The sequence below is a fragment of the Amphiprion ocellaris genome, chromosome 18 (assembly GCF_022539595.1).
Source record: "Amphiprion ocellaris isolate individual 3 ecotype Okinawa chromosome 18, ASM2253959v1, whole genome shotgun sequence".
Lineage (NCBI taxonomy): Eukaryota > Metazoa > Chordata > Actinopteri > Pomacentridae > Amphiprion > Amphiprion ocellaris.
In genome coordinates, this window is record NC_072783.1 from 18,139,367 (window position 1) to 18,283,545 (window position 144,179).

The 144,179-nt window shown below is 38.2% G+C and overlaps 2 protein-coding genes across 2 annotated transcripts; both read left to right on the top strand.

The window, feature by feature from the left end:
• The first annotated feature begins 8,213 nt into the window (after positions 1–8,213).
• pemt (phosphatidylethanolamine N-methyltransferase) lies at positions 8,214–104,439 on the top strand. Its single transcript, XM_023274868.3, has 7 exons — positions 8,214–8,451; positions 13,467–13,574; positions 44,070–44,185; positions 62,856–63,001; positions 74,396–74,507; positions 93,461–93,535; positions 101,590–104,439. The coding sequence occupies exons 1-7, from the start codon at positions 8,356–8,358 to the stop codon at positions 101,642–101,644; spliced, it is 708 nt and encodes a 235-aa protein (XP_023130636.2). The 5' UTR covers positions 8,214–8,355; the 3' UTR covers positions 101,645–104,439.
• A 25,303-nt stretch (positions 104,440–129,742) lies between these two features.
• Positions 129,743–131,478, top strand: LOC111571621 (dexamethasone-induced Ras-related protein 1-like). The gene is made up of 2 exons (XM_023274878.3): positions 129,743–130,142; positions 130,386–131,478. The coding sequence occupies exons 1-2, from the start codon at positions 129,872–129,874 to the stop codon at positions 130,913–130,915; spliced, it is 801 nt and encodes a 266-aa protein (XP_023130646.1). The 5' UTR covers positions 129,743–129,871; the 3' UTR covers positions 130,916–131,478.
• The last annotated feature ends 12,701 nt before the right edge of the window (positions 131,479–144,179 follow it).

Genomic DNA, 144,179 nt, shown 5'->3' on the forward strand with positions numbered 1-144,179 from the left:
TTATGACAAGTTGTCCAGGTTCTGTGGAAGCAAAGCAGCCTCCTACCATCACACTACCACCACGTTTCACTATTGGTATGATGTTCTTCATGTGGAACGCCGTATCAGCTTTACACCAGATCTAACGCACCCAAAAAATTCCATGTTTGACTCATCACTCCACAGGATGTTATCCCAAAAGTCTTGGAGCTCATTTGGATTTTTTTAATTTTATTTTTTGCAAATGCCAGATGAACCTTTATGTTCTTTTTGGTCAGTAGTGGTTTGCTCCTTGCAACTCCCCCATAGATGTCATTTTCGCCAAGTGTCTTCCTTATTGTGGAATCATGAAAATGGACCTTAACTGAGGCCAATGAGGTCTGCAGATCTTTTGATATTCTTCTGAATGGGATGTCTCTCTTGAAGAAATGTTGGTAGGCTGGCCACTCCTAGAGTGGTTCACCACTGTTCCATGGTTTCTCTGTTTGTAGATAATAACTTTCACTGTGGTTCTCTGGAGTCCCAGAGCCTTAGCAGTGGCTTTGTAACCTCCAGACTGATAAATGTCAATGACTGTTTCACATCTATTCTTGAATGTCTTTAGAACGTGGCACCATGTGCTGCTTTTTGAGACCCTTTAGCTACTTCACAATGCCAGACAGGTTCTACTTAGTGATGTTTAGAATCAACAAGCCTGGCAGGAATCATATGTGGGTGTGGCTGGTGAAGTTGAACCCAACTGCCAAATGAATTTGGTGACATGGCAGATTGGTAGCTATACACAGGGGTCTTTCGCATAGGGAAAAGTGGAGCTGGACAGCATTTTTCCTTCAATGAATGAAATCATGTTTTAAAAACCGTATTTTGCTTTTTGTTGGGTTGTCTGTCTTTAATTTAAATTTTAATTAAATTAGTTTGATGATGAAAAACAGCATCTGAAACATTTAAGTGGGACAAATGTGCAAAAATAGGAGACATCAGGAATGGGGTAAATATTTTTTCACAGCACTGTATGTCCTTACACTGATCTTTCTTTCAGCCAATGTTCCCTGTAATTTTTCATGAGTCTGAGCAAACACACAAACTCCCTGAGCGTCCCTTGGACCACTGTGAGCAACATCAGACATGTGCACTGTGGTCACACCAGCATCACATCCATTCAAGTTACATGGTTCATTAAAAGAATCAAATTACAGCATTTACATTTCTGTTAAAACACTTTGTCAACAGGAGCCAGTTGAAGGCTGCAGTGATTTTAGTGACACTACAATGTATAAGAGTGAAGTTATTGAATATTTGTCTCTCTTTACTGTTGCAGCGGTTTTGCAAATTGCAGACGGACCCTGTTCACTCCATAGACACCAATGTTATTCCTGTAGCTTGAAAGACAGCTACTTTTGATAAAACTGGGCTTGTAGCACATTGTCTGCCTTGCAACAATGGGAAAGAGGCACCGTTTATGTTTTGACAACCTATATCTAATGAGTTATTGATGCTGGAAGTTCGAATCTGTGAATATCTTTCCAACTTTACTGAACTTGGGGCCACTACCACCTAAGGAGTGATATATTTAATTCTGAAAGAAGCATTTAGCCATACTTAAAGCTTTAAGTGCTTCATTAACATGGAACTAAAAATTTTGTATTGTTTTATTATCACAGGTTCTGTCTGAAAAGAGGTGGCATCATTTTAAACAGTGAAATCAAACTAACAAAATGTAATGACCAACCAGTGAGTAATACTGGATTCTGCAAAAACATAAACTACTTTTTTAAAAATCTAAATCTTATCTTAACACAGTTGATGTATTAACTTATTTTTGTGTGTATGCATGTATTTATTGATTTATTTAGTAGTGTTAACATATCAGAGTTCTGAGTGAGTTTTTCTTAAGATAGGCAAAGGCCATTTATTGATCACATATAGGCTCTTAAATGTTTATTAAAAACTAAAAAGCATTTAAAAAAACAATTCAATTCAATTCAATTTTATTTATATAGCGCCAATTACAGTCAAATTGTCTCGAGACGCTTTACAGAACCCATATGCCTGACCCCCAGAGCAAGCCAAAAGGCGACAGTGGCAAGGAAAACACCCTTTTAACAGGGAAAAAAACCTTGAGCAGAACCCAGCTCTAATGTGGGGGGACCCATCTTCCTGCTGGCCGGGCGGGTTGACTTAGACATTTATTGAGTCACTAAAATAGTGTAGAGTAAAGACCACATCGGCATGATTATAAGCATCCTCTGGTAAATGAACAACCAGATACTGATGTCTCTCACCATATGGACTTCAGGAGATGACTGGGGGATGATAAACTGTGACCTACTGGTTGGGTTCTCTCTGTTCTCATGTTTCTTACATGTTTGTCCCTGACAGCCGGGTCCTAATGTTTTTTGAGCAACACACCATACTATGACGTTTTTACAATGATGGTTCTACTATGGAACCAGTTTGACATGTTCAGGTGTTCTTTGTGTGAAAACTCAGAGATTTCAGGAATCAGAAGGTGGTTTTCAACTTTCTTTGTTAACTTTCTGCTTCAACTTTAAACTAAATTTCCTTCACTAAGCCAGCCCTCTGGACTTCCAGTAAGCTGTGTTCCTATTGGCTGTCCAGGTGGCTGCTTGGTGTTATTAGGAACACCTGAGCAGCTCAGTGTCTTCCTGCTTTATGTGGCTGCAGACAAACATTTCCTCTGTTTCTCTTCACCACTGAACTGGGTTTGGCTCCATTGCTTTAGGTTGTTCTTTAGGCGTTGGCTTGCAGCTTCCAGCAGTAAAATCGTCTTTAATGTGTTTCTTGGTGTGTTTTAGGGCTTTGTACTGGATAGTTGTCTTGGTAAATGTGGTTCTTTAGCCACAGTTAGCACATGGTGCTAATGTGTGCAGTGATTAGTGGATTTGGTGCAGCTGAGTTGTGTCTTTATCTTGGCTGTAGTGAGTCTTTAGAGGTTTTTGGTCAGACACATTCTGTATTCTTGTTTGTGAACCAGCGTTGGTTGTCCAGAAGGTAAGAGTTCCTGTCCTGATTCTCTGTTCTCAGAGGTTCTCTGGTAGGCTGCAGGAGACTTTAGCGTTTGGGTTGTGCTAGTTTGGTTTTTGTACAGTTTCATTTGTACAACTATCTTGAGGCCCCTCCATGTGGTTTAGTGAGGTTTTCTGGAACAGTTCTACAAAGCAACCTGCAGCAGAAGAGACGTTGAGAGTTTTTAGGAAGTTCTGGAGACCAGACTTTAGAGCAGCAGAAACATTTGTCAGCAGTTTAAGCAGGAGAAGGTGAGCTTCAGAGTAGAAATAAGACAGAAACCTTCTTGACCCGTGTGGTGAGGTCCTGTACCAAGAGTTTGAGCAGGTTGTGAAGAGTCTGTAGTTCTTTGGTCTGAAAGCACAAGAAGAGTCGACTCATTAAAGGAGAAAACAGGAGATATTGTTGGTTCTTCTGTCGCTCTGCAGTTTCCTTAGACTGAATATCAAGTTTATATTTTAAATGATTTCCCATGTGAGCCCAAGAAGACTTCAATAAACTCCCTCCATCCCCTGGACACAACACATTTTATTACCATGTTAAATGTTTTTTTTTTTTTTTTTTTAAAAATATGTGACTGAGTTTTAATCATAGTTTTAGCATAGTTTTTTCTCTTTGCTTGTTTAGTTTTGTCATCTGTGTAAAAGGTGCTGAACAAATAAAGTTGAATTGATAAACTGATTAATTGACTAACTCATGATTGTGACAACAGAAGTATTTTTATTGTGATTTAAGGGTTTATTTCATTTTTAAGGTTGGGGTTAAAATCTTGAAAGAAAAAGAAGATTAAAGAAATAAACTACATAACAAAAAGCAATTAAATCAAAGGAAAAAATGTAATGCAATAAAACTTTTAAAAAGTTTTATTAAAAAGATTTAAGAAATTTAAGATGTAATTTCTAATTAAACATTTAATTTTTTAATTAAATGTTTTGTCTTTTTAAAGGTTATACATATATACATATACCACCTTTTAATGTTTAGTTTTCTTTTTAAATGCTTCATTGTATTTTCTGTTTAATTCCTATTTGAAGTTTTATTGTCTCTAAGATGTAATTTTCTAATTAAGCATTTAATTTTGTAATTAAATGATTTGTCTTCTTAAAGGTTTAATGATCCAATTAAATGTTTTGCATTTTTTAAAATGTTTAACATTCTTCTTGTTGAATTGTATTTTTTAAATGTTTAATTCTGGAAAATATTTTATCTGTAATTTTGAATATTTGTATTTTAAAAATTTTGTTTAATTTCATAACGACATGTATTGTATATTGCTGAATGATCTCATTCAATATTTTTGTCTGTTTAATAGAGTTAAACATTAAATTACATTAAATTATATTAAACAGACAAAATATTGAATGAGATCATTCAGCAATATACAATACATGTCGTTATGAAATTAAACAAAATTTTTAAAATACAAATATTCAAAATTACAGATAAAATATTTTCCAGAATTAAACATTTAAAAAATACAATTCAACAAGAAGAATGTTAAACATTTTAAAAAATGCAAAACATTTAATTGGATCATTAAACCTTTAAGAAGATAAAGCATAGGTGCCCGTGTAGCTCAACGGGTTAAGTGGGTGACCCATGTACAGAAGCTGGTCCCCGACACAGCGGCCCGGGTTCGATTCCCGCTCGTGACTCTTTGCTGCATGTTTTTCCCCTGTTTCCTGTTTGTCTCTCACTACGCCTATCCAATAAAAAGCTGAAAAAGGCAAAAAAAAAAAAAAAGACAAAACATTTAATTAAAAAATTAAATGTTTAATTAGAAAATTACATCTTAAAGACAATAATACTTCAAATAGGAATTACACAGAAAATACAATGAAGCATTTAAAAAGAAAATTAAACATTAAAAGGTGGTAAAACATTTAAAAAGAAAAACCTTAAAGATTTAATCAAAACATTAAATATTGGGAAAGAAAAAGAAACTCAAACAAGCCGATAAAACATTTGAAAAAAACAATTAAACATTAAAAAGACAAAACATTTGGAAATCAAATCAGACATTAGAAAAGAATAAAAGGTGATAAAAGAGCAAAACTAAACGTTTAAGAAGAATCAAACTAAAGACAAAACATTTGAAAAGACACCAGTTAGACTTTAGAAGATCAAATTAAACAGAAGAGACAATAAAACGATCAAAAAGAGCAAAAACAGATAAAGGTCTTCAAGTGTTTTCTAGTCTGAAACGAAAACATCAAGTTGTTTCTTCAAACATTTCCTCTTTCTATGTTCTTGGTTTGATTGTGGACAGATTTACTAAGAACTCATTTCAGAAAACTGCTTTCCAGATAAAGTCTACTAGTAGTTGAAGGCATTTATAAAACTAATGTTACCTTCTGATCTCCACAAACTTTACTGTTCAGTGAAGAGAATCAAAGTTTGTTGAGGATTTCTAAAAAACCCGCAGGTGAAGGTCTGAGAAGAACTCAGATGGATGGTCTAAATGTGAAATCAAGACTCATGGTCACAAGTTTTAAGGCTTCTGTTAACCAGAAAGTTCAAACTAACAGAGAAGTACTGAGAAACTTTTAAAATTTCAGTCCTCAGACTGTCTGAAGGTTCAAACTAACAGAGAACTACTGAAGAACTTTTAGGTTTTCAGTCCTCAGACTGTCTGAAGGTTCAAACTAACAGAGAACTACTGTGGAACTTAGAAGATTTCAGTCCTCAGACTGTCTGTCTCAATCGTACGACGTAGTGTGTAATTGTATGCAGCACAGTGAGCCGGCATACTTGTTGTTTCCGTTTTCACACCGTCTACATCAACGGAATGCACTGAAACTTTTCCCCCACTAGCTTAGCCTCGCTGTAGCCGCAGCTCAAAGGGGCGTGTCCTATCTACTCATTCATATCTATGAGAACAACAGTGGCTACACATAAGGACGCCTGACGTTGATTAGCTGCGTAAATACCATTATATACAGTCTATGGTAAATACGTATGTGAATCGCATCATTGGCTGCAGCAGCCAGTCACCGGTCACTCACTGACTCACACTGAAAAATAGCACAGAATAAATTGTTACGTGTTTATTTTATTTACAATTTAGGTTGGATTTTTTTCTTTTTGTGCGCAGCGCAGATTTTCTGTGCGCGGAGACCGTGTCAGCAGTGTACAATTGCGCACGCGTGCAGCTTAGAGGGAACAGTGCTTTCAGCTTTGTAGTTTATGTACCATCGCTTTCCCCATATATTCTATTTATTCCATCTGCACACAAAACATCATTGTTTTGGTCTAACAGAGACAAAATGATTGAGGGGAGACATGGTATTACTAATCTCAGACAGTGAATAACATTCATACAGATACACTTTGAATGCAGTTTTGTTCCCATGCTCCCTCGTTTGACTCTGTTTTATGTAACCATTACTTCCTATTTTTACCCCAATTATTATGTAATCTTCATGTCTGGTCCTTTTGTAATCGTATATACTAATGTTCTGTCAGGAAAAACACTGTATGTATGAGACGTCCTTCGAGAGCAACAAAGGTCAATGTAAAGAGCTTGAACACAATAATGGCTGAAAATCGGATGGCTCAACTGCTCTGTCTGCAGCATAAAAAATACCTTAAATGCAACTTTTTTGTTGTTCTGTATTAAATGGTTTTGCCAGACTGGATGTATGTCTTCATGCAGCCTGCATATCAGGGTAAAGTAAGGCGGAAGAAAAAGAAGAGCTGAAGGTGGAAGAAGGTGGACAGCATCTCAATTAGAGGAATAATCTTCACTTCCTGGCTGCATGTCATGGTCCTTTTATCTTACATGATACAGCCCTGATCAACGGACTGTATGCTCGGTCAGGGAGCTGCAAGGCTTTTACTCGCTCCTGCTATTTCTGCCTCCACATGTGGTGTTGTCTACCTAACTGACCGACTCCAAACAAACGGCGGGGGGTGGAGGAGGACAGGAAGAGAGGAGTAAAAGGAAAGAATGGAAGGAGAGGAGGGAAAGAATATACAGGAGACACAGAAGTAAAGAAAAGAGGATGTAGGAGATAATACATGAATAATAAAGGACACTAAAATGTATATGGAAGGAATATAGCAATATTAGAAGAGAAAGATATCAATAGGACAATAGAGTTGAAAATGAAGATATGATATAGAGATGAAGTAAACAAGAGAACAAGGAAACAAGGAATGAGGAGAAGAAAATGTGAGACAATAAATAGGTTATTAGATTAAAGGAAATGAAGTGAAAACAGACAAAAAATATAAATAGAACAAGACAACATAATGAGAAAACAAAAAAGGGGATCGAAAAGAGGTGAAGGAAATCAAAGACAGGATGATCGAAGAAGACATAAAAGACAAGGTGAAAATAAGGGTAAATAAGCTGAGAGAAAAAAGAAGGAAAGAAGAAAAAATGAGTTGGTGATGAAGTAGCGGAAGAAGAGACAAGACAGAAAGAAAAGGAGGACAAACAGGAGAAGAGAAAACAGGAAAAGGATGGCAGATGAAGAGAATTAAAAAAGGGGAGGAAAGAGATGGAGGAAAAGAAGAGAAAAGGGGGAAGGAAAAGAGGATAAAGAACAGAGGAGATTAGAAAAGAAGAGGAAGACAAAGACAAGAGAGGAAGAAAAGCTATGAAGGTAAAAGAGAAGATATAAAAACAAAAGGAAGAGGAAAAAACTAGGATAAAGAAGGAAAGGCAAACAGGAGACAAAGACAGAAAGAGGGAAAAGAGCAAAGGAAAGAAGAAAAGACGAGTTTATTCAGTTAATACATTAAATTTTTGTATTTTTTCTCTTGGAGTAATTTCTATTTTGGCTTAATATTCATCTTTAATTTGCACCTTTTTACTTTACATGATAGTTTGAGGATTTAATTTCGAGCGTATGCTTACAAATGTTATGACTGAAAAGCTGCATCTCATAAATATAAAAGGTTAATTAAGAGGTATGTCCTCCACACACATCAGCTATGAATATATCCAGCCAGCAGATGTCACTGTGGAGCAGAAGACGTGTGTTTACTGCAAAGGAGAAAACTACAGGAAGAAATAAATCCCAGAGGTCATCGTGTGAAGCAGCAGTTCCAAAAAACTAAAAATATTTTTATTTTTAGTATATGAGCACAATAATTACCCTACTTGTATACATTAATAAGAATTCTATTAATACAATGTGTATTTTTTTATTTATAGTTTTAATTTTGAACCGCATTTCCCAGCATGCACTGAGCGGAGGTTAGAGGTTATCTGTACATGTGTAGTTATCCACAACAACCGCAGCCTCCTTTAAGAGTAAACCAGAACCTTGCACTCTATCCCGTGTAACCTCTGTTATCTTCCCTTCACTGATATCTGCTGGTCTGAGCGGTCACCCGTGAATGAGCGGCTCTGAGCGGAACCATAATCCTGCTGGAAACAACCGCCCGGAAACGCTGGACTGCTGCGGAGGACTTAACAACGTCGACTACTCCAAGGTAAAAACCAAAAAACAGCGTCCTACAAAGTCGTTCTGTGTCTGTGGTGTTCGTAAAACCCGCTTCAGCTGCTCTAGTCCCGGTTTAACCGACTGAACTTCTCTGCTGAGCCCCGACCACCGGTAAGCATACGATACCGCTGGTTTTTCAAAATAAAAGCAGGATTTTCTTCTAATTGAAAGCGCATGTTTTAAATAAAGCAAACAGATGCTCTACTAATGCATAGTTTCCTACTGATGAATCCAATGGATGTTTTATTGATTAATTCATGAAGGTAAATGGATCTTTTTCTCTCCAAATGACGTAATTGACCATTTAATTTACGTGCATTTTATTTTGGCAAACTGTATGCCACAAAACAAAATGTAAAATGTACAAACAAAGGTTTACTTATTAAAGCAAAACCATATCTATCTATCTGTCTATCTATCTATCTATCTATCTATGAGTGTGTATGTGTGTGTGTGTGTGTAAACAGGACCTTTGTCAGGGGACACCCTGGAGAGGTCACCAGTCTTTCACAGGACTACATATAGTGAAAAACAAGCACACTCCCATTCATACCTACGGGCAATTTAGAGTTGCCAATTAACCTCAGCATGTTTTTGGACGGTGGGAGGAAGCCAGAGTACACAGAGAAAACCTGTGCATGCACAGGAAAACATGCAGACTCCATGCCAAAAGACCCAGGGCCCAGACTGGGACATGAACTGTGGATCTTCGAGAGAAATTCCAGTTACTGTTAAACAATTTAACATAGTAAATTAGTAAGCTCTGTTTATTTAACAAACATGTTTAGAACGTAAGAGACAGTGATGTCCACCTCTAAGGCACACTCATTTACTGGAATCAAATGTGTCAAGTGTAGTCATTACACTTAATGACTGAATGAATGAATGTTTTTATTTCGCACGTGAGAAAAAATGCCACAAAAACAAATATTCAAAACAACAACAAAACAAACAAACATAACAAAAAAAGCAAAAAAATATTAACCCCAACATATCCGAAAATGAGTAGGGCAAAGCATAAGCTTATTTACTCCTACCCCGTCTCCATCTCAACCATCAGTCACTCAGTACACCACTCCTGTAGTTATTTATGTACATATTTACTTACAGTTATGACAGAATGAAATTAATTTCTAGATTAGGAACAGTGTATGTCCCAACAGCTACAAGGAGACAAGATATTCAATAGCTGTCCCATCTAATACACTGAAAACACTTCTAGAGGAGCACCTGTGTGTTTCTTCCTCAGGTCTTTTTCTTTTGTGATATGCAGCTGCAGTTTTCCATTGATGCTCTGCAAAGTGTAGAATCCACCTCTTTATTCTGTAATAATGTGATGTACTCCCAGACTTTCGAGACCTTGGGTCTTTGAAAACTTTTTTCCGTAAAATGAATCAGACGCTGCTGCTTCCATTTTCTTGTACCGTAGCCCTGACTGCATGTGAACAATACTGAAGGCACAAACATGTGATGACATTATGTAATAATTATATTGTGATAAAGAAGCAAAGTATTTGATAAATTTGAAGAATTTAAGAAAAATACTTAAAAGATTAGCTGATTATTTCAAATGGGTGCAGCAGCCCTACACAACAGCAATAACATTTTGTATTTTAAGCAAGGCAAGGCAAGACATTTTGATTTGTATAGTGCATTTCATACACAGGAGTAACTCAGTGTGCTTTACATAAAAAACAAAGAAAAAAAATCCCAAGAATTAAAAATACAATTTTAAATAAAATATAACATGATTATGAATACAATAAAAACAAAAAAACTAGAAAATATGAATGCAGCAAAAAGAATAATTTGCATTCAAATTATTAACAGAACACACAGTGCAGATAAAAGATTAAAATGTCAGTGATTTAAAAGAACTCACCCATGAGCACATTACAATTTTTCTCAGTCGCTTTGTTACATTTCTCAGATCGGAACTGAAATTCTCAAAACTACTTGTTCAATCTTAACATCATTGTCTCACTTGTGCACATCAAAAAAGCAGTTTCTCATTTCTTTGAACAAGTTGCAAATGCTTTGGTACATCTATGCAAATGATTTTGTACAATTCTGTGCAGTTTCCTACATTATCAATTGCTTACGTCATGTTGATCAAAATGTATTATAATGGGTCTCTGTTGAATAGTCTCACCCTCCACAACATTTAGGCATTAGTTCATCGCATAAGTCTTTACATGCAAAATGGTTGAACAAGTTGTCATAATATGTCGAGGATATTTCTATACATTTCCATCAGACTTATTTTCTAAATCTATCCTGAATTGGTAAATTGCTCCCAGGTGAATCTTGACTTTGTCTAACGATGGAAATGTATGAAGGGATTAGGGTTTTCTGAAATCGCTCAAAGATGCAAGAAAAGATATTCATGATATGGATGAGAATTTGTGGTCCAGCAGACAGGAACATCAGGAGGTATAGGAAGACTGCACTGGAATTCCTACAGCACTGCATGTACAGTTTTCCTTAAGGAGATTGTCCTATGTTCACATCTTTATTTTTGTTTTTTGTTTTTTTTCTTTGTACTATGCAGCGCTGTTTTCCTTTCTGTATCACAATGACGTGGTCTGTCAATAAATTACAATACAAACAGTAAGAGCGTAAATGTGGATCTTGTCCAGCCTCTTGCAATCAACCTCCCACATACACTAAGGTGTAACTTACAATTTACAATAATTGTCATCAAAACTTTAGACATAGTTTACATCAGAACATCCCTCCAGAATACGCTGTTATAATAACAACATGACTAAGCAGTTTGACTCTTATCCACACACAATGACACAAGGACTTGTCATTCTGATGCCACTGACATGTTCATTGACACTGATATTTACTTTTGAGAGATGAACTAAGGATTTTGAGCAAGAGACTGGCTTTAGCAGGAAATCTATTGTGTTTTGCTATTTGTACAAATTGTTTTGAGAAATGCATTTACTGTTTTTCAAATGTCAAGGATGATTCAAGAAATGTACCAAAGCAACTGAAAAAACTGTAAAATAGAAGTACCGTAGTTAAAATAGAAGCGTCATGGCAAATTTAAAATACCCTCATAATTTACTGATTATTGGTCCGGGTCCGTATAGGATGAACTCTGGGTCCGGACTTGGACTGTGGTCCATCAGTTAGTGACCTGGGGTCTAGTTTGCAGTCGATTAAATTTAGACTTAGACTTGCTTTATTTATCCCCAGAGGGAAATTCTGTAAATGAAGCCTCGATTCAGAGAATTTGGCCTCGAGAAATTTTTGTAATTGAATCACTCAAATAACTCGAGGAATCATTTCAGCCTTAATGACGTGCAGTGGTTTCGGCTGTACTGGCCTTTTGGCCTCAACACTGTGAGATATGACAAATAAAACACCCCAAACAAGCTGTGTTTTGTCCTTAAAAGGGATACTGTGTTCTTCCTCATCTCTGTCGTCAGTCAGTATAAAGTGGAAAACCTCACAGAGAACTCTCATGTGTGACATCAAAGAAAACCTATCCTTGTTACTCTTCTCCATTTCGGTCATTAGAATTGATTCTTATGCCTTGTGTCATGCTTCACTTTTGAAAAAGACCCGTGTTATCTGCCATTTTTAAAGCAAATGTTATGTAAGATAAACACTAACAGACAGCAATATGAGTCTTTAAAAGCTGAAAAATACTAATTATTATGCACTGAAAAAGCCTTGTAAGATTTGAAAGTAGGACAGGTTAATCTGTAATTCATTTGACTAATCCTATAGACAACAAAGCTAGCCCATGAGAAATGCATCTCAAAGTGTTCATTAAAAAGCCTATCCACTGCTGGAACAAAAGCCTCTCTGAGTCATTCAGTAGAACACAAAACCATCGCCGGTCATTCACTAAGTGAGCTTCAAAGTCCATTAAAAACACAGTGTAATGGATGGCCTTTAAATTATAAAACCTTTATTTATTTATTTGTTTTCAGCACTAGTTCTCTTTTCCACACTGACCTCAAGTGAGTCTGAGGTAAGGCCACTCGCCGAGCCAACCTGCTGAATCAGAGAGCTGCATAGAAGTGGGCACTTTCTAAGAGTCTCTGATAAATAACACAAAGAAGCTTTTTAAGAGTATCAAAGAATCTAAGTCGGATTGAGCCCTCTGGAATGAAAACACACTGTTCTTATTCCAGTGTAATTTCCTGCCCAGATGTACACTCATACGTTTGTAAGACTGGACAATATCTATTTGCTGCCCCCTAAAGCTGGGGTAAGCAGGATTTGTTTGGCCTTATTGGGCAAAAATTCCATTCTAACCTTCAGCATATTGCAATTCAAGTGGTTCGAGAGAAAATTAGACTTCTGCGTCTCCTTCTGACTCTCGACAAATGAAGCCCATGTTGGAAGATTTCAGCCGTTCATGGTCTTTTCACTAATCACATGAGATAATATTATCAATGACAAAGTGAGAATGGGATACGGTGGTGCAATGCATTAGGCAGAGGATGTTTACTCTAGAAGGTGGGGTTTAAATCTTGGTTGCAGTCACAAAGGAATGTTGACTTAGCTTGACTAGCTTTGCACGTTTAAGCATGTGTTGCAGGCATCACAGGAATAATAGGTCAAACATGGCTTCAGATGAAAATTTGTTGGTACCTACTCGTCTTAATGCACTATGTAAGTAAATGTGCAAAATAAAAAAAATAAAAAAACTCACATTAATGAAAGTGTGATGCAACAAGAGCAGTGGAGACCGACTCAGCAGACTAATCTGGCAGATGAAAGCATCTATAGTCAATAACTGGCATTTCTTCTACCAATTTAAAATTAGTTCTAAATTTGGTCTAAATTCAAGATAATGTTTCCATTCATATACAGACCTTTGAGGACAGTAACACCTCCCTATAACTAGCTCTGGATGATTGTATTGAAGGCTGCACTTTTATTACCATCTCTCTTCTGATGAAATTCTGATTTGTGTGTGTGTGTGTGTGTGTGTGTCCCCTCCACACATATTTATCTCATGGTTATTTCTTTCAGATGGATGTGACGCTGATGGAAGAACTCCTAAAACACATTAACTTTCATGACTCCAGCTTTTGTGTCGCTGTGATTGCCATCATTTTCAACCCTTTCTTCTGGAATGTGGTAAGAACTTTGTGAAGATCATATTGTGATGACTGAATAAGATTGTATAACCTCTTGCACACTTGTCCACGTGTAGCCACAAACTAACTCAAGGTGAAAATCAAGGGAAACTGAGTCGTGAAAATCTGACACAGAAAGTTGTGACCAGAAGTTCAAATTTTCCCCCAAAAAACACATGTGATTGAATTTTCTTTGGGTAATAACATTTGCTTTGTTGGATTGACGTGTAAGGCCAGCTTGTTGATAGAATACTCACACTTTCAGTTTTTATCCAATTTAAATTAAATTTAAATTTTGTGGAAGCAATAGAAAAACTCCAGCTATTGTTCGTGACTGCGAATAAGCTGGCACTAATCATGACAAACTGAAGAGTGAATCATAGTGTTTTTTAACAGTGATTTTTATAATCCCTGACAGTTGTCATTTTATCTTAGCAAACTTAACTGGTGGGAAGCCAGTGAGGGATTCTGTCTTTTTTTTGCTGGTTTGGGGTACCTACTGGATAGAGGAGGTTCAAGATATATTTCCATCCCCGTCCTTGAGTTCTACTTTGGTGGGTGCATAGAGCACATTAGTCCTGTCACTATATCGAATATTCAGCATGAATATCGCGGTCAACAGAATTAACGCGATATCTCAAAAATCCACAAAAAATGCAAAGAGTCAAATGTGTTCCTTAACTCTGCTTATTCTGTGTTTTGTCTCTTTTCTTCTGAGTTACCCTCATAATACAAGTGTACCTTCTGTTGTTTATATGTCGGAATGTTGTTGGCACTGTATTATGTACAATATTATCATGCGTATTATTTAGATGATACCAGGTTTTTTTCCATGGTTATCGTCAATACTTGTACATCGCAGTACCCCTTGGGCACTTCTTTAAAAAAATCTGTATATTTTATACCTCCAAACAATACACAGGGACAGAAAGCCAATTGGAAACTGGAGTGTTCCCAGCTGAAAATTGTGTGTCTGTTCATAGATGAGCTGACAAGGCTTTGTGAAATCAAGGCAAACTCTCTGGACAGTGTCCCTGAGCCTGACAAAGCTGCCACAGATATTGGGCAGCACAGACGAGAAGAATGCATGCAGATCTGAATTGGATCTCAGATATGCTGCCATCAGTGCTTCCCATTGTCAGGGACTCAAGACTGATTACACATATATATGTACATATATTACATAACATGATTGCAGTGCACCGTAGGAGCCGCGTCTCATTTGTGCTTTTCACATATTCACAGGAGAGAATGCTCTCCTTCTTTTTCAGTCAGAGAATACCAAATACATGCATAATGTCTATGCAGACTTTAGCTGAGTCTCATCTTCCCCACCAATGGTGCATAAGTGAGTGAACTATGCCAGCATTTAATTATGCCAGCAGGCTTACATAATTACAATTAAAGTAGGCGTTGAAGTGAAAAAAGCCACTTTATCTTTATTTTTTTATCCTTGTTTGCTCTGTCGTTTAAATATCAAGTGGAATAATAAATAATTCAAAGCTCACAGGAGGTTCAACAGCATTACTCTTATGTGTGTATATATATATATATATATATATATATATATATATATATATATATATATATATATATATATATATATATATATATATATATATATATATGTGCATGTGCGTATATGTGTGCATGTGTACAAAATTATTAGACCACCCTTGTTTTCTTCAATTTCTTGTTCATTTAAATGCTTGGTATGAATAAAGGTACTTTTGTTTGGACAAATATAATGATAACAAAAATAGATCATAAGAGCTTAATTTAAGAGCTGATATCTTGCCGTTTACCATGGTATTCTTGATAATAACCAAAATGTATATGTATATATATATATATATATATGTATATATATATATATATATATATATATATATATATATATATATATATATATATGTATATGTATATATATATATGTGTGTGTGTGTGTGTGTGTGTGTGTGTGTGTCTATGTATGTGTATATGTGTATATATATGTTCCATTAGGCTTTTATAATGATCTCTTCTTTGATAAAATTTCTTGGTTACGGGATCATTTGATAAAAATGCTAATTTTGAAACCAGTTCCACCATCTCAACAGGTGCATGTATTTCCAGATGGTCATTTAATTAACCTTTTAACGATGATTCATTCGACCGTTGACTCGGCTCAGCGTCTCACATGCTCATCACCTGTGGGAGAAGAAGGCAAGTCAATTATTTGCATTAAAGTAAATGTCACTGAGGTGCTCTTGGCCCTGCACATGGTCACGTCTTTTCGATCATTGTGCTGGAAGATGAGCTGTAAGTGGCTGTAATGGTGGTTATTCAGGAAAACAGCATTAGGACTGATGAAACTTATATACAAAGATAATAAAAAGAACTCTGTGGTCTAGTGTTCGCTGTATTTATCGAAATTCTAAGTATTGGGAACAGTGTTTTTTATTTGATTACACTGAACTCCCATCTCCTAAATGGTGAAGAAAGACGTACACACACGTGAAGAGTGCCTTTATAACAGCTTTTTATCCCCCATTCTATTTCTGATAACGTATCTGTCACATGTGGAGCCGAGGTTGATTTTGAAAAGAATCTGGATTGTTAAGGTGCAAATTTGTTCCCTTTGTCCTATACGTGTGGTCGAAGGAACAAGCTCGTGTATGCTTGATGAAAGTTAGTGGTAAAATACATATCACGCTGTTATGTGCTGGACGGACTGTGCTGGTGCCCTGCATCTGATTGTGCTGAAGGCCTCGGAGGTTAGTGCTGTGGCTTGAGGTCAAAAAGTCTAGAATATTTCAATTTGAATCAAAGGATTCCCTTGCATTGGACTTGTTTTGTCTGGCTACTTGGTGAATAGAAGTCCAATATTCACTGTCGTTTAGTTCTATTCCCATCATGAATTAAAAAAACAACTTTTTTCACTGCTTAACTGCTAAGTCTTGCAATATTTTCACCAGCTAGCTGCTAATCTTGTTTATTGGAGCTCTATACTAAATGACACAAGGAATGACACTAATGTGAGTGGTAAAACTGAGCCAAAATGTTAAAGTTGCGCACCATAAAACCGAAACAATGGACTACAATAGCCAAAAATTGGTCATTCTCCATAAATTTGTCACCATAAGCAAGCCTCTTTAAATTACACTTAAAAACAACAACAAAAACAAAACAAAAAAAAAAAAAAACATTTTTTAAATACTAATATGAACAAGTTCAGCTTTGAATGTGCATTAATTTATGTTTTGGTCATTTGGCGACATTAGAAAGAAGCTGTGAACACAACAGTGTGAAATTGCTCTTAAATTTTGCATGAGAACAGTTGTCTTATCTCACTTTTCATGTACTCCTTGCTCTTTATCCAAATGGTAACCAAAAAAAGTGGCTACTTGCTAAATGAAAGCATTAAAGTTGCAAGCTACAAAAACCACAACAATGAGCTAAAAGAAGCCAATTCTCCTTTAACTTCATTTTTTTCCCACTATAAACCATGTCTTTCATATTATAGACACTAATCTGATCCATTCTGCATATCAGAAAATAAGATGGTGCACCTTTAAAGCTGCACTTGGGGAAGTGTGAGGGCCATGTGCATTGATAGGCCCAACTATGAATCTGTCAGTCTGAAAAATATTTATCAGATCAACCTTTCATTAAAATACACGTTGATTGCAGCCATAGTGTGTACATTTACAAATGAATCAAGATACCAATAAGCAGTGTAGTTTCGTGGAATGGCCGTGTGCCACTGAAATGATATGGATGTGAAGTGTATCTTATTAGAAGAGAGATTTATGTAATTTGAAACCTTTTGTCCACACACATTCAAACTTCTTCCAGGCAGCCTTTGTTAAAACTGGTGGTGACTGCCGCTCTTTTGAGGAGCACTGATGTTTAGTCATGGTAGCATTTTATTGCCTTGTGGATACTTCTAGTACACTTATCAGAAAATCACACATTTGCCAGTGCACATCCACATAAAGCTCAGAGGTGAGATAAGACTGAGATGGAGGGGATTCAGCAATATATCTAGTAGACGGTCAGTGACTATCAGGAATTCTTGAAATTATTTTTTTCTCTGCAAGAGACTGAAGGAATATGCTAATGTGCAATTGAACTCAGCTTGTCTGATGAGATCCTTGTGTGTAGATCATTTTATCTGTCAAGTCTTGTGTGGACATGGACCTTTACAGAAGTTAGTACTTGCTTTCAAAAGGAACTATCAGTTTTAAGGTCACCTAGACTGTAAAAAAAAAAAGACAAAAAAAGCTTTAACAACTTACTGTCATTTTACAGATTTTTAGTTAAATTACAGATAATAAATAGTTAAATCACAGAAGAAAAATCTTATTTTACATATTAAATGTTTAAAAAAAAAAAAAACAAGAAAACAAAGAGGCCAAACCTGTATAATAATGTCCATAACAAAAATCTGTATTTTTTTGTTAAAAAAAAAAAAAAAAAAAAGGAATAATAATTTCTTACTGTATTTAAATAAAAAAAGACATTTTTCACATATTTGCAGATATTTCAAAAACAATGTTTAAAAAGATTTAAAAATAGTGAATAATGTTTTAGCCATTATTGTACAGATTTTTCCTCATTTGTTAAAGTACAGTGAATATCTAGTTAGTACTGAAAAAATACATTAATTTAAATGTCGACTTTATAAAAAACAAACAAACAAAAAAGAAAAACAGGTTAGAACTTTAAATAATGTATCCATGAAAAGTCTGCATTTTTACCATCAGTAATATTTTACACAGTTTTTGCGTGTTACAATATTCCATCGTTTATTAACATATTTTTCAGGTACCTTTGCTACTGAATTTCACATTTCCTTTCCTTCATAATGCTATGTATTTTTTCTTGCAATCTTATTTGCAGAATTGGAAGTGGATGACCTTTCTATACATACGAACATGTGTAGAATAAATTTGAGGTCAGGAAGTGAGACGTAGTTCTGTAGGGACAGAACTTTTTTATTTTTTCCTGGTGAGATTTTTAATACAAAACTCCAGCTACCTATTACAAATCTGAGTGTGGGGTGTCTGGTTGTAGCTGTATCTTAATTTACCTTCAAAAAGACTGACCTTAAATTAAATTCATGCAATCAGCTAATCATGTGGAAGCAGTGTCATGCATAAAAACATTCAGATACAAGTCAGGAGCTTCACCTTAATATTCATGTCAAGAAGCAGAATGGGGAAAAAAAATGGGACCTCAGTGACTCGGACCAGACGACCAGCTCTTTATGTTGATGTTGATGATTGATGTAGATGAGCAGAAGGTCACTTCAGGTTCCACTGCCAAGAACAGAAGTCTGAGGCTTCACTTGGCACAGTCTCAACAAAATGGGATGACTGGAAAAACCTACACTGATCTGGTGAATCTTGATTTAAGGCTGCAGGTAGAAGGTCAGAATTTGGTGTCAACAACATGAAACTGTGAACCAGACCTGCCTTGTCTCAACAGTCCAGGCTGTTGCTGGTACTGTAACAGTGTAGGGGATGTTTACTTGGCACAGTTTGAGTCCCTTAATACAAATTATCCCTCTGAAATCCAAGCAGTTTTTGGGCTTTTTTTTTTTTTGCTTCCATCTCATTTTTCCTCATTATGAGTACATCAGTACTATTAATATAGGAGATTGCGCCTGACTGATCTAAGAATTAAAGAAGTTAAGACCCTACAAAATTATACACTGAAGAACCAATGTGTCTAAAGATTCCTCATGAATCACTACATATCTCCGAACGTGACTTGTGAGGTATGTGACACATGGACCTTATTATGGAACAGGGACAATTCTTTTTTTTTTTTCACAAGTTGCAGCAAACTTGTTTCTCCAACTGCACTTGTTAACATCACTCTGTTGAAATCTCAGTCTCCAGTAAGTGACATCTGCGTACTTTGGGTACCTTCTGTACCACAGAAAATAAAAACTGTCATGCTTTCAGAACTATCAAAGAATAGGTTCTCGTGACAATCCTCTTCAACACCACGTGAGCTGACAAACAGCAGAGGGAGAAACCTGCTCTGTAGTAATGGAGTGTTTAACTCTGCATTTGCTTTGAACACAATGTTCTTACTAGAACAATGACATATCCAGGCTTGTGCCTTCAGTGTGTAGTGGGTATGTCTATGTGTAAGGGCATGGATCAGGATGTGCCAACCTCCAGCTGCCATCTGTTCACATTGGCACGAGTGGCATTCATGAAGGAAAAACCCATCACACTCAGACAGAAACATGAAGTGTGTTAAAGCTGTGCAGCCGGAAAACAGGTTCAAAAGACACACTGACATAAAACCCTCTTCATTTGCGTGGAGGAGGTAGATCAGTCCGGTGATGCTTCTTGGTTAAAACTGCATCCTTTATTGGGGTCAGGAGGTCAGTGTGCCACGTAGCTCACACTGAGCTATGTGGCACATTGACCTCATTATGGACCCAGGCTAGTTCGGCAGTCTGCCATCTTACGGTTGCACCAATTCTGCACTCAGTACGCTCACTTTGTTCGAAATGTCTCTGCTGGGCTTAGCTGACCTGATCAACAGCTGCACTGTGTGGGCTACATCTTTGTGTGTGTGTGTGTAGGTGGTCTGCATGGTGATTCATGTGCAGACCACGCTATGTCTCTGAAAACCTTTGAGAAGCTCAGATCAGAGCAGTTCACATGTTCATCCTGTCCGTCATCCTGGACAACACTCAGATCCAGCCAATAGACTACTGATGATAATTACAACTGTGAACTGATAGCAGGGGGTCATCAGGTTCTGTTGCTGTTACCCTGTCTACTGTGTGTGTGTGTCCAGCCATATTTGTTTTTATTCATAGTAAATTAACCAGTCAGTAATTTCATATGTCATGCACACTGTAAAAAAAAAAAAAAAAGCACAAAAACAAACATAAAAAAAAATCCTGTGGAAAACAGTGAAAATCTGCAGGCAAAGGTGTTAGAAAAAAAAACATAATAAATGGTGAACTATGGCAAACATTTAACAAATGCAATGAAAATGCCTGCAAATATTTGGAAAAATGTATATATTTTTAACTTCTTGTACTGTCCTTGCTATATGTGCTGAAGATAACTTGACAGTCAGATAAACACTTTCCAAACATCAAGACTGTGAAGACATTCGACTCCTTATCCACAGGCTTACTGACATTAAAAGAAGGGTGAAACTGGAACAGACAAAAGGCATGAATGGCATGTTATCTTTACAAAAAAATGCTAAAATGACACAGTTTTTCAGAGAATCAGTGGATTTTCTACTTTCCAATGTTTCTTGAAATACTCATTTGTGAGGGAGGAATGGGGCTGTTTTTGCTGTTTGAGGTCTTTCTTCCTTTCATTCCTAATGCTCTGTCTCTCACTTTGCTTACTGGTGTTTGGATGCCTTTAATTTGTCTCCGATTATCTAAATCAAATGCAGACTAGTTCCATGTCTTCTGACCAACAGGTCTTGGTGAACATCTGGGAAGTTGCACCAGTAAATTGGGCAAAAATCATTATTCCTGTGCAGAAAACCTCTTAGATTTGAACTGAGGTCAGTGACATGTTACACAATGTGCTCTGTAAAAAGTACAGTGCCGTGAAAAAGTATTTGCCTCCTTCTCGAATATTTCCCCCACTTACATGTTTAAGACCATCGAACAATTTAAATATTAGACAAAGATAACCAATGTAAACACAAAATGCAGTTTTTAAATGATGATTTAATGTTTTAAGGGAAAAAAGTTATCCAAACCTACCTGGCCGTATGTGAAAAAGTAATTGCCCCCTTTGTTTAATCATAAATTTAAGAAGGGGGATTTAACACTTGCTTTTCATTTTTTGGAAAGCAAATTCAATTTCACTGACCACACCTACTACCTCCAGACCTGTTCAATCAACAAATCACTTAAATAGAACCTGTCTGACAAAATGAAGTCGACCAAAAGATCTCAAAAAGCTGCAACAAAATGCTGCGATGCAAAGAAATTCAAGAACAGATGAGAAGTAAAGTAACTGACATATTTCAGTCTGGAAAGGGATACAAAGCCATTTCTAAAGCTTTAAGACTTCAGCGAACCACAGTGAGAGACATTATCCACAAATGGAGAAAACATGGAACAGTGGTGAACTTTCCCAGGACTGACCAAAAAGAATACAAAGGCTTGTCTTTCTTCTGCAAACAAACATCTGAATGATCCCCAAGTCTTTTGGGAGAATATTCTATGGACTGACAAGATGAAAGTTTAACTTTATGGATGGTGTGTGTCTCATTACATTTGTTTGATGGTCTTAAACATAATACTTTTGTAATACTTTATAAATACTTTTTCACAGCACTGTATTTATTTTTTATTTTTAGCATTTTAGATTTCTATGTTTCTATGAGAGCTTTATTTTATTAGAGCCTATTGTGACGCTGGAGATGATCTCCTTGTTTTTATAATATTTTATGACAATAAAGAACCTTTAAACCCTTTGAACCTATTAACAGCACTTCACCTGAGTCATCTTTTCCTCCTCTTCTATGACTCCTCATTTCCTTTATTTTTCTCTCTCCACTTTTGCCCCATTTTCCTGTCTGTGCTCAGTGCTGTTTTCTCCTACAGTCTGTCCTTCAGCTCAAACTATCAGTAATTTTGTCACAGGGTTAGACAGTGAATCACATAGCAGTGACTTTCTCTTTTTCCTGTATGACCAGTTCCTCAGCTTTCATCTTACCACGGATCTCCACGTCCTTTGTTTGCAACGTATCCATCACCCTTTAGCATCTTCACCTTTCAATGTCCATGTAATGTTCTTCTGTTCTTTTAACCCTCCTGCTAGGTTTGTTTCTCAGGAATAGGAATAATATTCCTGAGCCAGTTTAATTATCCAAAAATGTCAGAAACCAACATATCCTAATACACATTGTTTACATTGCATTAATAACTCTGTTACTAAACATTTCAATCAATATTGAGACCGGTGGTGTTCTTTACCTCTCATACCTGTTTTCCACCAAGAAGAACCAGGTGCTAGTTTGGTGCTGGTGCTAGTGCTGGTGGTTAGTTGGTTCAAATCTCGCACCTCCTCAGAACCTGTTTGCTTTTCCATTGGCAAGGAACCAAGCTAGAGCCACGTCATTGCTTCACCATAAAATGTCAGTATGTCACTACATGTGTAGCCGTTCAACAACGTTTGCACATTGTAACCATGCAAGTGCTTTTCCTGACTTTGCCAGCCTACATTGCTTACCAGCGACTAACTGACTAGCAAACAATGGTCAAGGCTAATCTCTGATCACTGATCTTGTGTCTAGACCATGTTAACTAGCATAACGTTCATGATATTGATGTGGGACTATTGTAGCTAGCATATTCATAGTAGGCTAAAAGCAGGGTGTTTGACAAAAACAAACTTAACTGTGTTTCCGCCATTGATCATTGTCACCCTAACCCCGCTTCCAGCCCCTGACGTATTCGGTTCTTAGTTCTGGCCCAGCAAAGATGTGGTGCTGGCTAAGCACCAGTTTTGGAGCCTGGAGCAGGTGCTTAGGGGGTGGAAACACAAAGAGCTGGTGCTAAGTCAGGCTATGGCTCCGAATTAGCACTGAACCCAGCTTGGTGGAAAAGTGATGGGGGGAGGAAAAAAAAAGTGATGGGGATAATTCACTTGTTTTTCATAAAGAAATGCATGTTAAAACTTTTTTTTAACGGATATTGGAAAGACCTACATATACAATTCAGTAGTTTTACATGAGTATTAACATGAGACACCTCTTCTGTTCAGAGTTGGTTTGCCAATATGTGAAATGTACCATTTTCATTTTATATGTTGTTTGCACTTTAAACCAAGCAGAAGTTTCACACCAAAAATATACTTTTAACTTTTTTTTTTTTGTGTGGATGCGTTCACTTTAAAATGGGTCAGTTTGACCCACAACATAACAGGATGGTTAAATTAATGCAGCATTTTAAAGATGACAAAATTTCTCCAAGGTTACAAATGAAAGCGAAACTCATGTTATTACTTTGCTATACAGGTGTTTATGGTGTTTTATAGGTGCAGATTTAAATATAGATTTTTTTTTATTGCTAACTTGTTTTTGCTGCAAGCAAACTAATGGTTATTAAATTTAAAGACATGCAAGTTTCATTCTGTGATATGATGCTTAAATGATTTAAAAAATAAATAGTTAAAGAAAACCTAGAACTGTCTGCAGTATGTTTTTATCTTTTGTTTCAGAGGCTATAGCACATTATTTTCACTCTTGTTCTCAACCACTCTTTGCTTTAAATAATTATATTCCAAATTAACCACTGTATAAATGACGGCTGTAAACCAAAGTCAAACTTGAAACGGTGTTCTGTTTCTGTGCAATTAAATTTTTTCTTCAGATGTTTGCCAATTCCCTGCACATGACTAATTTTCTTGGCTTTTTTTTTCTTTTTCAGTTTTTGTGGTTTAATCAGTACTTTGAAGTTTTTATGTTTTTATGAGTGAGTTGTTAATACTAACATGTCGATGCTCAGATATATAAAAGATGCGATATATTATCATAATATCATAATAACGCAGACATGGAAAATAACAGAATTCGACAGGAATTTCATTTCCACTTGCAGACTTACTTTGAGTGCTGCTCTCTGCTTCCATCCTCTACTTCTGCTTGAGAGTAAACTAAAAGCACTCAGCCAGAGAGGCAGGCTCAGAGCCACAGATATTTTTAAAGATTTATTTTTGCCATTTTCCTGTGCATCTTTCATCATTTAGACCCCCGTGAATCAGTTGCCAGGGCAACAGGCATGTACAGCACTCGCGTGTTCAGTGGTAACAGAGCTCGTGTCCATCTTGCACGTTTTCTAAGATGACATGTCTGTTGCATTGAAGATGTGAGGATGATGGCTTATTTAGATTTGAATTTGTCTTTCTATTTTTTTGTGGATAGCAATCAACTGGCCCAGCCCACGTAACTATTTCAAAGTCAAATGTGGCCTGAAAATGAGATTAGATCGAGTTTGGGGCTGCATGAGATGTGTGTCATGCTGACATGTATCCGATGCACTTGGAGAAAAGTGGTCAGCCTGTTCCTTCTTGTTTTATCTCTCCACCTTGGGCTGACATCTCAGCTGGAATCACGTGGACAGCACGCCCAGCATCAGACAACAGGATGTACGAACTAACTGTAAATACAGAGAGAAGACTGCTTTGCAAGACTTATTCTGCTGACAGAATATTGCTCCAGTCCAGCAGTAAGGTGTTGAGTAAACTGTTTGTGTAGTAGGTCGAGAAATCTAGTTTGAAGCTGGTTTTGAGCACTAAAGTGGAGACACGATAACACACACGTGGACAAAATAGTTGGTACCCCGCGGTTAATGAAAGAAAAACCCACAATGGTCAGAAATAATTTGAATCTGACAAAAGTAATAATAAATAAAAATTCTATGAAAATTATCCAATGAAAATCGGACATTGCTTTTGAACCATGGTTCAACAGAATTATTTTAAAAAATAAACTCATGAAATAGGCCTGGACAAAAATGATGGTACCCCTAGAAAAGACTGAAAATAATGTGACCATAGGGACATGTTCAATCAAGGTGCGTCCTCTAATTAGCATCACAGGTGTCTACAAACTTGTAATCAGTCAGTCGGCCTATTTATAGGGTTACAGTAGTCACTGTGCTGTTTGGTGACATGGTGTGTATCACACTAAACATGGACCAGAGGAAGCCAAGGAGAGAGTTGTCTCAGGAGATTAGAAAGAAAATTATAGACAAGCATGTTAAAGGTAAAGGCTATAAGACCATCTCCAGGCAGCTTGATGTTCCTGTGACTACAGTTGCACATATTATTCAGAAATTTAAGATCCATTGGACTGCAGCCAACCTCCCTGGATGTGGCCTGCAGGAGGAAAATTGATGACAAATGGAAGAGACGGATAATATGAATGGTAACAAAAGAGCCCAGAACATCCGCTAAAGACATTAAAGGTGAACTCCAAGGTCAAGGTACATCAGTGTCAGATCGCACCATCTGTCGTTGTTTGAGTCAAAGTGGACTTCATGGGAGACGACCAAGGAGGACACCATTCTTGAAAACAAATCATAAAAAAGCCAGACTGAAATTCACCAAACTGCATGTTGACAAGCCACAAAGCTTCTGGGAGAATGTCCTATGGACAGATTTGGACAAAACTGGAACTTTTTGGCAAGGCACATCAGCTCTATGTTCACAGACGTAAAAATGAAGTATATCATTCCAAGGAAATAAGTTCTGTGGACAGATTAAACAAAAATTTACCTATTTGGCCACAATGACTGGAAATATGTTTGGAGTCGTGAAGGTGAGGCCTTTAACTCCAAGAATACCAAGCCTACTGTTAAGCATGGTGGTGGTAGCATAATGAAGAAAAAGAATTACCTCCACATTCTGCAGGAAAACCTAAAATAATCAGCCAGAAGGTTTGGACGCAGTTAGGTATTTCAACAAGATAATGACCACAAACACATTACAGTTTTTCTCAGTCGCTTTGGTACATTTCTCAGATCAGAACTGAAATTCTCAAAACTACTTGTTCAATCTTCACATCATTGTGTCACTTGTGCACATCAAAAAAGCAGTTTCTCATTTCTTTGAACAAGTTGCAAATGCTATGGTACATCCATGCAAATGATTCTGTACAATTCTCTGCTGTTTCCTACATTATCAATTGCTTATGTCATGTTGATCAAAATGTATTATAATGGGTCTCTGTTGAATAGTCTCACCCTCCACAACATTTAGGCATTAGTTCATCGCATAAGTCTTTACATGCAAAATGGTTGAACAAGTTGTCATAACATGTCATGGATATTTCTATACATTTCCATTAGACTTTTTTTCTAAATCTGTCCTAATTTGGTAAATTGCTCCCAGGTGAATCTTGACTTTCTCTACGAAGGGAAATGTGTGAAGGGATTAGGGTTTTCTGAAATCACTCAAAGACGCAAGAGAAGATATTCATGATGTTGATGAGAATTTGTGGCTCAACAGACAGGAACATCAGGAGGTGTAGGAAGACTGCACTGTAATTCCTACAGCACCAGTCTAGTCTCTTGCAATCAATCTTCCACATACACTAAGGTGTAACTTACAATTTACAATAGCTGTCATCAAAACTTTAGACATAGTTTACGTCAGAACATCCCTCCAGAGAACACTGTTATAATGACAACATGACCAAGCAATTTGACTGTCTTATCCACACACAATGACACAAGGCCTTGTCATTCTGATGGCACTGACATGTTCATTGACACAGATGTTTACTTTTGAGAGATGAACTGAGAATTTTGGGCAAGAGACTGGCTTTTGCAGGAAATCTATGGTGTTTTGCTATTTGTACGAGTTGTTTTGAGAAATGCACTTACTGTTTTGCAAATGTCAAGGATGATTCAAGAAATGTACCAAAGCAACTGAAAAAAACAGTGAAAGTGGTAAAAAAAAAAAAAAAAAAAAAAAACCTTAAACCCCATCAAGAACCTGTGAACTATTCTGAAGAAACAAGTCTGTTTCAGAAAGTCAACAAACTTTCAACGAATGGCACCAATTCTGTCCAGAGCAGTGGTCAAAGATATAACCAGAAGCTTGTGGAAGACTACCAAAAGTGACTAGTTGAGGTGAAAATGACCAAAGGATGTGTAATGAAATATTAGCATTTCTGTATGTACATTTTTGACCCCGCAGATTTTGTCATGTTTGCAGGGGACCTCTAAAAAATTTATGAAAGAACCTAAATGCATGAATTCCCATTATGAACATGGTCTTTACAAATGTATGTAAAACAATCTTGAGCTATATTTGAAAGCTGATACCTACATAGGAGCTGCTGAGAAACTGTGATTTATAATCCAAGTGGTTGATCATTCATTTCAGTAATTTATATATTATTATAATATTAAAAGAATCATTACTTACAGTCCAAATTAATGGATCTCTCTCAATTGCTTTCAAGCCAAATTTTCAAGAAAACACAGCTGAGACTAAGGCCAAACACTTGCAATTACAGAAATAAACTAAAAAGCAGCCCCCCTTGAAATTACATGTAATGAGTTGTGTAATTAGAAACTGATGCACAGTCACACAAAAGTGTTCATACTCGTGAATGCAATGCTCCTTGCACTCTCTCCCTCTCTCAGAAGTCTTATCTGGTGTGAACGAAAGCGATTGGCAATGTGATGTCAGTGTGACCTCCGGTCTATCTCTGGTTATTTACAAACTCAGCACTGGGGAAAAGTGAGAATCAACACAAACTCTTCAATCAAGGCAGAAAAACCTCATTCGGTATATTAAAGTGTCATTGAGAGAAAAAGGAGGAAAAATAAATCCATTTGTAAAATAGAGAGATAGGACAAAGCAGTAGCAATGAAAGTGACATCAACACCCAGGAAAGACAAGGATAGAACTAAAATCCCAATGAATAGCTGATTAAAAAGAGGAAAGTACAGAATAAAGCGGAGTAGTAATGAAGGACTTGTTGGCGGCGTGACGAGTTGCTCATTGAATGTGTCACGCTTGTCGTTGGCCTGTCACCTCTCTTGGATGAAGAAAAACGGAGAGGTTTTTGTAAATTAAAGAATTTTAATCCAAGACAAAAGAAAGCTGACACCTATGCTTAGATTTCTCATTGTCCCTGTCTGAAAGTCCAACGTAAAGTAATGAGACATTAAAGGCCATCTTCAGACTTTTCTGACATTAATAACATGTAGAGTGAAGATATATGTATGGTGCAATTTTTTATATAATGACCCTCCTGTTTACATGTTTTTACACCTTTTGTCACAATGAAACTCCGCTATCAGCATTCCCTTTAGGTTGTATTTATAGTGTGACGCCCAAGTGTTGCGCACATCGAAGCATGAAGCCTGTTTTAGAACACAAGAGCAGTTATATTTAGGCAGTTTATTAGCGAAAATGAGTCAGCTGAGGACTGAATTAGTTTTAGAGTTAATTATTTTTTCTGCTTCCTTTGCTGCTGTGCATACATGTGTTTGTGAAGAACCCTTTGTACCTTTAGACCTTCAAATGCCCCCAGATGCACCTAATTATGTTTGCAGCACTATCACAACATCAATCTTTATAAAGTAACTGACCGCTTGATAAGCCAGGCTCCCATTAGATACAGTTTAGCACTGCTTGTAGGCAGCTCATGCATCTCATTTCTGGTTTATGGTAGACTTAGTCGACAGAGTTGATGGTCATCCCTGTGAAGTTTTATTTTTCTATCTAGCTCAACCACTAAGGCTGGCCCTCGAGTCATGCATATGGGTATGGTTTTTAGTGTTTTCACTCCGTTTCTTTAGTTTTCAGTTGCTGGTTTATGTATGTTAACTTGACAATCATTTACAGTATTTATTTTTTTTGACACTACAAAACTACTTTGTCAAGTCTAGGCACTAATTGTTTAGGGAAAATACATGGTTAAAATGCAGTCAAGGACGCACTTATCACTCACTACTTTTATGTTCAGTCGCTAGGTTAAAATATGCCCGTGCCAATGAGAAACATGCATGTTTTCTAGGTTGCTAAGTCCTGCCCAAAGAATAACCCCTAAAAATGCAAGAATCTTACAGTCTTAGATCTTTCTTGTGATAATAGTAAGTTTTGCATTGTGGACCAATGCAGCTTTTACACATCAGGCAGCATGGAAGATATTGCATGACACCAAATTCTGTGGACAACACCTAAAATTAAAAAAAAACCTTCACCACAAGACTGCAAGATTAAACTTTGCTAAAAAACATGAAGAGAAATATTTTCTTTGGTCAGGTGAGACCAAGATTAAATCTGTATGGCTCAGATGCTCCAACTTGTTGGCCTTGAACCTGATCTTCACAGTGAATGCATGTTCTCGACAGTGAAGCACAGAGGTGTGACTGTGATGATATCAGGCCGTATAAGTACAGAATGTACTGGGGAGGTGAAATTTATAGATGGCATCATGAATGTCCATGGATATACTAAAATACTGGCTAGTAAAATGCAGAAGAGAAATATTCCATCATGATAGAGATCCAAATCAGCAGACTGAAAAACATGACCTGACCAATTACGTCAACTGACTTGAATCCAATACAATGATAACCTATTGAGCAATGAACGACTAAAAAACACTTGTCTCTGACGAAGGCCAGAACATCTCCAGAAATCTGTACAACACTCATGTCCTCCATACTGAAGAGGATGAAGTTTGTCTTCAAAAACAAGGACATATATGCCTCAGCAGCAGAGGTGACTCTTGGTCTTACTTTGCTGGTGCTGTCCTCATGTGAGCCAGTTTTGTCGTAGCGCTTGATGGTTTTTGCGACTGTGCTTGGGGATACATTGAAAGTTTTTGCAGTTTTCCTGACTGACTGACCTTCAGTTCTTAAAGGAATGATGGACTGTTGTTTCTCTTTACTTAATGGATTGGTTCTTGCCACAATATGGATTCTAACAGTTGTGAAATAGGGCTGTCAACTATGTACCAACCTGACTTCTGCACAACACAACTGATGGTCCCAACCCCATTAAGAAGGCAAGAAATTCCACAAATTGACCTTGACAAGGCACACCTGTGAAGTGAAAACCATTTCAGGTGACTACCTCATGAAGCTCATGGAGAAAATGCTAAGAGTGTGCAAAGCAGTAATCAATGCAAAGGGTGGCTATTTTGAAGAATCTAAAATATAAAAGATGTTTTGACTTATTTCACACTTTATTGTGTGCTACATAATTAATAATAATATGTGTTCATTCATAGTTTCGATGCCTTCAGTGAGCATCTACAATGTAAGCAGTCATGAAAATAAAGAGTACAGTACTGGAACTTTTGACTGATAGTGTATATAGTATGTTATAAAAGGTGAACAGACCTTTGTTGCATTACGTTCATACTGTGGGGCTCGTTTTTTAAATCTAATATAACTTAGCTGTTAGTTTTTCAGTTTTATATAAGGGCAAATACACTACATTTCACCTTAGAAGAAAGACAGTTACCTACAGGTAGAAGAGTTTGGAATCATTTGACATTCAAGTGATATGGCACACGGTTGTTGGATACTGTCTTGAGTGTCCTCTGATCTGTTCCCTGCATATGGAGATTGTCTCAATCATCAAGTCTGTGCTGCCCAGTGACCTACATTTGGGTGAACAAACTACTCATCAGGTCCTTCTGTCACTGTCGGCTGCTACAGTAGCAAGTTGTCACAAATAGACACCACCAGACCTGTGTGCTAAACGACAGAGGTGAAGAGAAATAGAGCGCACATTTCACAAGTCAGAATTCATTTTTGTGGCTCTATTGGTTTTGACACAAGTACTGACCAAAACAATTGCTGACATCTCAGTACAAAGAGACACAAAATTTGCTTCAATGAGGCAACAAGTTGAAATGACAGCAATGCAGGTTGTGAACTTCCTGCCACTCTGTATGGAGATACAACTGAAAGTCATTTTCGATAGGTTTAACGTTGAATTGTGATGGTATTAGGCCAACAGTTGGGGAAATAATTGAACAATTTGTCTTTGTTCCCACTTCCACACAGGATGTGATCGTTTACCATGTCACCACTGTCTGAGGTCCTAGCAATGACTTTTGGGACTCATTGGTCCATAACTATCCATATTTTTGCTTTAAATAAGCAGTCTGTTGTCTCTGATAATGTTTCCTTCTAAAAAGTGTAGTAATATAAATCAGTTGTTTGTGCAATCCACCTGAGAATCAAAAAGAAAGAAAATGTCGAGGAATATTCGATTTTAGAGCTGCTGAGGTAAAAGAGGCCTGACTTCTTTGCTCTGCCTGCTGGATATATACATAAGCAGTTTGCTAACACAGTACTCATATGACCTTGTTAAAGCAGATCAAGGCAGTTTGTTTTGTTTGTTTTGGAGTCTTTCTGCCTCACAGTTAAAAATCACATAATGCAGCCTGACCTCCAATGACTGTGATCCCGAAGATAGCAGAATCGGTAGCTAGTCTGAGTCATTAATCAAGCTCTTTATTGTGCACATGTATTTGGTTCATCCAGGTAAGAGACACTCAGATATATATTCATCATGAGTGAAGAACTTAAGACTCTATCCATTGGTTTCATGTCTTTATTCACTGGACTCAATTACGCTAATTGAAAGGGTGAGGTGACCTCAGATGTACCCACTCGGTGTAAGCTAAGGTTGGTGTTTGCTGGTGAGTCATGCTAGTGGGCCATGGAAACCATGTTGAAATTGCTTTTGTTCTCTCCAGACTGAGTATCACTTGAGCTCACTGTTGCCCATTAAACAAAATATGCGATCTGATCTTGGATTTGTGGTTTGATTTGAGTTCAAGTTGGAAAAACATTGTTGGTGGCTTTTCAGAATTGTTTGTTTTTTTCAGAAGTTGGCCTAGAAATTCAGTCTTGAGAATGATACAGCTCCTGAAAGAAAGATTATAAGAGGCAGATGACAAATATTTGGGTAATTACTTCTTTGTTTTACATAATTATGTATCAACTTTTGAAACAGAAGAAACAGACATACTGTCTATAAACATGAAGATTAAGAAAAGAAAAATTTGACATTTAATTTAAAATCAACCCACAAATAGTTAATGTTCATCAAAAATTCCAAACTTTCTGCAGAGATGTTTCAAATTAAAAGCCTTCCAGCAGACCAGAAGGTACTGTTCTACCTTATGTCAGCAGGGTTTCAATTTGAAAAAAAGACTTTGACTGATTGACATGAGAGGATTTGGTGTTATTTTTGCAGATGCTTTACTTTAATACACTAGTTTGGGGTAACCCAGACAATTTCATGTTTTCCATGAAAACTCACACTTTTATTCATGTGCTAACATAACTGCACAAGGGTTTTCTAATCATCAATTTGCCTTTCAACATGATTAGCTAACACAATGTAGCATTAGAACACAGGAGTGATGGTTGCTGGAAATGTTCCTCTGCACCCCTATGGAGATATTCCATTAAAAATCAGCCGTTTCCAGCTAGAATAGTCATTCATCACATTTACAATGTCTAGACTGTATTTCTGATTCATCGTGTCAAAAGAAGACGCAACCTTTATTTGTCAGAAATACCTTACACACCATAAAATTCTTTTTTCTAATATCCCAGTTGGGGTGAGATTGCAGGTTCAGCCACGATGAAGTACTATCATATTGCCCATCACATCTGTAGCTAAATATACTGTTTATCTGTTGATACATAAAGATTGTTGAGTAACTCTTTCTATCCCTTCAGGCTATAGCTTCTAAGCTTTATGAAATCTAAAATAACTTGTTTTTCCAGCCTGTTCCTCTAGACAGTGTGTCACTGATACATAATGTTTTTCTGTGTTCTTTATTTTATAAAAATAATAATAAATAAATAAATAAAAAATGGAAAAAATGCAGGTGATCATTGTCAAGAAGGCAAGGTCACAGTGGGACTGAAATGTTCCTGTGCCTGGAGGGCAGCATCGTGTAGCTTTGGACATGGCAATCTGAGTGCATCATTAGGATTGTAGCAGTCAGCATTTCTGTCCTTTTTCTGCCCTTTTTTGTCTGGTGTGTTTTCATGTTCCCATGCAGGAAAAAGATACACAGAGACCATTTGGATCCATAATAGTATACCTGTATGTATTAATTTTTTGTTTTAAAGCCTGTAAGCGTTTCAGCTGAATCATTGCAGGTGAATGACATAATCAGATGATATAATACAGTAAGTTTGCCCTCGTGCCCCTGCCTTTAGGTGGAATGGGTGCAGTCATAACAGAGGTCAGAATCTCATTAGGGTTTAAACTAACATGAAAGGGCTGCTATGAGGGCAGAGTCAAATAGTGGTTACTGGGGAAGAAGGACATACTGTGTTTTCCCGTAAAATGAAATTCATCTTCAGATTCATTATGTCATCTGTACAGTCAAATATGCTAAAGAGGTACAACTGATAGGCATGCGATTGAAGAGTTAACCAGATAGCAGTGATGGTGGAAAGGCCATGGAGTCAAGGGGTCAAGAATGTATTCCTTTATGAGTCTGAACATAGAAGTCAGTTACATATGGAGAATGTTATGGTTAAAGTTTCCAGAGGGAGCCTTAAGGGCTGAATTATGACATACCAGAGCAAGCGCTTAATATGAACAGACACACTGTGAAGGTTTAGTTAATGAAGTGATCTGGTGGTTATGCTGTGCTGTGGGGTAAATTTTGTTGACATGGTTTGAGTCCTCTTGAAGGGAAGAGTCGCTACAAATCAATACAAAGTTGTTCTGAATGGACAACTTTTTCTTCCGATAAAACCTTTATATGGATGATTTGTATCGGGATGACGGTACCTAGACTGGCATGTTAGACAGTGTATTCCACCACTATCATCAGCACACCAAATGATCTTTTGGATGAATTGTGTTTAATCCCTTTGGTTGAGTTCCAGACTCTTAGAGAATCAAAGCCAAGTTGCACTGAAGCTTTCCTGGCAGCACATGGTGGCCCTACACCTTACTAAGACACTTTAACTTAGTTTTAACTTTAAATAATCATCTGTTTATAGTTTGCAAACTGCAAAAACACAGAATCTCTCCACAGAGACATTGATGATGTTGCTTTTTGTTGCACATGTGAAAGGTCCGACAAGCAACTGAAAAAAGCAAAATACTGTATACACTATCCTTGCTGTCTGTTTCAAAAAGCTATACATACTGAGTGACAGACACCCGCAATTCAACGTGTCCTTCTTCTAAAAATTTCTTTTTCACCAGTGAACATTTTAGTCTCATGATGGGAAATGGTCCTTTTTGTATTTAGTTAGAAACTAAACATCTGGACAATTTCAACCTTATGACAGCGGAAAAGTAGCATATCTTATCTCATAAATCATTGCATGTCACCCTGAGCAAATTGCATTAAAAAAAAGGTAATGGATACAGAAAAATTCTAAAATAACTTCTGGTAGGAGATGGAAACACCTCATTCAGATACGTTCTGATAAGTTTCGTTGTCTTTATCCTTGAACTCCATACAACATGGCCAATACCTGAAATATCAATAATTACAATTTGCTTGATTGAAACCAATTCCTGAATATGTGCTATTTTTCTCCCCCAAGATGGCCAAAATTGTTTAAATCTTCTTTCAGCAGCATCAACTGGTTCTTCTTCTACTGTTTTTATTGCAGCTATATGTAACGCAGCCTATAACACCACCTTCTGATAACACTACGTAGTTTATTTATTCACTTCAAAGCAAACCTAATTTGGATTTTATTTTTGTAGTTTTTTGCAAAATTTTACAACTTCAAATTTGGACAATTTACTGGAAACACTGCTCATGTCTGGGGCAGTGCGTCACCAAAATCATGAGAATTCTCCAAATATCGTCCAATAGTCAGCCAGTCAATAATTGTGAAGACATGTCACGTTAAAACAAACAGTTCATAGGAAAACTGAACCTTCTCCTATCATCAGCCTGCCAGAAGTGATAGAAGACAAGTCAGGCGACCAAATCAATCAATCACACAATGCAAAGACGTCTTCCTTTCCAGTTTGTGAATATCTGCACAAAATTCCATTGAACTCCATCCAGTATGTATCATGTAAAAAATGACCAGTCAACTGAGCAACCAACATCCCCACACCCACATTGCTAGTGTGGCTTAAAGTTGAAGTGTTTAAAGTACCCAGATTCTCATCCATATTTGTATCAGTTTAGTTTATTTCATTAAAAGAGCTTGTACTCCAAGTGTTTTCTGCACTGCAGTTGACAGAATGTCCTTTCTGCCCAAGATATAAATATTCAACAGTGTTTTTTTTTTTTTAATTGTGCATGTGATCCGTCTATGTTCTTGTTCTCTTTCTCCTCATTAATCCAGAACAGCACGCATCCACGCATTAATACACTCGGCTATGCCTGTGTGCAGGTTGTCCTCCATTAAAAGCAGCTGAACATCAATAGTGGGTAAACTAGCAGCTCTTAAGCAAACAGATAGAATCACAGTCCAAGGTGCAGACCTTCTCTCTGAAGGGTTTAAAAATTACCATCACTCAAGTTACTCCAGAAGTACCTTTTTCACACTCTCGTATTACATAAGTTCTACTTGGAATCCTGCTAGCTCTGTGTGTATTCCTGGCGGTTAAAAGCAGGTGAGAATGTGCTGGAGCTGCTTATGGCTTTATTTTCCCCATTTCTGCCACTCAAATGTACTTCCATCTAGGAACATTAAATGTCAGATGTGGCCTCCCCTCAGACGTCTCCTTATCATCCTGACTTCAAGCCCACTGAAGTGTCTGCATTTCTAATTCAAGTGGGCTGATGGGGACACAGGAGGAGCCTGTTATCTAAGCCTTGATTGAATTCATCTTGAAGAGCAGCGAGATCTGCCAGTCTGGTGCCACTCCCTGTACCCTCCACATCCGTGCCTTGTGTTATTTCCATGACTTGATTGATAATTTGATAGCAGCATCAGCAGTCTGTCTGCAGAAAACCTGAGTATTTTTAGTCTTTTGGACAGTTGTATACGGGGTTGAATGATTGTGAGTGAGGTTGCATTCCCATTGCTCACTCAGAATAGATTGTACTGGCATAAAAGGCCTGCTAAAGTCGATGATGGCCAGCACCGCAGGTAATGAGATGTGTTCTTGGGTTTTGGATTATTCATGTAGATTTCTCTTAATGAACCACTTGTAGGTGATGAGCACGGATGAAGGAGTAGTGTCATTTTTTTCACATTACAGTTGTCTCTGCAGTGTAAAACAAAAACAACAAAAAAACCCTCACATTTCCAGCTTTTCCACCGCTCTGTGCTACAAAGCTTTGTTCAATTACACCTGTTTAGTAGCCAATAACCGCATTTTTAGCAGAGTTACCTTTGTAGTATGCTGTTCTATGAGAAAATTTTGCATTTGTGTCTATTTTTGAGACTACTGATAAAGGCAACTGGAATCTCCAGTAGTGATTGCGAATCATTTTGTACATTTTGTACAATACATTTTTGGGGGAAGTTTTCGGGGGAAGTTTTTCAACTTGTAAGCACATCCATATTTTATATACAGTTTATGGCTCGCTGTTCTCTCTCCTACAGAGCATCTGTCCAAAGATGATTCACTCACTTGTTTACTAAAATCCTGCTTACTGTTTGGGTTTATTTTGAGAAGCGACACTAAATGGTAGGAAAACATTGATGTAGTTCTCCAGTGGTATTTCTTTCATAAACATCTAGCACATGGGTGTCAAACATGCAGCCTGCAGGCCAAAACCAACCCACCAGAGGGTCCAATCCGGCCCACGGGATGACTTGCAAAGTGTGAAAATTACCGAGTGTTATGCCCAGCCGAGGGGTTGCTCGAACGCAACACGAAATGGCATCCTTCACATTTCTCAAGCAGCCACACAAAACACTTTTTCCTCTGAGGAAATTACTAATTTATTTTACAAACAAAACTTGTGATGTGATTACAAAGGTTTTGGTTAACAAAAACAAATCAGTTGGCAACATACAGATTAAATTAAGAGTGAACTCTATACCAAAATAGCAAACAAAACCACACAACTCTTAGGGAGTCATAAACTCCCTAGTTCATAAACATATTTTATTAAAGAATTAGTAACGTTTGGTATGTAAGGAGCTACAAAACTTGTACTGATGAGCAGCTGCAGTTTGTGATTCCACAGATGCTGCAGGTCACTGAATCAGACTTGGCATTAAAATTTCATTCATTGTAATTGTGCTGTTGATGTTTTGTGGAAGAAAAAAAATGTTCAGTTGACCTTTGTAACTCACATGTGCTCCAAAAGTCACACCTATCTATTTTTAGTCCCAAATGCAAGAGAAACGCTCACGCTGTTGCAAAATCTTTCCCATCATCATCCTCCTACCGGCCAAACCCTCCATGATGTATACACTGAATTTGTCTATTCATCTCTTCTCCCGTTATACATCCAACTGGCCAATCCATCACAATTTCTTCTTGATGGTCTTTTGAGTGCAAAATCATCCCCATATTGTAACAGAAATCATCTATACATTGTGTTCTGATTGACTGACTGTGCAGAGAGTAATCACGCTGCCCATTCTCACATCGTCCTTTTTTAAGGTTTGCTTTATGTTGTGTGAGCGTATTGTGTGGTTTCACAATGCTCAGTGTCAGAGTTGAACTTCCCACAGAGTTGCCCCTGAGCTAAGGAAACGATCAGTGTCATTGTCAGTGGTCACAATATGTTTTAAATTGAAAGCAATTTGCCTATCATCTCTTATCCTTTCTCTCTTTTTACTTTCAGTGGAGGCACCAGCTTTGTTGAGGGTAGTGAATGGTTACATATCATAGATGTGTATCCATGTATCCCCTCTTATCTTTGGCATGACTCAGTCCTCGTGGCACCAGGCTGCTATTACTTTTTATTGCAGATTTCAGCATCTCTGGAGATAGAGATATGACAGGGAGATGTAGTGAAGGCACCGATTCTTACATAACATTTGATGTTGGGCAGAGACATAACCAGGCTCACATTCACAGCATACAATTGACTTTCTTTGAGGGTAATTTTCTTCCTTTTAAATAATTTCTTGCTCCTGTCACGTTTTTAAAGTCTTGCACTTCTGTGGAAACAGCACAACTGGAGACAAAATGTGCTTTGTGCAGTCTGATACAGAATGCCATACATCATCAAATGATAAAAAAGTGGAATTTCTTTATTCATTTTCTAAAAATTGAAAAACATGAAATCAATATGTTGAGCATTTTTACAAGTTCCCACATGTGCATTTTTAATCTTTCTCCCTCTGCTCTGAGTATACACTGCCTGCAGTTCAGCTGAAACGTCTCAGAATTTTTGTCATGTGACTTGTGGTCATATGGCTTCTCAGCTGCCTTGACAAACAGATTTTAAGTTTAGATTTGGTTATTTTTCCTGGCAGAACTGCACACAACTGTAACTTTGCGTTAGTATTTAACTGTCAGACATTAAGTATTTATGACAATTTTATCTGCCTATTTTTTTCTACAACTGATTCTGATTAGAGCTGCACAGTGGCTTGGTGGTTAGCACTTTCGCCTTGCAGCTCGAAGATCCCTGGTTCGTGTCCCGGCCTTCCTGGGATCTTTCTGCATACAGTTTGCATGTTCTCCCTGTGCATGCGTGGCTTTTCTTCAGGTACTCTGGCTTCCTCCCATGGTTCTAAAGCATGCACAGGTTAATGGTACGTGTCCATTGGATCTGTTTTTATCCCGCATGTAAATGTGCCACATTTGAAAATCGCAAGCTTGGTGGGTGGGTCACCAGCGGGCCACTGTGTGGTCATAGGACAGTGCTTTCAGGTTCAGTCTGGTAGATGAGCCTGACCAACATGGCGGCTCGATCGCAAACTTTCTCCTTTATTACTGAAACAGCTCAGCAAAAAGTGTTCTTGAAAGCATTTGAGGCGAGATATAAGCTGGGCAGTTGCAGTCCTCGTTTTAGTTGAACGACAGCTAGTTAGGATGTTTGACGAAAGTTTTGCGATGTGTCAGACCTCCACACAGTGCACCGAATTTGCATAAAGTAGAAGTCGAGTCAGCTTTAGGCAATGAGCTCTGGGGAGACGCGCTGGATCACAGCTCGAAACGTGCTGCAGCGGAACCAGTAATGCAACATGGTGCGTTTCACATAGACAATGAATAGGATGCAGGAAATTGATGGATCCAGTGGACACGTACCATAACTGGTAACTCTAAATTGTCCGTAGGTGTGAATGTGAGTGTGATTGTTTGTCTGTATATGTAACCCTGCGACAGACTGGTCCTACGTCAGCTGGGATAGGCTCCAGCCCCCCCGCAACCTCAATGAGGATTAAGTGATGTATAGATAATGGATGGATGATTCTAATCAGATCTTGAGAATCAAAGTTGAGGTGCAATGGGGAGAGATCCGAATCTATTAGTGCTTTATACTCTCTACACTTGGGTACTGTATTATTGTGTTGACAACAGATGAACCTCGGCAGTGCCTCCATATAAAACATTAAAATGTATTACATCACCTCTGCTTTTATTGACCTGTTCGCTAAAAAGCTAATTATCAATTATATTTTCAACTGCTATTGTATAGTATTTCTCTGGTTCACTGTGCCCCAGTGTCCTAGAGAGAAAATTGTCATCGAATAAACACGTGGATGTAACTGGAAGCCTGAGTCAAAGAAAGGATTCAACTGATGGGCTGTAATTGTACAGCAGCAGCAGTATTTTCTTATTATTGAGGAGGATGGAAGGGAAAAGAAACATTAAGGAACAGGCTGCTGGTGGCCGTGCAGAACAACATGGAGACTCAAGATCATACTTTGTTTTTTGTTGTTTTGGTCTTTTGTTCTCCTGAGTGCACCTCAGTGTGGAGCATCAACCCAGTAAAAATGGCACTTGAGCAGGTATATCTTGTTAAAGCACAGAGCTTCTTTTTTCCTGCTGTATAAAGTTTCCTTCCTTCCACCTGTCTTCGCTTTCTCTTTTCCATCTCACCGCTCCTGAACATAGAAACAGATGTTGCCATGGCAGCATTTGTATCCTTTTTTTTTTTTTTTTTTTGCATCTACGCACTTCCTCAGCCCACAGTCAGTAAGTAATTTGAAGTTTGTCAGTCCTTTCATAAACAGGTCTTGCAGTCAGTAACGCCACACACAGATTCACCACATGGACAGGCAGGGCAAATGCTTTTTCACGTTACATAACTGACAAGAGTTGAATAGTTTCTATTTTCAGTGGGAGGTGCATTTTGAAAAATGCAGCTGTGACCCCTTAAATAAGATCTTGTGCTGTCAGTCACCGAGGGATCTACAAGGTGCAATATGGACAGCACCAGCAAGGGCTGTAAAAAAACAAAACAAACAAAAAAACCCCACAAAAAACAACAGACAACGAATATGAAGAGATAATTTCATTGAGGCAGAACAGCATTTGTCACAAATGTCCTCAATTTTAACAGAAGTAGGGTCTGCATTACTACCAAGGGACTATCTGAGTGGCTCTACTGTGGCCAACACCTTCACGACATCAAAGCAAACAAAGCTTTTTTCCACATATTTTCAGAACTGGGAACTCTGACCTCAGGTCTAAATTTAAATCAACTCTCTGAGCTACAGCAGACTGGCACAATATAAATGTGTATACAACATATAGCTCTATGCACACACACACACACAAACACATGCTTATGTGTCAACATAACATGCACACACACCACTGCAACCGTTGCATAATGTACACAAGTTTCTCGATCACTTTACTCCTCATTTTTATGACTTCTTTCTATTTTTGAAGAATATTTTTTAAATCAGATATTCTTGTTATTTCACAGCTTTATGTAACAGTCACTTTGCATTTCACTGTACATACTGTATGAGCATGTGGCAAGTGAAACTTTTAAACCTCTGAGGTGATAAGGATAAAAATGCCTAAATGTATTTAGAAACCACTGACCATTATTATTATTATTATTATTATTATTATTATTATTATTATTATTATTATTATTATTATTATTATTATTATTATTATTATTATTATTATTATTATTATTACTCCACCAAGGAGGCAGAGTAATGACAGTAATAGGCGAGTCACTCAAAAACGGATTTGGATGAAATTTTCAGGCAAGGTCAGAAATGACACAAAGACCAAGTGATTAGATTTTGGCAGTGATGCGGCTTATAGTCTGGCTCCACAAATTGTTTAAAGATTTCACCTCTCCGGAAATGATACGACTGAGCAGCCTTGGCAAAGTACTGCGCTCTCTGAGTGCTTTTCTAGATATTATTATTATTATTATTATTATTATTATTATTATTATTATTATTATTATTAATATAACCATTTTGCTTAGATGTCTTTGTTAATTTTACAAAATAACTTAGGACACTACTTGTTTCAATATCAGTACTGCTAGTAGAGAGGGTAGCAAGATTTCCATGATTAATATTTGCCAAAATGTCATAAAAAGGGCCTGGGCAATATAATAAACCAGCAATAGACACTTCTTTAATAGCAGTTTACTTAACCTCTTTCAGACCTGGCGTCCACATATGTGGACATAATTTTTTTTTTCCAGAAAGAGCCTATTTTTAATTAATAATAATAATAATAATAATAATAATAATAATAATAATAATAATAATAATAATAATATTAATATTAATAATACTAATAATAGCAACAATAATAATATTAATAATATCAACAATAATAATAGCAATTTAAATTTAATAAAAATATAAAATAAATATAATGAACATAATTATATTATTATTATATTTATTGGTTACTCCTTATCCCAAATAACTGGAAGAAATCTAAAATGCAAGCCCAACCAAAGCTCGGGTCTTAGGAGGTTATTCCCTATATTTTCTTAAATATACCCAATGTAGACCTGCCAATCACAACCCAATGTCAGAACAGTGTGGCAGCTTTATCTTGGTTGACCTCCATATGTTTTCAGGTTTTACTTACTTTAATTATTAAAATGTATCAATCTGTCCCTTATTCTGATTTTTACTTATGCATTTGCATTGTTGTGCTACATTAACATTAGCCTACTACTTTGATCAACAGCGTAAAGTGGTTAAATTCAAGTTTAACATTCATCGATATTCAAGGTAAACACGAAACATTTGATCTGTTACATTTTTCAGCCCTGTAATGAAATAAGGATAAGATACAGAGACTTAGATAGTTTTAAAAAATTGTAACAAGTTTCCTTGTGTTGTAAAGCTAAAATGATGGTCTTCTTCTGTTATTTGTGCCTTTTGATTGAGTACTTGCAAGCTAAAGTTAGAAACTGTCGCAGAAGTGCATCCAAAAAGACCAAGTGATGTTTTTAGATTGTGTTGCTGTTAAATTTCATACATAATACAGTGTTTCCTCTAGGATTTTTTCCTGCAGCGGCGCCACGCTACCGCTGCCGCTCCCCTGCACTGCCACCACACACACAAAAAAAGAGTGGATACTGAGAGCACCACAGTTATCTGTAGTTTACCTTAGTACTCGCGAGTACCCGACACTGCTAATCAATATTCTTATCACGTGAGTCATTTCCCATTACATATACAACCCTTAGTTTTTCAAGATGATGCAATTTCACCCAATTACCTATTATGTGTCAATCATGATTCTTTTCAGAGGGACCCTCGGCCTGGTATATAGGGCGTATAAGTGAAAACCTGTTTACATGGAACTTGTTTTCTGGTTGAAGCACTGCTTGTTAGAGGCTAAGTGCGCAGCTGAAATTCAGAAATAATGAAAAAAGATAATGCTTGATCTTACTGTCTCACTGTCATAGACTCTCAGAGGCTGTTCAAACACATTGTTTTTCAGCCATTCACTCAATGACCTGTCAATATTTGTATCCATAAAATACACTGTTGCCCAGTTCGTTTGTTGGCTCCTGAAGTTGACATTGGACATATTATACCATGGCATCTTATACTGTTTTTCTCCCACTAATGGTGCTAACACTGATACTAAAACAATGTTTAAACTGAGGCATGAGCACACGAACCACCATTTAAGATACAATTTCTTCCCCTTGAAAGCTATAGTAAGGCTTGGTGAAGGACATAAAAGACTGCAAAGAGTGCTTTGATAGTTTCAGGATGCCATCAAATGTTAGAATACATTATTTCTGTCATGCTCAAATCGCAACAAAGAAACGGAAATGAATTCCTGAGTCACTCAGTCCTCTGCCATTATGAGAAAAAAGCATCTGAACAGATGAAAAATCTACAAATATCGAGAGGCCAAGGATTAAATTAATAAGTAGAGCACTTTTAATCACAAGCAAAATAACATTTTCCTTGAAAATAAGTAATAATAAGCAGTAATTTCAGCAGGAAAATGGCCAACTGGGTCTTGGTAGCTTTTCAAAAAGAATCAACAAAAAAATAAAAGCAAGGTAATGAAAAAAGTGTATTAAATATCACAAATCTTTGCAGTTTATCTTTATGCAGCGGTTTAGCATCTTTTCGCTCAATAATTTGGTTTTATGGCATGCAATAGTACCACTGCATTATTATCGCTGCTCTCGTTAGGTTGTTTTTTGTATTTCATGAAAGATATATCCTGAGGCTAGTGTTTAGCAACCTGCTGATTTGTATATGGACCATTTAGCAGGTAAAGGGAAAAATGTTTCCTTCAAGAGCTGGTGGAGACCAATCCTGAGCAAGAAGTAGAATGAAAATAGGACTTACATTTATAAGATTAAGGAAACAACACAACTCCAAATACATTTTGATATTACTTCATATCTCCTGGATTTGTGAAGAGACAACTATCAGGCATACTTTCCATGTTTATTAAGGCAATAACATGCCGTGTTGTGTACAACTTGATGTGATGCTGCCAAAAATAACTCATTGAATGCCGACTTATCTTTTCAGTAACTAAATCACCATTGCTAACCTGATTTTAGGCTGCAGTCCATATCATGATGCAATTTTGTCCTTGCCATTTGATGGACTTTGTAAAGGCAATGCCACCATCTCATGACCTCTGCTCTCTGTGGGACTGTCTTTTGTCAGGTGGCGAGATGGGAGTATCGAACACGGCAGCTTTCTAGGCTCTTTGGCAATCCCTACCTGGCCTGTTACGCTCTGGGCTTCATGATCATTCTGCTAAATGTGTACCGCAGCCACAGGTAAGGCACACATTTCCCAATGCACAAAAAATGTGATTAGTCACAGTTAATTAATGCTTTAACAAGGGGGGCAATTACTTTTTCACACAGGGCCGAGTAGGCTTGGATAGCTTTTTTCCCTTAAAACATTAAATCATCCTTTTAAAAACTACATTTTGTGTTTTCTTTGTCTAATATTTAAATTTGTTTGATGGTCTTAAACATTTAAGTGGGGGAAATATTAAAAAGAATAGGAATTCGAGAGGCGGCAAATACTTTTCCGCGGCACTGTGCATCTGCCTATATTTGAGTCTTTTTTTAAAATCTTAGGTTCAGAAAAAATGTGATTGAAACATTAGAATTTGAATTCAGTTCAGCGACAAAACTAAACTCCCATAATGCTGTCTGCTTGCTAACACTGAACTGTTGTGAATCTGGGTGACCACCTCTTTGTGCCGCTACGAGTTAAAAAGTAAGAAACTTCACCTGGTGGCAAACCCAGGTATTACAGCTATTGTACGGTACATGTTCTGGCATGTATGTCCTTCGTCTTCTGCCTGATTAGATAATATATTTTTATTGGTTAAATTATTAATGGTAATTGTCCGATTAACCAATTATTAATATGGTCCCTGGTTCAGTTGCCTGAACAAAGCCCAAGCGTGCTCCCTCCTTGGATCACAAACTGCCGATCATACTTTTATAATGGAGCTCTTTCGCCCTCCATTGCTCTCCTGGTGCCTTCTATGTGGGGGTCCAGAGCTGCAGTAGTAGGCAGCCACCTGGGCCCCATGGTCCCTCCATCTGCGCCCATAGAACTCCCATGGTGGAAGCTGCACGTGGCGTGGACTAGCTTTATGGTCTAAAAACACCCACGACTGTGTGTCCCCCTCCACCAGCACCATCTGAACTAAAATGCTAACACAACATGGTCATGTGAGGTGCATGAGTGTGTTGTCTATCTATCTATCTATCTATCTATCTATCTATCTGTCTGTCTGTCTGTCTGTCTGTCTGTCTGTCTGTCTGTCTGTCTGTCTGTCTGTCTGTCTGTCATATATATATATATATATATATATATATATATATATATATATATATATGTATAAACTATGCATAAAATGACCTAGTGTGTTTGTACAAGCAGAACAGTACAAAAGACAGCACACTTGATTGCAACAACAGCAGGGATGGATTCTATGGCTTCTAAGTGATGTACAATGACTGAATATAAAGCAGTTTTCTCTTTGTTAAGGATGCAGTCATTATGTTTGAACAATAATTTATTAGAATTGTTCCGCAAAGTGTCTTTGCTGTAAATCTATATGAGAAAGAAGCCATGCGGGGCTTCTATGCACACATTCAGTAGATGGGATTGTATAAGTTGATACAACATACACCATTAATGAAAAATACACAGCTATTGAAGTACTTTTGCTGTTTGGTGATTTTCTAAGCTAAATTGTGCTGTAATTGCGATTATTAATTTTTGTAGCTGCCTTTTTGGCCTTTTTGGCTTTGTAAGATAGTAACAGTAGAGAGAGACAAAAAATGTGGGGAAAGATAGCAGGGGAGTGGTATACAGCAAAGGTTCTTCAGGCTAGGAATGGGATCAGGAGGTCACCGCTGATGACACCTACACGCATGGGATATGCTCCCTGTAATTTCTTTTAACCAGTAATGCATTCAATTTGTTGAGCAACTTGTCTATTAATGTCCTCTAAAACCAGACCAGATTTCCCACCAATCTTGTGTCTTCACTGTACCTCTTTTTATTCATTCCTCTTTGTCTCATTCATAATTTGGTTGGCATTTCCTTTCTTCTGCTATTGAAAGTGCAAAAATTCTGGCCTAATTTGCGCTGAAAGAATTGTGCTCTCCACCTGATTGGTGCCTATAAAGTTCAGCGGATTCCCTGTCATGTCTAAAGGTCTGTCTTATACAACTTCTATGTTAATTATGCACATTTGTTTCTACTTGTAATGATAAAATGCTGCCCCCATGCCTTGAATTATTATGTTCTGTTTCGATAGCATGCAAATTCTCGTTTCCCTTTCATCATATTTATTCTTCCTTCCACCTCGGTGTCTTCTTTTGTGCTCCGTCTCCGCTGCTCTTTTCTTTCTTCCTTGCATCCTTATCGGTGCCCACGCTTCTGTATGTGCCAGTGTCACCCCACGCCTGCCATCAAACCAGTGTCTTTTGGAAGTACACACTCCCACACCTCCCACTATGGATCAAAATGGAGACAAAACACCCAGAGCAAGACCACACATATACAGTATGCCAGGGCAAGAAGATTTTTTTTTCCTCTCTCAAAGGATGTGTGTGATGTCTGTTGCCAGGCAACAACACTTTTGGAAGAAGCCACTTTGAAGCAATAAATTGTCTTGGCGGTTGAAGAGCATTTCTATCAACACAGTAAAACATAAAGCACTAAATATAGGACAAAAACATTCATTCACTCAGTTATAAAACAAAATTGTGACACACCCATTGCCCCTCCACCCAGTCATTCCCCCCTTCCGACTCATCTGTGCAATAAGAACTCTTCTTCAACACTGGACCACTTTATCAGCACTGACCACTTTACTTTGTTTGTATATAGTACTTTGATTCTTCTTTTTATTTTTTAAGAGTATTTCGTTGTACTTCTGAACAATGACAATAAAGTCTCTTTAATTCTCTTTAATTCTTTAACACCAAATTCAGAACTTACACTTCTGTTTAGTTATCAGTATCTGATGGATAATGTCTTCTGCGATTTTGTCAGATTAAATGTTGACGTGAAAGTGGTGACTATATATATATATATATATATATATATATATATATATATATATATATATATATATATATATATACACATACATACATACATACATACATACATACATACATACATGCATACATGCATACATACATACTTGCATGCATACATATGCATACACTGACAGCATTTAATAGGACCCAGGAGTGAAATACATGGACAAATACAAACTAGGGAAGGGCTAACTGAAGGATTCAGTTGATTGCATTCCTGGAAGTGTTGGGCTGCTTATAAACATCATTTGAAATCATCCATCACTCCACCGTGAGTGGATTCACATTGTCCGTCCATCCATTATCTCTATCACTTCATCCTCTAGAGGGTCGAGGGGGACTGCAGTCTCTCTCAGCTGCCTGCGCTCACATTGTCCCAGGTGAATCACTGCACTTTTTATTTTAGCAGCATCGTTGCATACTCAGTGGCACTGCAGACCTGTCAACCTTTGCAAACCAAACCAGGTATCATAGGTACAGGACTGCAAAGTGATCCATCATGGAAACAGACTGCAGCTGTTTGAGGAGTTCAGTGTGATGCAGCTGCTTTGCACATGTCATAGACTGCACTATATATGAAGGAGTGAATTGTAGGTAAATTACATAGATTTGCACAATGGGAGGGGCTGCTGATTCCAGAAGTGTTCTTACTTTTCTGGATTCCCATTTATTTCTTCAAACAATATGCATTATATTATTAAACACAGATGTATGGAATTCTCCCAGATAATGCAATGACTCTTTGGATTTCCATTATGGCCAAAAAAATCCAGTTTTGTTTTTGATTTCAGCCTGGCAAACAGATTTAAACACTAAATACCGTAAGTGTTGTTGCTCTTGAAAACCATTAAAACTGACAGAAGTAAAGTGAATAAATGTTTCTCAGCATCTTAAGCTGTAGCTCTGAACTGCTGTTATTGTCAGTGTTCCAGTTTCTTCCTCTGTAAACATGTAAGGGTCTGTTAGTATGTAAGATATAAATGTTGTTATCTGAGTACGTACACAGTGCTTTGTGTGGACATCTGTGGACAAGGGCAAGAACATATGCAGAATATATAGATGCAGAAGAAGCACTATTTATATGGATGTAGGGCCCAAATACAGACCCTGACCAGTCAGATAGGAAAGTTTGAGGGGAACTGGGGACTGGTCGGAAAACTGGAGTAAAATCTGGAAACTCTTATAGTAATTCAGGGGCCTAGGGGAGAATGGCTGAGGGCAGGGATTAAATATCTGTGGTGCATTCAAATATGTGTCCATTCCACCTCTATTTCAAAACAGACACATTCTTAATACTCCATGCTGCTTTCTAGACAGGCTTTGTTCAGGAAAACTGCAGCTACACCGACATCCTTCCTGCCTGATTTATACACTTTTATATGTTTTTATTGTCTTTTTTTTTGTGAAATCATAAATCATAAAAGAGGACTGGCATAAACGCAGACTGTACAACAAAGAGATTTGGTAGAAAAAGGGTAAACCAAGTGCACAAATGATGTAACATCTCAGACACATATATGAAAAGGAACATGGTGATTGAACAAAGCTACTAATTAAAAATACAGAAAAGTGCCTACATAAACCTATGGCCACTATGGACTGGCAAACTACTCATTTTAAGAGGCCATTTAATCTTGCCTCCAAGTAATCAGCAATAGAATCAATCATCATTGGGTTTATTCATTATTTTCTTTCTCTGAAAAGTCACACACTGCTACTACCGACACAGACATAGCTGTTCCATGAATTCCAAAAAGACGTTTATCACCAGACAAATTTTCTAAAAAAAAAAAAACATTTTCTTGTTTGCTTCATATGCTGTTAAGAACACTATAATGACCACAATAATTTTGTAAATAGATATTCAATGGTGTTATACATCCAGATGAATAAACACAGTGGCAAATTGTCATTCTAAGTGGTTATGCATACTGTTTAATAATGATGTATTGTTGATGGCAGTTCATCTAGATGAGCAGCGTCATTTCAGTTAGTGATTAGAAGGGTAACTGTCTGATCACACTGTTACCATTTGGTTAACAGTGGTTTCTAGTGCTTTTCCCAGTGACACCCCAGCATGGTGGATTCTGAGGAGTAAAAAAAAAATGATTGAGCTCTCTGCTCTTTAGTCCACTCTGTAGCTCAGTGGCAGTTTGATTAGCTGCTAATTAAAATCAAATCAAACCTAAGGCCACTGCTGGTGTGCTAAATGTGATGGAAAGAAAAGACTGGTCGTGCTGTGTTCATTATGGATTGCCATACCGTTGCCCACTTTGTTATACTTTGCTTAGGAAGCCTGTTAAAGCATGTTATTCATATGCATACGTTAATGCACTAATAAATAATAAGTGCTTGGATTTAGCATATTTATTTTAGAAAACTGTACAATCCTGTTAAAATACAATCAGAATTTTTGATCAAATACAACAAATATGTCCATACAAGGCTAATAGTTTCTTTTCACATGTATTCCTTCAGTTAGCACGTGGTTATGGTGTTCTAACTGGACGCGTTGAACTGGAAATTGACCCCAAATGCTCCAAGGTAATCAAACAAGTGTTCTGACCAGAGGTGGCTGCACGCAAAGGAAAACAGATTGAAAAAAACACAAGGACCTCTGACAAGAATGGCATGTAACTGAAGTTCAACAGAATATAACAGCAAGGCAAAATGTATTGTTTAACCTCATGATGCTGGTGGCACAAACAGCAGTAAGAGTCTTTTGTCTGCAGCTTTTCAGCCATCAGCCAGCTGTGGGAATTGCATATTTTCCCCCTCTTCCTTGAGCGATTTTGGGTACCCTTGGTTCTAAAAGTAGAAGTCCTATTAATTTTTCCCATCGAAAGTGTTAAGTGGCTCACAGTTTGAGAACTTTGTATAGAACTGGTATAGATCAGTATGAATCCCCCCTAAAAACTCTGAATCAATACATTGCAAATTGCTTCTTGAAGGTACCCCTGAGCAAGGCTCTAAATCCCAAATTGGTCTCGTGGAACAGCTCATTTGTCAGGAGTTACACTGCACAACATTCAAGTGTGAATTTATGTAGCTGTTTGAACTGAACTAGTATTTAGACTTACCATGCCATGCCAAACTGACAATCTTTCCAGGTAAAACCTCACAGTTATGCTTTTCCACAAACAATACATAAAGATGGACAAAGCCAAAGGTTTCTTGAACTACAAGAACTAAAGTTTAGTGTGGCTAGTGTGTATCTATCTTGGGAGTGTCTGACCCCTTGCATAATTGTAAGCCTTAATACAAAAAAACCCATGTGAGTTACATAAGAATTCACCACTCATTCAGTTGTCATGAATGGGAAGCGTAGCTATGCAGACCAAAAGCGGTCTTTGTAGCAGGCTGCAAACATGTTTATTTCTGCTGTAAAGTTGGGCATTTTAACATTGGGATCTATGGCTCCTGACTCGCTTTTCGAACCAGCCTCAAGTGGACATTCAAGAAACTGCACTTCATGACAATTCAGCTGTGGTCTGACCTACAAAGTAGGATCACAGCAGCTACTGCAAAATAGCAATGGAAAAATATACTAATCAGCCATAACAATAAACCCCACCTGCCTGTTACCGCATATGTAGCGGTTGTGTACTCTCTCTCTTGTGTTGTATAAAGAATTAAGCTTGGAGCATTCACTCTTTGGCACCAAATCCACTGTTTATTTGCAGGAGCAAGACACTGGTAATTGTTAACGTTATTTCTCTCACAGTCACACTTGTGGTAAAAACTCCAGATATTACTAAAAACACAAAAAACTAATTATTAAGCTAACTGTTACCTAGCACTGACACCATGGAGGTTACTAGTAAAGTTACACGCAAGCTAGTAAAGTTGCCCACAATGTGGTGTACTTATTTTGGAAACAAACTGATACTCTCATAAAAGCATTTCACATATATTTTATAACCATATCACCCACAAAAGCCAGAAGTTTAGATACTGAAACAAACTTAATTAGCATTTTCAGCAGAGCTTATCACTGATTGACTTACCAGAGAGACAGGATACAGTAGACTGAGAACGTAATTTGGGGCACACACCTCAAGTCTGCAGGGGCCTGGAAGAGGACGCTTACGTTATATCCGGTCACCGTGGGAAATAAATGTGCAATATGTAATGACAAGTGATGGCAAGTGGAATCATTAACTCCACTACATATACATCACTGAAACAGCTTTGATCTATCGGGGCGTGGACCTCTGAGTGTGTCCAAGGGCATCTGGCACTGGGATGTTGGCAGCTGTTCTATTGGGTAATGTGGGGCCTCCATGGAATCGGGCTTGTTCCGGTTCACCTCATGGATGCCTTGGGCTGTTTGTGTATCTCAACCCATTGGGAAGTGTGCTTGGTCTAGAGCATAATTTAGGTTGGTGGTATGGGTCATGCATGCCAAGACACAAGGTTTCCCAGCAGAACATTTTATTATAACAATATGGTCAATAGTATTCACGTCACGTCAGTGATGTCACTGTAGCGGCTTATCGGATTGATGTTTGTAATTTCTGCTTTTAACAACACAGCACAACTAAAACATCCCTCTGGAAAAACATTATTACTGCCTTCCATTACAGCTAACCAACAGACTGATGGACTGATCGTCAGACTAATTACCTTACAGCTTTATTGTCCCGCTGGTAATTTGTCTGTCTAATCGACTCACGTACATGCTGACTAATTCACTGCTGATTGACTGACTGAGAGCCTCATCTTTTTATAGCTCTGCCTGACAGAAATACAGACTGTTTGACAGACATGCAGAGGATACAGTGTGTATTTTTATTTTTCGTTGTGATGCTCTCTGCTCATTATACTCAATAATAAACCTCTGCGAAAAGCTGTCTAGGCTTTAGCGAGTCCATTTATTAATTAACTCACTGTGTTTACTTGACTCTGTTGCTATTAAAACAAATGACACAGGAGGATTGAGATTTACAGATTTAGTGATAAGTATTAAATGTGAAGTGTTACACTTCCACTCCCTTTGTGTTTATATTTAACATATGTTAAAGCTATAAAAAGAACAGATCAAATCTAGAAAGACAATCAGTGTTTGGAAAGAGGCTAACAAATGTTAAGTAGGACCCTCTTTTTTCCATCATTTTTATAAGTATATAAATTTACTTAAGAAACTGTATCTGCTCCACTGATGAGGTGCATTACTAGACATAGTGTAGAACTCCATTTTTTCTCCTTCTCATTTATGAATGTCATTCCATGAAAGCAGATTGGCATGTATGTGTCTCAAATGATTCTGTGAGAAGGCAGCCTTTGCATTTACCAAACATGAGAAAAGCTCAATTGTAACTTGGAGCTTCTGGTAGCAGTTGCCAAACCAATTGCTCTGAATTGACCCTAAGGTTCTTGAAAAGGATTCATTTGCGCCCCTGAATTGACAGACCCAAGATGGCTGTCAGTCAAGACATCCTTGCTGTTTATGCTGGCCTCCGCTAAGTGCATTAGGAATCTACAGGTCCCCATCTGTAACCAGTTCCGGACATGTCCTTCTGACTTTCATTGAAACAGGCAGCTGGAATATGAACTATGTAGGTGGGTGGGAAATATGATGGAGAAGCAAAAGTTGAATACCTCATATCCTTGTAACCATTTTGCATCATGTCATGTAAGTGCATCAGTATTAAAATGAATGACTTGCATCAATTTATTGTCACTGCATTTTGTACTGGGACTATAGTGACACAGTGTTTCTGGTGGTGAATTGTAGTCTCAATAGAAAATCTAGGTCAAGGCCTATGCTGTATTTCTACATTTCATTGCATTTAACGTCAGAAATTATGTGAGCAGTGATGGAAAAATGCAAAACCTGCTTACAATGCTGAAGGTGGAAGTGTATCACATTTGACATGAGGGGAAACTGTAATGAATGGTTAAATAATCCTAAACAAGTAATTGACATAGTCAACAAAAACTGATTTTAAGTTGAGTCAAGTGTAATTGTCGATTAGTTGGTGGATTTGACATGTATGCAATACTGCGTACTGGAGTAAAGTGTGTCACTGCTTGATATGCGTGAGTGCTCGATGTGATTATGTAAAGATATGTAAAGTTTTTGCATTGTCTGGGTACATATGGACCAAGGTCACCACAGAGCAGGATAATTAGAGAAACACTGGATAAACCGAAAATATAATCATGCCTTCTGCTACCGTATTGCAGTCCCCATGGTAATCCGGGCAGTAGAGGAAAGTTTTTTTTTAAACTACAGTGAGGCACTATTCACACAAACACACATAAAAGTGTATTACAAAAGGACACAACTGTGATCTTTACTGTCAATATTGTTAGGGACCAAATTATAAGCTAAATATCTGAGCTAAAATCACCTCAAGCCAAGTTTAAGAATCATTCAGAAATTGTTCATTTCATGTGCTGAATAGTCTAATATTCACTTTTGTAATTGATAGATTATTCATTTATCAAAATTGCCATTTGCAGCCTTGTTTGACCAATTTTCTATATTCTTAAAAGTCAGCGAGTGAATAAAAATGCTTCTCAAGAAGCCATCTTAATTAGCTATTCATGTATTATAGAGAGAAGGACAGGAGTACCAATTAAGGTTAGTGTAAAACAGCCATGACCCATTAATTTTATTGTTCTGTTTGTAGCACAATCAAACTTCGCAGAAATATGCAAAAAATAATGAGAGCATAAGAACCAAATTTGAAGTTTTGTAAATTAAATTGGAGGTACAACTCCAGAGTTCAGATTTGCACATGTGAACTCAACTGCCTTGCTTGTTGTGCTCCTTGCTTTTCTAAAGTTTGCAGTAAAGCAGCTCATTGTGAAGCTTTTTTTGACTACCGCTCTAAACATCCCCACTTTGACCCTCCCATACTTTCTTGTCCTCGTCTTCTTGTCAACTGTCTGTGCAATCAGACTTTCAATCTCACATCTGAAAGATACCACGAGGGCATATGTATGATATTGATGGTTTGTGGGTGCATAATTCCCTTTTATCTGATGAGACTGCTATGAAATATCATGTCAAAGTATGCCATACAATAGTATTTAACAGTGTGGGAAAACATGTTTTTCGAGAAGTTTTTCTGTATCTGTGCACGTCATCAGTTGTTACAGTCCATCCAGAGGTCAATTCCTCAGACCCACTAACCCCCTGCCACATCTCCATCCTTCAGACCCCCTTTCCCATCTCTTTTCCAATCCAAATCCCAGCAGTTTGCCTTGCCGTAGCACCTTACTTAACAGATGGCCCAGCGGTCGCTCTTTATGTCTGACATGGCAGAACAACATGCAGCATCACATTACACTTCCTGCTTCCTTTGACAAAGGAAGAACACCATAAGACTCACAGCACAGACCCCGTAACCCAGTTTTCTCCTATTAACCCCAAACCTGCTTTTGATTTGGGAGTCATTTTCCTCTGCAGGAAGCACACACTGCATTCAGACAGAAATCCACTAGTGTGTTAATGCTGACAGCCACATCTATAGACACACACAATTCTTTTGGCCCAGCATCTGTATGTGTGTTCTCTTTCAATTCTACGGAGATTCAACCACACGACATGTGGTGTGTGAAAGCAGCAGGACATCTCAGCCTTAACTAAAATCTAGACAACCTCAGATTACAAAGTGAGGAACAAGAACGTCAGACTGAAATAAGCCATAACCAGTCTTGACACAGCACCGTGCAAAGATATCACCTTGCATTTTTAGCCCTTAGTTCTTCAACTATAGTGTCATAAAATACAAAACACTTAAAACTATTTTCAACAGCATCTCTTAAATGACTTCTCCTTAACTGCTTGAATATATTTAATTTGCCATTCCAGAAAATGACTTGGCAAATAAGTCAACTCTAATCTATGGCCTGAGTAAATCAGAATGTAACATTTTTTTGTCGCTACAATATGGTATTCATGCAGTTTAAAGAAGTATATGTTAACATAAATGGTCTACAATCTTGGATGCTGTAGTGTTGACTTAAATGCATGAGGTTTTGTCATGGAAAGTAAGACTTTTGGGTCCTGAGTTTCCTCTGGGGATCATGTTTCTCTGTTTCTCCTGACACAACCGACAGATGGTTGTTTAGATTGGAACCTGGAGAGGCTGGAGGTCGGGTCACTGGCTTGAGCTCTTTGTTATGTTCCTTGACCTCTTTCTGAGCAGCTTTTGTGATGTGGCGGGGCATGTAGGGACATGTAGTCCTGGTGGCGGACGTGACTGCCATCGAAGAATGTTGAACATTGAAGGAATGTCAGAACCCAAAGCTTCACAGCAGAACATTATAAGAGGACCAATGTTATACCCTGCACCTGTCAGTGGTTTTAATGTTGCAGCTGATGGATATAGAATATACTTTAACACAATAACTATTTCTTCTCGAATCTTAGACACATAATTAATTAATGTAAGCTGTCACTCATCAACACATCACATGTACACTACCAGTCAAAAGTTTGGGGTCACTTAGAAATGTCCTTATTTTTGAAAGAAAAGCAGTTTTTTCAATTAAGATAACATGAAATTAATCAGAAATCCAGTCTAGACATTATTAATGTGGTAAGTGACTATTCTAGCAGGGAATAGCTGATTTTTAATGGAATATCTACAGTTGTATAGATGCCTATTTCTAGCAACCATCACTCCTGTGTTCTAATGCTACATTGTGTTAGCTAATGGTGTTGAAAGGCTAATTGATGTTTAGGAAACCCTTGTGCAATTATTTTAGCATATGAATAAAGTGTGAATGTTCATGAAAACATGAAATTGTCTGAGTGACCCCAAACTTTTGAACAGTAGTGTACATCTAGATGGAATATTTTTGTTTCTGTGGACCACTAACTTTGCAAAGTTTGCCAGTATTAGAAGAATAGATTGTAAATAACATGGATTCAGGATCAAATGATGTTTTGAAGCCTGTATGTAGGATTATACGTGACTGCCGTTTTTCACCTAGCAGCGAGCCAGAAATCCAAATTTGGTCATAGCAGAGGAAGCCTGAGTAGAGCTGGAGAATTACTACTGGAGGTGGTTGTATTACAACAGTGTTGTTGGCAGTAGTACTGCTGTGGAGGCTTTGAAATTTCTGCAATTCAGTCAAAGGACAAATCTGCCAATTGCGTGAAGCCACAAATGGAGCAGAGTTAGAGCCAGTCTTTTGTGCTTTTGTCAGAAACCACTAGATATGAAAGTTTTGCTGCTACAGTTTCCTGCAAACTGTAAATCCTTGACACACATTTGGAGAAATACGAATTTACAGACTTGGCATTGAGATTGTCCCTGAAAATCTGATTTCCTGTGTTTGGATTTTTTTCTTTGAATTGCAGAGGCGTACACTCTCCTAGATGTGCAACACTTTTGACTAGAGTACAAATCAAATGTGATACCTTCACTTCAGTTTTGGTGCTGCACTTATCTGCACACAAATACATACAACGCAAAACAGGTTGAAACTGACAAAAAAATAGGTTAGACAGCCAACAGTACCAGCACGAGTGACTACAAAACCTCCTTCACATCTCATTTATTCCTCCTACTGATGCATCTAATGACTGAGATTCCTTTGTGCAAACAGCCACTCAGAAAGATTAGGGCATTGATTTATTTCAGTAAATATTCAGACTGTCTCACTTTTTGCATTTTATGGTGTTGTAAATGCCATTTTAAATGAGTAAAAGTGTCACTCTTCCTTATAAATGTTCACACACTAACTGATAAAGTACAGTTGTATGCAAAAGTTCAGATTCCCCTGGGAAATAATGCATGTTATATTTTGATATGCTGCTACTTTTCATTTCTTAAACCTTAGAATTAATTGTTCGAATTTGTTTGCTGCAGGAACGACATGTTTTCACTTTAGCCCTTTAACGTTCTGCTCAACCAAATGGTAGAGCACATTCTGACTCACTATATCTTATTGAAAATTATGTTTTACTTAATTCCACCAGTTTCAGCCATCTCTACCACTCAGTTGAGGTATATTATACTAAAAAGTCCACTCTGTTTTGAAATAGCATGCAGAGCAAGTTAGTCTGCTCACAGGAAGTTAGCACAAACAAAATCACTCCTGACATGAGGCCTCTGTTTGCTGTGATTTTCAAAGGTAAAGTAATACTTTTGACATATTATCATGCCTAAGGAGTTACTGAACATAACTGTGTCATTTGAAACGTAAAAAGAAAGATTTAAAAGGGTCAAATAATTTTTGCAAAACATGCTCTACCAAACGGTTCATTTGGCATTTCATGGTAAAGGTAGTGAAGCTAAGCAAATTTAATTAAAATTGACTATTTGCTTAAAAAAAAAAAATAAATAACACTTCTGACCATTAATTGATGTTCATATGATAACTTTTGATACAATGTTATTATATGTGATGAAATAACTGTGAAAGTTGTCTAAAAACATGCTTGACTGAATGGTTCAATTGTCCTTTTGTAGTTAAAGTGGTGATGCTTACATTTACAATGATTACATTTTTTAAAAATGTGGAATAAAAACCCATTCACAATTTTTGTGAAATAAAAACACCATTACTGTTGATATTATGCTATTTCATCAATAAATATTTATGTAAGTATGGTATTTCGCCATTTTATGATGCTAGGCCATGCACCTTTCTGGCCCTTATACCAGAAAATCTGACTGTATAAAGGATCCTGATTATCAGCCCAGACAAACCTAAGAGACTGGAGACTCTTGTTTTGACTCTATGGATGAGAAGGAGTTGCTTCAACAAGCACATCTATCAAACCAACTCCCATGAGAAGAGCAGAAGAGGGAAAAATGTCCTCAAACCATTTCCTTGGTAGAAGTAGAGGACAGTCCTGACCCTAGTTCGCCCCTAAGGCTAAACAAAAGCAGGAGAATCTGGAAGTATGAGGATACTGACGCATTCCAGGTTCCCGATCCAAGTTTTGAGCCCCTGATGCTGTAAAGGCAACATTTCAGAACTTCAAAACACTTGGGGGATCCAATCAAGACTATTTCTGAAGAGATTGAAGATTTCTTGCAATACTACTTTTTGTGTTTTCACCTTCCCAGCCATAGAGGACACTGGCACCACGAGTCACGCTTCAATGTGATAGCTGATATTATGACAAGGAGGTTTCAACTAGTAGTCACACACAGTTTGAGTGAGTCAACAAACCCGCATTCAAAGCTGGCCAACCATCAACCTCCTCCTCAACACGAGCCATCTCAGAAGAAACGTTATAGCGCAAGACCCTCACAACCACAGCTAGATGTGCGGTACAACATCTGTGGGCATTTGCCCCTTTATTGTGACAAGCAGGGACGGTGCAATGACTGGCAAGGGTGTGTTCAGATGGAAGTGCCAGAAATGAACTACTACTAGAAATTTATTTCTAGTGATTTGCTGTTTTATATGGGTGAAATACATTTGTTAAAATTCCAGAAAAAATCACATCAAATGTCAGCCATGTTTTGGTCAACAATAGAGGATGTCTTCATCTTTTAGCCACCTAGACTAACTTGTTTCAATCATTGCATTAGGAAAAAAAAGAAAAAGATCTGAATTCAGTGCTGTTCCAGAACCCCCAGATACATCAATTAACCATTTTCAAAATAGTGACGAAACACTTGCACGCCTTTTAACTGACAGAGATGTAGTTGCTAAAATCATTCTTCAATCAAAAACAGCAAACATTCTGTTTCACTCTGTTTTTATTAAATGGAAATACTTTCCAACATTCAATACATAATTACGTTAAAAATCTAAATGACTGTGAAAAAATTATTAGACTGGGTTAGTTTGGTAACAGGGCTGCACAGTGGCTTGGTGGTTAGCACTGTCACCTTGCAGCTAGAAGATTCCCGGTTTGCATCCCGGCCTTCCCAGGATCTTTGTATATGGAGTTTGTATGTTCTCTCTATGAATGCATGAGTTTTCTCTGGGTACTCTAGCTTCCTCCCTCAGTCCAGAAACATGCTGATGTTAATTGATAACTCTAAATTGTCGGTAGGTGTGAATGTGAATGTGATTGTTCGTCTGTATATGTAGCCCTGTGATAGACTAGTGACCTGCCCCTGGTGTCCACTGCCCTCACCCTAAGTTAGCTGGGATAGACTCCAGCTCCCCCACGACCCCAATGAGGATAAAGTGGTGTGTAGATACAGGATGGATGGATTTTATAACTGTTAATTGTATAGTACAGTATAAGCCGAGCAGACCGTGGAGCAATACTGAAGCTTGAGACAGTTATTCAATGTCATCGCATTTCAAGTGCTAATTGTCTGAACTGTGAGCAAAGATGAACTCTAGCAATAAATGCTTCAAAGTTTAATCCATCACATTAGCACATTAGCAGTCAGCACTCCGCAGGTTCGGCCTGTTCATGCTGGCAGCGCTGAAACCAAATTGAGCCCCTTTTAAAGCCGACGCTTGCCCTTTCAGAGACTCTCTATCCAGGCGTCGTAGGTAAAGTGGCTACAAAATGAAAATGCTTTTACTGTATGACCACTTACACAACACACAGCCCTCACATTATCTGTCAGTTCAGATAGCGGCTGAGTGTGACGTCAAACAAAGTTAAATGCACTCTCACAAACAAGCGTCCTTTTTCCTGCATTCACCACACTCACACGCACATACATTAGATGCGTTAGAATGTGTGGTGGGTATGTCATAGAAATGAACAGCTTGATTTTTTATCTGCAGTGAGTGATGGCTTTGTGGTCCGCCAGAGTCAGTGTGATAAACGGAGACTTGCTTCTTGTTTGTTTTCAGTGCGAGTCCAGCGATGGGTCTCATACTTCTGATTTAGAAAATGTAGGGTACGCTAGGTCTGAATTTCCAAATGAAACACACGGAGGCCCAGCTAGTGATTCACTGAATGACTGAAATTCTCTCGGTGGCCCTCCAGAAAAATGATCTCCAAAAGGTCAAAACTGCTACACTACCAGTTCAAGTTAAGTGACGCAGGGGATCAGTTTCTCTTCAGCTTTCACGTCATTATTACGTGTTTTTCAATGCAAAACATTAAAGCATTGCTATTCCTCAGGCTTATTCTCATTTTAGGTTCTTCCAACGTGATTTTTGGCACCTAACTTGTCTGGCAGCGTGAAGAAAGCCCATACAAATCATACATTAAAATGTGCGGTTCGATCAGGAATCGTGTGCTTTGTCTTTTGTTAGCAATTCATCCTATATTTCTTTACGACCCTAATGAGGATTAAATGCTGTATAGATCATGGATTGATGCATGGATGAACTGGACCCAGAGAGCGAGCAGGCAACTTAGCCGGCTGCAGACTGGAAGGGAAGCAGAGAAGGGCGAGACAGCCAGAGGTAGTGTGTGGTTTGGCAGAGTACGGCATCTTTGACAGATGCTACAATTCTACAGTTTCATTTAGCAGATGCTTTTATCCAAAGCGATGTATATCTGAGAGTAGATACAACAAGATGCTGTGAGTGAAGGAGCTTGGCTGGTGGAAGTCAATATGAAAACCACTGGGCTTATATGAGTCCCTTAAAACAGCAATTCAGTGGTGTTTGACTCAGCCCTGCACAGTGCTTGTCAGTGATGAAGGAATGCCTGCATTATAGGTAGGAGAAGCTACTGTTTGTTCACTTGTGTGGCTACTGTCTTCTGAGAAATTAGTAGTCATACCTAGAAGAAAATAATGATCTTCATGTACAAACCTTGCATGTTAAAAGAGCTTTTATGTTTAAATGCTGTTGCAAAAATGCTGAGAGAAACATGAGAAAAGTTGCACAACCCATGCATCCTCAGCTAGTACAAACCTTAAACAGTTCGTTAGTAAATTCAGACTATGTCTGTCGTTTAGCACAAATGGTTTAGTCAGTGGTTGTCAACTTTGTGGTGTTTTTCAAGAGCTCACAATCACCTTAATTGCTATCAATGCTGGATTATGGTGACGTTTTATGCATGCATGCATGCATCAGCTGTGACGCTTGAGCCCTTGGATGTTGTGGGTTTATCATTAGTGATAATTATAAAGCTAATCACTGTGAGCTGTATGCTATTGAGTGGCCCTCAGTCTTGGCGAGGCCTGATATACTCTGAGATTTATTTATCTCTAAGTCTCTTACTATTTACATGCTCAAATGATTGGATTGTGCCTCGGATACCGTCTGTTTTCACTGAGCTTGGAACATCCAGTTTTAGTCATTCTTCACCTGCAACCTGGAATGACCCGCAGAACAACCTAAAGCTGGAGTAATTTTTATCAAACTTTCCACTAAATGCAATGCAATTCAGATGTTTACATTAATATTAATTTGTTTTGCTTCAGTATTAAATGGCCACAGTCTATGGTGCCATGATTTCTGCCACAAATTTTTTCAAGATTTCATCTGTTGGAAATGATATGACTGAGCAGCCTTGGTAGAGTACTGAGCTCTCTGAGTGCTTTACTAGTGCTTTAGTTTTCCTAAAATTGCCCTTTCGGTCTCTTTTTCCCCCACTCTGCCAAGGAGTTGAGTTATTTGACGATCAGCATACGTTTGTCCTTCCGTCTGTGAATCTGTCTTTCTGTGCACAACATTACTCAATTATCTGACATTATTAACGGATTTGGATGGAATTTTCAGGGAAGGTCAGAAATGACACAAGGACCACCTCAATAGATTTTGGCAGTGATGCGGCTTATAATCTGGATCCATGGATTTGTTAAAGATTTCTGTATCATTACAAGATAGAGGCACGGCGTCACTGTAACTATGACAAGTGAACACTACGAGCACATGATTGTGATACTACTACAAATCAACTGGGACTTATCCATATGAAATGATACAAGGAACAATTAATTATATTGTGAGAGTGTTTCCAAGTCCCATCAGTTCCCACCGCCCGCTGCGTAACATGCACATGTGCTCAGCGCAAGGTCATTTTTTATTAAAGATTTCATCCGTCAGAAATGATACAAAGACTGAACAGCCTTGGCGGAGTACTGCGCTCTCTGAGTGCTTTTCTTGTGTGAGAAAAGTTAATTATTTGTGTGTCTACATCCTTTTTTCTTACTCAGCTACATTGTAAATGAGCCTTTGTATCTCAGTGTACTCTAAATTAAATAACGGTTCATTGGAATTTTCAGTGTTCAAGGGTTTAGGTGAATGTTAAAAGAAGGAAGAGAACCAAACAGTTCACAATAAGTCATTTGACACAGTTCTTCCAAATCAAATGTGTTGCTATAGTAGAATATTAAATTTTACACTGGGTTAGTTTCTAATAGGTGATTCTATTGAACAAAACAACTGTAACACAACCATAAAACTTTATATAATGCGCTTCAGTATTATTGAGCTCAGCACTGAAGTAGTTTTGGTGAAATTAGGTCAGAACAATTGTACTGGAATTCAGTGTCCATCATATCAGTATTGAATTGGATCGCTACTGTCTTTGTTCACCTCTGTTGTTCTGTCTTTGTTTACTCCTCCTTGAGGTCAAGGACCAGAGTATCAACAGTAAACACTGTAAACTTCAGTATCATCTGCCACTATTTTCCAATTAATTTGTCCTTAACAACTTTTTTTAAACATTAATTTTTCAACAGAATCAGATACATACGTGTGCCATTTTCCCGCACAGCTTTGTGAAGTATTCCAACAGTATTGTTCATATATTTTGAAAACATTATGTGAAAAGAATTCATTTAGTTTGACATAAAAAGTCAGTTGTATAACATGTTCAGTTCTATTGTATACTTCATGTTCTCAGTTCAGACAGCAATATGAGAGGTATATGAAAGTAATATATTCTATGGGTCTTAAAATAATACACTGTGAATTTTGATTTTTTTTAACTGTGCTTTTGAATGATGTTGTATTATCCTTCCCCTGTATAGACTAGTTAAATAAAGGCAAATGTGGTTTGTTTTCTCTCCAGTATGACGGTGGCAATGAGGGCCCAGGCCAGATGGGGAGTTATGGACAGGACAGATGTTTTCTACGCTGGGATAGCTCTCATGGTGCTAGGGACTCTGCTGGTGGTCAGCAGCTTCCTGGCTCTGGGATTCACTGGAACCTTTCTTGGTAAGTATCAAACACAGCTATGAAAGAGGCAATTTTGCGCCGAATACAGTTTGATTGTGACCAGTGCCACACCCTCACCATGACATCACTCTAAAAACCTGGGTTTTGACTGTAGGTGTCAAATTTTTAACTATAAATCTGTTTTAAAAATTTGCAAGGTAGCATTTAAAAGACAAGGAAACTTCAGAAGAAACATTTAAACTAACCTTTGTTAATCTAAAACGAAGACATTCAGCAGCTGCATCGCCTTCAGAAACACATGTATATAAACTGCTCTGTTATTGAATATAACCTAAAGTTTCTAAACACACCCCCATGTTGGATGGGTGCAGGCATACAACGAGTAAAGTGTTCATCCAATCAGCCAATATTTACACGGTTGTTGGAGAGTGCAGCCTGTAACGATTTCCTGTTGGAGAGCCAACAATCTCACAAGACAAAAGAACCTTCTTCTAGTTGACTTATGAGTCCAGTCTCGATTTAACGCGAGCTTTTTTCAACGGTGACTTTCTCTTTACTCTGAAGAACAGGCAAAACTTGCTCTATGCGCGGTCTTTCACCTATTAGCCACTGAAGCTTGAAATGCCTTCAGAGGAATCGTAGGCGTCGCTATTCTGTGAACTGGAAATTTTCTTTTATTCATTCACTTTTTAAAAAACTTTTGATGGAGTTGCTGTCAGTGATTCACCAGTGACTGAACCTTTCACATACATGTTTCTTCATACTACGGTCACATGAGACACATTCACTGAATTCAAATGATCTCCAGTTCACTAATTGTGTGACATCGGGGACCAAATGGCTCCACCAGTGTTTGAATTAGGTGAATCATTTTAAAGGCGATAAATACGTGTGCATCACTTGTTTCACATTTTATAGATTTAATTGTCTGACATTATTCTGCAGAAATATGTTTTCATTTTGACATGAAAGGGGGTTTTTTTGTTAATATTTGAAAAAAATATCTTTTCAAAATTTGATTCTATTTTTCCAATTTCAACCATGCTAAAGGTCTGGTTCTGTGGATGGCATCAGTCTGTCAACCACTTTTGTCCATATTCACATATGTCCATAGCTGTTTAATGTGTTACCATGGAATTTAGTACAAATATGTACTGTTTCCAGCAAAGGAATGATTGTGATTTGGGTATTTCCTCTTGTAAAATCAGGAGGGGTATTGTGAGGGAGCTGGAAAGCATCTCCCTCACTAAGGTGAAAGTACACATGCTTGTTGACAGTTGGACAACAGACTGATACAAGTCTATTTATTATTTTGTTTTGTGTTGGGGAAAACCTGTTAACCTCTCACTCTGTTGAGCTTTACTTCAGGGGGCGTGTTTCATGGAGTGCACACATGAAGATGCCAGCAGTTGTCACTTCCTTGATTAGGCTGAATTGAGAGATCAGAGAGGAGAGAGGGGAGGGGGTTACATGGGGATTTTTGCTGAGTTTGGTCTTCGTTTAGTATTTCTTTGGTTTATTATGTGTTTTCTTTCATTTGTATCAGGCTGTTGATTGCATTATGTATTTTTAGTGTAAAGGATGTTTAATTATAGAGTGTTTTTTTTAAATAGAAGTGTGGGCAGGTCTCTGAGGTGGGGGGAGACGATAAAAGCCAGGTGAGCGATCAGTGTGGTGTGTGACAAGGAGGGGGTCAGGCTGAAGCTCTCGCTCTGCTCTTTGTCTTGTTGTGATTTTGGTGAGCTGTATTTTGCACATGAAAACTTGTAAAAACTGGAGCTCTGGAACAAAACTCCTTGCTGTTCGGCCGCTTGCTATTGTGCCATCATGCTTTGCCCTTTAATGCCGTTTGGTGCATCCAATTTGAAGAGGTTTATCACCACTGAAACCCTATAGGTACATTTAAGGCTTTGAGTTAAATGATTCAGCATCTGTGGATGACTTTGGTGATTTATTTGGCGAGCTTTTAGCATGCCAACAGTCTTAACTAAAACAGGTAAGCATTATACATGCTACACATCACATTGTTTGCTCTGTGATCGTGCGTATTTTAGTTTTTAGCTCATTTTTTTGAGCATTTAGCTCAAAACACAGTTGTGTCAGGATACAGAGCCATGAGCAGAGCTGTCGGCTCTTAGTCTTGCCATTGTATAAAATACAATCAACTGCAGTTTTTATGCATACAAAGGGCAAGAAGAATAGCATATTAGAGCACTGTTACAACCCAACTGTCTAGGGTAGTCGGGTGGTAAAAAAAAAAGAGGAAAGAACTAACAGGAAACTGCATTATAGAGTGACGGGCCGTGATTTATTTTGAAAGGCAAAGGTGTACATGAAGATAACAAACAATGAGGGAGTTAAATGCAAAAGAAAAAAAATGAAATGAAAGAACCAAACATAACCGAAAGCGAACTTGCCTAGCAATTGCTGAACAAGTAAAAGGAAAAAGTATAACGGAGAACTAACGTACAGAACTCACATAACCCAAAAATACAACGCTGCAGCACCCCTATCTAAACTAACAAGGAATCTGTGACTGGTACTACTAATTGCTGGCATTCAGCTCCCCCACGGACACTATGTTCACAAATACCACAACACCGGGCAGCTCAGCTTCACCCATGAGTTGCCACCAACATACTGAATGAATGAGCCTTCTGACAGCTCTCTCCGTCAGCATGGTAGCAGGAGTCCTCTCATCCTGAACCAACCCGGCAGTTCCTCAGACTGCAGGTGGGCACAACCACAGAGCCACGGAAGAAGGATGGTCGATGGCAGACTACTCACAGCTGTTCACGATAGAAATCAAGATAGGAGGAGGAGCGCAGCGGCCCAAGGCCATAACAAGCACCTTTTACATGCAATAGAAATCATCATTCTTTAGATATAAATGAAGGTCAGGATTTACATGTGACTTGGGAAAAAAGGGGGAAAGACTTGCACACAAATGGTTCATCCTGTCTTGGACATATAGTGCACCTACGTGAGGAAAGACACATGAACCCTGACAAATTTTGCCAGTTTACACAACCATGCTCATTTGTATGCATGTGAACAAATATTTTCACGCCCTTAAAAGGCACATGCAAATATATGCACATCTACTGCTGAGACAAACATGCTTGTTTTCTTGTCTTGTGCTACTGAATACTGTTTGGCATTGCATCAAATAAACACGAGTACAACATCATCATTATGGCCATTTGGCAAGAGCTGGTGTCACGTTTCTAGGTCAGTTGAGTGATTCATCTCTGAGACCCAGACGGATCGTCTCAGCCCCAGCACCATGTTTGCCCATCACTGTACTGAAATGCCCTCAGTCCATCACTCCATCTGAAACGCATCCCCAACTGTGACAGCAGAGGGGAGGCAGCAGGGGATGACAGGAGTCGATTTATACATGCCGCTGTGAAGGAGTCTGCTTTGTGTGTGGTCTGAGAAAACCAATCACAATGATTGCTGGCGTGTTTCATTCTTCAACTATTTGCAGCAACAGACAGCATTTGAATTGGGAACATGAAAAATGTTCATTATTCCCACTGGGGAACATCGCTTTGCAGCAGAGTAAATAATTACATGCATTAAGTGATCTATGAGAGCGTGGCCTTACCTTTGTATACACACTGAAGTTCTCTATCGAACACAAACTGTTTCAGAATATCCAAACTGTTTCCAAACTAATTTGCAAACCTGGACATTTAACTAGGTCAAGTCATGTTTTCAGAAAGCACATTGAAACAACAGAGGCTGAACCAAAGTGCTGTACAATTCTATATAGCAACCCATAAGACCTAAATGCATCTAAAACAACATCTGAAAGACAATTCTGAATAGAAAACCGACAAAATACAGGAAAATACAAGATGCAGCACAGTTAGATATGAAGTCAAGGTCTCAAACTCTACTTAAATGGAATGAGAAGAGGAGGGTCTTCTTCTTTGGCTTAAGCATTTTTAAAGCCTTTAGAAGTTCTCAAAATTAAAAGGTAAAGTGAGATTAGGAGCAGCTACTGCAAAGGCTCGATTGTGACCCCGCGCTCTAACCCCGATTGGGATATGCGAAAAGCAACATTTCACAGTCATGTATTTGTGACAAATAAAGGCTAATTATTATTATTATGCATGTGTACGTTATATACTGATACCAAATCGCGTGACCTAAATATGTTTCAGAATTGATGGGACTCAAAAACACCCCCACAATTTAATCAATTGTTACAATAGATCCTGATAAGTCCACAGCAGTAGATTTGTAGTAGGATCGCAATCATGTGATCATCAGCAGGCAGCTGACATAGTGTTCACCTGTTGTCATAGTTACAGTGATGCATGTCGCTATCTCGCAATGATAGGGAAATCCTTCACAAATCCGTGGATCCAGACTATAAGCCGCATCACTGCCAAAATCTTATCATTTGGTCCTTGTGTCATTTCTGACCTTCCCTGAAAATTTCATCCAATCCAGTCCATTTTTAAATAATGTTGCTAACAGACAGACAAACAAACAAACTAATGTCACATAACTCCGCCGCGTTTCTTGGTGGAGTAATAAATCTATAAATTTTGATGCTTAATATTAAGTTTTTGTATTTAAAGGAAAAAAGGGAATTCTGTTTGAAAATGTGCAATTTTTTTGATGGCTTTAGAATATAATATGGATGTTGGGACAAATAATTTGTCGAATTATTAATTTTCCCTAAAATGTGTTACATTTTAACGTCAAACCACAAGCAATCTCACACAGGATTTACAAGCAACTCCATAGCACACAAGACACAAGTGTTGGTTTCCTTTTAGTCATAACAGATTGGCAGGTGCACAGCTGCTCTGACAGCAGGCTGGAGGACATTTTACAATAGAAACTGCACAGGTGTACATTTTAAATTTAATGATAGCTGAATTTTTTTGACCTGCTTCACTATCAATGTCTGAGTATTGATGTTGGTGTCACGCTAACTGTTTTTTGTAAAATTGGTGCTTTCCTGCTATTACAAGTCAAAATATCTGCTGTCAGAAAGGCAGATTGAGCAGCCTCCCCTTTAGCATATCAAGCATCAGCAAGTGTATGAGTGGCTTTTAGGTGGACTTCATAGCATCTGAAAACTGGATGGACTCCTCCTGTTGGAACTACTACCCATCAGTAAGGAGGACAGGCTGACCTGACCATTTCATTGGTCACTTCTGAATGGTTAGTAGTGGATCTCGAAAGCAATCATCATCACAGCATTTTCTATGGATGTCTATGGCCATCTGGAGGTATTTTCCACTGTTTGTAACACAGTCGTGGTCCTCAGAGGATAGGCTTTTCTAATTGGAAAAGTTTTCCCCAATGGCAGGCCAAAGTATCAACAAGAAATACATTGAGGCACGGCATTAAAACCACTGATAGGACAGGTGAATAACATAGATCCTTTCATTTTAATGCAATGTTCTGCTGTGAATCCTTGGGTTCTAGCATTCATGTGAATGTTAGTTTGATATTTACCACCCACATAAACGTTGTTGCAGACCAAGCACACCCCTCGATGGCAGTCGCATTCCCAAACATTTGGCGGCCTCCCCCAATGGGACGGTGTGCTTTGCAAACCCACAAAACCTGCTCAGGAATTGCTCAAGGAACCCAACAAAGAGCTAAGGGCTGTGACACAGCCTCCAAACTTCCAAGATTCCAATTTCATCGAGTAAATGCAGAATGTACTGCAACAAGCGCAAGCTATGATGGTTGCCCAGGCAACCCAAAGGATCCACTGCCAACTTCCTGGCGCCAGACACCACAGGACACTCTGAGATGTCCCAGTCCAATGCCCAACAGGTCAGAGTAGTTTTTGTGGCTGACAAAGGGATCCACAAAAATGTTGGGTGATTTTAATATTGTGATGGATGGATGAATGTCGTAATTAAATAGATATAGTATGTTGCAGTTAATTTTCAGAACAAATCTATGGTCCCAATTGGATAAACATTGAGTTTAATAAATGTATGGCCTTTCTTCCAGCACCTATAGAGTGAAGCTCCAGCACTAGAATAGCAGTGCTTGGGTCTGTTATGTATCAGAGTTCATTCTTGATCTTGGAAACAGGAGGGTTTTTGGTTTTTTTTTTCCAGAGTACTATATTTGTTTCCACTGCAGGGTCCACTTACTGAGCTTTTCCAGGTTCATAACCATGGTGTCACATGGTATTCATCAGTGGCAAAAACTGTCTCAATTGTCATGGAGATGGATTTTTTTTTCTAACAATTTCATGCATTCTATTTTAGGACTTTTATTCCATGCTCAGCTTAACATTTTAGCTAACTTAGATGATATAACCCCATTTGAAAGATTAATATTTTAGTTTGGGTTATATCAGAAACATCTTGCATGACTTTACAAAACAGCAGACTGCAAAACAAACTGCTATGTATCTAAAATGTTGACTGGAACAACCAGTGGACATACACAAATCAGTCTTAACATTAAAAACATCTGTCTAATAGTTTTCTACTGCAGAAACTTTCAAGCCATTTTAGGTATGACCAAACCTTTGTTCATGTTCCAACCTCAGAAGCTGGAACCTATGTCAGGACTGTCCTACTCCAGGTTAGGTACTTCTGAGTGGCACTAAAAAAAAAATGTTGTGTTGGCTGAGACTCTGATTGGCTAACTCAGAGAGGACAACGAGCAAGACTTTTTCTTCCCTCTCAATGTTCTTGTTGAATAGCAGTTTTTTTTCTGACCACATAAATGCACAAAACAGACCTCTATTTTTTTCTTTCCTGTGTGCTCACAGAATGTGAGTTGCATTCTGTAACTTCTGTTTATTGTTGTTTTGCTGCAATCTGAGTTAACGCCGCAGTTAAAGCTATTGGATCCTACACAACAATAATAGAAAGCTTTAAAGGCTGCTTAAGGGCATTTATAAGATTTTGAGCCACCTTGCACCTGCCCAGAGTTACCAAAACAGCTGCCACTGCCAACACTACCTTCTGAAATTGCTATTGAAATGGGGGATGAGCTTGGTATGCAGCAGTGTTACGCTTGGTGTCAGAGTAACATCCATATGAACACCATGAGCCAAGGTTCCCAGTGATCATTGCATTGTAACAAGTTAATTACTGGTGCTCACTTGGTGCTTTTAATATTGTCTCTGATTGGTGTACATTTTGCTCCTTTCAGTGCACAACTAAAAGGTCAGTGATCCACGTAAAAAACTGTAGTACCTCATTTCCAATGTCGATCTGACATACTGTAGCTCCCTAAAACTGTTTGCATTTCTGATTAGCTGCTTCCAAGTTGTGAGGTAAGACTTTTAATTATTTACTTTAATTTCACTTTTGTGCTGATTTTAAGATGCCTAGAATGAGTGTATGTGTGGGGTTTGTTTTATGGTCAACCACGACTGCATCACGTTTCCTTTGTCATTCCTCCCACTGTGGAAGAACACAAACAGACACATGAGGACCCAGCCTGTGGGTGTATGTTGTGATACAGTGCGTCTTATTCTTTCTATATTAAGCCCCTTTGAGTCACTGTGACCTGATGATTCAGATCAATGGCACAGGACCAGAAACAAAGATCCAAACAAAATCAAATTACACATAGTGTTAACGTGTCGGCCGCCTGCTTGCAACTCTGATCACAAACTCACTTATCTAACCTCCAGACCACCACGGCACTATCACTACTCTTCAGCCAAATCAAAGTTGTACATTTTCATAACCATAATCAAACAACAGTGACGCAGGAACTTGGAAATAAAAAAAAAAAGATGTTACGCTTGGCTTTCAAATCGGAGCGGGTTACCGGTAGTCACTTTGAGGTCAAAAATGAGGTTAGTATATTGTTCTGAAGGCCAGTTACAGCTGGTTTTCTATTCAAAACCAAACAGATTTGTTTATATAATCCCTTTCTATCCCACCTTACCTGTGGTTTTTAAATGAGCATACATAATGAAAACTGTTATATAACTTGGGCATTTACAGCCTCTCTTCGGGCAGAAAACAGGGCCAGCAGCACCACATGTCTAATTCAACAGGTCAGTTTTGCCCACTGTGTGTTGTGTGTTTGGGTGTGAATATTTGTGTGTAGATGTACGAGGGAGGCATAAGGGAGGTATTTGAATGCTCATGTCCTGCTATACTTAAAAATGGGTCAGATAATGTTTGTGTGTGTTTGTGTGAGCGCGGCACCTGGGGAACTTATTACATGACAAACCATAGTTAAGTGGTCAGGTTACAGTGAGCAGTGTCCTAGTTCAGCTGCCCCCGGCATTTTATTGACACACACACATGTTTGTTTGATATCCAGCACTTGTTAACCACAAATCTCAGAGAAACATGTTAGAATTACTCCTACCTAACACAAAACTGATTTTTTTTATTTTTGGCTTGTGTTTTTATTTGGTCAAAACTGGCATAAAAAGGCAATTTGCAGTGATAATGTCTTCATATAGTGTTCTACAGGGAAAGGAGTGTTGTAAGTTGATTGGTACAATATCCCCCTGTTGTTCGCTGTAATAGGATATCATAAGATAAGCAAGCATATAAATAGCACACCACTTCAGGCACATTTTCCAGGTCATGTCTATGCATTTTAAACTTTTTGCATGTGATTTTTACAGTAATATCACAAAACAGAGGTAGTTATGTCAGTGTTTAGGTCAGGAGGAAGCCATTCATCAGGACCATAGACCATAGACAATTTGACACAAATTGTATGGAATTCTTTCTGATAACTTGCACTGAGAAGAAATTGTTGCATTAACAAAATAACTTATCCGTTGCACATAATAAAGTTACGTTTGCTCAACATTATTACTCCGCCAAGGAATGCGGCGGAGTTATGCGACAATCTGCATACGGTTGTTTGTCTGTTTGTCTATCTATTAGCAATGGATTTGGATGAGATTTTCAGGGAAGGTCAGAAATAACAGAAGTGATTCGATATTTGCAGTGATGCTTGAAGTCTTGATCCACAGATTTGTTAAAGATTTCGGTATTGTGGGATAGCAGCATGGCATCACTGTAACTATGAAAACAAATGAACACTACGACAACTGCCTGCTGACGATCACATGATTGGAATCCTACAACAAATCGACCGCTGCGGACTTATCGGGACTTATCCATCAGAAATCATACAAGGAACAATTGATTAAATTGTGGGATTATTTCTGAGTACCATCAATTCCTGCTGCCCACTACATATTTAGGTCACGTGATTCGGTATCCATACATGACGTGCACATGCATAACACACGCCTGTGCTCACTGCAAGGTCATTTTTTATTGAAGATTTCATTTGTTGGAAATGATACAACTGAGCAGCCTTGGCAGAGTACTGAGCTCTCTGAGTGCTTTTCTTGTTTATGTGTTCATGTTATCTAATTGAGGTTTGTTTAGCAAACATGATTTGTAAATGTTTTTATGCAAGTGAGTTGTTCCATGTTGTTTGTTGAATGTGTTCCATGGAGACGTGGAGCAATTTCTAAATCTCTGATGCTCGAAATCCCAAGATGGTGACATAAATAAATGTGTAAGAATGAAAAAAAGTCAAAGAGAGGGAGAAAATATGGTTCCTTTCATACCTTGGATAGTGGGGACCCGTGAACACGACCAGCTGTGGCAGCATAGTCTGCTTAAGGGAATCATTCCAGACGAAAATGTCAATTTTTCAATCTCTGAGCATGAGGCTCTAAAACAATGTTTAGCTAGCAGCTAAAGTTTCTGATGAAGACTGACGTGCCCTCCTGGTCTACTTACCTGACATTTAAGGACAATCCAGTAATCTGAGTGAAGGCCCTGAGGCAAAACCGTGTCACTCTTCTTCCCTCTTCCTAATAACAAAAAGCTATGTAAATTTTAAAAATATATATCCTTATGGATTACTTATCTTTGTAACCATGACTTTGATACTATAATGTATGATTTTCTGAGTGAGAATACATTATATACAGATACCAAATTGTGTGACCTAAATATGTAGCGGACGGCAGGAATTGATGGGACTCGGAAACACCCCCACAATTTAATCAACTGGTCGTTGTATCATTTCCGACAGAAAAGTGCAGATAAGTCCGCAATGGTTGATATGTAGTAGGATCGCAATCATGTGATCGTCAGCAGGCAGCTGACGTAGAGTTCACCTGTAGTCATTAGTTGCAGTGATGCTGTGAGGCTATTTCACAATGATACAGAAATCTTTAACAAATCTGTGGATCCAGACTATAAGTTGCATCACTGCCAAAATCTAATCACTTGCTCCTTGTGTCATTTCTGACCTTCCCTGAAAATATCATCGAAATCTGTTAGTCCGTTTTTGAGTAATGTTGCTAACAGACAGACAGACAGACAGACAGACAAAGAGACAGACAAATGTAAGCCGATCGTCACATAACTCCACCGTGTTTCTTGGCGGAGTAAAAATAAAGAAATGAAAGTTACATTTGTGTGGTTATTTTACCCCAAAAAATATCAAATCAACATGTACAACATTTTTCTAAGTGGCCACAGGTGTTACCAATATAAAAAAAAGCAACTGAATTTTTGCGACATGAATGTTTGTCGCATCTAAGTCACCTGTGACTTTATGATTGTACCAAGGAGTGCAGAATTGTAGTTTTTGTTTGTTTTTTGCAGAATCTGGTTTTTACAAATGGCTATTTTTCTGGTGCAAATCCATAAATGAGACATGCAGCATAAAGTTAGTTTGAGAAAATTTCACAGTTTTAAGCTTTGATTTAGTTTATAGTTCAAAGACTGCTGAAAACTTGAAAACCCAACAGTTCCTTCAGTTTTTACAGTTTCTAGCTCCACTAAGTGGTGCAGTTTTATTGATTTTTCTTTAAAGATAATATGCCTTTCTAACTCCAGCAGGTTGTTGAGTTAAGAAGAATTTTCAATTTGCTCATTTCTTGCTACAAGTACTGGTACAATAATTAAACTCCAGAGTTTTCACATGAGCTCATAGCCTTGCTGTTATATTGTTGACATCAGTAACATTCAGGTGATGGTGCAGCAGCCAGACATTGCAGCATTAACAGGCCTATGTGGTGCCAAAGTCATGTTCCGTAGCGGTGTATCCACAGTGACACCAGAGTCCTGTTGTTTTGACAGAAACATGTCAGAAATGATCATAACACGATAGACGCGTCCAAAATCTGTTTGGTCTGAGTTGAAACAAGACGTCAAGGTCGATGGCAGAGCAGAAAGCCTGGAAACAGTGTGACACAGTCCAACAAGCTTTGCACTGAATCCTAACCCACCTGTCGATAAAGCAGTGTCAGATTTGAAACACCTTCAGAGATGTTCCCTGATTTTCTCCAAGTGCGTGTTGTGATGAGCTCCAGCCTCTTGAATTATCTGAAGCGGAAAAGCAGGTCGTCAGTGTGACAGATTTTAGTTATGAAATGCAATGTTTGTCACAGCAATGAACCTCTGTGTGTGTGTTTTCCAGGCGACTACTTTGGCATTCTGATGGATGAGAAGGTGACTGGGTTCCCCTTCAACGTCACAGAGAACCCGATGTACTGGGGCAGCACTGCCAACTACCTCGGACTGGCACTCATGTAAGTGTGTGTTATTGGAAAGGCAAAAAGGTTACTTTCATGAATGTGGTCAACAAGGGTGTAATTCGAATGTGATTTCTCCTCAGAGCTTTGTAGCCAAGATTGGCTGAAATCAATCAAAACAGATTATTGCTGTTATTTCCAGGTATGTCGTTAACTATTACCTGAGGACTCTTTCACACATAGATTTAAAAAAAAAAAAAAAAAAAAAAAACTCCAAAGAAATCATCCACCTTAGTGGCAAAGTACCGATGTACGTCAAAGGCGCTCTGAATAACGCAAGGACATGCATAAGTGACATGGATAATAAACGGTAACCTATAAATGGAAAATGTTGTTTTTCTCCAAGTTGCAAATCCCTCATGAAAAAGATGCTGAGGTAAAAACTTTTACGTGTGCCCACTGTCGCTATGACAACTGTGACCATGTTGCTTGGAGCTGGCGTGCATAGTTGCTAAGCAAGCACTCCAGGTTAGATGAGCCTGCCTGCAGTTAAAGCTATTACCAACCCATTCTTCCTGACACAGAGCTATGGGGACTTCATTCTAGTCTTACTGAGTCTTTTGTCCTTTTTGTTGTGGCTAATTATTCTCCATTTTCTCTTTGCTTTGAATATGGTTCACTTTTTACTTCAAGCTCTGAGTGCTCAAACCAGTGATGACCTTATTTTACTACCACTTTTTCCTTTTTACGTCCCTGTCTCACCTGTGCTCATGCAGCTCCATCCTTCTCTCCCTCTTTAAGTCACTTCAGACGCTGCAGCTGCCTCAGTCTCTGCCACCATCCCTTTTTTTTATTTCCTTTTGTCTATTTTTGTCATTGTGTCAAGGGTGAATTATTTAATAAACTTGCTGAAAATAGTCTTCTACTTGAACACCCTGTGAACTGAGGCCAAACTGCTGATGTGCGTTTCCACTGCAAAACAACTTTAGTTACAAGGTAGATTTCTATAAAAAGCATGTCAATTTGTCTTTTTTTAGAAAATTGCATTATGTGCATCATGGACATATTGCATCACAAAACAATCTCAACTCAACTTGCACTTACTGGCTTATTCTGGAGCTTTCGATCATATCATACACTACTGTTCAAAAGTCTGGGATCACTTAGAAATGTCCTTAGTTTTGAAAGAAAAGCAGTTTTTTAATGAAGATAACATTAAATTAATCAGAAACACAGTGTAGACATTGTTAATGTGGTAAATGACTATTCTTGCTGGAAACAGCTGATTTTTAATGGAATATCTACATAGGGATACAGAGGAACATTTCCAGCAACCATCACTCCTGTGTTCTAATGCTACATTGTGTTAGCTAATGATGTTGAAAGGATAATTGATGATTAGAAAACCCTTGTGCAATTATGTTAGCAGATGAATAAAAGTGTGAGTTTTCGTGGAAAACATGAAATTGTCTCAGTGACCCCAAACTTTTGAACAGTAGTGTATGTGGTTTGGCAGGATCAGAAAATGGCATTTGTTCGTTGTCTTTTGGACTTCTCATTCATGGCGGTTTAACCCTTGAGCCTTTGACTATTTTCAGGGTATATTTAACTTTAAGCTCCTATCTTGGTTACTAAAAGGGCTAGCCATACAGGCTGTGTCTTCTTTTCTGAACAGTCTAGGCAATACAGATCTTCCCATAATTTAATATGATAAAAAGATTTTCAAAGGAAAAGATATGTCATGTTTTGAAATGTTTTTACATGAACCTCACAATGAAATCCAGGAAGTAGACATATCTTTTCGCTAATGTCAGAACCACGATGGTGGGATACTGTATAGTCTGACTCACTGGATGTAGACTGTGTATGTACACACAACAGTCACTTTATTAGGTACATCTGTACAACTGCCTGTTAATAATCAGTCAATCACATGGCCGCAACTCAATGCATTTTAACATGTAGACGTGGTAAAGACAACTTGCTGAAATACCAAGTGAGCATCTGAATGGGGAAGAAAGTTGAATTGTTGAAAGTATGCCACGAAGAATTAAGGCAGTTCTATAGGCAAAAGCGGATCCAACCTTTTAGTAGCAAGGTGTACCTAATAAAGTGGCCAGTGAGTATAAGCTTATCCACTGACCAGTAATTTCAGGAGGCTTTGCCCTCCCCTTTACATGTTGCTGTTTTCAAAATCCTTTTCACTACAGTAAAAAATGGCAACGATGTCCAATGACAACAACCTCTAGCAACCTACCACACTGAAAACTTTGTGATTTGGATCATGCTGTAAAGCAGGCCTGCTAGTTTTTTTCAGTTGATTATTCATTTTAATCACAGTTCTTGCCGTCTTGCATGCAAAACCTTCCACCAAAACTGTTCCACTTGTCACTCTTTTGAGTGAAAACTAAAGCCACATCCTTTTACTTAGTTCTATCCAAAATGATTGTGATTTGTTTAAAGAAATGCAAACAACCCAGAGCATTTTGCTCCCCTATAGCAGAATGATAGTGAGGTGCAGCCAGACCGTTATAAGCAATATTAGCTACTGTATGACAAAGAAATTGGCTAAAATATATCCATTAGTGCCAAATGGACATAACTGTCATTTTATTCACTCATATGTTCACATACAGTGACCTACTTCCAAATCAGAAACATGTTGGCAAAATGACTCAGATCTATTTCCAGAGTTTTAACATCTATGCAATGCAATCATGTCATAGATGTTAACATATCTTTATACTGAATGGATGGAGTGAATATTAACTTCATTGCAATGACATGTTCATGAATTATTCAATTGAGAGTAAAATGTGAGGAGATGGACACACAGTCGTACATATGTCACAACTGAGATTAAATCTGATGCAAATTCAAAATGATTTATTCTCACTGAAATGTCTTTGCACAAACGAGCAACTATGATTGTTGGAAAAGGTGAAGCTGTGCAATTTTATTTTATATATACACTTCTTTGTGATAAATGCTTCTAGAGCAATTTCACTGACAAAGGGACGTGAATTTGTGAACACAATGCATGTGCGAGCCTCTATTAGTTGAAGCAGCTGCGGTCACTGTTTTTATACTAACAATCGATTACAGGTTGAGCTGTAAGGAAAAAAAGTCTGCTTGAAAGTTATGGAATCACAGTAAAAGAAGACGAAAAAGACATGCCTAAATTGCAAATAATGGTCACATGAAAAGGCTGCTTTAAAAAAATGGCAGTATGTTCTTTTACTGTGACTGACTGTAAAATTATATTATTTTCACCGCATTAAAACTGCAAAATATATTATTTTACAGATATGTTCAATTATTTGAACAAAAATTCTATATAATAAGCATTTAAAAATCCTTAATATGTAACCCTAACTACTATTTCATAAATGTTCCCTGTTTTGGTAAAATACAGATATTTAGTTAAAATACAGAAAAATTAAAAATGTATGAATTTACATGCTGACTATAAAAAAATTAAATAAAAAAACACATGAACAAAAAAAGAAACTCTTACTAAACTTATCCACGATTTTAATCAGCTAAAAATGTCATTAATTTACAGATATTTATCATTTGTGTGTGTGTGTGTGTGTGTGTGTGTGTGTGTGTGTGTGTGTGTGTGTGTGTGTGTGTGTGTGTGTGTGTGTGTGTGTGTGTGCGTGTGTGTGTGTGTTTGCAGCCACAGTGAAGAAATAAATCTCATTCATGCGCAGTTTTTATTGTTGTTTTTCTGCGCTTTTCTGGTGTAGCTGAGGCTGACATCATCACTACTTGCACTTTAGGTAACCAGCATTCTGCAGTCAACAAAGATCTGTGAAATGTTTTTTCAAAGAATATTTGAGCTGCTTTGACGCCGCGAGGGAGATTTACACAATAGAAGATTCATAGATTTCTATGACTCATTTTGAACATGCAGAAGCAGCACTTTTGTTAAACTTGAGAACAAAAATTATGTTTGAAATTACTATTAGATTTAAAAAAACAGCATCTGATAAGAAAAAAGTACCACAAGTCAAAATCCTAACACCAAATCAATCATGGGGACATTATTTTGTGATTACAAAGGTTGGACTCTTGATTGATAATTGTACCATTGTTTTGTTGGTTGCTATGCCTACCAACATTGTCATGGTTTCTCCTGCTATTACTATGCACCTCGGTTATGCTAACTGTTGCTTATGACCCTCATAGGCCTTTAACACTGTGACTGAGAGCGCTGTACTTATTCTGAAGTTTGTCTGTCACATCATCCAACACACAAAGAAGACTTTCAGATCACAGCTCTGACTGAAGAGCATGAAGAGTGAGAAATCTCTCCCCCTCTACTCCTCCTCATGCCAGAGAATCTCTCCCACACATAAGGCCACTTACTGGGCTCTCTGTGTGACCTAGACAGGAGATTAGCTGACACACATTAGGCGATGCTCTTATCCATTACCACGAGCTGGACTTGTGCTGCTAAATAAGTAGAACAGGAGCTGGAATCACTGCATGGGGCCGGTACTTTTTGTGGTTATATGTCATGTAGTTTTTCATAAAGCAACGCTTCATCAAAAGAACTGTGGCACCAAACTGCGTGTGAAGTCCTAAAATACCCCATACCCTCTTCTTCTGTGAGTAACATAGCACTGACAGACAGGTTAGCATTTACAGGGAGAAAAAGACCTAATTTCATGTCAAGCAGCATCTTTCGTGCAGCAGTATAATGGACTGTCGCGTAATGTTTTAGAAATGTAGGTTATCACAGAAGATGGGAGTTTGTCAGTAAAATTTTGACAGACATATTCGGCTGGCCTGCTCCCTTTGGGTTGAAACATTCAGACACAGTTCACATCTGGCACAATTCTAATCAGAGATGTCAAATCAAGCATGTCAGAGGGAACATCTACTCACTTTGCATGTGTGTGTTTTCTAGAAAATACAGTGGAACAGTCCATTAGTTGAACTCACAGAGAGTATACAAATCTATCTCAAAACCCATCAATCTACATTGCTATTTTTTAGTCACACTATGGATGGCAGTGTCAGTCAGTCCATCCTCCTCTGTCATAAACAATGAATCCTTGTCACTTTAGTGAGACACAGTTTCTTCTAGTGAAATGATGATGATGTTGGTTCTTTTCGAGTGAAATATCTCAGCAGTTTGGAATGGAATTCCAATAAATCAGACTGCTCGATGAAGAATGTTTCACAGACATGAACCCAAGCTGACTTCTCCACTTATTTTATTGTGTTTTATGTGCATTACTATCCATCAGTCTGGATCTTGCCACTCTGCTCCTGAATGCTCCTTGTTAGATATGCAGGACTGAACCTGCTGACAGATGTTTGCCCTAAAAATGTCATGATAACAGATTTTTTTTTTTTTTTTAGACATTAGGAGTACCAGTGAATTTCCCATTTCCATTTCAAAATGTAATCTAAAAAAAGTCAGCCAAATTAATACATTTCAACGTAAAATCTTTTTTTTTTTTTTACCAAAAAAAAAAAAAAAAGATTGTAAACTGCTGCACAAATTATATTTTGACTTTTCATGCACGAGCCAACTAACATCATTAGCCAGGAAAGCAATCTCGGCCGACTGTTTAAGGTTGTTGAAATAACAGATTTTTAGACTGATCATCCTGATAACCAGAAGAAGAAGTTTGTTGGAGACATGTAAGGCTCTACATTCACCAAAACTGTGATGTTTTCCTAGTACACATGTAACTAAACCAAGTAGTTTACTTGCTTACACCTAATCAAACAGCCAATGAAAGTGAGAAAAAAATATGAATAACATGTTATTATATAAAAATATAAAAAAAAACAAGAAAAGCATTTAGAGAGCGCAGTACTCCTCCAAGGCTGCTCAGTCTTTGTATCATTTCTGACGGATGAAATCTTAATTTAAAAAAAATTACCTTGCTCTGAGCACAGCTGTGTGTTATGTATGTGCACATTATGTACGGATACCGAATCGCATGACCTAAATGTGTAGGGGGCGGCGGGAATTGATGGGACTCAAAAACACACCCACAATTGATTAAATTGTGGGCGTGTTTCTGAGTCTGCTCGGTTAAGCTTGAGTTGTTTCCTCCTTTTGTTCAAGATGTTCTGTCATGCAGTTTGCAGTGTCGCTAAATATCTTCATGTACAACTCTTGCTTTGTGAATTTTTTTTTCACATTGCAGTGTACCTATTTCTGCACATTTACTTGCAATGCCATTCCACATGTCGTTGTTATTAACCAGCTGTACAAACAGCATTGAATGTATAATTTACTTAAAGCAATGAAGTTATTAAAGTTATAATCCACAACATTTCAGCCCTGGTTGACTGAGCAACACCTGCAGTTACTGGTGTTAATTTGTTAATAGACGTTGCAAATAACACATTCACAGACCCCTGGATAGAGCACAGACATCTGAAGACTTTACTACTCTGTCAGAAATACAACAGATAACTGTCTGTTAACACTGTACCAAACAGAGAGGATTGATTATGTCATGTAGAAGTCAAGTAAAGAAGATAGTCAGCATTATTGTGCTGCTAATACTGAGCATATGACTGAATGTTGTCTTCTTTATTTTGGTTAATTTTGCATCACTAATGTTACAGTATATCTCCTGCATCATATCAAGTATGTGCATGCAAGTGTAGGTATGCAATATGAATATCTCACTTTTTCAGAGAACTTGCTTCATTCGTTTCATTACCGTAACATTAGCAGATTTATTATTGGTGTGAAGAATGCGGCTCCTCAGTCGCATCATGAACCACGGTCATGTGTTGAACTTGTGGGATGAAGCAGTATCTCTGGTGGAGGTAGAACAACAACGCTCTGACTTTCAGAAGGTCACTCTCTGCTCCGGGCCAAATCACGTCGCCTCCGCTCTGCGCTGCCTGTTGCTGTTTAGCTGAGGCTCATGCTACAGTGTGTACATGTTGGATGGTGCAACAGCTGCAGGAGAGTTCAGTTATGAAACATGGACACCTTTGACTAACTTTGAAGCACAAGCAGCTTAGCGCCTGTGGTAGAAGGATGAATATGTATTTGTATTGAGATTATCAAATATTATTTCACCAGTAGATCTCTGTTTACACTTGTGGAAAAAAATAAAAAGCTGTCCCTCGAGCCGCCAAAACAGTTTTGATCCATTGAACTGTCGACACGAGACGTCTAGGGGTTTCCTGTGGTGTCTGTCACCAGAAGGTGGATCTTTTGTGTCCTCTACGGATTGTACTAGCTCTTGCATTTTACAAGAATGCTTGATCAGACTGGGATTTTGGCAGCCAGGTCAATTAGAGGACTCTTGGTCGTGATCCTTGAACAGCTTTTTTGGTGTGTCAGGGCACATTGTTCTGTTGCGGGAGGCTGTCTAGGAGTGTAGTTGCTATGGGAAGTGTTTGGTCTGGAACACTGTTTAGGTGGGTGATTTGTATGAAACTAACACCCACATATATACTGCCAGTCAAAAGTTTTAGAAAACCCCAATTGTTTTTTATTGGAAATTATGAATGTTGATCTCTCATTGTTCTCTGAAATGAATAACAGAACAAATAAACAAATGAAATTTAGAAAAAATACTATTTAGAAACCAAAATGCATTCTAAACTTTGGACTAATCAAAGTAGCCATCTTTGGCAGACATAACAGCTGAACACACTCATGGCATTCTGTCCACAATGGAAATCAAATATTCTTCAGAAAGTTCTTCCAAACTCTGTTGCAGAAGTTCCCATAAATGTGTGGCACTTGTAGGTTGCTTTGCTTTTACTCTTCTGTCCAGTTCATCATAAACCAGCTCAATGAGGTTCAAGTCTGGAGACTGCACTGGTCACTCCATGATTTCAAGCTTACCATCTTCTTCTTTTTTCCAAAGATAGATCTGGCATAGCTTGGACTTATGTTTTGGGACATTATCTTGCTGTAGGATGAACCCCTGACTAACTACGCACACACCAAAGGGTACTGCATGGTGCTGCAGAATGCAGTAGTATCTGTTTTGGTTCAGGGTTCCTCTCACTCTGTACAAGTCAACGACCCTGGATCCTGCAAAACAGCCCCAGACCATCATGCTTCCTCCTCCATGACTGACAGTTGATGTCACACACTGAGGAACCATCCTTTCTCCTCCTCGACAGCATACAAAAGTCCTGCATAATGAACCAAAGATTTCAAATTTTGATAAGTCAGTCCATAATGTCTTCTTCCAGTATTCACTAGTCCATTGGTGGCGTTTCATGTCTTATTCTGATGTCTTAGCAATGGCTTTCTTGCTGCAACTCGACCTGTGAAAACTGCAACTCCAAGTCTTCTCTTTAGTTAAAACTGAGACTTCTTACTACGACCACTGTTAAGCTGTGCTTGAAGCTGTTGTCCTGTGTGCTACCTATCACACAAGCTGTTGGCTTTCAGAAACTTGTCTTCTGAGTGCCTGTTGATGGTGAAGAAAACTGTATTCACTGACACCTTGACTTTCTTCGCAATTTCTCTGTACTAAAGAGCTACATTTTTAAGTGTTATGATGATCTGTCTCTTCTATTGTTAATTGCCTTTTCCTCTATATTTAGAGCAACACAATACTTTCAATACTGTTCAAATAATGCTCTCTGAGGTATGGTGCTACAGTGTATTCAAACACTACTTTTATGCAGACAGAGGGGGTTGTAGGTGAGCAAGAAAAATTGGGATGCCTGTAGGATTTGGTAGCACCAACTTCCAAGGCTTGATCAACCTCCATTGCTGCAGAACAGCTTTAAGTTGTTAACCCATTTCTTGTTCCCTGAAAAATACATTTTTGTGTAATTCTGAAATGTACATTATTTTTCAGTTTTGGGTAACCTTACCTTTTTTAACCTCTGATAGTTCACCACTTACCTTTGTACCATTTCAAGCTATTCATTGGACTTGAACTATGTGAATTTCAATAAAAAGCTGGAAAAATTGGGGCATTCTAAAACTTTTGACCACTAGTGTATGCCAGGACCAAAGGTTGTCCTGCACAAAAACGCATCGAAAAGAGATGATTAACATTACACACTTCACCTGTTAGTGGTCACAGGACTGTAATTATTTGGACATTTGTAAATTTTTGTTCTCCACACTCTCATTGAAATTTGAACATAGCCCTTTTATTACATATCACATATATAAACTGCAAGTAATCGGCTGTAAGTAAGTAAGTAAGGGCTGTTCAATCAAGTGATATCTGTGTAGATTTCTGTGTCATTAAGACCGACTCAGTGGATTGCACTCCGGGTGGACCTGCCCCAGAATTTTTCCTTCCATACATTTAAACCCACATGCCAGTGTTTCTGTAATAAATTAGACGTTGTTGTCACCTCCCACCTATACCTTAGACTGTGGGTAATGATGTCCGCTCACCATCCGCCTCATTTCCACAAAGGTTATACCAATTACTGTTTGAATAAATTATCCCGAATTCCAGCCTGACATGATACATGATCTTTATGTTCCCCTGTGATCATTAATCAGGCTGGGAAGTGCATAAAAAGATGGCCAACATTTAGCAGCCAGATTTTATTTTCATTTTTTTATTTTAGTTTATCAGTCTCCTGATGTCAAGTGTTTAGGTATTTTACCCATCAGCGCTTTAGTGTTTAAATACGTTGCTGCTCCCATCCTTTCCAACTTTATCAATCCACTCCTCTGATCCAACTTCATGTCAGCTAAATGTGTTTCCTCCAACACGGAGCTCAGATCAGCTCACTTGTTAAGAATTCTTCAAATCTGATTGGCCGTTGAAGTTTGGTGTTGATTGTGAATCCCAGTGGTGCTGCAGCCACCAGTGATCATAATAATGCAGTATTTTATTTGCTCCTCTAGCTAGTTGGTGTAATTGATGGCTTGTTTTTACTCTGCCAAGGAACGTGGCAGAGTTATGTGACGATCGGCGTTGGTTTGTCTGTCTGTTGTGCGTTTGTTTGTCTGCCAGCAGCATTACTCAAAAATGGAATAACGGATTTGGTTGAAATTTTCGGGGTAGGTCAGAAATAACACAAGGACCAAGTGATAGATTTTGGCAGTGATGCAGCTTATAGTCTGGATCCATGGATTTGTTAAAGATTTCTGTGTCATTGCGAGATAGTGGCATGGCGTCACTGTAACTATGACAGCAAGTGAACACTATGTCAGTTGCCTGCTGACGATCACATGATTGTGATCCTACTACAAATCGACCCCTACAGACCACAAATTTTTTAAAGATTTCATCCGTCGAGTACTGCACTCTCCGAGTGCTTTTCTTGTTTATTTTTTGATACCTTTTGGAGTATTTGCTTCACTGTTGTGGTTTTGCATGGTAAATTTGGTCTTATTTTTATATTTTTATTAGTTTAGTGCCCCAAGTTTGTCCTTAAAAAAGACATTTCTTTTCAGGCTTGCTGCTTTTTTGGGTTTACACTCATTATGTGCTTCTGCCACTGCCTTAAACACTAATATCAGGGAGCATGGATGACTTTTTCTGCACTATAATTTGAAATTAACTCCGTTTATCAAATAATATTCCACATATTCATTAAAAATCTTGTTTTTGATCAGCAGAAGTAATCAGTTGTTATTTCTTAATTCATGGTCAAACAATTTCTGTATTTCTGCACCAATTTTACTCTCATGGGTCAAAAATACCTCATTTGTATTCACTGCAGAATTTGACAGAAGCTTTTGATATTTGCAATCAGGAATATGTTTACTGTAGACAACTATTCACCTGTGACACAACTCAAAACCTGGCTATATTTTCATATGTAAAGCACGTATGCTACCATTCAAAAGTTTGGGGTCACTTAGAAATGTCCTTATTTTTGAAAGAAAAGCAGTTTTTTTTCAATGAAGATAACATTTAATGAATCTAAAATACAGTCTAGACATTGTTAGTGTGGTAAATGACTATTCTTGCTGGAAACAGCTGATATTTTTATGGAATATCTCCATAGGGGTACAGAGGCCCATTTCCAGCAACCATCACTCCTGTGTTCTAATGCTACATTGTGTTAGCTAATGGTGTTGAAAAGCTAATTAATGTTTAGAAAACCCTTGTGCAATTATGTTAGCCCGTGGAAAACATGAAATTGTCTGAGTGACCCCAAACTTTTGAACAGTAGAGTATGCATGTATGTATGGGTTGCATATAAATCAAACTGTTTTAGTACAATTAAAACTACGTTGTTCCCCTTTGAAATTGAGTTCAGTGAAAGTACAAAATGAAATTAAATAGAAATGCTCAAATATAACAGATATCTAAAAAAAATGCACATGCAATACTTGAGCTAAGGGACTGAATTGATAAAGGCTCACAAATAGTTGAAAGAAGCACATTAGCTGTCTCGTGTATGTTTTGTGTAGGATGAGGTTTTGCTTGGATCTTAAAGTTTTGGGTTAGATTTGCTGACCTTTTTTGACCTCTCAAAGTTAGTCACTGATTTGAAGCTGTCATTCTCCTGCTCCTTCACACAAAATCCCACACAGGGCAAAACCTTTCCTTCTTTCTGATTACCTTGGATTGTGTGTTCACTTGTGTGGACAGAGTTTAATTTGAAACCGCCGTTGTGACATTTTAGGATGCTCCTCACGACTCCATGGACTGTTTGAGGGTCAAGAATTCATTTTAGTTTGACTGACAAACATGAGTCACATCATTTTTTCCATCTGCGTACCGAATGTCACTTAGGGCAGATTTATGTGATGTGTGTAGGCAATTCAGACACAGAGCATACCAGATTGCATGTTATTAACCCAGTTTCAGGGGGCTCTTCCCACAATTAATGTAAAATATAGCCATGTGCGCTTTATACAGGATGATAATCGAGATGTAAAAGGTTTGTCTCTAGTGTCCACAAAAGCAATGCGCATATCAATTTAGCCAACAAAGCCAGTGTCTCATGCCTCATAGTGGAATTATGTTCAGATTTTATAATGTGATGCTAAAAAAGGCCAGGGTCATCTGTTTCCGTTAAAGGTACCAACTGGGCTTTGAGCACAAATCTGTCAGTTTTGAATTAAATCAAAATTACATTCTGTCATTTAGTGATAGTGATTTTGCATCATTCTGGTTTGGTGACGTGGTTAGTTTACGCTACTTACTATTTCTACTCTACTTTACCGTCTTAATTCTAAAACACATTTGATAAAAAATAGGCAACATTTAGTTTGACATTTGTTTACATGTGTTACAATAGATGTAATAATATTGGAATAGAAGTGATAGAATGTAACTTTTTTTTTTGCTTAGAGATATGCAGTATAAATATTCAAATAACTTACATTCAACAGTTTAGAAGTAATTTTTTGTGCATTTTTTCAAGCAAAAAGAAAAACAGTCACAAGTTGTACCTTCAATTATGTAAATTTTTGTTGGTTTTCTAAATCTTCATCTACCAAACTGTTCATTTCTAAGAGCATTTCCACATGCACAATGCAACGGAAACTCAAGGTACTGGGACTAAACAGCTGGGTAGCCTTAAGAAAACCACCGATCAGTGAGGCAAAATGGGAAAAAAATGGCTTAAATTTGCCATAGAACATAAAGATTGGACTCTGGAGCAATGGAAGAAGGTCATGTAGTCTGATGAGTCCAGATTTACCCTGTTCCAAAGTGATGGGCGCATCACAGTAAGAAGAGAGGTGGATGAAGTGATGCACTCATCATGCTTAATGCCTACCCTTCAAGCCTGTGGGGGTTAGGGTTATGATCTGGGGTTGCTGCCGTTGGTCAGGTCTAGGTTCAGCAATGTTATGTGCCCAGAGACTGAGGTCAGCTGACTACCTGAATATACTGAATGACCAGGTCTTTCCATCAGTGGAGGTTTTCTTCCCTGATGGCATGGACATATTCCGAGATGACAATGCCAGGATTCATGGGGCTCACATTGAGCATAAGTGGTTCAGGGTGGATGAGACATCATTTTCACACATGGATTGGTCTCCACAGAGTCCAGACCTCAGCCCAATTGAGAATCTTTGGGATGTGCTGGAGAAGACTTTGTGCAGTGGTCCGACTCTCCCATCATCATCATAAGATCTTGGTAGAAAATTTATCCAACTCTGAACAGAAATAAATGCTGTGACATTGCAGAAGCTTATCGAAATGGTGCCACAGTGAATGTGTGCCATTCTCAGAGCTAAAGGCGGTGTAATGAAATATTAGAGTGTGTGACTTTTTTGGATGGGCAGTGTATGTGTGACAGTAAAAAGAAGAAAGTTTTCGACTGCAACTAAACCTCTGTATTGTCTGTCTCCAGTTAGACTCCTGTTTGTTACCTGTGAATACATGTGGATATGTGGACCAGTGTGTCTGGATGCTCCCTCCATCATAAAAAGAACAGTCCCTGACCTAAATATTTCAGCTGAATAAATGATGATGGTTTTGCCTCCGGTGTTCATAACGCACATGCAAATGTGGTCCATCTTGAACAGTCTTTTGTGCTGTCGGTTAAATCCTATGAATTTTAAATTTTTTGTGGCCACATAAGAATATCAAACCTGTCTCCTTCCACCTCAGGTGTGTAACAAGTACTAGAGGAATTTTGCTTCCCTTTGATTATCATATTTTACACGTTTGTATTTCATTATTACTCTAAAAGGGCATGAACTTTTACTCTGTGGGATCTTGGCTCATACTTTTGCCCAGGCTAAGAAAAACAAACACTGACTGACTGAAACTACCACCATGTGAGTGCCTGCAGTCTGATTAACAAGTATGCAATCATGCAAACACAGTGCACATTCATGTGAATAGACACAGATTTCCATAGAGATGTAGATAACAGCATGTAGACTGAGATTTACAGATGCACTGATCGGAAATAATTATTATTCTATTAGTATTTTAGCATTTATTCAGATTCTTATTATGTCGCAGCAGATTTGACAGTTCTCCCTTTGGATGATATAACTGAGAGCTCGATCATCACGTCATATAACAGCTCATGTCACAGTGTAAATCTCAGTGTACGAGGAAACCAAAGATTTGCGTTGTTAATTGCTATGAAGGCATACGACTATTTTCCGTTTCCGTTAGCAGATGAAACCTAGGACAATGTCAACTAGGATGAAAGAAGAAAAGAGAAAACTGGAGCACTGTGTCAGTGTTTCTTAATGGAGGTGATGCTCCACTGCGGCACAAGCAAGTCAGCCGACAATCTGACCAGTTTTGTCATCTCTGATTATGACCGTTTGTAATATGGGTCAATGGTAAATAGAGGTTACCACACAAGGTGTACTGATTCATCCTGCCAGATTGGTGTGTCACAATCAGTGGGGCCTCGCTCAAGCCAGTGTTGTGCGTCAGATTTGAAGTTGATGAAAGCTGTGCATTGAATATAATCACGCTTGTTACTGAAGTGACACAGAAATCAAAAGTCACGAGCGAACCACTGTAGGATTCTACAGTTTTGTTCCTTTCTTCCTGTTGTTAATGTACATCACACTGCAGATTGAAAGGGATGTGAAATGTGTGCTGAATAAAGATTGCTGAAAAGTAAATGATAGTGCTGTGAAAAGAAGCTGTCTCACATGGGTAAAATCTAAAATAATATAAATAATAAAAATCCCTGGAATTGTTTTTGGGGTGGTGAATGTAAATAGTAAACATCAGATGCGGTGTCAGAATCAAAAAGCATGTGGCTGAAGTTGAAAACAAAAGTATGTGCTCTTGTATTTTCTGTGACTTCTTTAACCCTTAGATGCACGAGTCACTGGACCCTACGCACTTCCATAAGTGGGCCAAAAATGGCCTGTATAAAAATCAATGTCTTTATGCCATTTTTTGATATTTCTGTTAAGAATAATCATTTGTATTATTGTTTATAGTATATCTTTATGACAGATTTTGAACATTTTGATAATTGAAAAAGATTACAGTGCAGCAATAGAAGAATGTTAACATCCATTTTGTTGACATTTTTCCTCTCTTTTTTTGTTAAGTTTGTGTACTCCATCACCTCTTGTATGATATTATCAGTGATGAAGAGCTCCCATGCATGTTTTGGTGAGATGGTGGTGGTAAGGCCCAGTGCAGGCCTTGACCGACTTCTCAGGATATTGTGGCTTGGTGTTGGTGTTCTGCTCTGTGTGGGAGGTAACTCGCTCCAGTAAGAGTCATTACGATTCATTCTCTTGGACATGGTTTGGACTTCACTCTCTTCTTAAGAGGGCTCATCAGAGGAATCTTCTGTGTCTGATTGGTCCAGTTAGAAAGGATGGATTTCCAGGTGGACGACCAACACCTCCAGCTGGACGATTCTGAGTCCAACCCCATAACTGCTTCTCCATCATCCAGCATATGGATGACATTTCTCTTGTAAACCCAGCAGTCATGACACTCTAGATGAACAAACATAAAAGGAACAGAATGTTCTGAATGACACGCAAACCTATCAGTCAATATATAGCTATATAAATAAATGCGTACATGCACACAAACAGACTCAATACATAGAGTAATGTTAGCTAGCTTAGTTAGCTAGCCAGTGTTAGCTAACTATAAAGTAGGCTAATTTGATGATGCATAATAATAACACAGTCTTTCACACAAGAGTCATGAATGTGTAAGTATGTTAAAAAAATATTAATGACAGTAAATTACCTTGATTAAAATAAGAAAGAAAAAAAGATGAAATAAAAAGTAAAATTAAGAGGTATGATCAAGAAATTTGGAGACTGAAAGCAAAAACTGAACTTAATTTAATTTTGGCCAAGGTATCCTTTGAAGCAATCTTGTTGTATGACAATACACTGCTTCTGGTGTTCCTGCTGTTTTCAACACTCTTTAGGGGGCCCCCTTTGGATCACTGTCAGGTGTGTATTTGCAGTTTCACCACAGCCCTTCCACAGACAGAAGAAAGTAAATTCTGTGTTAAACTGATCCAACGTTCACATACAACCCAGAAAACCAACAGTGGTATTGAGTTCAAGTCTCCAAGACTGAGGATTTGCATCACGTCAGCAGTGTGACCAAGAATGTCTCCGTCACTTTGTTTGATATTCGCAGGGTTGTCCATTGTGAATATGTCAAGACAGAGTATAATGTAATGTCTTGACGCATCTGAGAGAGAAATTCAGTGCAAACAACCCCCTGTGGTATGTACACTACCGTTCAAAAATTTGGAGTCACCCAGGCAATTTCATGTTTTTCTTGAAAAATCACACTTTTATTCATGGTGCTAACATAATTGCACAAGGGTTTTCTAATCATCAGTTAGCCTTTCAACACAATTAGCTAATACCATTAGAACACAGGCGTGATGGTTGCTGGAAATGAGTCTCTGTGCCCCTATGTAGATATTCCATTAAAAATCAGCTGTTTCCAGGTAGAATAGTCATTTGTCACATTAACAATGTCTAGAGTGTATTTCTGATTAATTTAATGTTATCTTCATTGAAAAAAAATACTTTTCTTTCAAAAAAAAAAGGACATTTCTAAGTGACCCCAAAACTTTTGAATGATATTGTACCTTGTGCTATTGCATACTTGCTTGCACAATTGTCAGCGACAATGGTTGCTCTCCACCTGTCGTACTTGCCAGATTTGGCTCCCTGCAACTTCTTCCTCTTACCCATAGTGACATTGAAGTTGAAGGGTCACCAATTTGACACATGAAGATCTATTGTGCTTTGTTGATGGGGTTTGATGCACTTACAGTATGGAACTCGCAGGGAGTGTTCCAAGTGTTGTAGGTTAGCAGTACATGGCATCACGAGAAGATTACTTCGGAGACCAAATTTCAGTTCCGTTTAGTTTTTGCTTTTTAGCTGCAGACTCTGACTATGAACCTCTTAATTATACTTCATACATGTGGCAAAAAGAGCTAACGTTCACTAATGTTTCACTCTTCATTTAACATGTTAGCATGCTGACATTTGCTAACTAGCATTAAACACGATTAAACCTACCTACCTATAGAAAATACCTTTATAACTATTTCAATATGCAATACAATTGTTGTAATACAATTAAGAAAAAAAATGACCTTATCATGATGTTGTATAAAATGGTGAAGTATCACAAAACTGCTTAGTCACTTTGACACGAGCATGAATGTCTGAATCAAATTTCAGTGCAATCCACCCAAAAGTTTTGAGACATTTTAGTGAAAAAATAAACAGGCATTATCATTATCGAAGTCAGAATTTATTATCTGAGAACAATGACTTTCCTTACCAAATTTCATGACAATCTGTTTTCCTCCATCAAACTTACTAATTAACTTGCCACTCACTTGCAAACTTTTCTCAAAATGGCTACTTTTCTCTGACGGTCTGAGCACAGTTTCATGTGACCCAAAGCCTGCATTCAGTAGGACACTCAAGATATTAGTTCTTCTTTGACTGTTCCTGAGCCACTGGAAAAAAATCTGACTTGCAATAAATCTGTACAATATTATTTTTGGTGATCTTGCCTTGCTAAATTTACCTGGTCATTTTCCCTGCATCCCGGTGCCTCTATTACTGCCTGTGAAAGTAGGTCATGGTGAACAATTTTATAAGCCTCATCAGCAAGTCATGTTCAGCTTCCCCACAATGTGCTGTTGTTAAAACTGATATGATTAAGCTTCTTTCTTCATCCTAATGACAAAGTTGGCAAACTACAGCACGTGCATTGGCGAGAGATTAAACCAATTATATCAAATGGTTCCAGCTACACAAATTACAGAGCAGCTCTCACACACATAGTGAAAGTGATGAAAACATGTTGCCCGCCTTTAGCTTTTTGTTACTCTCGAGACACACAAGAGGCTTGTTAACGCAGCACTTTTAATTATACCCACTGCATTATCTCCATCACGTCTGTGTATGTTTCCCTCTACAGTTGTGCCTACGTGTTTTGTTTTTTTTTTTTGGTTTTGTGTTTTTTATTTTTCTTGATGAAGCAAGTCTGTGTCACTGTGCCACTTTCTGATCAGTTATATGTAGGTCAGTGTGTTTGTGTGTGTTATTTTTGCCACAAGGCTGAGCCACAGTGTTAGACAAAATTTTTTTCAAGGGAATTCTTTTTTCTTTGAGTCACTACAGTGTCATTTTACATTTACCTTCATGCCTTCATTTATCACATTCTACATCAGCAAACAATCACTTGTTTGAAAATTTAGTTTCCTGTCGTTGTTGTGCTTCTGTGACATTCAGGGAACTATTTATTTGCTTTAGAACAGCAGCTAGAGATACATCAGGTTGACATTTGCTTTGAATTTAGATGATTATTACGCTGCCAACGAATGTGGGGGAGACAATCGGCATTGGTTGTCTGTTTGTCTGTCCATCGATTTATTTGTCTGTTAGCAACATTACTCAAAAACGGACCAACAGATTTGGATGATATTTTCAGGGAAGGTTGGAAATGACACAAGAACCAACTGATTTGATTTTGGCAGTGATGCAGCTTACAGTGTGGCTCCACGGATTTGTTAAAGATTTCTGTATCATTGCGCAATAGTGGCACGGCGTCACTTAATTATGACTACAAGTGAACATGTGATCCTACTACAAATTGACCATTGCGGACATGTTGGGACTTATCCCAATAAGGGATACAAGGAACAATTGATTAAATTGTGGGGGTGTTTCTGAGTCCCATCAATTCCCGCCGCCTGCTACATATTTAGGTCACACGATTTGGTATCCGTACATAACGTACACATACATAACACATGCCTGTGCTTAGTGCAAGGTAATTTTTTTGTGGGTATATCTATATTAAATGGCCGCATTCTTTGTTGCCATGATTTCTGATCATCAGTAACTAATGAACAGATACTGCATTTCTGATAATAGTATATGGGGGAATGAACAGCCTTGGCGGATACTGCACTCTTTGAATGCATTTCTTGTGTTTGTATTTGCTGCCGCTCTTATGTAGTCCTCTACCTCTCTTGGACCCTTTCATTACCCATACAACATCTAGAAAAACTGGCCTCAAGTGGGAACTCCGCTGAGAAATGGTTTGCATATTCGGTGCATACTGTGCTTGTAACCGCTCTTATCAGGATCTCTCCTGCTCTGTTTTCAGTGGTGCCAGTCCTGTTGGTCTCCTCCTGACTGCTATAGTTGCCATGGCTTACAAGGTGGCGATAAGATTCGAGGGGTAAGTTTTTCTAAAATCTAAAAAAGTACATTTTAATAAAATGTATTGCATTTAGGTTAACAAAAAAACATTAAATAGTAATGTTAAAGATGGACAAATGTTTCAGCGCAAAGTCCTCCTCCTGATTAATAAATCAGTATCCCAGTTGTGCCTGCGGAAATTTCTCAATGCAGTCAAGTGTTACAGATATGGATTTACCATTTATTGTACTTTCATTCGGCTTCTGTGCTGGTGTCAGAAGGACTGAGTAATATCCAGGAAAGATGTGGGTGTAGTAGCTGTAGTAATGCTAACGGTAAGTCAGCAGGAACAAAAGAGAGTAAATGACTCTGTTTGAACAACCAGACTTGGAATTGATAACTGGATTTACTGAGGGGAGAATGTCTGTTGTATGACTGTAAATCACACAGTCATGCACAATGTGTATTTGAGGAAGTAAACAGTGCACTTTACATTAGGCAACACCTGGTGACTGCACAAAATAAAAACGGTACCATTGTAGCCTCAAAATGTTAAGAATGTTTAAAAAGGAATGCTACACAACAAGAACAATAAAAAAAAAAATCCAAATCCGTTGCTAGAGTTGACACTAGTCATGGATGCAAATCATATCATATAAACTATAGTTTGAATGCAAAGTCGACCATTTAGATTTTCAGTATGAGTAGATTCCAAATCCATAAACAACAGAGCACCTCAGATCAATCCCTGTGGAACTCCAAATTTTGAAAGACTTACAGATGAACACTGTTCTCTTTTAACTCTGAATCCTCATAGTCACTTTTGCGTCTTTGCAACCAGGCAGGTAACCCATCACCTCTCTTGAGCATGCTCCAAATTATACTGATTGGATCTAAAAAGGTTTTTATTGTACTAATATAGATTTTGGGCCTTGTCAGTGTACCTTAGGCTTAGATTGTGTTTGACTTTTTAAGTGTATCATCTCCAAATAAAATCTGAATTTGCCATCCCATTTGTGAGATCACAAATGTAAAGCCTGTCCTACTTTACTCAGGTTACATATAAATAAGGACAAGTCCAGAAGAGGCCCACTTGGTGTTGACGATGCACCTTAAGGTGTTTTATAACTGTCAACATTTTCAGAAGACAGGATTTATGTATGTTATGAAGTGGTGACATCATAAAAAAGTTGGCATTAACACACAAAAACGAGTGAACGGAATGAAGCAAAAGTTTTATGACCTTTATGGGGTCTCAATTCACTCCACAGGTAATTCAGGCATTATATAAAATTGTGTTCTATTGTAATTACATAAGTGCAGAATGACAGCTCATCCACTTATGGTACTCTCTGTGGCCTACATAGATCAGCAGTATGCAGTTAATCAACACAGGTAAATGAGTACATGTGACTCAACTGTAAGAAAGCTTTTTGTCCCACTAATAGGTTATTCAGACACATGCACTTCACTCACTGCTAAGTGGAGTTTTCTTACCTCTATTGACTACATCATTAAAATATTCTATGTGAAAACTAAATATCTTTACCTCATAACTTTGAAAAGAAACTTGAATATGTCTATAAAGCCATTAATTGACAATACATAGGAAATCTAAGCTTTTTAAAAAAAATTTAACACATATTACCTATCCATAACAAGCTAACTGAGTGTTAAATCATACCTTACATTGCTACTTGGATGGAAACCTGTTTCCAAGGTTTCCTCCTGAGGTCTCAAAACAAACACAAACTTCAAGGAATTCAGCCACACAATATCAGCTTTTTCTCCATTTTGCATTCCGTACCTGGCTGGATGCCTTTGTTTCTGTCTGCCCCGAGGCTCTTCATCACAATGGGCAGCAGTCAAAGTTCAGCTTATTTGTGTATGCACTTTGCCTGTTGCAAACCGTGTGCTTCAGAGATGTCGACATGTTTTGTCCGAGAGTTCATTACAAGTCACACACACACACACACACACACACACACACACACACACACACACACACACACACACACACACACACACACACACACACACACACAAACACACACCTACACACACACACACACACAAGTCCACTTGGTTCACACAATGAAACACCACTGTACTCTCAAAGTCTGTGTTTTCTCCCCAGACGTCATCTGCATTAATATAGAGCAGCATTCATTAGTTCTACATAAACCCCATCAATTAGATGGCCAAGAGAGACCAATTTACTAAGCTGGATGTCTTTTTTTTCTCACACATTAAAAGCCCTGTTAGTCGACCCTTTATTCCTCGTTTCTTGTAATGCTCGTGTGTTACGGTTTCGAGGTAAGGCCTCAAAAACTGTTACGAGCGACCTACTTCTGCACATCTGTCCTCACAGACACAAGCATAGAGAGCTACACAAGCAGACACACAGAAATACACCAACATGCTGCTACTGCACAATCCTGTCACAAATGAGGCAGAGCAGAAGCAGCTGCTATGGGCACTTACTCATCAAGCCTATTGTGTGTATGTGTGTATTCGTGTGTGTGTGAGGCCTTCTCATCTTCAAAACACGTGTAGAGGTGTTTGTTTGAATGTACTGGTGTTGATTGTGCAGCTGTCCTGTCAGTATGTGTGTGGGTAACCTGTCACACAGCAGTATAGCAGATAATAATAACAAGAAAAGCACTCAAAGAGTGCAGTACTCTGCCAAGGCTGCTCAGTCGTTGTATCATTTCCGACGGCTGAAATCTTGACAAAATTTGTGACACAAGTCACAGCACCATAGAATGTGGCCATTTAATATAGATGTATTCACAAACAAAATTACCTTGCACTGAGCACAGGCGTGTGTTATGCATGTGTATGTTATGTACGGGTACCAAATCGTGTGATCTAAATGTGTAGCGGGAAGTGGGAATTGATGGGACTCGGAAACAGCCCCACAATTTAATCAATTGTTCCTTGTTTGATTTTCTAAGTTCTGATAAGTCATCAGCGGCCGATTTGTAGTAGGATCGCGATCATGTGATTGTCAGCAGGCAGCTGACATAGTGTTCACTTGTTGTCATAGTTACAGTGACGCTGTGCTGCTATCTTGCAATGATACAGGAATCTTTAACAAATCCATGGATCCAGACTATAAGCTGCATCGCGGCCAAAATCTAATCAGTTGGTCCTAATGTTATTTCTGACCTTTCCTGAAAATTTCATACAAATCCATTAGTCCGTTTTTGAGTAATGTTGCACACAGACAAACAGACAGACAAACCAACGACGATCGTCACATAACTTCACCGTGTTAATTCGCGGAGTAATAAATTGCACAGATGCATGTTGTTGCAGCATAAACACATCCTACTTTGTCACACCTTATTATACCGAGAAGCCAAAATGAGAACAAACAAGACCAACAAACAAAAGGTGCACGAGGGCAAATGGTGGAAACTAGCACATTAAGTGGCAACTTGACTAATGTTATCAAAAAACCTTAACAGACACTGACAGACACCAGGAACACACAGTCCAGAGGAAAATGTGTCCGCCAATCCAAATACCAGCCAGCAGACTACTTGTGATGAGCCTCCTTTGTTGGTTTCCCAAATCATCAAGCTCTTGAATGCTATGTTAGTTGTTTTTATTCACATCTTTTCACCAGTATTTCTGCTGCTACATAAACTGCCCAGTGACAGCTATAGCTGGGTTATTTAGCATCTCCTCACTTTTCCAATCAGTGCAATGAAAAATGAAAAGTCAGAGCCAAAAAAAAAAGAGGGATGTTAACAGTGTCTAAGGGATGCTTTTCTGAAAATGTCACACATTACGACACGCTGTGCATGAGAGCACAGGTGTGCATGTCGCTGCTGCAGTTTCCCGCAATGCTCATCTACTGTTGTGTCATTTAGCCTGAACCTGTGAACTGAAGGAGAGGCAGGTGTCAGATTTTAATACACACTGCGACTGGGGAGGATATTCATGTGCTATATTTGTCTTTCGCTTCTGGCGTAGACTCTGAATGATCTCATTTAGTTAAACTGTGCGTGGATAGCAAGGCGTCCGGTGGGATATTAGCCCCCACAGTGACTGGAATGGATAAAATGGGATGCTGGGATCGCACAGTGAAGGGAAACAGGTGCCGAGTGGGTTGCAGCTTTTTCAGCTCATAAATCCTCGATATACAAAAGTGAGATGCAGTGATGAAGGCTGTCCAAGCTGAAAACAGACCTGCTTTTGACCTTTGTGAAGATTTATGTCTGTGTAGATTCTCAGTCATCCAGGTCATGGTAATCATAGGAGCTTCAGTGGAAATCAACTGGACATCTCTTGTAGGTTGTTGATGACGTTTCACCTTCATCCAAGCGATTTCTTCAGTTCTAACTGATTGATGGGGAGTACCAGAATATATAGTCACTCCAGGTCACATGGCTAATGGTCCATTAACGACCTAGGACTCATATGCCTCCAGGTGTGAATTGTTGTGAAATCAGGTGGTCCACCAACAACAACAGCAGTCATGGTGATGGGTTATAGGTAACAAGGTAGATGGACTGGTAAATTGAGACCTGGCAAAAGTCTCAATTTACTAGTCCATCTGTGTTCCAACCTTCACCTATGGTCATGAGCTTTGGGTAGTGACCGAAAGAACAAGATCACGGATACAAGCAGCTAAAATGTGCTTCCTCTGCAGGGTGGCTGGGCTGAGCCTTAGAGATATGGTGAGAAGCTTGGACATCCGGAGGGAGATCAGAGTAGAGTCGCTGCTTCTTCACGTCAAAAGGAGCCTGTTGAGCTGGTTTGTTCATCTGATGCCTCCGGGGAGGCTTCTTTTGGAGGTTTTCCGAACACGTCCAGCTGGGAGGAGACCCTGGGGCAGACCCAGAACTCGCTAGAGGGACTGTGTATCTCGTTTAGCCTGGGAACAACTCGGGATCTCCCAGGATGAGCTGAAAAGTGTTGCTGGGGGGAGGGACGTCTGGAATGACCTGCTTAATCTGCTGCCTCTGCAAGCTGTCCCAGGATAAGCGAAAGAAAATGGATGGATGGATGGATGGATGGATGGATGGTTGGATGGATGGATGGATGGATGGATGGATGGATGGATGGATGGATGGATGGATGGATTGATTGATTACAGGTATACCTATAACACCTATGATGCAGTGATAAAGTCTCTCTCCAGAAAGTTTTGCCATCGTTAACATCTTGGGTCACTCTTGACTTGGCAGAGTCACATCTTTTGTTGTGTAAACTGTCAGCCCCATCATCGTTATTGCTGCATTGTTGGTGAACCACCTGGTTTCACAACAATTTACACCTGGAGGCATGTGAGTGCTGGGTTGTTAATGGACCATTAGTCATGTTGACCTGGAGTGACTATATATTCCGGTCCTCCCCATTAGTCAGAAGTGAAGAAGCCTCTTGGATGAGACATGAAACAACTTCAAGAACCTACAAGAGAAGTCCAGTTGATTTCTACTGAAGCTCCTACGATTTGTGAGGATTGATCTATTCACAGCCATTGTTATTCATTTTATTATGTATATTGTTTAGTTCAGCTTAGCTTAAGTTCTGGTTTGTGTCTCATCGACAAAACACAGCCTGCAAAACACTTATGTTTATACTCACACTGGAGTTCCTGTTAGGAGTCGTATCCTGCCGTTAAGAATGTTCAGGATGTCTTCTGACATTAAACAGCAACATTTGTATCTGTCCTGAGGTGACACAGAAGCAGCAAACATCCGCATCTAACTTTCACTGATGGATCTCATAACCAGATTTTATAATCCGGTATTTATTTTATTGCTCTTTATTATCTGATTGTTAATGCTTTTGCATTTTAATCTTACACATGCTCAGTACATCCTTACTGTCATTTTTATTTTAAATGATTATTTTCAACACAACCTGCTAACACCTGTGGCTGAGTAGTGTTTGACATGTTCTAGCTAGTGACTGAATTAGTTCAGTAACAACTTTTATATGAGTTTAGGTGTTGGGATGTATTACAGGAACTGGACAGTGGACTCAAAATTGTCACCCACTGACGAATGAATGAAAATTCCCTCACCTTGTGTATCACCTAAAATAATTTTCTAGTTTCCGGGTTTGCTTATGGTTTTGGGCTGTTCTCCTGTGTTCGGACTTCAGATTAAGATAACATAGAACAAACAAATATGAAGGTAATGTCAGAGCAAAACAGCTGAGCACCTGTGACAGTGAAAGGTGTTAGTGTAGAAAATAATCACAGATATATCAGGAAATTTGAAGACCCTGAGAAAACTTCTTCACAGGATGCAAACAAGATATATTTTCAATTACACCTTCTCAAATGCTTCATTGAAAATGAATGAATCCTATTCGAGTCACAAAGAAACTTGTCTTCTCACAGTTTTGCTACAGATTCTCCAGTGAATCAAAACACATTCACACATCTGTGTCAAATACTGTGAAATGGAGGAGAAAATGTGTCAATCAGTTAGAAAATGTGCAATGAGAGCTGCACACCTGTACAATTTTTTAGCAAATAGCAGCAAAAGCAAACTTGTTCTCTGATATTTTTGTAGCACAAACATAGGTCACTAACTTCAGCTACTTGAATATGAGTCTCACATGCTATTTTTTCACTTAAAAATGAAGTTGTGCACACTCTCACTTTTGCAGCACATGTGTAATTGCGTTATTTGGTAACTAACATGAGCTTAGCTTTCAAAAACGACAAATGAAAAATAAACCTTCTCTTTCACAGTTTTCTGCTACATATTCATCAGTAATATGTAATAAACTATCAACGGCTTGATTGGCTCAGCTTACACGTCGATGGTAAATTTTTTATTCCATGTTTTATTTGTTGTTTGCTAACCCTACTCTAATCACAGTAACAGGGTTGCAAATCCATGCTAATGTTGGCTTTTTCTCAGGAGTAGAATTTAGCAAGCTGTTACTGCTGACCAGGAGAACAAACTTCCTGATGTGAAAAAGTAAAGAAATAAATAAAAAGAATTCGTCTTATCCTGATACTGTGCATAACAGGGTTACATGAGATAGAGTGAGACATTCAGTCAAGGCTGACAATGTTATAAAAATATGAAAAACAGAAGAGAGGACATAGTTTTTTCTACCCATTCTTTTGAAAACTGTTTGATGATGTTAATTCCAACGTATCGTGTGATTCACTGTTTTCTTCTTCTACCAGTTTAAAAGGTTGTGCTAACAGGGTTGTATGCATGTTATGGCACAACCATTCCATGCATAATAATTATTATTTAAAATATTATGATTAAAAAAGTGTTCCCACAATTAAAAGAGACATCAGTGACAAAAATTATAATACCAAAAAAAAAGATATTTGAATTTAATTTGTAACTGTTTTATTTATGATCCAATTTGGTCATCAGAGGGGTGGGACAAGAGAAAAAATGGCATTTTAGGGGGAACTCCAGACTTATTTGGTATTTTAAAAAATATTTTCAAACATTCTTTTCTCTAAGTTTTTTAAATTCGGTCTCAGGACAAGTAAATTTACACAACAACTGCATGTTTTAGTATTTTGTACATGAATTATTTGAAATTTGATGGCTGGGACGTAAAATGTCGTCCAATTCTGGAATGACCCAAATATATGCAAAATGTCTTCTTCCTTACTGGCCTTTCACTGTGGTTTTGGCCTAAGCATCTGCTCAGCTCACCTATGACTTAAAGGTTGAAAATGTGCCAGTTCTTCAGTCTCCTGCACACCTTTCAGATTTGTCCAGTCTTTGTCAGAAAAATGCTCTAATCCCTGGTTTGCTCTTGGACTTCAGTCAGATATTTCTCCTCTCACCTATTAGAGCTGTTATTTCCCAAATTTGTTCAATTGCACTGCAGGAGCAGAGCTGCGGTTTGCTACTGCAGCTGTGAGCCTGATATGTGGGATCAAGGGGTGAAAAACTGTGTGTGCATTCATGTGCAACAGAGTGGAGGAACACATGGAGACACAAGGCATCTTCCCATCACACACTTGCACACTTACTGGAGCTTCCTCACGGTTCACCACACAAACGCGCTCCTGGCACCGAGTGGTACGGCATTAAGGTCTCTCATTTATTGTCCCATTACATGTTTGTTCTCCTGTGTTTACAGACCATTCACCGAACAGATCTATCAGCAGAGGAGTCAGCGACGCAAGCATGAATGATCGCTCTCCCTCCCGTGCACTTCCTCCTCTTGTTTTGGCCGAAGGATTCCCATCCTGTCATGTGAACGGACACACTGAGCAACGGCTTCGGTCATTAATCGACCTCCAGTATGGATACAAAGGAAATGATCGCACTGTTAATTTAGCTTTTATGAGTGGGAACACTACTTGGAGCCATTTTTCCAGTGTACTATAATTGTGGACCTCATGACTGTGATTCCTGAGAATGTCAAGTTCAAGGAAAAAACTGATATATTTCAAGATGAGAATACTGATACCACATCAGTATGTTAAAAGGAGATTCCAGCAGTTTTTACACATTAAAGTGTTTTTACAGATTTTAGACATTACCACAGCATGTGTAAAAAAGTTGAAAAAACCCTTTGTGGTTCCGGAGGGAGCTGATGTCTGATGAATTGCCTTAAGTAATTTGCATCAGTGCTGGTTGGAGCTAAAGTGTACAAGTTTAAACAAGAAAAAAGAAGTTTGAATTCAAACAGAAGTGAACTTTGCAGACTTCTGTAGCCTGTTCAACATCTGTGCTTGAAGCTAGAAGCTCGAGGCGACATTAGCCGCTACTAGCTTATGGGAAGCTCTTTTATGCACGACATAAAAAAAATCAAAATTCTCGTCTTTATTCTAAGCTAGGATAATCACCTCACTGCTCCAGCTCCATAGTCCACACACATGATAATGGTATCAATCCTCTCATCTTACTCTCAGCAGGAACATCAATAATCATATTGCTAAAAATGTTGAGTTATTTCTTAAAAGGTATACCAGACTACATTTCAATTGTATGTACAGTAAAAAACACTGACATATACTGAAAGCTTGCTTTTCAAATTCATGAAATGCAGAGAATTGCTGCCTGCTCCTGCAAGAGTGAAAGATACTCAACCCAAGGCTACATCCACACTAATAAGGTTTAAAACTGCATTTTTAAAGGAAAACAATAGTCTTTAGCTTTATTTCAGAAACAGTCTTCATGCATACTTCGATACCTTCAAAGGCATGTATGACCATTTACATTGGCATGCAGGTGCAGGTACAAACATGAAACAGTGGTTTGGTTGCTGAGTTTTAGAAAATACTATGGAGGAAGAAGAGCCTTGGCAAAAAAAAAAAAAATGAGAGCAGAGATTTCCTTAACTTCACAACAGCTGCAAGCACAGACATCAAGGCCTGTAGCCTAATTTGTTATCTATGTTGAATCAACCGTGTAGTCAAGATTCATGGCTGCATTCCAAAAGAAATGCTGTTTCTTTTACCTTTTGCTATGTAGTGTAGTGCAGCAGTTCTTACAAAGTATGTACCGTCCTGCAGTTTGCACATATCTGGGACATACGACTTTGTCATAATGTTGCACTGTAAACTATGATCGCCTTGCTCTTTTATCCACTGTATACTCGGTTTTGAGAAATGTGTTGCTATCTGTCTGTGCACTCGATGGCTGAAGCTCGTTTATAGTTGGACAAGACACTCTGAGATACGTGACGCAACTATGCTGAGGACTGAGCATCAGCATACTGCAAAATCCGACCGGATGAGTAGGGTCTGGTATTTTTGGGACACAGTAAATCTTTTTTTGGCGTCCTATGTAGTATTGTAGTACAAAGACTAATTGTCTTTGTTTTTCTCTGGAAAGTGATTGTTTGATACGAACGTGACAATTAGGGAATGAGTGTAGTGACAGTTAGGCCCCTCAGCAAAGCAAACATGGTCGTCTGCATCATCATTTTTCAAAAGCCTCTATCCCTGTTCGTTCAGAAGTACCAGAAGCTATGGTCTTTAAAATCAAAAACACATTAGTGTGGATGTAGCTTTATTGCTGCCACTTGGTGCAGCAGTGATACATATCTGCTTAGTCTTAAAGAAGTAAAAATACACTGTTTTTGCTCACCTGCATGATTTCCACACATACTTTTTCCACACTAAAATAGACTCACAATACTAGGAAACACACTGGTGCAAGTCAGTATATTAAGAGCACTCTGTTCCATTTAGATGTACCAGTTAGTGATACGAGGCAGCCAGTAGGTACAGTGTGAAAGCAATGGAAGTGATACGCCTGGATGTAATGTATTTATAATTAATGTTATTGATTACAGCTTTTTGACGTCGAGCTATCTCCTGTGAAAAAGTCTCATTGATGTCAATAGTTTTCCAAATGTTCTGTTCCAGTTCAGTGTTTTCTCTTTTCCATTTGCATTACTGCATTTTGACTGATTCTTAGTATACAGTGTTATATATATATATTTTTTTCTATTTGATCATGTTAGCCAAGACTGGAAGCACAGAAAAACAGCATATTTCCCAAAGTGGTCCTCACTCATTTTTTTTTTACTGCTGCAAGTTACCGATTAATCTCAGTGCTTTTTTTTTGTTAAACTCCCTTTATGATGACAACATTTATTGAAAATACTGCCAGATTTGATGGTCTAACCGCCTATAAAGTGAAATCATCATCTGTATGAGTAATATTTTCAGTGTTTGTCAAAGCAACACAGAAGTTTAAAAGTTTTCACCTCAAGACAGCAATTTTATTTACACAAAAACTACAGTTTCAGATCATATTCTGCAAAACTAACACGAATCTAAGATAACATTCAAAACTGCCAGTGTTATACAGATTTTGAGTGATTTTGTACACTTTTTTTTTTTTTTTTTTTTTTTTAAATATTTGATAATAAATCATTTAAACATCAGAGGAGCTGTACCAGTAATGGCCTGGTAATGTGCTTTTTGTTTATGGGATATTTTTATGTAATAAAAGAACGAGTCAGAGTGCAAAACACTGGTCTCTTTGTGTCTTAAGAAATCAAAACTACTAATGGAAGCACTTAAGACAAGACTTTGCATATCTATCTCTTCCAGGCAGATGTGTGGGTAGGATTCCATGCATGATTGTTCCTCCTTTACATGAGTCATTCAAATTAAGACTGCCTCAGTTATTTTTATCGTTATGTAATTCATAAATCTTAAGATAAAAGTTTTTAGTATGCAATCAAGGCAAACTAGGTGAGCCACCAGTAAACATAGCTGGTGAAGATTTACTGTATACCAGTTTAGTGCTGTTATCTACTATGTTTAACTGTTAATATATAATATTAGGGTTGTTTAAATTTGCAGGTTTTCTGGATTTATCCATCCAATGTAATCATTACTAGCCATGTGGAATCAGAAATGGCCGGTACACCATTATTTATTCTGGCTGAAATATCTCAGGAGACAGATTTCCATTAAGTTGTCAGCTGGTATTTGTGGTCCCAAGAACTGACAGGAATTGACTGTAGTGATCCCTTGACCTTTCCTATCGTGATTCATATTTTCTCATGTCTCAACAAGTATTGGACGGATTGCCAGGAATTCTGGTTCACACATTCACGTTCCCCCTTTGCTTTGATTAAATGTAAGAACTTGGCGATCTCTTAAGCTAACATCTGGTTTGATTTCACTATGTCCACCACTTTTGGTTTTACCAATACCTGGGTCAATATGTAATTGAGGGACTTTTGAAGTCCATGGGATATGTCTTACATACATTTTTATTAATAGTAAATCAAAAAAAAAAAAATTCAAGTTTTTTATGTTCATTATGATCATGTCTTTACAAATTTCATAATTGTTTGTTATGCAAACAATCACTTACTGATAAAAAATGACTGGATATCACCAAAATGTCAACTAAATAACAGTCCAGATTTAATAACAACCATCTTCTAATCAGCTAAACAATAATAAAATGAGCTTATTCAAAAAATGTTTTGATTGTGTTCATTTTATTAAGTTGAAATAATCATGACAGCTTTTTCTTTTTTGGTAATATATTAAATTTCATATGAGAAATTGTATCCGTGTCTGAGAAATCACTAAGTTACCCATTACAAAAACACCTCTCAAGGAAGTGTGTTAATTCCAAATCACATGACCTGCTCAACATCATGTCATTTCCTCCTTAAAAAAAGACTGGCAAGACTCCAAGGCTTTCTTAGTTATTTATTTTAAAGTAGTGTGTGAGTGTAGTGTGGATTTATCACATCAACAAGTTTACTACAATATCTTTATAAATAACTTTCAATTTTACTCAATTGTCTATATAATATTTAGAAGAATCTTTCTCAAAAAATGCCATGTGGTGTTTGGTTATAGGCAGCCATGTTTGATTTTAGCCCTGAAAAAAGCAAAAATGTCAACTATGATACCTGTCAACTATGTTGCAGAAAGTCCCACGATTATATATTGACAACCTGAAAAACTAATGATGTCCCATCTGCTTTGGTTCAAGTTCTTCAAAATATGTAATGTAGCCATTAAACGTTACTTGTTGAAGGAGTAATTACATTTGATTATCAATTCATTAACAGCAAAAATTATGTTATTCATATTCTGTTAGTCCAAAGTCTGTCACTCCTCTGCATCCACACATCACATCTTGTATTTAACATAGATTAAAATGGAAACCAAGACAGTGCAGTTTACCATGAATGCATCTTTATGGATTGGAGAGAATCTTATGTCAAGTATATGCACAAAATTTTCCAGCCACTCCTCAGTCATCCGACTTTAATGAACCTGTCAAAGAGATATGCTTTTACTTTAATTATTACACTGGCTTCACTGGCAGCACAATGGCTCCAATTTAATTGCATTATAAAACTGTAAACAAGAGTCAAGTCATATTTAATGCCTCAAATCTATAGTTTTATGCTTTTTATCCTTTAAACTGTAGTCATTATCAGTTCGAGTTTGGGGACTTTCAGTATGTGCGTGGCCGTTGCTAACAAAAAGTAATCCTGTAACTTGTTGCAAAGTAATGCAATACTATTCAACACTGACCATTACCAAATATCAGAGTATTAGCATTGTCGTTGTGAGCATGGTTGCATGTTTTGTAGCTCACAGCACCATTAGTTTTGATTATAGAATCTTAGAGAGTGGTTAGTGACAAAAATGGAAAAAGAAAAACCAACTTGAGGTATTTTAGTGAGGTATTAGAAGACATGTTGTTGCAGGATGCTATTCCTGTGAATGGTGCTGCAGAGACATTTGCTGTGGACTATACATGCAAATCCCCAAAGGTCACCTCACTTACAACTAGCCCATGACTCAACAGCCACTATAGGAGATGAAAACACTGTTCTGAGGTATAATATATAACATTTTTCTTCTTTTGACATTTGCAGTACAAGGACAAATAGAACCTCAATCAATCAAGCAGCCTGGAATCCCAGATTCTTACAAGAGCAACATGATTAAGAAAGATGAAGAAAATGTGTTTAAGGTAGGTGTTTGCGCTGTGACTTTGACCTACATTTGAGTACAAAAAAAAGTGTTTCATATATAGTTTATACTATTTCAAAAAGTACATTTTCGGCATATGCTGTGCAGTTTGTCTAAGTCTTGAAAGATGTGTGAGATGACGCTGTAACTCTGGATTCGTGATGAGCTGAAATACAAAAGATGCGAGAGATAAATGAGTAATGTGTTTCGTTAATTTACCCTGGAGATGGACAGGAGAATTACTTGCTGAAAAAAACAGATCTCAAGGTTCTGAATACATCCAGTAGTGTTTGGCATTCACACATCACCAAGAGGTATCCAGTTTATCCACATAAATTGGTTCAAGTTAATGAAATGCAAAGTTCTGCTCAAGGTTTCTTCCTGTTAAAAGGGAGTATTTTCTTGCCACTGTCACCTTAGGGCTTGCTCTGGGGGTTCAGGCATATGGTTTCTGTAAAGCATCTTGAGACAATCTGAATTGTAATTGGCATTCTATAAATAAAATTTAATTGAATTATTTAAAACCAACCAATCTTATGTCAGTTAGAAATGCAGCTAAGAGGTGATTACTTTAGCTTAGCATAAATACTGGAAGTAGGGGAAACAAGTAGCCTTCTGTTCAGCTATCTTTGGAGTTGACCAATCAACATGATTTATCTTCTTTGTTCAGCCACTATGGAAATGTACAAATGACAGTTTGTCAATTCAGTAAGTATTTCTTAATAAAAATGCCTATGTACTAATAAAACAAGGTGGTAGAATGTGTTAATGCCTCTCGCCTGACATGGATAAACCCCTTGATGCCTATTGTCGCAAATTCGCAACATACCACTTTCATTCAGATTGCAGCTGAGATAGCGGATCCATTCCCTCAATGCCGGTTTGTGCACATTCAATACGTACTGCGGAACCTTTTGCAAGCACTGGTTTCTCATAGGACCAGTTGGAGTGGGACCTAATTATTATATATCTGTTGTTGTTATTATATATATATATGTGTTCTATGTGTAATAGATAAATTAACAATCTCCACTTATTTTAGCATCAGCTGGAAAGCAAAAGCACACAAAAGTTTTCATTTTTTAAAAATTTAATTGTAAATAAATTCAGGCATTAAGGGGTTAAACTCCTAAAAAGACTCAACTCTTCATTAAATTATATATTTAATTTTTTTTTTTTGTATGAAAATACCCTTTCCTGCCTTAACCCTTTAAGACCTATCACTGTGCAGGTCCGCCAGGATAAATCCTCACATTTTTACATACTTTAGTGCAATTTTTTGGAGAATTTTTGGAGCATCAGTTTAACCCTTATATCCCAAGTTTTAATAATATGTCTTGTCTTATGTCTGAACTACTACAATAAATTGCTTAAAAGTGTAATAAACCTAAAAAATTAAAATAAATAAAATCGTTTTTCATATATATTTCAAAATACAGAAATTGCATCGCTGTATCCCTCAAATTTGTAAAGACTTTGCCTCATCTTGCACTGTCACTACTAAAAAACATTTACACTCATCTCTTTTTATGGATCTCCCTCATATGTTGTTGGACGCCTCATTCAAGTATCTAAACTCTTATGATTTTATGCCAGGTGGCAAATGTGCCTGCAGGTTGTGAGTGGAGAAGGTTGTGACTTTGAATTTATCATGTATTCTCAGTTGCTCATATAAATGCTGTCAACTCGGGTGGCCTTCTGAGCACTGTACAGCCACTTGTCTCTAAAATCAACCGGGTATAAGTGTGTTTCAGGCTTTCTGTGTTGCTCTGACGCAAGTAGCTGCTCTCTGCAGGAAAAAAGACGTAAGAAATGTTTGAGACCACTCACTGGAATTGCTTCTGTTCACGCTCACTCAGGCTTCATTTCTTAGTCAGTGCAAAGAAAACTGAGTTTGCTGCTTTAGAATGGAGATAAAAAGAGAACAAGAGACAAAAAGTATTATATTCGTATTTAAAATGTTTTTCGCTCAGTACTTAAATTCCTACAATACTAACCAAGTGATATTTGGCAATTGTTATTTTCATACTTGTCACTTTTGACGTAGTTGCAGCATGACAGGAAAAATCTAATTTTAATGTCATAGACAGTGAATGATGAATATGCAGATCTGTTCCTCATTGTTGCCGTTTTGCTCTCTGCTGAGAGTGCTTTTATGCTGCTGATTGTGCTTGGTGATGACCTCTTCGTTTGTCATTGAAAACATTATCAACAGAAATTATTGCATAATGTCCACTGTATTTTTCTTTTTTTTTTACAAGTCATTCTGTCCCCGAGTACAGTCACATTTCCCTGCTGTTCAACAAAATTGCTCTGCGCTTATCCCAGAAAAAAGATGTGACGTTATAGCTTAAGTGTAGGTAATAAAGAAATACTGAAGAACGTATTTACACACTGTACACATTGCACAACAGGGATGTGGCAGCTTGATTTGTTGTCTGGTAGTCATGGGGTACGTTGCTTCTTATAAGCTTTCAGCACCGATGTTTCTGTTCAATAACGATGCACAGTGCTCTTAGAAACATCTCCAACATTTTTCAGCCTCTGACTGATTTGCCGGCATGACTGGTGTCTTTTACCATTGGCCTTTCTCATCAGATCCTTGGCTCTTGCAGTTTGGCCAGATGGATGTCCTGAGCGAGGCAAGTCTTTGAAGGATCCTCCTTTGTTGCACCTTTGCCACCAATTCTGCACCCAGAGGATACTTCTGCAAAGGACTTGAGCTACCTGCTGACGAGTTTTTCCTGCATTTCAAAGAGCAACGGCCTGTGCACGAATCTCAGACTTTAAAAGAGATTGGGACTTGGGTCCGAGAAAAACAGAAAAACATCTTTCAGTAACACTGACAAGTTCTTACAAAAACTCCAACATTATTTGCAAACATTGAATGCAACACATACCGTAACCTAGCAACTAACCCACAATGCCTTGCGTTGAGGAGACGCGTTTGAAAAGTTAACATTAGCAGTTCTATACAGGCGAAAATAGCAGCATGTCTTTTTCTATCCTGAAACGACAAATCGGCGAGGAAAAGCGTCGGTTTAATCCTGCGTGGACTGACAAGTATTTATATATTTACCACCAAGTCCGAACGCCAAACCAATGCGTTTACTCTGCAACGAGTGCGTTGCAGCGCTGAAAGATTATCATGTCCGAAGACACCACATTGGAAAAACATGCCGCGTTTCGGACAAACTTTCCCGAGGGATGTCATGAGAGAGCGGCTATAATTCAGAGTTTGACTGCATCTTACAACCGGAGCTGTACTACAATGAAGCGGACCTGCACAGCTCAGGAAAGGGCCACGAAAAAGAGGCTGTTCACAGACTCAGAAACTGTGAAGGACTGCATGTTGGCTCTCGTGGATGAAGTTTTAACGGACGATAAAGTTAAGACGAGTGTGACATCTGCTATCAAACAGGTCTGACACGTCAAACATTCTGGCCACAGATGTCTTCGAGACATGGTAAGTGCAACAAAGCAGCGTGCTGCAGCAGACACTAAAGGTAGTTTTATGTATTTATGTGACTATTTTCTGTTCACTTATTAGAAGTTTAATATTTAAGAAAGACATTTTGTTTTCACAGTTATTTCACTTAGTTGCACTGTATTATGCACTTTGATGTCAGCTTTATTTCGTTTCAAAGGGATAGTAACTATCACTGTGCCTGCTGTTTATTTTTTTTGATTATATGCACTGAAGATGTGACTGTCTCAGATGAGACCAAATATGGACAGGGACAAACTCTGTTTTTTGTTATTTCAAAAGAAGAAAAATGTCTTAAGTTCTGAAAACTTACTGTTAAGCAAGTTACTTTTTAATGCACTTTGAGATGTGACCAAAACAAAAGATGGTGTTTCTAATCGGCACTTAGTTTTTATGTTCATATGCACCTTAACCTGTGCTTATATTTACCTATCAAAATGTGTTGAAGTTGTGTGTTTGAAATGTAAAATTTACAGAAGCAGTATTTCAGCACAGGTTTAGTTTAAGTACTGCTCTTCTATTGTGTTTCTGTCCTTTTTGATGTGGCAGTATGTTAATAAACATCCAGTGTGTTTGTTATCTTATCTGTTTGTGTTTATTTTAAATGGTGAACTTTGCTCACTGTCTGCTAAAAACATCCGGCCCAGCTCATGTTCTTAGTCTGAAAATCCGGCCCGAGTCAATTTTTAATTGAATAGCCCTGGACTGTGGGTTGAGGAGGAATTGGAAGTTTGTCGGCTTAGACCTGGTGTCATTCCATCAGTGTTAAACTTCCCGGCTCATCTTGGAAAAGTACGTGCCAGAAAGACCACAACCAAGCAGCCTTGAGATCTTAGGCAGCATCTCCCTGAAGTGGGTGTTGACGGTGTTCACAGTCAGGTCTGTGGTAATCCTGTCAAAAAACAAAACAGAAAAAAATCTAGATTATAAATGAACATGTAACCAAAGCACTCTGTGTATAACGCCATAGTATAGGATGTAGTTCAGAAAATGTCAAAGTATAGTATACTTTACTCAAGATTAACATAGTATGGCCTGTAGTTCATAGTACAGCATGTCGGCAAAAAAATCCCATAGATTATTATGTGGTTCAAAAAGCGCAAAATGATAGGATGTTGCCTAAAATTGTCATGTATGATATGTGGTTCAAAAAATGTCATAGTGCAATATATTGTCAAAATAGTATGTTATTCAAGAAAACATCAGAGTATATGTCGTCTAAAAAATGTCATAGAATAATATTTCATTGCACAAGTAAAAGTATAGTAAGTTTTAAAGCTGTTCAAATTCTTATAATATGTTGCTAAAAAACAACAAAAAAACTAAAACAAAAAAAGGTCAGCAATATATCAATTAAAAAGCCTATAGTATAGTGCAGACCTGGGCCACATCCGGCCCGCCGGACGACCCTGACTGGCCCGTATGAGGTCATTGGAAAATATTAAAAGTCAATGCAAATATATATCATCACAATACATGCAAGCAATACGCCCGCACTGCTTTTATTTTGAAAGATCTGCTGAGTTAACGTTTTTTCGCGCGTGCTTTCCGTACTTAGCATAAGGTTTATGCTGATTGGTTTGTTGGTCAGCTAACAGCAAAAAAGAAAGATTGATTCCGAATGCAGAGTTTTTAACAAGACATGGACTTCCAAGTATTTCTTCACTGAAATCAGAGGTAAAGTTGTGGCCTAGTTTGTAGAGAACAGATCGCGGTGCTCAAGGATTATAATCTGAATCGACATTACGAGACCAAACATGGCGGAGAAGTACAAACATTTGATGCAGAGCGGAGAGGATATCTGAAGGTTTGCTAGCTAAACTGATAAAGCAGCAATGACTTTGTTTTACCAAAGCTCACATCAAGGGATGCAGCAGTCAAGACGAGTTTTGTAATATCCTACAAAATCGCCAAAAACAGTAAGCCATTCTCTGATGGAGAGTTTGTAAAAGAAAGTCTGGTGGACTCTGCAGCGCTTATATGCCCGGAGAAGAAAGGAGCGTTCGCTAATGTGCCCCTTAGGAGGTGAACCGTAACGAGGCGGGTGGAGAGCAGCGCCGAAAATCTGGAGCTTCAGCTGCACAACAAAGTGGACGATTTTGACGTTTTCTCCTTGGCTCTGGACGAGAGCTGTGATGTCTGTGACAGCCCAGTTACTCATCTTTGTGCATGGATTAACAAAAAAACTTCGAGAAGACGGAGGAGCTGGCAGCTGTGCAGCCAATGAAGGGAACCACGACGGTTCACTGAGGTAAATACATGCATGAACAAGCTGGGACTAAAATGGGAGAATTTGGCTGGTGTTACAACTGATGGCTGTCCAAATTTGACAGGGAAAAATGTTGGACTTTTGAAACGGATGCAAGATAAAGTGACTGAAATAAACCCAGAACAGAAACTGATATTTTTGCATTGTATTATACATCAGGAGGTGTTGTCTAAGTCAGTGCTAAAAATCAACCACGTGACTGATGTAACTAAAGTAGTTAACTTCATCAGGGCAAGAGCATTGAAATACAGTTTGTTGTCTTTGTGGAGGAGATGATAGTGAACATGGTAACCTTGGTTACCAGACAGCTGTCAGATGGATCAGCCTGGACAAGGTGCTTAAACGAGTTTGGGATCTGAGAGCAGAGATTCAAGACTTGGGCATTGTACATCATTGTATTGTTTCATTTACTGTTTTTATTGAGATATATTGAACATTGCTGTAAGTGTACTGGGGAGCTGTTGTCTTTCTTTATGCTTCACAGTCATCTTAATGTAAATTTAGAAAAACTGACAACACCTCATAGCGTTCATGATGAACAAAAACTGACACGATAAGGCAAGTTTCAAATCTCTGCCAGCTGATGGTCATATTGTTGTAGAATAAATTCTGAGTAATGGCTTACTTACTTCGCTTGTAAAAACAGTGACTGCTGAAAAGTAATTAAAGCACTTGGAAAATCAGTTTCACATTTTAAGTATGTCTTTATGATAGTAAATATCTACAACTCAATAGGCAGCAGTCATAGTTTGAATGAAAAAACAAAATCTTTCATTAAATAGTTGTGTTCTGTGTTCCGCATTTTCATTATATCATTGTATTGTTTCATTTACTGTTTTTATTGAGATATATATTGAGCAGAGCTTTTAAGTGTACTGGTCCGGCCCTTAGCAACCGTCAAAGTTTCTCATGTGGCCCCATATGAAAATTAATTGCCCACCCCTGGTATAGTGTCGCCCAACAAACATCATAGTATAGCATGTCGCTCTAAAAACGTCACAGTATAGCCTTTAGTCCACAGCTGTCAGTAGGTGAGGAGCAACACAAAAACAGTCCAAACGCTGGTTTCCAGAGGGTTAGACGAGTATTTATTTGAAAGAGTAAGTTTACAACAACACAACATGTGAGGGGGTTAAAAACAAATGGGTGTTAGTAAAATAAAAATAAATAAACAGAACTAAAAGTGAACTTCATGTTGACATTGATGGGAATTCCAACCAGGAACAAAGTAAAAGATAATCAATACGAAAACAAAACTCTTCCTGTTCACCTCTTCAAGCCCAAAAACACACCGCAGTAGCACCCTAAACTAAAACTACCAATGGGTTCCCTGTTTTCCTTTGTGAACAATTCAAAGGTCCCTCTCTATCTCCCCACACATCCACCAACCACTGGAACACATCTCCAAAGTTCTGCCAGGCCAGCTCAGCTTCCCTTCAGAAGAAGTGCCGCCACCTGCCAGATGAAGGAGCCTTTTGAGAGGCAGCTGGTATCGTGATTGGACTGTACTTTGGTCTGTTCCAATCCAGCTTCAGCTCCAGAGACGGCAGGTGGGACGAGTCAACGGAGGCCTGGTGGACGAAGGCATGCAGCTGAGTACAATCCAGAAAACAACAGAGGAGGAGTGCAGTGGCTCAGGGCCAGAACAAACAGAGTATGTCTCTTAGAAAACATCATAGTATAGCCTTTGGGATGAAAAAACGCCATCATATACATCGTATATTGTACAAATAAGTCAAAGCAAAGAGACATACATTGTAGAATTGTAGTAATTGTGGGCTGACTGATTTACTGATTATCAGTATTTTATTTTTTACTGATTTACGGTAATAAATACATTTAAAAATGATGCTACTTTGGCTCTGAACCTTTATCTACCTGTGGTCGCTCTGTCTTCTGGAGTGATTTGATTGGTTATACGTAACAAATAAATCTCCTTTAACTTAACATCTCTAAACAAAACAAAAACGTATCAGCAAAGTTTTCTGTTAGTTTGTGCTCTTCTAAGTTTAACTCCAAGATTTTAAATAATTTAATTTACTGCAAATGAATATCTACTCCAAATGTCTCACTAATAATCATTATCAGCCTTAAAAACCCACAAAACACCCCTCTATACTCGACCACACTTAGTACAGTCCGGTTCCCCCTTCTATAAATCTGCTTGGAATCTTCCACTTCCTGTTTGTCAAAGTGGCCTTCTACCTGGACAGGTTTTGTTGGAGCTCATGCAACAAACATTTTGGGTAACTGTACTTTAATATGGATGAATGACACTGAATTAGAGTCTGTTTTAATGAGACTGAGTTAAGATGTGTAGCTCTGTCATTAAATAGGAAATTATTTCTCTGAATTCACAGAGAAAAGTCTGAAATGTTTGCTAGGTTAGCGTCCCACATGTACTTTGGCTCAGCTAAAGCTAACTCTCTCCAACTTCTGGATCTCATGAATTGCTTGTTGTTAAAATATCTTGCTGTAGGTGCTGAAGCTCAGAAAGTCTGAGATGTTTGTTCAGAATAAGCTCATTCTCAAGTCTTATCTGAACTGTCCTCTTTTGTTTGAACTTTCCCTAAACTTAGGAGTTAATGACAGAGCAGCACATCCAGACTCAGTCTCATTTATGTAAAGATTAAACTTCAGTGTCATTCATTGATGTTAAAGTGCAGTTTTTCAAATGTTTGTTGCACATCCTCCCGACCAAACCAGTCCAGGTGGAAGACGATGTGAAGAGAAAGCTCCAGAGGATGAATATCACACATTTACATTGGAAATAAATGTCCTTTAATTAGACATTGTCATGCAAAAGTTGGATTTCCCTTTAATGATGTTCAAATCTTTGAGTGTTTTGTTGATGTTGGTTTCTAAATGTTTTTTGACACTCGGGCCCAAAGATTAAAACCTTCTACGGTTCACAAGCTGCAACAATTCACACATTATCAACTAACTTTCTGACTAAGATAAAAAGTGAAAAACTGTCTGATTCCTGCATCATGAATGTAAATCTTTTTGGTTTTTATGACAGTAAACTGAATATATTGGGGCTTGACATTTTATAAACCAAAGGAAGAAATTAATTACTGGAGAAAACAATCAACAGATTAATGGACAAAGAAAATGTGTTTTCTAACATATATGGCTGAATTACTCCATTACAAGATACATACAATTTTAATTCAATTTTATTTATATAACACCAATTACAGGTCAAATTGTCTCAAGATGCTTTATTTTTATATTTTTTTGTCATATTTAAAATATGACAAAGTAAGAAATTTAAACCTCTTGACTAATCCAATTTATTATTTAGTTTGTAAGAGACTAATTGACAATTAAAACTTTCTCCACTAAAACTAATAAACATGAGGTCAAATAGAAGGAACAGTTTTAAATGCTGCAGTCCCACGACGACAAGAATAAAGTTTGTCAACAAAAACAAAATTTGCTGGTGGATTCCATTAAAGTCCTAATAAATGATAATAAAGTGTGATACTAAAGGTTTGTGGTGCTAAAAATGTCCAAGTAAAGATATCAAGTTGAACATCTGGATGGCGGTTGATAAAAGTTGACCTTCTTTCATTTCTCTGGAGCCGACTCCGTGGATTTTATGGATGGTGGTTAAAGACCTGCTCTTCTAGTCGTCTTCCTTCTAGTCGCTGTAAAAAGTCAGTCCATCCTGGTCGACTTTAACACCTCTTCATGACAACTTGTTCTGCCTCTGACCTCGTGGAAACTCCAGAAACTCGGGAAAACCTGTCGAGACTCGAAGAACTCGTGGAGACTCGAAGAACTTGTCGGGCGGGGGAAGGTGTGGTGGGCGGTGGGGGGCGGTGGGGGGAGGTGGGGGAGTAGAGGGGGGAGGCCGCCACCCACCTCCCCGCCTACTCTCCACCCTGACTCCACCCAGACTCCGCCTTGGCTCCACCCATGTGATCACTTCAGGAACTACGATGTCAAAGGGACGACGAATTTATTTCTTTTTATCTGATCTGTAGCTCAGTGAGTTAAGGATTTGCCTATGGAGCTGCAGGTCGCTGGTTCAAGACCAGACACTTCTTAAATTTTCTCAAAATCCTGACAAAGACAAACAAAGAAAAATGCCAGTGGTGGGTCTTGAACCTGCGACCCTCTGCTCTGTAGGCTCTCCTCTTATCCTCCTGAGCTACTCGCTCAGATACCAATTCTTCTTTTTTTTGCGCATTTATCATCTATTTTTTGTCGTGTTCGAGTTTTTTTTTTAACTCGAGTCACGACTCGACCGTTTTTCTCAGGAGGTTGGACTTCAGCCTTTGTGCTGGAGGGTGGAACCCTCAATTCCAAGACTTTCCAAAGCCTCCAGACCTCCTGAGTCCTCAGGACCTGAGCTTTCACACAGTCTGAGGGCTGAAATTTTCTAAGTCCCACAGTAGTTCTCTGTTAGATTGAACTTTCAGACAGTCCAAGGACTGATATCTTCTAAGTTCCTGAGTAGTTCTCTGTTAGTTTGAACCTTCAGACAGTCTGAGGACTGAAAACCTAAAAGTTCTTGAGTAGTTCTCAGTTAGTTTGAACCTTTAGACAGTCTGAGGACTGAAGTTTTAAAAGTTTCTCAGTACTTCTCTGTTAGTTTGAACTTTCTGGTTAACAGAAGCCTTAAAACTTGTGACCACGAGTCTTGATTTCACATTTAGACCATCCATCTGAGTTCTTCTCAGACCTTCACCTGTGGGTTTTTAGAAATCCTGAACAAACTTTGATTCTCTTCACTGAACAGTAAAGTTTGTGCAGATCAGAAGGTAACATTAGTTTGATTGATGCCTTCAACTACTAGTAGACTTTATCTGGAAATCAGTTTTCTGAAATGAGCTCTTAGTGAATCTGTCCACAATCAAACCAAGAACATTGAAAGAGGAAATGTTTGAAGAAACAACTTGATGTTTTCATTTCAGACTAGAAAACACTTTAAGGCCTTCATCTGTTTTTGCTCTTTTTGATTGTTTTATTGTCTCTTCTGTTTAATTTGATCTTCTAAAGTTTAACTGGTGTCTTTTCAAAGGTTTTATCTTTAGTTTGATTCTTCTTAAATGTTTAGTTTTGCTATTTTCTCACCTTTTATTCTGTTCTAATGTCTGATCTGATTTCGAAATGTTTTGTCTTTTTAATGTTTAATTGTTGTTTTTTCAAATGTTTTATCAGCTTGTTTGAAAAATTTCCTTTTCTTTCCCAATGTTTAATTTTTTGATTAAATCTTTAAGGTTTTTCTTTTTAAATGTTTTACCACCTTTTAATGTTTAATTTTGTTTTTTAATGCTTCATTGTATTTTCTGTTTAATTCCTATTTAAAGTTTTATTGTATTTAAGATTTAATTTTCCAATTAAACATTAAATTTTTTAATTAAATGTTTTGACTTTTAAAGGTTTAGTAATCTAATTAAATGTTTTATATTTTTCTAAATGTCTAATATTCTTGTTTAATTGTATTTTTTAAATGTTTAATTATCTAAAATGTTCCATCTTTAATGTTTAATATTTTTGTTTTAAAATGTTTAATTTCATAATTACATGCTTTGTATCTTCTGTTTAATTATCTAATTAAATATTTTGTCTAATATAATTTAATTGTATTTAATGTTTAATTTTCTTTCTAAAAGTTCTATTGTATTATTTTTTTTCCTTTGATTTAATTGCTTTTTGTTATGTAGTTTATTTCTTTAATCTTTTTTTTCTGTCAAGATTTTAACCCCAACCTTAAAAATGAAACAAACCCTTAAATCACAATGAAAATACTTTTGTTGTCACAATCATGAGTTAGTCAATTATTCAGTTTATCAATTCAACTTTATTTGTTTAGCACCTTTCACACAGATGACAAAACTAAACAAGCAAAGAGAAAAAACTATGCTTAAACTATGATTAAAACTCAAAAACAAACAAACAAAAAAAAGATTTGACATCATAATAAAATATGTTGTGTCCAGGGGATGGAGGGAGTTTATTGAAGTCTTCTTGGGCTCACATGGGAAATCATTTAAAATATAAACTTGATATTCAGTCTAAGGAAACTGCAAAGCAACAGAAGAACCAACAATATCTCCTGTTTTCTCCTTTAATGAGTCGACTCTTCTTGTGCTTTCAGACCAAAGAACTACAGACTCTTCACAACCTGCTCAAACTCTTGGTACAGGACCTCACCACACGGGTCAAGAAGGTTTCCTTCTCATTTCTACTCTGAAGATCACCTTCTCCTGCTCAAACTGCTGACAAATGTTTCTGCTGCTCTAAAGTCTGATGTCCAGAACTTCCTAAAAACTCTCAAAGGCTCTTCTGCTGCAGGTTGCTTTGTAGAACTGTTGCAGAAAACCTCACTAAACCACATGGAGGGGCCTCAAGATAGTCGTCCAAATGAAACCATACAAAAACCAAACTAGCACAACCCAAACGCTAAAGTCTCCTGCAGCCTACCAGAGAACCTCTGAGAACAGAGAATCAGGACAGGAACTCTTACCTTCTGGACAACCAACGCTGGTTCACAAACAAGAACACAGAATGTGTCTGACCAGAAACCTCTGAAGACTCACTACAGCCAAGATAAAGATACAACTCAGCTGCACCAAATCCACTAATCACTGCACACATTAGCACCATGTGCTAACTGTGGCTAAAGAACCACATTTACCAAGACAACTATCCAGTACAAAGCCCTAAAACACACCAAGAAACACATTAAAGACCATTTTATTGCTGGAAGCTGCAAGCCAACGCCTAAAGAACAAACTAATGCAACGGAGCCAAACCCAGTTCAGTGGTGAACAGAAGCAGAGGAAATGTTTGTCTGCAGCTAAATAAAGCAGGAAGACACTGAGCTGCTCAGGTGTTCCTGATAACACCAAGCAGCCACCTGGACAGCCAATAGGAACACAGCTTCCTGGAAGTCCAGAGGGCTGGGTTAGTGAAGGAAATTTAGTTTAAAGTTGAAGCAGAAAGTTAACAAAGAAAGTTGAAAACCACCTTCTGATACCTGAAATCTCTGAGTTTTCACACAAAGAACACCTGAACATGTCAAACTGGTTCCATAGTAGAACCATCATTGTAAAAACGTCATAGTATGGTGTGTTGCTCAAAAACCATTAGGACCCGGCTGTCAGGGGACAAACATGTAAGAAACATGAGAACAGAGAGAACCCAACCAGTAGGTCACAGTTTATCATCCCCCAGTCATCTCCTGAAGTCCATATGGTGAGAGACATCAGTATCTGGTTGTTCATTTACCAGAGGATGCTTATAATCATGCTGATGTGGTCTGTACTCTACAGTATTTTAGTGACTCAATAAATGCCTAAGTTGTTTTTTTTTTTTAAATGCTTTTTAGTTTTTAATAAACATTTAACAGCCTATATGTAATCAATAAATGGCCTTTGCCTATCTTAAGAAAAACTCACTCAGAACTCTGATATGTTACCAGTACTAAATAAATCAATAAATACATGCATACACACAAAAATAAGTTAATACATTAACTGTGTTAAGATAAGATTTAGATTTTTTTTAAAAAGTTGTTTATGTTTTTGCAGAATCCAGTATTGCTCACTGGTTGATCATTACATTTTATTAGTTTGATTTCACTGTTTAAAATGATGCCACCTCTTTTCAGACAGAACCTGTGATAATAAAACAATACAAAATTTTTAGTTCCGTGTTAATAAAGCACTTAAAGCTTTAAGTATGGCTAAATGCTTTTTTCAAAATTAAATATATCACTCCTTAGGTGGTAGTGGCCCCAAGTTCAGTAAAGTTGGAAAGATATTCACAGATTCGGGCTTCCAGCATCAATAACTCATTAGATATAGATTGTCAAAACATAAACGGTGCCTCTTTCCCATTGTTGCAAGGCAGACACTGTGCTACAAGCCCAGTTTTATCAAAAGTAGCTGTCTTTCAAGCTACAGGAATAACATTGGTGTCTATGGAGTGAACAGGGTCCGTCTGCAATTTGCAAAACCGCTGCAACAGTAAAGAGAGACAAATATTCAATAACTTCACTCTTATACATTGTAGTGTCACTAAAATCACTGCAGCCTTCAACTGGCTCCTGTTGACAAAGTGTTTTAACAGAAATGTAAATGCTGTAATTTGATTCTTTTAATGAACCATGTAACTTGAATGGATGTGATGCTGGTGTGACCACAGTGCACACGTCTGATGAGTTTGTGTGTTTGCTCAGACTCAGGAAAAATTACAGGGAACATTGGTTGTGAGTGTAATGCATTTTGGTCAAGCATGAAATTTATACACTGGGACCTGACAGTTTGACCAGACAAACAACCAAACAGTACCTGATTGACCAGGTGTAACCCATTTTGGTGACAATCAAACATGTTATCCAGTGGGGAGAACAAACTTTTGGAGCACGGTGTATATTTGGGTACAAGCTGGCTTCTTTTTACAACCAGAGGAGTCACCCCCTGCCAGCGGTTAGAAAGAATGCAGGTTTAAGGCACGTCTATCTTATATACAGTCTATACAATACGGTGGCATGGATTTATTAAAGTTATAAGCAGCTTTATGTATGATGCAATAAGGATTTCAATGAAAGCGCATTTTGTATGAGGAGTAGAGACACATTTGATTTGCACTTTATTGTAATGTGTATGGATGCGACTGACCACCTGTAGACTTTCAGCACATTTGCATTTGAATCTTTCAGCTTTAAATCATCGAAATAAAAAACAGGTGTAAATGCAGTCTGTTGTTTTGGGTTTTTTTTGCTTGTTTTTCTGTGATGACTTCAGAAACTAGATTATAATGCCTCTGGTTTACAAGCCGCTAGGTACAAGCCATATTTGCTCGCCATCAGCACCATTTGTTTTTCCACTCTCCTCAGCCTTTCCTGTTCCACAGTACTTCCTCACAGTGCCATTACCTATCTGTTATGCAGCCTTTTCATATGCCACTTCTCACTCAATACACGTGATCACGTGGGAAAAAGAAATTTCTTGCATCCTGCTATAATTTCCTTTTGATGTAGCGGTGATGGAACGAAAATCTAAATGACGGCAGTGGGGAGCTGTTTTGTTGCGTTTCTTTGTCTCTCCCTCCACCAACACTGACCAGTTTTAATTGCATCTGTTTGTTTCAAATCTCTTATGAGCATCACAGCCTTTTTATGGAGCTTTTTCTGTCTCCCAGTAGGATTGCAGTTGTCAACACACTATTGAAACTACATGTACTTACATAAACAGGCACACAATAACACCTCATTCCTGTTGTTGTTCAGTTGCCCCGGGTCACAAACATACTTCAGACACTGTGGCATGACTCAGAAAAACAACATGTTCACACAGTTGACCAGGTCAGAAGAAACAAGAAGGTTAATGTGGCTCTTTTGCTTCAGCACAAACATCTTGATGATCTGAGTAGGATGCCGGAAGGCAAAAAATACATCTTCAAGTTACCAGTGGCTTTGAGGGGGCAGTGTAGCATCGTCTACTGACTCTCTGACGCAGTCTGTAGCTTTTCAAACTGATACAACACACACACAAACAATATGCTTCCTGATTATCCCAGAGTTTAGCAGCTTGGGGGCCCATCACAGTTAACAGGGTTAAAATTCAACTGTTTTTGTTTCGTTTCTCGCAGCTGCAATCCTACAGTCATTTTTTTTTTTTCAAGGATTGACTGTTCACAAGTTTTCAGCTTTCATTTTCAGTGGAACACTACATTTTCTCTCTATATTCTCTTAGATGATAACTTTGGAGCTTTATATTTTATCAGCTAGTATCTTAAAAGTACAGAAGCAGGGGCAGGTCCATCTCTTAGCCAATCGTCTTCTCTGCCTCGAAAATCCAACAAGTCATCTGCCACTGTTGTCACATGTCTCCCCTTCCTGTCAGACTGCTGCATCAGGGGTTTTGACGGTGGGAGAGCAGGTCAAAAACAACCCGAATGTACATCACGTTTGCCAGCTAAGTACAGGAAATATTACAATTTTGGTATCAGTATCAGCAGGTAATTAATGTGCATTGGTTATGGTCTACTTATCTGCAGTGATAAAGGTTCAGTGTAGCAGACGTGTGCATCTCTGGTCCAGACTGTAGGGTGACGCAGTGCTTGGCTTTCATGCAGAGATATAAAACTGAACTGTCACATGTCACTAGCCTGGATTCTGTCCAAGCTGAGCACAAGCTCCTGGGTATTTGGCCAAAGAGCACGTCGCTGATGTGTTTTCTTGTGCTGCTACTTACTGTCTTTCCAGTGAAATGAAAGCTTGAGTGAAGTCACATATGTCATATGTCTGTTTACTTTCTACACTGCTGTTGTCATGATGCCAAGTTTTTTGTCTTATCCAAGCCCATAAACTTTTTTTTGTTGTTTGTGCAATATTTTTTTTTTCAGCTCTTCTACTCAGACTTATAAATGCAAACTAAAATGTACATAAAACCACATGATAGACACACTTAACCCTCTAAACCCAAGCATTGATGTTATTAATGTATTTTTTATTCCTTTTTAAACTATTTTTAACATGTCTCTAATCAAGAAAATAATGAGACTTTTTCAGTTTTTCGATTTTTCAGGATTTGGTGAAAATGTTACAAAATTGCAACAGCAGGTCTTAGTGTATACAAATATTACCACTTTATTTTTAACAAAGTTCACAGATGATTAGGCATTTGTGATTCAATAATAACGAAATATGTGTCTTAAAATGAATATTAATGATATGGAATTGTTGAATATGGCACAGTAAAATGCTAATTAATTAAACAAGTCAAAACTGTAATTGTAATCCATGCTAGAATGCACTTCCGCACAATAAAAAACGGTAAGAAAATTGTTATTACAACTTTCTTTTTCTGTTTTTTTTTTAACTTGCAAAAGTGGAATTTTATTACATCAGTCCTCTACAGTTTGTTCATATTCACATATTGGAGTTTGCTTGAACATCATAAGGATTTCTGGTGTCTGAGAACTCTTAATTGGTGGATGTCATTCTCCTTTGCATCTCCTTTTATGTGAAATTGAAGGAAGCAGTTTTTTTAAATCTGTGAAGCACAAACGAACATCACACTTGTTTCATACAGTTGATGTACAGTACCTGTTAATATACTGTTAATCCTATACAAAATTATTAGAGTTAACCTTTAACTTTAATCCCACAACCTATATATAGTATGTACACTGTATATTGCCATAGATAGCACAATTGATGAATTTACTCATGACCCAGTGATGGAGCCTTCTGTGTAAATACGTAGCACCCATTAAAACCCAGTGTTGAATTTTTGCAACATTGAAAGAAATCACTAAAAATCACATATATTATACTTTTTAAAAAAATATTTGACTTTTTTATCACTAAATATCTTTAGGATGAAGGAAAAAAATACTACAGGTCAAATACTTGCTTGGAAAATTGTTGAAATAGTTACAAAAGAGAAAGCTGGGGGGTCATAACAAGTCAAAGGAAAGAGACATACATTGTAGAATTGTAGTAATTGTGGGCTGACTGATGTACTGATTATCAGTATTTTATTTTTTACTGATTTACGGTAATAAATACATTTAAAAATGGTGCTACTTTGGCTCTGAATCTTTATCTACCTGTGGTCGCTCTGTCTTCTGGAGTGATTTGATTGGTTATATGTCACAAATAAAACTCCTTTAATAATGGGGTGGGGGAGTAGAGGGGGGAGGCCGCCACCCACCTCCCCGCCTACTCTCCACCCTGACTCCACCCAGACTCCGCCTCAGCTCCACCCATGTGGTCACTTGAGGAACTACGATGCGAAAGGGACGACGAAATTATTTCTTTTTATCTGATCTGTAGCTTTCATTATCGAAAGTATTTTATCTGTAATTTTTAATATTAGTATTTGAAAAATTTTGTTTAATTTCATAGTTACATGTATTGTATCTTGTTTAATTATCTCATTCAATATTTTGTCTGTTTAATAGAATTTAATTGTATTTAATGTTTAATATAGTTAAACATTAAATACAATTAAATTCTATTAAACACAAAATATTGAATTAGACAATTAAACAAAATACATGTATTTATGAAATTAAACAAAATTTTTGAAATACAAATATTAAAAATTACAGATAAAATATTTTCGATAATTAAACATTCAAAAAATACTTTTTAATAATGAACCTTTTTAAAAGTTTTATTGTATTATTTTTTCCCCTTTGATTTAATTGCTTTTTATAATGTAGTTTATTTCTTTAATCTTCTTTTTCTGTCAAGATTTTAACCCCAACCTTAAAAATGAAATAAACCCTTAAATCACAATGAAAATACTTCTGTTGTCACAATCATGAGTTAGTCAATTATTCAGTTTATCAATTCAACTTTATTTGTTTAGCACCTTTTACACAGATTACAAAACTAAACAAGCAAAGAGAAAAAACTATACTAAAACTGTGATTAAAACTCAAAAACAAACAAACAAACAAAAATATTTAACATGGTAATAAAATATGTTGTGTCCAGGGGATGGAGGGAGTTTATTGAAGTCTTCTTGGGCTCACATGGTAAATCATTTAAAATATAAACTTGATATTCAGTCTAAGGAAACTGCAGAGCGACAGAAGAACCAACAATATCTCCTGTTTTCTCCTTTAATGAGTCGACTCTTCTTGTGCTTTCAGACCAAAGAACTACAGACTCTTCACAACCTGCTCAAACTCTTGGTACAGGACCTCACCACACGGGTCAAGAAGGTTTCCATCTCATTTTTACTCTGAAGATCACCTTCTCCTGCTCAAACTGCTGACAAATGTTTCTGCTGCTGCTGCTCTAAAGTCTGGTCTCCAGAACTTCCTAAAAACTCTCAAAGTCTCTTCTGTTGCAGGTTGCTTTGTAGAACTGTTCCAGAAAACCTCACTAAACCACATGAAGGGGCCTCAAGATAGTCGTCCAAATGAAACCGTACAAAAACCAAACTAGCACAACCCAAATGCTAAAGTCTCCTGCAGCCTACCAGAGAACCTCTGAGAACAGAGAATCAGGACAGGAACTCTTTCCTTCTGGACAACCAACACTGGTTCACAAACAAGAATACAGAATGTGTCTGACCAAAAAACCTCTAAAGACTCACTACAGCCAAGATAAAGACACAACTCAGCTGTACCAAATCCACTAATCACTGCACACATTAGCACCATGTGCTAACTGTGGCTAAAGAACCACATTTACCAAGACAACTATCCAGTACAAAGCCCTAAAACATACCAAGAAACACATTAAAGACGATTTTACTGCTGGAAGCTGCAAGCCAACGCCTAAAGAACAAACTAAAGCAATGGAGCCAAACCCAGTTCAGTGGTGAATAGAAGCAGAGGAAATGTTTGTCTGCAGCTAAATAAAGCAGGAAGACACTGAGCTGCTCAGGTGTTCCTGATAACACCAAGCAGCCACCTGGACAGCCAATAGGAACACAGCTTACTGGAAGTCCAGAGGGCTGGGTTAGTGAAGGAAATTTAGTTTAAAGTTGAAGCAGAAAGTTAACAAAGAAAGTTGAAAACCACCTTCTGATACCTGAAATCTCTGAGTTTTCACACAAAGAACACCTGAACATGTCAAACTGGTTCCACAGTAGAACCATCATTGTAAAAACGTCATAGTATGGTGTGTTGCTCAAAAAACATTAGGACCTGGCTGTCAGGGGACAAACATGTAAGAAACATGAGAACAGAGAGAACCCAACCAGTAGGTCACAGTTTATCATCATCTAATCATCTCCTGAAGTCCATATGGTGAGAGACATCAGTATCTGGTTGTTCATTTACCAGAGGATGCTTATAATCATGCTGATGTGGTCTGTACTCTACACTATTTTAGTGACTCAATAAATGCCTAAGTTGTTTTTTTAAATGCTTTTTAGTTTTTAACAAACATTTAACAGCCTATATGTAATCAATAAATGGCCTTTGCCTATCTTAAGAAAAATTCACTCAGAACTCTGATATGTTACCAGTACTAAATAAATCAATAAATACATGCATACACACAAAAATAAGTTAATACATTAACTGTGTTAAGATAAGATTTAGATTTTTAAAAAAGTTGTTTATGTTTTTGCAGAATCCAGTATTGCTCACTGGTTGGTCATTACATTTTGTTAGTTTGATTTCACTGTTTAAAATGATGCCACCTCTTTTCAGACAGAACCTGTGATAATAAAACAATACAAAACTCTTAGTTCCGTCTTAATGAAGCACTTAAAGCTTTAAGTATGGCTAAATGCTTTTTTCAAAATTAAATATATCACTCCTTAGGTGGTAGTGGCCCCAAGTTCAGTAAAGTTGGAAAGATATTCACAGATTCGGGCTTCCAGCATCAATAACTCATTAGATATAGGTTGTCAAAACATAAACGGTGCCTCTTTCCCATTGTTGCAAGGCAGACAATGTGCTACAAGCCCAGTTTTATCAAAAGTAGCTGTCTTTCAAGCTACAGGAATAACATTGGTGTCTATGGAGTGAACAGGGTCCGTCTGCAATTTGCAAAACCGCTGCAACAGTAAAGAGAGACAAATATTCAATAAGTTCACTCTTATACATTGTAGTGTCACTAAAATCACTGCAGCCTTCAACTGGCTCCTGTTGACAAAGTGTTTTAACAGAAATGTAAATGCTGTAATTTGATTCTTTTAATGAACCATGTAACTTGAATGGATGTGATGCTGGTGTGACCACAGTGCACACGTCTGATGTTGCTCACAGTGGTCCAAGGGACGCTCAGGGAGTTTGTGTGTTTGCTCAGACTCAGGAAAAACTAGAGGGAACATTGGCCATAACCTGAATTTGAATCCATAACCACTGTGTCAGGGACTATAGCCCCTTTTATTAGTCGCCCGCTCAGCCAGCTGTGCCGTTGTCCTGTCCTGCTCACTACAGTTATGAAACATCTCCAGATTTTAACTGATCCTCTGACACTCCAAACTGCAAAAAGTCATGAATACACTTATTGTTTCTGAACTACAAGCCCCTGCATCTTGGTATAAACCAAAAGTCACTCTCTCGCTTCCACGTGTAGCAGCTCAGCTTCTTACAAGTTTCACATCAATTCTGACTGACATACTTTGGCTTCCTGGTTTGCTTTACAATGGATTTTAGGATTTTACTGATCACGCTAAAGTATGTCAGGATCTGGCTGCTAAATTGCAATAACAGAAATGTTGACCTCATATGCACCAGCTCAGAGCCTGAGAGGCTCAGACGGAGCCCGTCTGGCTCTTTAGACATTGAGGTCTAAATAAATTGACCGTACATTTGCCATCAGCTTTGGAACGACCTGCCTGAGAAGACATCAGTGACTTCATTTAAATCACTTCTTAAAAGCCATTTTTATAGACTTTTATGCAACATGTTTTTTTAAATTGTTTATTATTTTATTTGTATTTACTTATTGAAATTGTGTGTTTTTTGACTATCTAAAAATGTCCTTTTTTTTCATGCGTAGTTTAACTTTGGTTTGGTATAATAACCTCGGTGGAAACAGACAATATAGAGCAGAGGGAGCATTTATTTCTTTAGAGAGTTCACCGGTAATAGTCCTTGGAACTACAAACTCCTAGAACTTTGAATAGAAACACAAATCATGTGAACTCCCTCCAGCCCAAGCACTGCCCTCCTCTGCCTCTGATCGATCCCTTGTTGCTCATTTCAGTCTCAGACTTTCTGCATTCTGGTCCCACAGCGGTGAAAAAAACTGCTGAAATCAGGACAGCAGAGTCACTGCTTTTCTGCCATTTCACATTACGTTCTGGACACAATGATGTCTCATTTCTAAGAACTAGAAAGGACACTCGTACTGTGGATAATTATGTGACATGCACTTATTTCAACCTTATCAGACAGGAATGCACTTACTGTAAATCACTTTGCAGAGAAATATTTGCGAGAGAATTCATTATAACCATAACCTTAGGTCACACTGTAACTTTCATTAAGCTGCATCATTACTGTCTGTCACTAAGTTAGTGCGTCAGTCTTCACACCTGACAGAATGAACCACATTACAGCAGCAAATGCATTTTTAACCCAACAACTTTGAATCAGCTGCCCCTGCCTCCTTCTCAGTGCAAGGACTGCATTAAATTTTAATGAACCACTTTTGGACACAAAGCTTTGCTCCCACCTCCACATGGACACCTTCCTTCTGTGTAGTGACTTCTGTTGTTCATTACAGATGAATCACTGAGGAATGACAGTGGAAATTGACCGTTTAATGTCTTTTTGCATTCACCAGCTGTGATTAAAAAAAACCCTCGTGTAGGCAGTCAGCTAAACAAACAGATGGAATCTGCTTATATGCTGACACATGCACAGACACAGACACAAAAGCACTCCAGTGTTGTTTATCCCCTCAGGTAAGTGGAGCCGTTCACTTTGATAGAATCGTACCCCGAGTGCCCCCTTTTGGCCACTTTGGTAACTGCAGCTTGTTGATCCTCAGCAGCGGTGGTTGAAGCTGCTGCAGTTCTGTCCGGTTACATGAATAAGCAGCTGCTGCAGCTACTGAAGGTGTGAATGAATAAATCAATTAATGCAACTTTGTGTAGGACAGCGGTGGATAAACGGCTGTCGATGCGTCTGGAAGTTCAACTGAGTATTATGGTTTTGCATGATTTGATTTTTGCAAGCATACCAATAGTGTGAAAACACTTTTTATTTTGCAGTGTAAACTTTGCAAATCCAGCTTTACTCAGTCTAGAAGGACTTGTATGTGCTGTCTGCTTTGATAGAAAGGGTCACTGATTTTTAACCGAGTGTACCAAACCGGGTTAAACGGCGGAAGACGCATCAATTATTAACTTATTCCATGGAAGTTATTGTTTTGCTGTTATGCACAGCACCAGTTTCACAATGTCTTCGCCTTAATGCTACAATGTACTATTTTTTGGACTCTCTGTTACTTCTCCCGGCTTGTCTTCATTAGAAATGACAGACTGACGCACCAGTGGGAGTTTGGTCCGCTTCTCTTTGCGCTCAATGGAGCAGCCAGTTCCTATTCACTGAGCTGTGACGCGCACAGGGGGATGGGTCCGCGGCGCGCTTAAATACGCGGCTCCAGTCAGGAATCCAGACAGCAACGCACAGCAGAGCAACCAGCAACTTCTCCGCTGACTAAAAGGCAGCTCAGTCGCCTTTTACGCACACACTCAGCGTACATCTACCCAAGGAAAAGCACCCGTGTATAACAATGATTAAGAAAATGTCGCCTTCCGAGAGCGATTTTGACATCCCAGCGAAGAACTGCTACAGGATGGTGATTTTGGGATCCACCAAAGTTGGGAAAACGGCCATCGTGTCCCGGTTCCTGAACGGGAGATTCGACGAGCAGTACACGCCGACCATCGAGGACTTTCACAGGAAACTGTACAGCATCAAGGGAGACGTTTACCAGCTGGACATACTGGATACATCGGGGAACCACCCTTTCCCCGCCATGAGAAGACTTTCCATTCTGACAGGTACTTATCCACATCTGTATCATTCTGTCTGTGCAACATAGAATAGTTCTGCAAATTCAGAAAGCAGTGATCATCGTGCACCATTCTAGTGATGCAAGCATATAGTGACTGTGCGCACCGTGCGCCTTTAGCGCATGGCTGGTCTGTGCACCGGGGCTTTTTGAGTTGTATTAATTATTAATATGCACACCTGTTCAATGCAAAGAAAGTTAACCAAAGCATTATTTTTTTTTCTTCCTCCAGGCGACGTCTTCATCCTCGTCTTCAGCTTAGACAACAGAGACTCCTTCCAGGAGGTGCAGCGGCTCAAGCGGCAAATCTATGAAACGAAATCATGCCTGAAAAACAAGATCAAAGAAAACATCGACGTCCCTCTGGTCATCTGTGGGAACAAGGGCGACAGAGAGTTTTACCGGGAGGTGCAGCAGGAGGAGATCGAGCAACTAGTGGCCGGAGACGAGAAGTGTGCGTACTTCGAGATCTCCGCCAAGCGCAATGAGAACGTGGATAAGATGTTTCAGACTCTGTTTACCTTGGCCAAACTACCTCACGAAATGAGCCCCGACCTTCACCGTAAAGTGTCCGTGCAGTACTGCGACATGCTGCACAGAAAGTCTCTGAAAAACAAGAAGATGAAGGACATTGGGGAGGCGTACGGCGTGGTGACTCCGTGCGCCCGGAGACCCAGCGTGCACAGCGACCTCATGTACATTAAAGAGAAAGCCATTGGAGGCAGTCAGGGCAAAGACAAAGACAGATGTGTGATCAGCTAAGCGGACTGTGAGGTGCAGACTGAACACAAATCTTTGGAAGGAAAAGAAGCCTGGTGCGTCAGCTTGAGAGGCGACCTGTGCTGCCGGCTGCGCTCAAACTGACACCGGAGTTGTGGAGACGCCGGGGCCGCAGCCGTGCGTTATGGCGCAGCGCTGCGTTTCCATAGACACTGAACTGGATCCGCCAGTCCGCTTAAACCGCCAAAAAACACCCACACATTGCCCATGAGATTGAGAATGTTAGCTTGTTCTGTCAATCAGAGCCTCATGTGTGATGTGGCTTCATACCCTGTGAGACGCGCGCATCGATGCGTAAAATGTGTTTTGTTGACGTTTTGCCTTTTGCAGATGCCGGAGAGCAGAGAAAAGAGACTCTTGGCTCTGGAGGTGCAAGGTTGGGGAGGGAAACAATGCTGTTTACATCCTATCATAGATTTTCTAATGGCTAAGTACACTTGAATGTTTTGTTGCAATCGGAACTATTTTTATTGTGAATGTATATTTATTGTCAATGTTTTTTGCAATGAAGAAAATCTTAAAATGTAATAAAAAAATCAACCACATTTTTTTTACACTTTCTCATTTCTTCTATTTTATGATCATGCTGTGATTTTTGATATATTAGGAACAACTACTATTCACTTCACATCTACCCAAAAGCCTCATGCAGTTTGCACATGCTGACACTGCACTGTGCACTTCTGCAGAAAAAGAAAGTATTAGAAATCTCTGTGTTTTAGTTGTAATCCAGCAACTCAAGGGACTAGAAAACAAAAACAGCAAAAGTTTTATTTCTGTATAACTTATGCAGATATCTAAATTTTGCATCTAGTTTACAGATCATAACATGATCCAAAAAGCTTCAGTCTGCAGAATTCACACACATGGTCAGCTGAGATCTGACTTCAGATCTGGATCTTTATGGGGAAAAAGGCTTCATTATACTTAGAAAGCATTGATGTCATGGTAGTTTTAACATGAACTGATATCAGCTAATGTCTAAACAGGTTTTAAAGCATCACCAGGGATTAAAAGTCAGATCTGTTAACGCCACAGTGCCTCCATGAAAAATCAAACAGCCCAAATCCTAAACCTTAATGAACTCACATGAATGCAGAGGACTGAAAAGGTGTGTTAAAACCACATCTTTGCTTCTACCCACAAAATGAAGATATCAAAAACACATTGTGCAGCTTCAATAAAAGCCTTTGATGAGCTGTTGCATCACACATTGGAAGCTTGTAGTACAAATTGGCAGATTATGTCTCTATAACGGCAAAATTATTCAGTCCTTGAGTGCACTCATGCATTTTAATAAGAGGCTGCAAGAATTTAAAAAAACAAAAACATGCAATTCAATATGCTGGAGCACTGTAGCACCCTGCAGCTCCAAACAAAGCACACAGTTTGTTCTGGTTTTAACTCCGTATTGTTAGCACCTGCTCTCAGAAGTTCAGACCTTTTTCCCCCCTGAGACGAGCCAGAGACACGGCGTCCCGTACTTTCTCCGTGTGTGTGACGTGCTAGCTGCTCGCTATCAGCAATAATCCTGTATGCTGTATCCTGTGAGATCCACAGAGAGAGAGGGAGAGAACATCTTGCATTAATCTGTGTGTCTGTGAGAGGCAGAAAGTGCGTAAAGAGTCAGGGACACACAGCGGCTTACTGTAACACTGCCCTCCAACTACACGGAAACAATGTGTGCTCCAGTCCTGCTTGCATTCATTAGTCAAATGCATAATAACAGTGTTTAGCAATATGGATCACTGTCTCTATTAGCTGTAGAGCAACGTTTGTTTTTCACATAATGAAATTTGTTCCCTGATAGACAGTAGCAGCACTTTTACCCTTAATGTCAAGTGAAAAAAAGACCACTTTGTTCTTTTTCAAACAGCAAGGCATTGGTGAACCAGTGTGAACACACATTTTTTCATTATTGTCTTTATCATCATTCCAATATGGCAAAGGTGTCAAAAGCGTCACGGAATGGTAATAAGGCTTCACAGTGTGAGGAATGTGTCAAACACTCCAGCAGCAGAACAGTGAGGAAGAGTATGAGTTACAGCACAGGAATTCTTCAGGGGAATGTCTCGTCAAACATTGTTATCTGAAAGCATTTCAGTAGAAGTGTCTTTAAACAGATGACAGATGAATAACGTGATAAAATATCAGGTTACAGAAGATAAAGGTAACACCTGAAGCTGAGGCGTAGTGAAAATCTGATGTTTTCTTCATACTAAGGGCAGACACTCAATCTACGCTCTATTTAACCAGTAATTGCTGTTAGTTGTGTCTCTCTGGCCACTGATTAAAGCCATAAAAACTCATCTGTGTTATCAAAGTTAGATATTGCAGTTTTTTTTCTCCATGTAAGTAATCCCTCCCTGCCTTTAAATGAATTAGATGTAACTACATGATGTTGCTTTATTGAGAATGTGCTGATCTATGAGCTCGTTGCTTCTATCTTCACCCAGCCCTCCTCATCTGCTGCAGTTTGAGCGTACCAACTCACCTGCAACTTTAACACTGTGAAGCTGCTCGATGCTACGCGACTGCAAACTGGAAAAACTGAGTTATCCATCCAAGGGTGTAATGATCAGTATGGCATTGAGGAGGACTGGGTGGGATCTTGGGGTGAGGTAGGGGGGACATCTAGGAAACCTCACTGATGATGTGTCCAAGTCCAAGCGCATCAACATGATGATGAGGCCTGCACAGTGCCTCGGTGGTTAGCAATGTTGCCTCACGGCAGGTTTGCATCCTAGCCTGGGCTTGGAATCTTTCTGTGTGGAGTTTGCATGTTCTCCCTGTGCATGTGTGGGGTTTCTCCGGGTACTCTGGCTTCCTCCCACAGCCCAAAAACATACTCAGGTTAATTGGTAATTCTAAATTGTGAGTAGATGTGCATATGAGTGTGCTTGGTTGTCTCTATATGTAGCTCTGTGATAGACTGGTGACCTGTCCAGGGTGTCCCCTGTCTTCACCCTAAGTCAGCTGGGATAGACTCCAGCTTCCCCGCTACCCTAATGAGGATTAAGCAGTGGATGGATGGATGGATACCCTACTGTATGATAGATAAGGGCACAATATGAGAGGAAGGCAAAAGAATGCTCATTTGTTATGTTGCAGAGCCCTGTGTTTGCACATCTCTGCTGACTAAAAGCAGCAAACTGAGCATTTTTAACACTCTTCATTTTCATTCTAGACCAATCTCTGTGCAGAAATGTGAAATACAGCCACACTTGCTCTTAAACATAGCTTTATTGCCTGTAGCAAACACGCCCATGCGCTGTATTTGTCTTGTAATGCACATCATTGTCGTCCTCCCTTTGACGCTCCACTGTAAGTTTCTCTCTGTTACGTTAGTCTTGAGGTCCAAAAAGCTCAGCTCAAAATCCACAAGGGAAGGAATCACTGACAGGATCTAAATGTTTGGGGAAAGTGCTCACAAAGTTTGTGTTCACTGCAGCTTTAGGAGCACAATCAAGTGTATATTTCCAAAATAAGTTACAATTCAGCCATAAGTGTTCAATCCAGAAACTGACTCTGAAGGAGGATAATGATAAAGAACGACCAACCACACAAGAGGACAGGATTTTTTCCTTAAAGCTTAGTTACATATGAAACCCTGGAAGTCTGAATCTGTGTTTCTGAGAGTGTCATTGGTACACTGCAGCTTCAAGGTGGGGATATGTGGCTGACTGCTTATGTCATTCAGGTTGTGTCTGCCAGCATATTCAAACACCATATGGACATGTTAACAAGGTTTGAAAAAAAAAAAAAAAAAAAACTTGAAAGGGTCTTTAAGTTCATGGGTCAAGTGTTTCAGCTATTCGTACATCCACCAATACTCTTTTAATGAAGCAGCAAGTGCAGCTTCAACACACTGTAGTTGCTCTGGTGTCTGGTCTCCAGCACCCCTAGTGGTCAAATGGGTTTGTGCAATTGACTGATAAAAGTGTCCTGCTTGTATAATTTCTCATTTATTTTGTGTTGGTTTAAAGTGTGTTGGCATTTTTTTAAAAAAGCAACAAAATTACAGAAGCTATAATGTTAATATGCAGAGTAAACACAGACGAATTTTAAACATGCTTTCCTCACAATGCAATGTACAAAGAAATCAGAGAAGGTGTCTGATATGAGTGCTGCACAACTGCACTTCACAGTAGCTCCTAAACCAATTTACCAAGTGGTGGAATGTAACTAAGTGCATTTACTCTGATTCTATAGTACAGCACAGTTTGGAATACTTGAAAAATTTCATTATATGTTACTTTATACCTCTAATACATCATATTTATCTGACGGATAGAGCTATTGTTTGAGTATATCTACACTAGCATTCAGGAAATGGAGTGATGGCATCAAGAGATGGAGTGCAACACAGTCCTACACTGAAGCGAAGAGACCTGCAGAGAATAGACACAACTGGAGATCTATGGTGGTCAACCTTCAGAACGAAGATGGTCCATGATGATGATCGTTCAAAAATTTGGGGTCACCCAGACAATTTCATGTTTTCCATGAAAACTCACACTTTTATTCAAGTACTAACATAACTGCACAAGGGTTTTCTAATCATCAGTTAGCCTTTCAACACCATTAGCTAACACAATGTAGCATTAGAACACAGGAGTGATGGTTGCTGGAAATGTTCCTCTGTACCCCTATGTAGATATTCCATTAAACAACAGCCGTTTCCAGCTAGAATAGTCATTTACCACATTAACAATGTCTAGACTGTATTTCTGATTAATTTCATGCTATCATCATTGAAAAAAATGCTTTTCTTTCAAAAATTAGGGCATTTCTAAGTGACCCCAAACTTTGGAATGGTAGCATATTATGACCAACTTATATGAGATGCATTTTTAATTAAAGACACACAAAATGCCTCATCTGTACCTCAATCCAAACTTAAATTCTAACTTGAAACCTAAAACTGAATCTTAAAAAAGTGAGGACTAATGAAAATTCGAGAAAGATGGAAAAAAAAAAATCATGTACCAGGAATTTGAAAGTTACGATGATAAACAGGAAAGAGATCTAAGAAATGCTACACTAGGAAAAAGAAAGCAGGGGAGTGAAAGACGGATGGTGCAAGCATGAGTTATGGCTTTAATAATACTTAATAACTTTAATAATACTTCAACATATGACAAAAGCCGCTGTCATGCCTTCACCGCTGGCATCCTTTCCACATAAACACACATATCTGTTGCTGGAAAGGACCAAAAACAACAAAACAAGGACACACACAAGGCCTGTGCTAAGAACATGGAGAATGCTTTGATTCTCTGCATTCAGACATTGATGACCTCAGCTTCTTAGAAATGTAATATCACTGTAAAAGCCAAAGCTGCCATGGAATCTACTTGCTGACAGCGATCAGGATGGCATTCGTCATTAAAGAGAACTGAGGGTGAGAGAGAAGGAAAGATAACTGCTTTATTATTGACCAGCGGTAGAGTGAGCATCTACAGAATCCTGATTACGCAATGGTATGTGTTAACTGACCTTTAGTGTGTTACAGAAAGGTTGGGAACATTACTCAGCAAGCAAAGATATAACAGGGAGATTGTCACAGGTTTTCTTGGAGAGATGTTAGCAGAGCAGTGCTGGAATGTAACTAGGAATATACACGAGTATTGTATTTATCCAACTGTGACATATCCTTCATGACATATGTCAACTTTGTGACACCTTATATTTCCAGAATATTTATGCCACAGCGATATGACACAAGTTTAGAGTCTATCTGCAAAAAATAAATGGGATTTCATGATATGGTGCATCCAAAATTTTAACGTTATTAACTAGTCAACCAGCAGGTTTTTTGATAGCTGTTGAAGGCATTTTTCAAGCACAAATGACAAACATTTCAGCTTCTCAAATGGGAGGATTTGCTGTTTTTTCCCATGTACAGGGCATCCCTAAAGTCTGGACACAGAAAATCTCATTAACTATATTTTGTTTTGCCTCCAGAGATCACATATAGCATTGTTGATAGATTAAATTCATCTGCAATCTGTTGAGTTGTCCATCCTTCACGTTGCCTGAGAAGTACCATTTCAACTCTTTCTTCTTTCAACAAAGTCATATTTTATCTGTGGAGGCAAACAAAATATAATTAATGAGATTTCCTATGTGTCCAGAGTTTAGGGACACTCTGTAGAATCACCCTAAATTGGATCATTTTAAGATTCGGACACTTTGAATACTGCAGGTAGTTGTGATGGTCTGACACTTTACAAAACCACCAACAAGTTTAATAATAAAGCAAATAAATACCTGATTAATCCATAGTTAAAAGAAGAAAAGCACTCAGAGAGCACAGTGCTCTGCCAAGGCTGCACAGGCATTGTGTCATTTCTGACAGATGAAATCTTGAAAAAATTTGTGGGAGAAATCACGGCAACATAGAATGTGGCCTTTTAATATAGATGTACCAACACACACAGTGACCTCACGCTGAGCACAGGCGTGTGTTATGCATGTGTACTTTATGTACGGATGCCAAGTCATGTGATCAAAGTATATAGTAGGCAGTGGGAATTGATGGGACTCGGAAACACGTAGTGTTCACTTGTCATAGTTACAGTGACGCTGTGCCACTATCTCGCAATGATACAGAAATCTTTAACAAATCCGTGGATTATAAGCCGCATCACTGCCAAAATGTAATCACTTAGTCCTTGTGTCATTTTTGACCTTTCCTGAAAATTACATCCAAATCCGTTTGTCCGTATTTTAGTAATATTGCTAACAGACAGACAAACAGACAGACAAACAGATGGACAGACGACAAACATATGCCGATCGTCACATAACTCCACCGCTCCTTGGCGGAGTAACTATCAGTAGTTGCTACCTAATATTTATCAATTAAAAATAATTTTGCCTCATCCAACAACAGTAAAATAAAGATCAATGGGTGAGTACTCTGTAAATCATTTTAAGTTCCTCTGTTGCCTTACGAACTGTTAACTGACCATGTCGTGAGTATGATGTCTGTAATAGCATTTTTGTATGTGTTTGTTTCAAACTCAGTGAAACTTTTATGTACAATAGTTTGGTGTTTTTTCTTGACATCTCTGTTTAGTTTTTTCGTTGTTGTAAGAAACGTACAACACTGATAAATGGAAAGATGTCACTGATGTCAAAGATAGAACTGTTTGATGTATGATTTTCCACAAATTTCCAATTGTTTACAGTGTATTACATAAAGTTCCTCTCCATTCATAGCCTTAAGCGCTAAAAACTGACACATTTACATATTAAGAAAGTTTTTCTGTGACCTTTGTCTCTTCGTAACTTACTCTGCATGAAGTACAAGTTGTAATATTAGAGTAGTTCAAAGGAGTTTGAAGCAGAGACTGATTCTGAAGAGGAATAATATTACAGAAAACTCCAACCTGAATGTCTGAATCTCTGTTTTTTGACACCATCAACAGTACATTGCAGTTTAAAGTGTGAATGTTGCTTATTTGTCTCATTATGTTCCTTCCGATGCATAAAAAACACAGTGTGGACACATTTTTGATTTATATAACTATGATTGATTTACAAAACATAAAACAAATCTGAATTGCATTTGCATCTACTATCTGCTGTGGATCTCATTCAAAGTCTAATGTTGATCTCTTCTGTTTTCTATCCCTGAAACTATTCCTGCTGGTCGAACCAGAGGGGTAGCTGCTGTTAAATGGACACAAATGAGAAAAAGTTTTAAAGCAGTTCAAAGAGTCTAGAAATTCTAGACGTATCAGGCTTGTGTTTTGTTACATAATAACATGTTTAGGTAATATTCACTAAAACATTGGAAGAAGATGCTCCTGTAGTGGATAGTTTTACAGAAAATAAGATTTTTGTTCCATCTTTCATAGAACTTCAGCCCGATTTCACCTTAAACACACTTAAGGACTTCTGCTGCGTTTTCCTCATCAAACTTGCTCCCTTGTATTCAAATTAAATCTTCTAAAAACAAGCTGGTTAGCTGAAAAGTGCTGCAATTTGTCATGACCCATAATTAAATAAAACCTCATCCAGAATGTTTAATAACCTTTGAGTCCTGAGTGTTATGAGCCACGTTATGTAACAACCAGCTCTGAATGTGCTGCCCTGCAGGCTGAGTTTCAAGCAGAATTTCTTGTGAGATATGAACCAGTTTGTCTTGTCCTTTTAATATTTGCAGATTTTGTGGCAGAGGAGGGAGAGACATTTACTTTTCAGGCTTCTGGGACTGTGGACACTTGTTACACAACATACGACTAAGGGAACCAGTTGTTGTTTCACCAAACTGTCACCTCTTGCACAAAATGATTGACTGATACAGAGATGATGAGTAGCCCAGTCTCTGGCATGCTCTGTCTTAATCCGTAATGTATTTATGTTTCAGCAGAGTCAGACATGGCTCAGACATGCCAAGATCAAACTGATATTGCAGGTCTCCATGACAAATTGACATAACCAGGGATTAAAACTGGGCCAGCAGCACACCAGAGCCGAGCTCTCCCTCAAGACATCTAAATTGCATCCTGCAAGAGCACAGCTTTGTCTCCTTAACAATCGCAACTTCTCCATCTCTCACACAGGTCCTAAAATCCTCTTCTGGATACAGTTCAACATTGACCAAATAATTGAAAAATGTTGACTCCACGAAACTTTGCTCTCTGCAGAGAATGAAAAAGTTGAAGTCATAGTGGTGGATGATGACTTTCCTGCAGGAAACCAAAGTTTGTGGTTTGTCACAGACCTGCAGCTAATGTTCACCTTTCAGTTAAAGGTCTTGTCCGGTGAGAATGAAGTTTTTTACCTTGCTAATATATCTTTAAGCTGTTTTTTTTTTTTTTTTAATAAGCTAGAAGGCATGTCATGAGCATTTCCAATTTGAAACTGCTTGTGGACCAAAGAACATACTAAAACCACTGATTCAGTCTGCCAGGGTTTCAAACCTACCAGACCATCTATGTTCCAGGTATGTTTATGAGCTCTAGGTAGTGAGGAAAGCACAATATCAGTAGGGTGAGAAACTGGGACATCCAGAGGGAACTCGGAGTAGAGTCGCTGCTCCTTCTCTTTGAAAAGAGCCAGTTGAGGTCGTTTGGACATCTGATATGGCTCCCTCCAAGGAGACTTCCTTTGGAGGTTTTCTGAGCATGTTCGCCTGGGAGGAAAACACTGGATAGACCCAGAACTCGCTGGAGGGATTATACATCTCATCTGGCCTGGGAACACCTTGGGATCCCCCAGAAAGAATTGGAAAGTGTTGCCAGGGGGAAGGACGACTGGAATGACTTGCTTCACCTGCTGCACTCCATGACCCAACCCGTGACTTCTGCTTGTCCAGAAGAAAATGGATGGATGGATGGATGGACGGATGGATGGAACCAATCCCATCACCTTTTAGAGTATGTCTTCCATTATTCCATCATTTTCCTTCACAGTTGGTCTAAGGTTCAAAAATATACGGCTATTACTCTAATATTACATCATTACAATTACTGTGTAACAGACTAGTGTTACAGTGAGTGACAGAGTCACACTGTTTCTAATTACAGCCGTTTAACGAAAGCAACAAATATGAGCCAACATTCTTCATTTGTTTGGTCAGTGTCAAATTCTATCCAGAAGAGGATTTTAAGACGTGTGTGAGTTTTAAAGATATTGTGATAGTGAAGAAGACAAAGCTCTCACAATGCTCTGGCAGGATGCAATTTGGATGTCTGGAGGCGAAGCTTGGCTCTGGTCCGCTGCCGGCCCAGTTTAATCCCTGGTTATGTCAATTTGTGATCGAGGCCTGTTGGCCTGGTTGGTTTGATCTTGGCATGTCTGACTCGGGGCTCTGCTGAAACATAAATACATTACAGATTAAGACAGATCATGCCAGGGACTGGGTTATCCATCCTGTCTGTACAGTAGTTTTACAGTGTTTGAGCAGAGTTGTAGATGAGGTTGTATCTCGAGCTGCGGTGAACAGCTAGAGGAATCAGTCATGTAGAGTTAGATCTGAGCCGTTTTAAGGCAAGAGGGGATTATTTTCATGGGAAACACTTCTAAATATGTAACTTTGAAACACAGAGATGAGTTTTTAGGGTTAAATCAATGCCTAGAGAGAGACTTAAAAGAACTTTCATAATCTTTCTCAAACCATAACCACGTGCTTTTCATGCTTATCCTTAAACATAGCTTCACAATAGTTAATTTGCAAAAATGTTGGCATGCAAATTTGCAGTAATTCTCTAAGGCAGATTTTGTAGGCTCACAAGTAATTTTCTTAAGATGACAGAATAGTTTTTTCTGATAACTGGTTAATTGTTTTGTTATTTTGAGGCAAAAAGGATTAAATAAAAAGTATTCCCACCATGGCCTCTTTTGGCTTCCAGACATTCATGTTCGTTGTAAAGAATGCAGACTTTTAGCATACGTTGACAGAAATTTGTATCTTTTAAAGTTACATTGTTCACATTGAGCCTTTTATTTCTGTCCTTCTTCCTTTGCAAAATCAGATAATATTGTTATTCCTGTCTAGAAATACTGATACAACATCATTTTGTGGATGTATTCAGTCATACTCTACTATGTGAAGATCTGTTTTTAACATTTAGTCTTCTTTCGCTCCACATTTCCTTTCAGTTTTGTGACTTTGCATCAAATTTCTCAGACTCACTTTCTCATACTCTGGATTAAACCTTGACCCTTTAAAGCCATGATTTCGTCAACAGCCGGTATTAATTTCCCATTTTGGTTAAACTCTAAACAGGAAGGTTCTACTTTAAAAACCAAATGCATTCAATCCTGTCATGTTTGTGCAACATATGTCTAGTTACACGCTAACCAAGCTCATCCTACACTTTCCTGCACGTGAGTCTGTGTTGCAGGTATGTCTGAGCGTTGATTCATGAATGCCGAATATAGCTGCTGATCAATTACTTGCTTGGTCATCTTCCAGCAACAGACACCCACTTCCACCACCGGACACAGCAGCACATGGTCAAGTCGCCTCTGGTTAGAATGTAACTGAGCCGCAGGAAGTAATCAGAAGTTAAACTGTAACACTAGAGTGCATTCCATGTGTTTTATTCTCTATGAATAACACAGTCCATGTAGAGCATGTAGAGTTTTAGACTTTTTACTCACCTCTAAAAGAGGCTACCTGCCATTATTTGCTTTTCCTCTGAATGAAAAATTGCCATGGAGGTCATTTTATATAATTAACTGCAGAATTAACTCATAATTATCTCACTATGTTGAAATTATGCCCACTCTCCATCTTTCACCTGAAGGAATTATAAAAACCTCAGGGAAACAACCTTGAAAAGCATTTATAGCTGAGCTGATTGTCACATTATACAGAATCTTCACAAGGCCATAATTTTAATTCTTTTATTTCTTTTAATTGCCCCATTACTGTATTGGAGTTTTGTTGACATAATGGGATAAAGACTGTATATTGTTTTCACAAACAACAAAGTGATGTTCCTTAGATAATCAGTTTATTACATCATTTGACCTTTTGTTATTTGAAGATAATGAAACTGATTTGAATCTGAAGAAAATAATAACTAAATTGTAAACCACAGATGAAGGGATTAATCAAATCTAATATAATATTTGTCCACCTCTGTTCTTTGTTCTTATTCTTTGTATTTGTAAGTTGTTTTTTTTTAGCTATAACTGCAGGAAATGCTATCAAGTAAAGGATACATTTTGTACTTTCAAGTCACACTGAATGCAAAAAACATTTTTAAAAAATCTAAATTATATACAGCGGAAACTAATGAATGTATGTTAGATATTTAATCTAGAAAAGCAGAAGAACATTTTGTTCTTTCATTCTCATTCTCTTCTTCTGTCTCTCTCACACACAGACCTTGACACAAGAATGTGAAAATCACCCACACATCTAATTTTGGTGCCAGCTGTGCCGTCGGTCTGTCTGCCTTCTGTCTGTGATCAGATAACTCCTGCCTGCCTCTCTGTCTTGTCAAGGCAACGTCTGCCATCTAAACGGAACATTGTGCTGCAGATTTCCTGCTGGAGACTTTGATTTGAGCACAGAACCAAACGGCCAGTCAGCATGAGTTAAACTGTGTGTGCACATTTAACATCCTCTCGTGGTCTCAGTGTTTTTCAAAGAACATATCAGAAGAGAACTGTAGTTGCAAGAAAGCACTTGCAAGGACAGCACTTAGATCTAAATGCACTTTTTCGAGTTGTACAGCAGTCCAATTATGCTACATAAATGATGCGAGGAGAAAATCGCTTTGTGCTCTGTCTGTGCTTGGTTCTGTCACAGCTTCTGTTTGAAATCACAATTTTCACTGATAACGGGACAAAAAAAACATCAAATGACTACACGCTAATGCCAAATGAAACAAAACATGACTAGGCAGAGATACAAGACAACTGCAAAAAGATGCAAAAAGGAGCATAACATGACACAAAAAGACCCCAAATTCTCTCAACAATACGCAGAATGATTATATAGAAAAAGAAATGACACCACAAAACAACCACAGGAGTTAAAACGAACACAAAAAAGAACAACAACGCAACTTTAAGGCAGCTGCAGATTACAGCAATGACGGTCAAATCTCTACAAAGAGACAAGAGTAACTACAAAAAGGATGCAAAATAAATGGTGGGGAGATGCAAAACAGCTGCAAAGAGATAGAAAATCACTGCTGTGAAACTCAAAATGACTACAAAAAGACCAAACAAGCACAGAAAGACTCAACTACAAAGACACAAAAACCAACACTATGTTGTTTGTCGTCATTCAGTTCTTAGGTCTGTGTGCAGTGAGCTGAACTGTAATAAAATAAGCTCTGAGGAAACAGTAGCTGTGACTGTAATAGCCTTACACAACTGTGGTTTCAGGGTTGCCATGGTTGCACATCCATGTGTGCAACAGTGACAGGCCAAAGAAATCTATCTGCAAAGGCCTACATTTTAATTAAAAACTATTTAAAGATATTGAAGAGGCGTATGATTTATGTCATTTGACAGCCTGTAAAATAATATGGAAAATATTAGAAAAAATATTAATTTAAATGCATTTATGAATATGCATGATGGTACAATAGGATTATTCACATATTAAATATACAGAGAAAGTGATCAAACTAGCTTGTATTCTCAAGGTGTATTTTAAATCACTGATATTTTGAGACAACCACACCAGCTACCAACTTACCAGTCATCTTAAAGTCAGTGAAAACTGCTTACCTGTTCAACCAAACTGCATATTTAATCATTTTTC

Excerpts from the sequence above, each read along its gene's own strand:
- pemt (XM_023274868.3), top strand. The coding sequence starts at position 8,356 with ATGAGCGGCTCTGAGCGGAACCATAATCCTGCTGGAAACAACCGCCCG. Across the intron at positions 8,452-13,466 it reads ACAACGTCGACTACTCCAAG|ATGGATGTGACGCTGATGGA; the intron begins GTAAAAACCAAA and ends TATTTCTTTCAG. Across the intron at positions 63,002-74,395 it reads ATTCACTGGAACCTTTCTTG|GCGACTACTTTGGCATTCTG; the intron begins GTAAGTATCAAA and ends TGTGTTTTCCAG.
- LOC111571621 (XM_023274878.3), top strand. The coding sequence starts at position 129,872 with ATGATTAAGAAAATGTCGCCTTCCGAGAGCGATTTTGACATCCCAGCG. Across the intron at positions 130,143-130,385 it reads AAGACTTTCCATTCTGACAG|GCGACGTCTTCATCCTCGTC; the intron begins GTACTTATCCAC and ends TTCTTCCTCCAG.